At 45.7% G+C, this 130,007-nt stretch overlaps 6 protein-coding genes and 1 long non-coding RNA gene across 23 annotated transcripts; 4 read left to right on the top strand and 3 right to left on the bottom strand.

The window, feature by feature from the left end:
- Nucleotides 1–1,483: 1,483 nt before the first annotated feature.
- Nucleotides 1,484–1,931, bottom strand: IL25 (interleukin 25). Its single transcript, XM_060164102.1, has 2 exons — nt 1,923–1,931; nt 1,484–1,807 (listed from the first exon to the last, which is right to left on the bottom strand). The coding sequence occupies exons 1-2, from the start codon at nt 1,929–1,931 to the stop codon at nt 1,484–1,486; spliced, it is 333 nt and encodes a 110-aa protein (XP_060020085.1).
- A 6,550-nt stretch (nt 1,932–8,481) lies between these two features.
- Nucleotides 8,482–28,433, top strand: SLC22A17 (solute carrier family 22 member 17). Of its 9 annotated transcripts, XM_060145351.1 has the most exons (16): nt 8,596–9,331; nt 9,577–9,657; nt 14,075–14,353; nt 14,612–14,752; nt 14,871–15,593; nt 15,974–16,063; nt 17,469–17,645; nt 22,562–23,071; nt 23,164–23,267; nt 25,374–25,528; nt 26,111–26,276; nt 26,473–26,618; nt 26,782–26,887; nt 27,048–27,265; nt 27,553–27,664; nt 27,799–28,433. In XM_060145351.1, exons 1-16 carry the CDS (start codon nt 9,314–9,316, stop codon nt 28,085–28,087), a joined length of 3,315 nt encoding a protein of 1,104 aa, XP_060001334.1. In that variant the 5' UTR covers nt 8,596–9,313; the 3' UTR covers nt 28,088–28,433. The 9 variants fall into 9 exon arrangements, with proteins under 9 accessions (XP_060001371.1, XP_060001382.1, XP_060001392.1 ...); XM_060145359.1 differs by lacking the exon at nt 9,577–9,657 and having other exon boundaries at nt 8,616–9,331; XM_060145370.1 differs by lacking the exons at nt 9,577–9,657; nt 14,075–14,353 and having other exon boundaries at nt 8,643–9,331.
- Nucleotides 20,402–54,669, bottom strand: PABPN1 (poly(A) binding protein nuclear 1). Of its 6 annotated transcripts, none has more exons than XM_060145453.1 (9): nt 42,643–43,008; nt 42,175–42,289; nt 41,399–41,466; nt 40,984–41,090; nt 40,430–40,517; nt 40,194–40,345; nt 38,194–39,263; nt 27,519–27,711; nt 20,402–20,762 (listed from the first exon to the last, which is right to left on the bottom strand). In XM_060145453.1, the coding sequence occupies exons 1-7, from the start codon at nt 42,991–42,993 to the stop codon at nt 39,224–39,226; spliced, it is 921 nt and encodes a 306-aa protein (XP_060001436.1). In that variant the 5' UTR covers nt 42,994–43,008; the 3' UTR covers nt 20,402–20,762; nt 27,519–27,711; nt 38,194–39,223. The 6 variants fall into 6 exon arrangements, with proteins under 6 accessions (XP_060001436.1, XP_060001426.1, XP_060001444.1 ...); XM_060145443.1 differs by having other exon boundaries at nt 38,130–39,263; XM_060145461.1 differs by lacking the exons at nt 20,402–20,762; nt 27,519–27,711; nt 38,194–39,263; ... (4 more) ...; nt 42,175–42,289; nt 42,643–43,008 and adding exons at nt 52,370–52,668; nt 53,291–53,730; nt 54,208–54,295; nt 54,594–54,669.
- A 118-nt stretch (nt 54,670–54,787) lies between these two features.
- On the top strand, nt 54,788–57,264 carry LOC132517766 (uncharacterized). The gene is made up of 4 exons (XR_009539817.1): nt 54,788–54,939; nt 55,106–55,192; nt 55,479–55,612; nt 56,761–57,264. It is a non-coding gene; the product is annotated as an uncharacterized LOC132517766 (long non-coding RNA).
- Nucleotides 57,265–58,094: 830 nt separating this feature from the next.
- Nucleotides 58,095–64,112, top strand: PPP1R3E (protein phosphatase 1 regulatory subunit 3E). Of its 2 annotated transcripts, none has more exons than XM_060145578.1 (3): nt 58,095–59,083; nt 59,397–61,672; nt 62,489–64,112. In XM_060145578.1, exons 1-2 carry the CDS (start codon nt 58,667–58,669, stop codon nt 59,820–59,822), a joined length of 843 nt encoding a protein of 280 aa, XP_060001561.1. In that variant the 5' UTR covers nt 58,095–58,666; the 3' UTR covers nt 59,823–61,672; nt 62,489–64,112. The 2 variants fall into 2 exon arrangements, with proteins under 2 accessions (XP_060001561.1, XP_060001572.1); XM_060145589.1 differs by having other exon boundaries at nt 59,400–61,672.
- HOMEZ (homeobox and leucine zipper encoding) lies at nt 61,684–77,639 on the top strand. 3 transcript variants are annotated; one of them, XM_060145502.1, is made up of 3 exons: nt 61,684–62,712; nt 64,682–64,842; nt 74,378–77,639. In XM_060145502.1, exons 2-3 carry the CDS (start codon nt 64,797–64,799, stop codon nt 75,973–75,975), a joined length of 1,644 nt encoding a protein of 547 aa, XP_060001485.1. In that variant the 5' UTR covers nt 61,684–62,712; nt 64,682–64,796; the 3' UTR covers nt 75,976–77,639. The 3 variants fall into 3 exon arrangements, with proteins under 3 accessions (XP_060001485.1, XP_060001503.1, XP_060001494.1); XM_060145520.1 differs by lacking the exon at nt 64,682–64,842 and having other exon boundaries at nt 62,457–62,712; XM_060145511.1 differs by lacking the exons at nt 61,684–62,712; nt 64,682–64,842 and adding an exon at nt 68,501–68,653.
- Nucleotides 77,640–78,175: 536 nt separating this feature from the next.
- RNF212B (ring finger protein 212B) lies at nt 78,176–98,248 on the bottom strand. Its single transcript, XM_060145602.1, has 14 exons — nt 98,149–98,248; nt 96,242–96,294; nt 95,663–95,737; nt 90,950–91,065; nt 89,838–89,898; nt 89,090–89,118; nt 87,924–87,970; nt 87,660–87,702; nt 87,441–87,501; nt 86,764–86,812; nt 81,121–81,160; nt 80,724–80,824; nt 79,963–80,024; nt 78,176–78,241 (listed from the first exon to the last, which is right to left on the bottom strand). The coding sequence occupies exons 1-14, from the start codon at nt 98,246–98,248 to the stop codon at nt 78,176–78,178; spliced, it is 903 nt and encodes a 300-aa protein (XP_060001585.1).
- Nucleotides 98,249–130,007: the final 31,759 nt, after the last annotated feature.

Below are 130,007 nucleotides of genomic sequence, written 5' to 3' on the forward strand. Positions count from 1 at the left end.
CCCGTCCTCCAGACACAGGCTGTGCACGTATTATAAGCACACATAAGAGTGTGTGGTAAGGCTTAGTGACTTATTCTAAAAGGATTTCATGTCCCTAAAAGGCATGAAAAGTAGGTGCTCCAAAGGTCTGGGACCCCAGAAGCCCAGAGGGAAACAGCCCCTAGGTTGTAAAACCATCCTCCAAACAGACAGGACTTCGCAAACTGGGGCTCAGCTAGTGTGGCATTTCCCGGAGTGGCATTCCCCAATAAACACGCTGCAGCAGGAGGGGTCTGTCGCCAAATGAGTCTGGGAAGCGCTGAGTTTAATGATTTCTTCTCTGTGGATTTCTTGCCATGAAGGTGCTGGGCACACTGGGAACCTCCAAGGAGTGGGGCCTGCAGCAGTTTTTCCCCCACTTACTTGACGTCATCATTTTTTTTTTTTTCCTGAGGAACAGCTTGTGGAACAAGAGTTGCAAAGAACACGCTTTTGGGGAAGGACAGCAGAGTGGTTATCGGGGGTTCACGGCCTCCCAACCAGGGGTCTAGATCCCAGCCGAGTCAGCCATCTGGTACCCAGCCTCCCCAAAGGGGCTCCCACCTCTTTAGAGTTAGCCCAGAACCCAGCCAGCCTTCTGAGACCACTTCAAAGCAAAGTGACCTACAGTCTCCACCCTGGATCTAGTCTCAATCAAAGCTGACCCTTCCCTACCCACTGACCTACTCCATCCATCCTCAAAGTGAAGGCTAAGCCAGAACTAGACTTACAGAGCGTGGGAACACAGACACCCCGTGAGGACTCAAGACTGCAAGAGAAATATGTTTGGGATCCCTAAGGCACTAATTTTTAATATTTTTATTAATTGTCCCAATTTCAGGGCTTCCTAATATTTTATTTTACATCGTGACACAAATACAGGATTATGTGTGTGGCACACAGCAAAAGAATAAGACTGCTCGTGATCAAAGATAACCAGGCTGGGGCTCCAACCACCCAGCTGCGCCCCCCAGAGCAGAGGGAGGGTATAATTATAACCCATTCATGGCTCAGGGCAGTAGCATTTGGTATTGGGCTTCTTCGTACCTGTATTGTACATTATTCTCTGATATTTTAGTTAGAAAAACACAGCCATTGTAGGGGAAGAAGAAGGAGAAGAAGCAAGAGGAGGCGGGGAAGAAGTAGAGGAAGAAGAAGAAAGGAAGAAACCAACATTTTCTGTACTAAGTACAGATTTTTCATATCTTATTTCCTATGATCTGCACCATTAGCCTATGGACTATTATTTCATTTTACAGATGAAAAAAACTAAGCTTTGAACACTTGAGTGATTGGCCCAAGGTCACCCAAGAAGAGTCAGAGCTAGGCCTTGTCTAACACCCAAACTTGATAACCTCCCTGAGGTAAAAGGGGGCAGGTAGGCTGGAATTGTCTGGAACCCCCCTGGTCCCTCGCACACACGCTGACCAGCACATGAGCAGGTGTTCGACAGGGGCCAGCAAACTCATTCGTATCTCCAGGGGGCGATGGACCGGCTGTTGAGGGGTCCGTCTTCACTGGCCTTGCAGAATTCTGGGTGGTGGGCAAGGCTGGTGGTCTCTGGGGGAGGCATGAGCACAGTGTTGCACTTCAGCCACTCCTCAGTGGGGTTCTGTCCTTTGCTGGGGCAGCAGCTGGGCCAGTGGGTACAGCCCTTCTGGGGCCGCAAATGGAGGGTGTGGGTTCCCAAGACCATTGCCAAAAATGCAACCACCTGTAGGAAAAGGCCAGTGAGAAAACTGCTTCCACTTAGTCCGGGTGCCCCCTCCCCCAGCTGTTCCCTGAGCTCCTGGATTCACGCCGCATCTGGTCCCCAGCCCCAAACCTGAGAGCTTCCTCCACCCTAGCCACATCTCTGCTCCTGCCCTGCTCAGCACATCCCAGCCAGGCCCCTGCGCACTCACTTGGTACATGCCGGATGCTGCTCCCCCAGCCTGCGCACCGCGCTGGCTGACAGCAGGGCCTTGTGGAAGCAGGTTGACTGGAGCAGTTTAGGAGTCCTGGTTTTATCTGCAGCAAACCTGTTTTGTTTATTCAAATTTTTTTCCACTACCTTTTGGAGTGTGTGACCTGAGATTAAAAAACAAAACAAGGGCTTCCCTGGTGGCGCAGTGGTTGAGAGTCCGCCTGCTGATGCAGGGGACACGGGTTCGTGCCCTGGTCCAGGAAGATCCCACATGCCGCGGAGCGGCTGGGCCCATGAACCACGGCCGCTGATCCTGTGCTCCGCAACGGGAGAGGCCACAACAGTGAGAGGCCCGCGTACCGCAAAAAAAAAAAAAAAAAAAACTGAAAACCCCAAAAAACTTGCAAGTGTTTTCAAAAGCTGATTTAAATGCTAGACTCACTGAAGTTGTGATTAACATCATTGTAAGCCCGATAACCTATTGGGTAAACTTTGTTCTTTATACTTTTCCAGGCATGGGTCAAAGCAATAGTATCCTGCTATTCTATGCCTTTGAGAACAGGCATTATAGGAATTTCCCTGGTTCGCTTGTTACCCAAAATTAGGGAACACCATCCTGGTCTCTCTCCAAGAGGCCTCGTTTCTATGACCCCTGCTGCTCCCACCCATGGTCTTGTCTCTTCTCTTCCCTTTCTTCTCAGATGTCCTCCTGATCACCGACCTTAGTGCAGAGTCCAGCCTTAGGTCTGGCACGTGGACCCCAGGGTGGCTTTTGGTGTTCCCGAGCAACCCCCAACCGCAGAAAAGGCTTTGAGGGGGCCTTCCAGAAGAGCTGGATCCCTTGGGTCTCTCCCAGACCAATCAGAACCTCAGAGGCTGACACGGCCCGGACCTCTTGATCTTGGCCCCTATCCAGGACAGCGTGCTTGAAAGAGCTGGAAGTGATCCAAGCTACTTGTTTCACTTGTTGATGCCGCAAAGGACCCACGTGGGTTACGTGGGACATTCCCTCCAGGAGAGGACTTTGGGGTGTCCCCTGCCTCTGTACCAGGACCTCCTCTAACGAAACCCCTGAAGGGCAGTCTCCCCTGCCTGACCAGGCCTGACGCAGAACTTGCGCTCTGAGCCACATGTCCCCACTCACCTCTTCCCATTTGCTCAGTCTCCACCCTTATCTCAGGAGCAGCTGTGGGTCTCCTCAGGATGACTCCCTGCCATAAGAAGCATTTTCCAGAGGGTTCTCCTGTTGGGATGACTAAGAATCCCTGAGTCATTTCAGCTTCCAGGGAATCACTAGGGGTGTGGAGAGATGGGGGTGGCAATGGGGAGAATGTAGAGGCAGAAGCAAAGTTCACCCAGTACCCAGTATCACGGGTGCTTCCCCGTGTGTCCTCACCTGCCTGGGCCTGACCTGGCAGCCACGGGGGACCAGCTGAGAGTCCCACCCCCGAGCCTCTGGGAAGAGATCAGCCCCTAGCAGGAAAGAGCAGGGAGGATGTGACAGGAAACACCCCACCTCGGCCAAGAAAGCTTGCAAAAGGCTACGATGGCTGTCCTGCCCTTCCTCAGAAAGTCACCGGAGTTCTCACCCTTCCCCTGCCTCTGATCAGCTCTTCGCCTAGGGGCCTCTCTTCTCTTGTAGAAATATGCATGTTTGCTGCAGCTTGGGCGGTGGGCTGGGGGTAACCTGGGTGGCCACAAAAGTGCCAACCAGCCTAGCAGCCCCTGCAACAGTGCTGAAACCAGCGCTCCGCAGGGCCTACTGAAGCTCATCTGCACTCACCTGAGGTGGGGCAGGGGCACTGGTGGTTAAAATGCTGAAATATTACTTCTGTCCCGGCTGGTAAATAGATACTGTCCTCAGGACTGGAGCACGTCCACACTACAACCTCCCTGTGATCCTGCAACTAAAGGGAGACCGCCTGGCCCAGACGGAGTCCTCCAGAACAGGCTCCCGTGTCCTGATGGGGATGCCATGATGGTACCGGTTGCTAATTATTTGTAGTATCATCTTTACTTACATGGTGCCTGGAGCCTGCCTTCAAAGAGAACCCAGTCTGGCCTGGGAGACACGCAGAGAATCAGAGTGAACAGGACAAAAAGCCTAGCAACTCCCTCCCCCAGCCCAGGCCTGGTGCCTCCCCCATGGTGGGCCTTTGGCTTACTCAACTCTGTCCTACAGTCATGGCTGCCCTGTTCATTCGCCCATTTGCCAAATATTTATTGAGCACTTATTATATGCCAGGCACCATTCTAAATGCTAGGAATGCAGAGGAGGACAAGCCAGATAAGGTCCCTGCCTCAAGAAGCTTACGTTTTAGAAGGAGACAGATGGTAAATAAAGAAACAAGATAATCTCTGATAATAATAAGTGCTATGAAGAAAATGAAACAGTGTTAAGAAATAGAGAATTACTGGGAGGTGGGGGGTGGGTGGAGGGAGGGGCAACTTAACTTTAAAAAGCCAGGGAAGGCAACTTCCCTGGTGGTCCAGCAGTTAAGACTTCGCCTTCTAATGCAGGAGGTGCAGGTGATCCCTGGTCAGAGCTAAGATCCCACATGCCTCGCAGCCAAAAAACCAAAACATAAAACAGAAACAATATTGTAACAAATTCAATAAAGACTTTAAAAGTGGTTCACATCAAAAAAAATCTTAAAAAAAAAAAAAAAAAAGCCAGGGAAGGCCTTTCTGAAGATGTGGAATTTGACAAGATGATGGAAAGGGTCTGGGAAAGAGTGGTCCAGGCAGAGGGAACAGGACATGCAGAGTCCTAGAGGTGAAAGAGCTTGACATGTTTCAGAAACAGAACGGACAGTGTGGGTAGAAAACAAAGGTTAAGGGAAAGGGTGGGATGAAATGAGGTGAAGAGGTGGGCAGGGACCAGCTCACATAGGATCTTAAAGCCTGTGGCAGAACATTTGTTTTTTAATTTATATATATTTTTTATTTTTGGCTGCGTTGGGTCTTTGTTGCTGCGTGCGGGCTTTCTCTGGTTGCAGCGAGCAGGGGCTACTTTTTGTTGAGGTGCATGGGCTTCTCATTACGGTGGCTTCTCTTGTTGCGGAGCACAGGCTCCAGGCGCACAGGCTTCAGTAATTGTGGCGCATGGGCTCAGTAGTTGTGGCTCGCGGGCTCTAGAGCGCAGGTTCAGTAGTTGTGGCACACGGGCTTAGTTGCTCTGTGGCATGTGAGATCTTCCCGGACCAGGGCTCGAACCCACTGGCAGGCAGATTCTTAACCACTGCGCCACCAGGGAAGTCCGGAGCATTTGGATTTTATGCCAAATTCAGTGGGAAGGTATCAACAGTATTCAAGCATAATCTACATGATGTGGGTTTCTTGAAGGCAAGTTCCGTGTCCTTGACATTCTGCTGCCCCACAGAACTGACATCAGATAACAATAGTAACAGTTGCTTTGAGCCAACATTTACACATCATGGACCAGGCACTGTTCTCAAGACTTCTTCTTTTTTTTTGTTTTAATGAATGAATCTTTTTTTTTAAAATTTATTTATTTATTTTGGCTGCATTGGGTCTTCGCTGCTGCACGTGGGCTTCTACTCTTTGTTGCTGTGTGCAGGCTTCCCATTGCGGTGGCTTCTGTTGCGGAGCACGGGCTCTAAGCGCACGGGCTTCAGTAGTTGTGGCGCACGGGCTTAGTTGCTCCGCAGCATGTGGGATCTTCCCCAACCAGGGCTCGAATCCGTGTCCCCTGCACTGGCAGGCTGATTCCTAACCACTGTGCCACCAGGGAATTCCAGTTCTCAGGATTCTCTTAATCCTCAGTTCCATTATTAACCCATTTGACAGACAAGGAACCAGAGGCTCCCAGAGGTCACATAGCTTGCCAAGGTTGGAGTTGGCTAGTGTTGGAGCCAGGATTAGAATGCAGCCAATCTGGATGCGGTGGGGTCCAAAGAGAGGAGAACTGGAAGAATCCATGAGCACCCGAGAAGTTCTGAGTAGAACAGGTCACGGGGTGGGATGAGGAGGACATCAGCCGATTGGCCCTGCTGGGAAAGGACAAGAGTGGGAGAGAAGACTGGGACCCAGAAAGCCTGATGGAGGGGTTCCTGCCTTTCTACCCCCTGAGTAGTGGCAAACGCAAGCCCCGAAGCTGAGGGCCCCCCTGCCTGAGGCTGCCGCCCACCCAGGGTCTTAGCCTACCACCCAGCCTGGGTTTTCTCCAACCTAACCTGGAGCCCAGAACTCTCCCTGACCAAGTTAGAATCACCTGAAACCTCAGTTTGCGAAGGAGAGGGCAGAGATGAGGCATAAGGACAGGAAGAAGGCTCCTCCTGCTCTCAACAAAGAAGCACTTTGAACTTTCATGAAGGTACAAGCTGGGGGTGCAGGGGGAGTTGTGGGGAGCCAAGGTGAAGAGGAAAGGCCATTGTGCTACACACTTTACATATATTTACTCCTCACCAAAGCAACTGTTCCAGATGAGGAGCTGAACTTCAGAGATGTTCCAGAACTTGACCAAGGTCACAGAGCTGACAAACCAGGATTCACTCCCGAGCCTGACCGGCTCCATTTCCTGCCTGGGCACTCCAGAAGCACAGACTTGTGTTCCTGCAGGTGTGCACTCTAACCCCCTCACCTAGCTCCAGGCACTAGCTAGGCGCTCAGCTACAATGAGGGCAGTGAGCCTCACTGCCCTCCTCCCAAACCACCATTTTGCCGGGTCCCAGCACTTCCTTCCTGCTTAGTCTTTTCCGGCCTCCATCTGTTTCCCCTGTGCCAATCAGGGCACTCATCTTTGGAACAGGGTTTCCTGCCCACCTCCATCTTGAGCCCCAATTTGCCTTGGCAGTCCCCTGGGCAGAGATCATATACCAAGTCGCTCCCCAGAAGCTGAGTATCTGTGTTCCAGGCAGCCAGGCCCCCCCAGGGCTGGGGTCTGGGAGAAGTTGGACCAGGCTGGAACTGGAATGGGGGAGCTCTCCCTTGAGATGCATCTGGAAATGTTAAAGTTCCTCTCCCATCCTAAAGGAGTCTGAGTTTGTTCACAGGTGCCCAAGCAACAGGGAGAGGAAGGAGCTGGGTCAGGTGCTTCCCCCTCCCCTGCTGGCAAATGCCTGGAAGAGTGGGCCTGTGGAATGTGAAGGTGGAGGGGGATGGGAGGGGAGGGGGGAGCCTCTCTGTATCCCCGGCCTCAGGTTCACAAAGGGCCTTAAATTAGACTTCCGATGTTATCTCCAAATGACGCTATACATACATAGAGCCATTGTCTATGTGTTTGAAGTGTTAATGTGTTAAATGTAAATATTGAAAACATGCTACAGTTTTTCAATCCAGTTTGGCATCTAACTTTTTAAATTCCAGGAACCTCAAAAACGGAAGAAGGAAGGCTTCTCTGGAGCCTCTGAGAGGCCTCGATGTGTTCTTTCCCAAAGGAAGAACGCGGGGTGGGCGGGGAGGGGGCGGGCAACTGGAGGGAGGCAGCGCACGCGAAGGAGCAGTAACCGGGCAGGAGAGGTGTGGGGGACACGAGCCGCGTCCTTCCAGCCGAAGCTTGGGGGCAATCCCAGCTCCTCTGAAAGAGTCCTGCCCTTTTGTGCCCGAAGTCCCCACTTTTGCTCCTCAGGAGCGAGCCAGAGTGAGGGCAGGGGACAGGTCTAGACTGGCAGAGAAGCGTTAAGAGGCGGCACAACCGGCCCGCCCGCGGCTCCGGGACCAGATGCTCAGGCATCACGTTTTCTCGCCAGGGCTAGAATCCGTGTCCAGCCCCAGACCCCTGCGGAGGCCCTGCCAAGGGAGTAGACAGGCTCCGCGGAGGACCCCAGAAAGGCGGAAGGAGCGTGCTCCCTCCCAAGGGAAAGACAGATGTGGGGCTAATGAAAGGGATGTAGAGAGGCGCGGGGCCGGCGGGGGAGATCGGGGGCGTGACGGGGAGAGGAAAGCTCCCGGGAGGGAGCGAACCAGACCACCTGGAGGTTCGCCGCGACGCCGGGCTGCAGCCGACGGGGAAGAGGAGCCGGGAGGGGGCGTGCAATTTGGCCCGAGGGTCCTGAGCTGAAACTCAACACCCGCCTTTGGAGGGATCGTCCTTCTTTCTCCTCCGCCCCTTCCCTTCCCCTCCCTTTTCCCCTCCCTCCTTTCTCTTAATCCCCGGGACTGAGCCCCGCGCCGGAGCGGAGAGGGCCCGAGGGGAGGAGAAAGGAGCTGCACAGAAAGGGCGCCGGGAGCCCGGGAAGGGGAGGGGAGGGGAGCCGCGAGCGGGGGGTGAGCCTGAAGGCCGCGCGCGACCCCCGGAGCCTTCCCAGCGCTCTCAGTGTCCCCCCCCAGCCCCACCTCCAGGCGAGTCCGCAGGACCCTGGCCTCTGCTCCTCCTTCGCCTTCTCTTTGCTCCTTCTTTTGCTTTGTGGCCTTTCTCTCGGTTGCCAGAGACACCCGGGCTGCCCCGAGCCCTGGGGCGCGCGGAGAGGGCCCGCCAAGGGTGCGTGTAAGCGGGGCGGCGGGGCCAGCGCCGAGGGCCGGGGGCCGAGGGTGGGAGCGGGAGCGCCGGCGTCGAGGGCTGGAGGGGGGCGTGTGGGGAACGCCGTCCCGCCCCTTCGAGCCGGGCCCGCGTGCGGGTAGCGAGGCGTCGTCGCGGCGCCCCCAGACCCCCAGGCGCGCTGCGAGCTAGTGTGCGTGTTTGGGAACCCGCTTCCTCGCCGGGGCTGCGAGAGTCTGGGCAGAAGGCAACCACTCGGGCCGCCCAGCCCAGCCGCCGCGCTCTCCGAGACATTCGGCGCCAGCCTGGCCTCGGTTCGCCAAGTCGGGCGAGTTTGAAGAGGGACGAACGTCTCAGTTTTCACTGCCCCCCCCACCCCTCCCTCGCAGCGGGGCTGCCGCAGAGCCCCCGACGCCCCTCAGCCTCGGGAGCACCGCTCTCCGGCGCGGCAGCCGGGTGGGGAGGCTTGGCCCCTAAACTCGCTCGTCCAGCCCGACCGCCCCGGCGGCTTCTCCCTGCCCTCGGGGCCGCCCTGAGCGGCCCGGAGAGGCGTCGAGCGCAGCCCCAGCTCCCGCCTCCTCGCCCGTCCTGGCACTGGAAGGTAGCTTTGGGCCTGTGCGGATCCGGGGTGCCCCCTCGGCCTAGGACAGGCAGCTCCGGGGGCCTGGTCCACCCGGCAGCCCCCGGGAGGCCGCGGGGACGGGGCAGAGCGCGCGCCCTTGGATGAGGTCCCGCAGCGACGCCCCGGCCCGCCCCGCTCCTCCTCCTGCCCGGCCAAGCTGCCTCCCATTTGGGGAGTTTCGTGGGTTTTCTTTCTCCTCCTCCAACCTCTGCGGAGGCCACCACTCAGGCGCCGCAGCAGGGGGCCGCCTCCATGGTGCGGGGCAGCCGCTGCTGAAGTCAGCGAAACCGAGCCTGGCCTGGAGCTGGCCGCGCGGAAGGCCAAGGCCATGGCCATAGCCACGTCGGTGAGTCCACCAGAGAGAGGAGGCTGCCGGGCAGAGACGTCCACAGCCTGTCCTGCACTGCTGTCACTTTTATTTCTGCCTTCTCTTTGTCTCGCTCCTTGGTCCCTTGCTTCTTTGGGAGACTGTGTCCCCCTTCTGGCACTTTTGTTTCCCTTTCCCCCTCTCACTCCTCATCCCTAGCTCCTACTGGATCTGGCCTCCCCCTTCTCTCCTCCCGCTCCCCATTCTCCCCTTTTTCTTTCCAGAGGCTGCTCCTGGAAGGAGGGGAGGGGGCAAGCCTGAGTCCTATCTGCTCCTTTATGGGCGGGAACAGATGGCCACTGGAGGTTGGCAGGGGCTTGTGATTGGGAGGCTAGTAAAAGGTTGGGAGGGGGCTGAAAGAACGGAGGTGGCTTCAGGGAAATAGGAGAGGGCAAAGGGCCCAAGGAGGCCCTTCTCTAGAGGAGGGATGGCAGAAAGGTGGGAAATAACGTCAAAGAGGGAGATCGGGCAGGGAGCAAGAGAAAATAGAGGGAGGAGGGGAGGTGATGTCAGCCAGCCTCTGGCCACTTTCCTAGGACTGGGGACAAAGGGAGGAGACAGCTGGCATGATGGGCCAGTGGGAGGAGGCCTCCCAGTGAGCGTGTAGCCCACGGCCACCCCCCTTTAAGACAGCCACTCCCTCACAAGTCAGCTGGGCCCCTGAGGAGGGGGTAGAGCTGGGGTGGCCACACCCATCATCAATCAGTCTATCGGAGACTCTGGCCTGGGTTCCCGCAATTGCAAGGCCCAGAGGTTTGGTCCCATTGGACAGAATTCAAACCTGACACGGGGAGGAACTCTTCACAGCCCCGCCCCTGCTTTCTGTCCTCTACTGCTTGTAGTCTGAATCCAAGCAACTCTGTCCCCTGTCCACCCTTCCCTAGGCCTTAGGATTTCCAGGGAAAGCGAGGCTGCCACCTGCTTTCTGGCCCCCTCTGAATGGGCATCCTGCGAAGGAGGATTGTGAGGCTGGGAAGAGAAGCATGGCTTCTGACATCCTCCCACACCCCCCGAGGATGAGTTAGATTTTCATTCCTTCTCAGACCAAACTCCTCTTAGCTCCTCAATCTGTATGATGGTGAGCAGACCCTAGTTTGGAGCCAGAAGAGGGGGAGGTCCTGAACATAGTGGGGTACTGTGACATAAAGATGCCTTCTCAGGAGCCAGCTGGTCAGCTGGTCAACTTTGTAGTCCCAGGAGGTAGATCTTTCTTTTGCCTGGGGGAGCGAGGGGTGTTGGTATTTATGCTTATGACACTCACAGGATCCTAACAACAGCTAATATTTACTGAGTGTTTACTGGCCCTAAGCTGGCCCTGAGCTTTGTCTGGGTTTGTCCTGGTTCTCTGATGCATTATCTCACCCAGTCCTCACAACAACCCTGTGAGGCTGGTACTGTTATTATCTGAAAGTGGATATTCAGCTGTGGATATGGAATTCTATAAAGGAGGAAACTGAAGCTTGGAGAGGTTGAACAAACTGCCCAAAGTCACCCAGCTCGAAAGGGGCAGAGCCAGGACTCAAACTCAGGTCGGTCTGCCTCAGAAACCGTGCTTTTTAACCCCCTGGCTAGATCCAAAACGCCAATTTCTAATTTACAGTTAGAAAGAAAAAGGCCAGGCTAACCAGGAATTTGTGTCATCTGGCTAGCGTATTGGCTTTTTGTGGGACAACATCCTTTAGAAGCCAAAATATAATCAGAAGAGGGTTTGATCATTTGGAATCAGGCGAGAGAAGTCAGCTTATTGTTAAAATCACCCAGCCATAAAGGGCTGGACAACCTCTCCACCTGAGGGAAATACCGGCCACGAGAAACATGCACTCATGCTGGCTGAGCCAGACACCCTTCCCCCAGGGCCTGGTGGCCAAATGCAGCCTGCCAGAGATCTTGAGCTTGAGATGTTTCACTGAGTTAGTCAGCCCACGTGGATTACCTGTTCAGTAATGCCTAACTACCTGCTTTCTACCACTGCCTGGGATCCTGCCAGCAGGCTCGGGTCACTTAGGAAACATAGCTGAAGCGGAATATATTTTGACATTGTGAGTGGCTTAAGCTTGATTCTACCAAATAACTTGGTGGAACCAGAGCCCAGTGAAGAGAGACTAGCAAAGGGAACTTGGGCATCATGAAGACTTCCTATGAACTTGAGTCATGTTTGAGCCATGGGTCCTCTTTTTGTTTTGTTTTTTAAGTCTTTTTGTTGTTGTTGTTATCTTTTTATTTTATTTTTAAACTTTTATTATTTAATTCTGTTTTGTTTTGTTTTTTTGCGGTATGCGGTCCTCTCACTGTTGTGGCCTCTCCTGTTGCGGAACACAGGCTCCGGACGCGCAGGCTCAGCGGCCATGGCTCACGGGCACAGCCGCTCCGCGGCATGTGGGATCTTCCCGGACCGGGGCACGAACCCGTGTCCCCTGCATCGGCAGGCGGACTCTCAACCACTGTGCCATCAGGGAAGCCCCATTTAATTCTGTTTTATTTTTGGCCGTCTTGGGTCTTCGTTGCTGCGCACAGGCTTTCTCTAGTTGTGGTGAGCGGGGACTACTTTTGGTTGTGGTAAGCGGGCTTCTTATTACAGTGGCTTCTCTCGTTGCGGAGCGTGGGCTCTAGGCGTGTGGGCTTCAGTAGTTGCAGCACGCAGTAGTTGTGGCCCCCGGGCTTAGTTGCTCCGCGTCATGTGGGATCTTCGTGGACCAGGGCTCACACCCGTGTCCCCTGCATTGGCAGGTGGATTCTTAACTACTGCGCCACCAGGGAAGTCCCTTTTTTTTTTTTTTAATTGAAGCATAGTTGATTTACGATGTTGTGTTACTGCTGTACGGCAAAGTGATTCAGTTATACATATATATGTACATCCTTTTTTAGATTCTTTTCCACTATGGTTTATCATAGGATATTGAATATAATTCTCTGTGCTACACCGTAGGACCCTGTTGTTTATCCCTTCTATATATAATAGCTCACATCTGCTAACCCCAACCTCCCACTCCATCCCTCCCCCAGTCCCCTCCCACTTGGCAACCACCAGTATGTTCTCTATGTCCATGAATCTGTTTCTGTTTCATAGATAGGTTCATTTGTACCATACTTTAGATTCCACATGTAAGTGATATCATATGGTGTTTGTCTTTCTCTTTCTGACTTACTTCACTTAGTATGATAATCTCTAGTTGCATCCATGTTGGTGTAAATGGCATTATTTCATTCTTTTTTATGGGTGAGTAGTATTCCATTGTATATATGTACCACATCTTCTTTATCCATTCATCTGTCAACGGACATTTATGTTGTTTCCATGTCTTGGCTGTCGTGAATAGTGCTGCTGTGAACTTAGGGGTGTGTGTTTCTTTCTGAATTATAGTTTTGTCCGGATATATGTCATGGGCCCTCTTGACTTAACTACTGTTACTTATATAAGAAGAAAAAAGTGGATCCTTTTTTTTGGGGGGGGGTGCGCTGCACGGCTTGTGGGATCTCAGTTCTGTGACCAGGGATTGAACCTGGGCCACGGCAGTGAAAGCCTGGAATCCTAACCACTAGGCCACCAGGGAACTCCCAAAAAGTAGATCCTTATGCTTATGGTTGTGAAGTGGCAGCAGAGGAGTGAGTGAGAGGCTCTGGAATCCCACAGCCTGGAGTTCAAATCATGCTGCACCAGCTGTATGTCATTGGGCAAAGTACCAACCTCTCTGTTCCAATTTCCTTTCCAAATGGGGATAATGATGGCTCCTCCCTCATCAGGTTGTTGTGAGGATTAAATGAGATGAGATGATTGGTGCAAACACTCGCTCAGTGTCTGGCTATATAATTTGCACTTGATGTCTGTGGCTTACCTGAGCCTGTAGCTCTCAAAGGAAAAAGCTTAGATGTCCCCACCAGACAGGACTGGAAACAGGCTGATAAATGTTTGCTCTTGGTTGGTCCACCAGCCCCCTTGCATACACACACACACACACACACACAAACACACGAGTGTATACACTTTTCTCCATGATAACCTCAGCCTCTGCTGGTAGAGCCTTACTTGCTCAGACTGAGAACAAAACAATTGCTTTGGTTTCTGTTTTCTTCCTTATTATGTCGAGGCTGTGTCTGGGCTGGGCTTCTCCCACTCCTTCTCAGAATACGGGGTCTCTGCAGCTGCTTAATCTAACCTACTTATAGGGGATGCTGACTGGGAAACAGGGAAGGTAAAGGAGATCCTATGGGAGACCTTTTCAGGACTTCCTCATGTAATTCATTCAACAGATGTTCATGGAGGACTGATTCCAGGTAGGCCTATTGCAGAGGCTAGGAATATAGAAATCCCTTTTCTCACAGGGCTGACAGTACAAGGGAAGAAATTGATTTTTTAAAGTAAATAGACAAATAGTATAAAGTACTGTGAAGGAAACAATGGGTGGAGACAGACACAGAATGGGGTGGGGTGAAGAGTGAGAAGAAGACATTTAAGAAGAACTGAAGGATGAAAAAGGGCCAGTCAAATGAATAGTCAGGGGACAGGTAAAGGGACTGCAAAGGCCCTGAGGTGGGAAAGAGCTTGTCTAGATCAAGGAATAGAGAGGGAGAATGCAAGGGATGAAGCTGGAGACAGGCAGGGCTGAGTCAGGAGGTAAGATTTTTAGCTTGAGGGAAATGGGGAGCTCTGTGTTTTGAGCAGGGGGTGACATGACCTGATATGTGTGTGAAGACCCCTCTCCCTACTCCCACCTCACCCATCAGGCCCAGCTGGCCCGGGCACTGTACGACAACACCGCCGAGTCCCCCCAGGAACTGTCCTTCCGCCGAGGGGACGTTCTACGGGTGCTGCAGAGGGAAGGCGCTGGTGGGCTGGACGGCTGGTGCCTCTGCTCCCTGCACGGCCAGCAGGGCATTGTGCCTGCCAACAGAGTGAAGCTCCTTCCCAATGGTCCGGCACCCAAGCCTGGCCTCTCCCAGGTGCCGCCAGCCCAGCCTGGCTCACCACATCCAGCCCCAGAGCACGGCAATGAGGACCAGGAGGTGAGAGCTGGAGCCCCCCAAAACCCCAAGCCAGGACATTCCCGTCCGCCGGTGCCTGCACGTGGAGGAGGGAGAGCCCTGAGACGGCAGCTCTGCACCGACTCTGCTGTACTAATCCTGGTGGCCAACCCTTTCTGGGCTCTTTCCCCACTGGTACAGGGAGGGGGTTGGAAGATGTCTAAGCTCCTCCCGGGCACACATTATCTGATCCTCTGGTCCCCACACCACCTGACCCACCCGCCTGTGCTGATCCCCCAGGTGTATGTGGTACCACCTCCAGCTCGGCCCTGTCCTACCTCGGGACCTCTGGCTGCACCCTGTCCGCCCTCCCCTGATCCCATCTACAAGGTCCCCAGAGGCAGTGGGACCCAACAGGCTGCCCCTGGAGATGCCCTGGAGGTGAGGGCTAGAGGTTTGTGTGTATGTTGGGCAGGGAACAGACGGCTCTCGGGGGTAGGGGTTAGCAGAATGGGGGCCCACTGCTGAGACTGAGAGTAACCAACTGCTTCCTCTCCAGGTCTATGACGTACCCCCCACTGCCCTCCGAGTTCCCTCCAACGGCCCCTATGACTCCCCGGCCTCTTTCTCCCGCCCTCTGGCCTGGGTTGTCCCCCAGTTCCCTGGAGAAGATGAAGCTCCCTATGACGTGCCTCTGGCCCCGAAGCCACAGTCAGACCTGGAGCCAGATCTGGACTGGGAGGGGGGCCGAGAGCCAGGGCCCCCCCTCTACGCTGCCCCCTCCAACCTGAAACGAGCATCCGCCCTGCTCAATCTGTACGAAGCACCGGAGGAACTGCTGGCAGACGGGGAAAGCGGGGGCACTGACGAGGGCATCTACGACGTCCCCCTGCTGGGGCCAGAGACACCCCCTTCTCCAGAGCCCCTGGCAGCCTCGGCTTCCAATGACCTGGACGCCCTGGCCCTGCTTCTGGCCAGAAGCCCCCCACCCGCACACAGGCCCCGCTTGCCCTCAGCTGAGAGCCTGTCCCGCCGCCCTCTGCCGGCCCTGCCTGTCCCGGAGGCCCCCAGCCCTTCCCCGGCTCCCTCTCCTGCTCCAGGCCGGAAGGGCAGCATCCAGGACCGGCCTCTGCCCCCACCCCCACCCCACCTGCCGGGCTACGGGGGCCCCAAGGTCGAGGGGGATCCAGAGATCGGGGAGGTGGAGGACCATCAAGAAGGACACCACAATGAGTACGAGGGCATCCCGATGGCCGAGGAGTATGACTACGTCCACCTGAAGGTGAGCTCGCCTCCAGCCAGCCCCACCAGAAATGGCTCCAGGAGAGCCAGCAAGGAGGCCTGAGGCCCCAGATGCAGACCCCAGCTTCCTCCCTTCCCTTCTTCCGCATCCATGGCCCTGTACCCTATGGCCTGGGCCCCAGTACTTGGCCACATCACTTGTATCGGTGCCACATTCCTCCCCCTAAACCCAGCCTAGGGTCCCTGAGACCTCTGACCTGCCACCAGAGCTCTCCCGGACCTAGAGTCAAGGGGTTGCAGATCTGATGGCAGGAGAGACCTTCGGGAGGACGTGGGAGTGGGGAGGCGCAGGAAGACCATGGAGGCTAGACCCCAGCCTGCTCCCCCACCACTGCACTGAGACCCTCTCCCCCCCTGCAGGGCATGGATAAAGCTCAGGGAGCCAGGCCCCGGGATGAGGCCTCCCCAGGGGATCCTGAACTGCTGGAGAGGGGGCCACCAGAGCAGCAGGTAACCCCATGGGGGTGGTGCTAGAGAAGGGGCGGGGAGGAGCAGGAACTTGGAAGAAGGGCTGTTCTCAACTCGAGCATCAAGGGAAATCGATTTAGGATGGGGGTAAGAGTTCAGTGAAACGGGACAGTTGGAGTAGAGAGGAGTTAGAATTCAGGAAGGAGCTGGAACTTAGAAAAGGATATCAGGGGGCTTCCCTGGTGGCGCAGTGGTTGAGAGTCCGCCTGCCGATGCAGGGGACATGGGTTCGTGTCCCGGTCCGGGAAGATCCCACATGCCGCAGAGCGGCTGGGCCCGTGAGCCATGGCCGCTGAGCCTGCGTGTCCGGAGCCTGTGCTCTGCCACAGGAGAGGCCACAACAGTGAGAGGCCCGCGTACCACCAAAAAAAAAAAAAGAAAGAAAGAAAAGGATATCAGGGATTCGGAAAGAGAGGAAAGAATGTGTTGGAGAAGAGTCAGAAAAGCGAGCAGTCAGGGAGCAGAAGAGTTGCTGGGCCGGGTGACTTCTGAGGCCCCTTCCAACTGTGAATTCCTGGGTTCCTAAGAGACCCGGCTCCTAATCCCAGCTCCACCACTAAGAAGCCGCCAGTTAATCTCTCTGGGCCTCGGGAAAGTGAGATGGTCTCCTCGACCTGATCTAGAATGGTCCTAATCACGATAGCTACCATTTGTCAGTTTGTACCAAGTGCCACACCCTGTGCTCAGCACATCGCATGCGTCACAGCCATAGTTAGCACTCACATAGTGCTTACAGTGTGCAATTCTCTGTTCTCAGCCCTTTCTGTACATCGTATCAGCTAATCGCCACTGCAGCCTTAGGAGGCAGAGACGAGAGCTGCACTCTCCAGTCTGGTAGCCACCAGCCACATGTGGCTACCGATCCCCCCAAATGTGACCGGTCCAAACTGAAATGTACCGTAAATGAAAAGTGCACACCAGATTTTGCAGACTTAGTATGAAAAACAATCTCAATAATTTTCGTATTGATTACAGTGTTGAAATTACCACATTTTTAATATATGGAGTTAGAAAATATGTACCAATTTCTTTGGACTTTTCTTAATGTGGCTACTAGAAAATTTGAAATTATATGGGTGGTTCGCCTTACGTTTACACTGGACAGTGCAGTCCTAGGCTCCCCATTTTAGAGACAAGGAAACAATGAAGTTCAGAGACTTGTTTTTGAGGTTGTTTGTATCCAGATTTATCTGACATCAATTCTGGGTACCTTCCTGCCACTCGCTATGAGAATCTAAATTGTCTGATGGGCAGAGGTACGATCTAAAGGAATTGAGCTCAGGGAGAAAGGAAGGAATGAGGAACAAAGGGAGGGAAGGAGAAAGGAAGTGAGAACAAAAGCGGCAGTAGTGAGAGCAATCCCACTGACCACTCTTCTCGCCCGCAGGAGGCCCCGTCCCCAGGGGAGCCACTGGTTCTTCCCGCCGGAGATCTACAGCTCCTGCACTTCTACGCTGGGCAGTGCCAGGGCCACTACTCAACACTGCAGGCAGCCGTGGCGGCCCTGATGTCCAGCACCCGGGCCAACCAGCCCCCGCGCCTCTTCGTGCCCCACGGCAAGCAGGTGCTGGTGGCTGCTCACCGCCTGGTGTTTGTTGGGGACACCCTGGGCCGCCTGGCAGCCTCCACCCCTCTGCGAGCACAGGTCGGAGCTGCAGGCACAGCGCTGGGCCAGGCATTGCGGGCCACGGTGCTGGCCGTCAAGGGGGCCGCCCTGGGCTACCCATCCGGCCCTGCGGCCCAAGAGATGGTGCAGTGTGTGGCGGAGCTGGCAGGGCGGGCCCTGCAATTTACCACCCTGCTCACCAGCCTGGCCCGCTGAGCCCCTTGGCCCTGCTCTGCCCTCGCCTGCCTGCCAGAGCCCCCGCAAGGCCTTGGGCAGCTGGAGGGCTCTGTTTTAGGGACTAGGAGAGGTGGAGGCATCTCTCCCCCTTCCCCCCTCTTCCAGTCATCTCAGCCTCTCACGGAGGCGCCTCCTTCCCTACCCCGCAGCTTTTTGTACGAGCCATTTTGTATAAATTATTTATATTTAATATTATTCCCTGCTTTGTCAGGGGCAGGCGCCAGGCCCTCCAGGGCAAGGAGGAACTGGACCTTCCTCCTCCCTCAGCCTGACGCAGAGGTTCTTGGGCACCGCATGGCTGCCTGCCTCTGGGATTTCGGCCCCACAGAGGTTCAGGTAGCTGAAACCTGAATCATTTTCAGATTCTGGGGGAAGGGGCCACCCGGAGCCCCTTTCCTGTCCTGTGTCTTGGCTCTAGAACATCAGTGCCTCACTGTTAGCTGAGAGTGAGGGCAGGACGTTGGCCACCCAGAATGGGAAGGCCTGGGAGAGGCCAGAGGGCTCCTCCCCACAGGAGACAGGAGAGCTGGGCCTTGAGCGCTGGTGCATCTCAATAAACCAGGCTGTCTGGTTCCCTGACTCTGCTTCTTGGGAGCCTGGGGAGTGGGCCTGGCACCCTTGGCCAAAATGATGAGACGCACGGCTGTGGGCAGGCTGCCTTTAGGGTTTTGGGGAAAATTTTGCTGTTTCTTCAACAACTATTCATCTGGCAGGTTCTCTGCTCCCATGTGATGTGCCAGGCGCTGTTCTGAAGGTACATCATGGGGGTGGGCTGGATATAAACGAGTCAGCTAAAAGAAGTAAGTAAAGAAAGAAACCTGCCACAAAGTTGACAGTTGCTGGTAATGGAAATAAACAGGGTGATATGCCAGACCAACTAGGTGAGGAGAGAGGCCATTGGAGACTTTAGACAGAATTGTTGGGGAGGTGAGGTGGTATCTGTGCTGAGACTCGGAGGATGAGAGAACCAAGAAGAGTCTGTGACGCGGCATAGCAGGAAGGCAGGCCCTGATTTGTGACCAAGGCCTCTCCTCCAAGACCTCCAAGACCAATGTCAAGTGATGTCATTAGAGAGGTGCACATGTGGAGAGGGTGGCCACAAGAGAGCCTTCATGGTGCCATGCTGGAGAGGTCACCCCAGCTGTCCTCAACTCTGGCCAACTGGAGAGCGCTGCTGGCCTGGGCGCCCTCTCCCTTCAGTTAACCCAAGAAGGTCTAGCCCCTTAAACTCCCCTCTCCAGGCTTCCTGACTGTCCTTCTGGACACACCATCTTTTAGAGGAGCTGAGGGGCCAGTGAATTTAATGCGTTGGAAGTCCATAGTCCACGGGGCTTTGGTGAAATTAATGGGCCATGGCTTAGATAGGGGATCACTCCAGCCATTTACCACAAGGGAAGTAGTCCAAGCCACAGATCCATTGCTTCAGTTCTGCTTTCCCAAGATGCTACTCTGCCACAGTGACTGGGTTGGAGGCACCCCAAAATTCAATCACACTCTTAGTCCCTTGGCCCCTTTCCCCATGCATTTGCCTCCTCCATTTTGGGTTCTTTGTTCTCATTTCACTCTCAAAAGGAAACTCATTTTCAGATTCTGAGGCCACCAAAATTTACCCCAGGTGTTGAAGACTTGTAACAGGGGCCATCCTCCATCACCTTCCAGAAAGAATTTCAAGAGATCGGCCTGGAATTAGAGTCAGAGGTCTCTGTGCAAGTTTCCATGTACCTATATGTCTGCAGGTAAATCCCGTCAGTCCCTCCAAGTCCTGGTTTCATCTTTAATATGAGGATGAACATAATGGTCTCGCAGGCTTATTGTGAGGCCCTAACAAGACAATGCATGTAAACAGCCCAGCACCACAGAAAGTCAAAGGGATGATAATTCCAGGACAGACACAAGGACACAAACAAACCCCAAGGAATGTTGGCTGTGACAGCACCAAAAGTAAATCCCGAAGAGATGCTCAAATGAGTTGGGGGAGGGAAAGTGGTGTGAGGCTGCTTATTGCATTAGAATAGTTTCCCATATTTAGAAAATTTCTGAACAGAGGAGGCAAATTATGAGTGTGGTTCAGTGGAGACAAGAGGGAATGGATTTCCCAGCTGAGACTGATAGGACATGCCTTTTCAGCCCTTACCTGGAATTAGAGAATAAAGTACCTATTAGATATCAAGTCTCTTAGAGAAGTGTATCTCAAACTTTAATGTACATACACCTAGGGATCTGGTTAAAATGCAGATTATGACTCAAAGGGCTGCGATTCTGCATTTCTAACAAGCTCCCAGGTTACACAGCTGCTGGTAGTCTGTAAATCACACTGAGTAGGGGGAGGAGAAGCCTTCTAGGTGTAAAGACCAGCTTAATGCAAGGGACCCGTGGCACTGGAAAACCTGAAAGAACGTCAGTGTGACTGGAGCGCAGAGAGTTTGGGGAGAGATGTGAGGTGGAGCTGCAGAGAGCACAGGGTCACGTTTGAGATATCTAGAAAATTAGTATTTACCTTGACAGTGAGAAGACATTGAAGGCTGTTAAGTAGGAAAGGGACATGAACAGATACACTTTTTTTTTTGGCTACGTGGGGTCTTTGTTGCTGCGCGCAGGCTTTCTCTAGTTGCAGCGAGCGGGGGGTACTCTTCTTTGTGGTGCGCAGGCTTCTCCTTGCAGTGGCTTCTCTTGTTGCGGAGCACGGGCTCTAGGCGCACAGGCTTCAGTAGTTGTGGCACGGGGGCTCAGTAGTTGTGGCTCACGGGCTCTAGAGCACAGGCTCAGTAGTTGTGGCACACGGGCTTAGTTGCTCCGGCATGTGGGATCTTCCTGGACCAGGGATTGAACCCATGTCCCCTGCATTGGGAGGCAAGGCAAATTCTTAACCACTGTGCCACCAGGGAAGTCCCAGATCTGCATTTTGAAAAGATCACTCTGTCTGCACTATGAACAACAGATGGGGAAAAGGGATGGAAACAAAGCAGATGCAGAACACTGGTTAAGAATTGAGGCTAAAGCAGTCTGTACAACAGGTAGCTTGACTAGTGGTGGTCGAGTTGGAGAGAAGCAGAATATCTGAGAACTATATAGAAAGTAAAACAGACAGGATTTTGTAAAGGATCTGACATGGGGGTAAGGAAGAGGGCACTCCAAGGGCTGTCAGCTGAGCATCTGGCCACAATTGGATGATGAGGAAAGATTCAGTGAGGAAAGAAGCACTAGAAGACAACCAGGGTGGTGGGGGGTTGGGGGGAAACATGAGTTTGGTCTTGGATGTATTGAGTTTGAGATCCCTGTGAGTCATCCAAGGTAAGAGGTCAAATAAGAGGTGGCTTCATGGGTCTGGGGCTCAGAAGAGAGGTGGGAACTGGAAATGTAGATCTGGGGATCAGGTTTGTATTGGCTCGTATTGTTTATACTGGGGGTGATCAAAGCCGTGGGCACAGGTGAGATCCCGAGGTGGAAAGAACAGTGTGAGATGAGGGGAGGACCTAGAACCAAGCCTCTGAAGATCGCAGACACCGAATGATGGCAAGGAGGAGGAGGAGAAGCCTGCAGTAGAGAAAAGAGGAGCAAGAGAAAGAAAACCAGGAGAGTGTGGGACTTAGCAGCCAAGGAAAAAAGTGGTTAGAGGAAGGGGTGGCCAACAGTGCCAAATGCTGTTGAGAAATGATGGAGACTCAGCCAGGGAGGGGGTGGTGAAACCAGACAATGGTCTTGTAGAGGACTAAGGCCAAGGCTGAGTACAGTGCCCAGCCCAGTCCACCATATGCATGCCCCGTGTCATCACTTCCAGTATACCCGTCTGTCTCAGTAAGCTTCTCCAAGGTCGGTCTTGTCCATCCTGTTATCCCCAAAGCCCAGCACAAGGCCAGAACATAGCAGACACTTAATAAATTTTACTGATGAATGAGTGGATGGATGGATGGATGGGTGGGTAGGTGGATGGATGGGTAGATGAGAAAGAAGAACTGGAAGCAAAGGAGGAATTGCTGGCATCTGCCTGGGATCTACTATCCTTCAGGGTCTTTTTTTTTTTTTTCCTCTTTATACCGCAATGGTCCGCAGACCCAGGGAACGGAGACAGAGCCCCATCCTCTCCCTCCGCTGGGCCCTGGCCCCCCTTCCTCTCTCTGACGAAGAGTCTGGACCGAAGGTTCTGCTGACGTGGGAAGGGGAGGAGAGTCTGGAGGAAGGGGAGGGGAAAGCAGCGCAGAGATCGCAGAGACGAAGGAGGCGCCCGCGGCTGCAGAGCAGGGTCTCTCCGGCTTCTGTGTCCGGGCACCGGGCGCGCCACTGGGCCAGAGGGCAGTGCATCCTTTCGGTGCGGGCCGCCAGGGCCCCTGCGGTCGGCAAGCTGGCTCCCCGGGTGGCCACCGGGACCCCCGAGCCCAATGGCGGGGGCGGCAGCAAAATCGACAGCACTGTAGAGATCACCCCCAGCCCCAATGGAGTAAGTGCCCGCGCCCTGGGGGCTACGCCATCATCTCCCAGCACCCCCGCCAAGAGCCCGGCCTTTTCCTCCTGCGCCCCCTCCTCCGCCGCCCGCCTTCCTCCCGCTGGTCCCGGCCTCTTCCCTTACTCTGCGGTTTTCTCCGCTTCACCCTTCTCCTGCCACCACCTCACACACCCCTTACCTCACCCCCCTCACACAGCAGGTCGGGACCCTCGGAGATGCGGTGCCCACGGAGCAGCTGCAGGGTGAGCGGGAGCGCGAACGCGAGCGGGATGGGGAGGGCGACGCGGGTGGCGACGGGATGGGCAGCAGCCTGTCGCTGGCCGTGCCCCCCGGCCCCCTCAGCTTCGAGGCGCTGCTCGCCCAGGTGGGGGCGCTGGGCGGCGGCCAGCAGCTGCAGCTCGGCCTCTGCTGCCTGCCCGTGCTCTTTGTGGCGCTGGGCATGGCCTCGGACCCCATCTTCACGCTGGCGCCCCCGCTGCATTGCCACTACGGGGCCTTCGCCCCCAACGCCTCTGGCTGGGAGCAGCCCCCCAACGCCAGCGGCGTCAGCGTCGCCAGCGCCGCCCTAGCAGCCAGCGCCGCCAGCCGCATCGCCACCAGTACGGACCCCTCGTGCAGCGGCTTCGCCCCGCCGGACTTCAACCACTGCCTCAAGGACTGGGACTATAACGGCCTCCCCGTGCTCACCACCAACGCCATCGGCCAGGTGAGGCAGCCTGGTGGGCCGCGGGTTTGGGGGCGGGCCGAGAGCGACCAGCGAGGGGCCTCACACCCACTCCATCCCTCTCACGTCTCTAGTGGGATCTGGTGTGTGACCTGGGCTGGCAGGTGATCCTGGAGCAGATCCTCTTCATCTTGGGCTTTGCCTCTGGCTACCTGTTCCTGGGCTACCCGGCAGACAGGTGAGGGCTGGGCAAGTAGAGAGGAGGGGGTGCTAGGGAGGCTGGCCCAGGCAGCTTGCCTTGGCAAGAGGCTGAAGGGGACTCGGTGGACTTTGCAGTGTTCTCTGGATTTCTTCTGTTCAATGATATGCAGCCCCACCCCTGTCTCAGCTTCACTCCCCATCAAGAGATACTCCTTCCATACCTCTTCCACACAGGGAATAACTCTTCCTTCCTTGCCAATCCCTAGATCTATGGATCAATGGCCTCATCTCAAAAGACAATAGCCCCATCCCTACTGACCAAAACCCCTATATCCACAGATCGAAAGTCCTAACTTCTCCTCTATCATCCCTATCACCACCAAGCACCTGCCTCACCATCATCATGGATTGATAGACTCATCTTTGCTAACAGCCCTATCCACCTGGACTGTTAACTCCATCTCAAGGGCCTCATTCCTAAAGCTCATTATGTTAATTTCTAAATATCAACAGCTCCATTCACACTGACCAATAGCTCAACTCTATAAACAAATGACTACCCTCATGGGGGTCAATAGTTCAACCCCCATGGATCAGTGACCACAATAGCACCCCTCCCCCAAGACTAACAGCCCCATCCTCATGGATCTTCAGTGCTCTCAGGTCCTCTCAGATCAAAAGCCCCATTTCCAGGAATCAGTGGCCTCATCTCAAAGATCAACAACCCATCCCCACCAACCAATAGCTCTTCCCAGGGGTCAAAACTCCCATCTCCTCTGATCCTCGACACCATCTCCACTGACCATCCCTGTGGATTATTAAACTCATCTCCACTGGTCTACAGTCTCATCCAAATGGATTTATAGTTCAACTCCCATGGATCAAAGGCAACCCAACATTGAATAATCCAGTTCCCTAAAATCAATGCCTATCCTCACTGCCCAATAGTCACACACCCCTGTGGGCAAATGATCCTAAACCCATAGGTCAATAGCCCCTCCTTATGCATCAGTGGCCTCATACCCACAGAGCAGTAGCATCATTCCTGTGGAATAATAACCTCATCCTCAAAGACCAATAATTCAGGCTCCTAAATTCAGTAACCTTAGCCAATAAGCTTAGCCCCATGGAAAAATGGCTCCCCCCATTGGGTCAGTAGCTTCACCCTTCAGGCTATCGGTGCCCCCTTCCCAATGACCATTGACCCCAGTCTACATCCCCATAGATCAGTGGTCTTATCCCCCAAAGTCAATAGCCCAACTCAGTAGCCCTGTCCTCACTGACTTATAGTCAGTGACCATCATCATTGACCAATTGTCTCATCTCCTCTGGTCTGTGACCCCATCCTTACTGATTATTCCTATGGATTAATAGATTCATCCCTACTGGCCAACTGTCGCATCCACATGGACTGAGATCCCTATCCCATGAATCAATAGCTCCATCCTCAAAGATCAACGGTCAAATCTTCAAAGATTAGTGATCATCCCTGCTGATCAATGGTACTATCCCATAGATTAAGAGCTCCATTCCCATGGATCAATGGCTCCATCTTCTGGTCAGTGGCCCCCATCCCCACTGACCACCCCTATGGATTAGTAGACCCATGCCCCAACCCCACGGAAAAATGGCCTCATCCCCCAAAATCAATTACTCAGTCCCCTAAGATCAAGAGCTCCACTTTCATTGACCAATATTATCCCCATGGACAAGTGGCCAATGGCCTACCTCCATAGATCAATAGCTCCAACCCCATATATCAATGACCCCATCTCCTCTGACCAGTCTGAGCAAGACAAGCTCCATCCCCACTGACCAATAGCTCTCTGCCCAAGGACCAATGGTTCCAAGTCCCCTAAGCAATATCCCATCCATTCTGATCGTTGGTCTCACTTCCATGAAGAAATGCCCTCATCTCTGACCAATAGCCCCATCCCAAGAGTCAATGGTCCTACCCCCACAGAACCATAGCCTCGCCCCAGTGCCCAGTAGCCAACCATGGTCCCCATCCTCTCCCATCTTCTCTAGCCTCACTCCAGGGCCTCATCCTCATACCTCCAGCTTTGAAGTGGGCAGCTGGGCCCCACCCAGCAACTCCTCCCCCAGGGAGTCTGGGTGATCAGAGGCTCTCCCTACTTTCCAGGTTTGGCCGTCGTGGGATTGTGTTGCTGACCTTGGGACTGGTGGGCCCCTGTGGAGTGGGAGGGGCTGCTGCAGGCTCCTCCACAGGTGTCATGGCACTCCGATTCCTCCTGGGCTTTCTGCTTGCCGGCGTTGACCTTGGTGTCTACCTGATGCGTGAGTGGCATCCCCCCAGAGCTTCCCTAGGGACTCATGGCTGCCTGTCTATATCCCCAGGCCATTCCTACTGCTCCCTAAGATCCTCTCAGTCCCTTCTTCAGCCCCAGATTTCAGCTGTCCGGAATCTCTCTGCCCAGGCCTTTGAAGGATCCAGGGGTCTTCCTTCTCTCCACACCCCTCTCTTCCCATGATCTTTAAGGCTTTCCTTGCTCTGGACTTACTGCTGTCAGGGAATGAGCCTTATTTTAAAAATGAAATCCTGAGTAGCTGTATGACCTTGAACAAGGGTTAATGTGAAAGTCAAATAAGAGGTCTGGTGTGAAAGGGCCCATAATTTGGGAATGCTGAAAACCCACCAGGGACTCTGACCCTCGAGCCCTCCCAGGTTTGAGTGGGAGAGGAGAGAGAACTGAACAACTCTCCACTCTTTGCCTTAGCGGTTGGCCTGTGGGAGGCGATGGCTGCAGCCTCCACTCAGGGGCTGACCTTGCTCTCTGTCCTCCTCCCTCCCTCTCCCCTCTTCTCTCCCTCGCCTCCTTCCTCCCTGGCCTCTCTTCCCTGTCCCTGCTGTATCTCCAGGCCTGGAGCTGTGCGACCCAACCCAGAGGCTTCGGGTGGCCCTGGCAGGGGAGTTGGTGGGGGTAGGGGGGCACTTCCTGTTCCTGGGCCTGGCCCTTGTCTCTAAGGACTGGCGATTTCTGCAGCGAATGATCACCGCTCCCTGCATCCTCTTCCTGTTTTATGGGTCAGTATCACCCTCCACCTGTTGTCTGGCCGTTCCCATCTCTACCTCCAGCCTAGCTCTAGCCTGGAGACCCCTCCTCTTCTCCATTGCCCCTTGTCCAGGCCTGCTCCAGCCCCAGCCCCTCAGAGGTGGGAGTTTTCCATCCCTGGGTCAGGATTCAGGAGGCCTCACAGTGTACCCCCCACCCCACCCCCAGCTGGCCTGGTCTGTTTCTGGAGTCTGCACGGTGGCTGATAGTGAAGCGACAGATTGAGGAGGCCCAGTCTGTGCTGAGGATACTGGCTGAGCGGAACCGGCCCCACGGGCAGATGCTGGGAGAGGAGGCCCAGGAGGCCCTGCAGGGTAAGAGACAGGGGTCCCTACAGGTGATACCTCAGTGTGCACACATGATGGTGCCCTCTGTTGTAGCTGTACCACCTTCTCCCAGGGTCCCTGCCACCCATGTGGGAGGACCCTGGGTTCTCAGCTGTTCCTTCTAACAGACAGCTCCTCTCTGTCTCCCAAGACCTGGAGAACACCTGCCCTCTCCCTGCAACATCCTCCTTTTCCTTCGCTTCCCTCCTCAACTACCGCAACATCTGGAAAAATCTACTTATCCTGGGATTCACCAAGTGAGCCTGGGTGTCTGAGCCAAGGGCCAGGCCAGTACCTGGGATGGGGGCTGGCCGGGTGGGGAAAGCCTGAGGACCCCTACAGAGGCCAGCCAGGGCTGTGAAAGGCTGCAGATGGAGATTCAGACACCTTTCTTCGCCTCCCCACCCTGTCTCACAGCTTTATTGCCCACGCCATTCGTCACTGCTACCAGCCTGTGGGAGGAGGAGGGAGCCCATCGGACTTCTACCTGTGCTCCTTGCTGGCCAACGGCACAGCTGCCCTGGCCTGCGTCTTCCTGGGGGTCACCGTGGACCGATTTGGCCGCCGGGGCATCCTGCTTCTCTCGATGACCCTCACTGGCATTGCGTCCCTGGTCCTGCTGGGCCTGTGGGATTGTGAGCATCCTCCCTTCCCCACGGTGTGGGCTCAGCAAAGGAACCCCAGCAGAGGTGCCTCAGACGGGCTCAGCCACTGCTTCTGGCACAGGCCTCCCAAAACCAGACCAGACCCTGCCCAGATCTTCCACAATTCTCCCCCTGGCCGCACAGTCCTGTCTGTTCTCTCAACCGATGAGTGAATGCCCAGACCCGCCCGGCTAGGGATCAGAGGGGATGATGGCAGGGACTAGGCCAAGCATGACCTCCCTACCTCTGTTCACACGCTCCATCTCTTGCTCCTCCAGATCTGAACGAGGCTGCCATCACCACCTTCTCCGTCCTTGGCCTCTTCTCCTCCCAAGCTGCTGGCATCCTCAGCACGCTCCTTGCTGCTGAAGTCATCCCTACCACTGTCCGGTGAGAGCAGGGGTGCTGCCAGGGGAGTCTCCAGCTGAGGACAGGGCCTGAGGGATGAAAAAGGGGAGGCTGCTGGAGAAGAGCTGGGGTGAGGCCCACAGCTACAGGCTCAGTGCCTTGTCTGTCTCTCCCAGGGGCCGAGGCCTGGGCCTGATCATGGCACTGGGGGCACTTGGCGGGCTGAGTGGCCCAGCCCAGCGCCTCCACATGGGCCACGGAGCTTTCCTGCAGCACGTGGTGCTGGCGGCCTGTGCTCTCCTCTGCATCCTCAGCATCATGCTTCTGCCGGAGACCAAACGCAAGCTCCTGCCCGAGGTGCTCCGGGATGGGGAGCTGTGCCGCCGGCCCTCCCTGCTGCGGCAGCCACCCCCTAACCGCTGTGACCACGTTCCACTGCTTGCCACCCCCAACCCTGCCCTCTGAGCAACCTTCGAGCACCCTGGCAGGAGGCTGGCCCATACAGAAAGGTGGCACAAGGCCCTGGCAAGGAGAGCGGGAGGACTGAATGAGGAAGGCAGGGCTGCCCTGAAGCCTCAGAGGCATCTCACGCCAGTCATCATGGAGAGCTCAGAGGGCTGCCCTCAACCCCATCTCCTCCTTGCTGCTTTGTGTTCACTTCCTTGGCAAGAGTCAGGGGACAGGGAGGGAGCTCCACACTGTATCCACCAGGTCTGGGCTCCATCCTATGCCCAAAGACATCCTCCCAGACCTCATTCTTTCTTGCTCTATCATTCTGTTTCAATAAAGACATTTTGAATAAATGAGCATACCATAGCCTGGACTTCCCTCCCTTCTGTTGTCCTTCTCACTGTCTCTTGGGGGAAGGTTTCTCTCAGTGGAACCCAAACCAGTAAAAATCTCCCTCCCCCTCCCTGCACCTGCCCCCTCTTCTCACTCCCCCACCATGTTAACTTACAGACAACTACCACCACCCCTTACTCACTGCTTGCTATGCTGCTAGGACTGGGCTAGGCACTTTACAAACTTCATTTAATCATTTAAGCCTTACAACATTGCAAGGTAGGTGTTTGGATCAATTAAAGCTTCTTGTTTTTGCAAGCAATAATAACTGACTGACTCTAATGAACTTAAACACAAAGGCAATTTATTAAAGGGATCTGGTGGGGCAGGTTGTGGTGCGGAGCTCACAGAGCAGAAGGAAAAGCAGAACTAGTCATAAAAGGCCAGGAGCCAGAAAAGGCAAGAGAGCAAGTGACTGGCTAGCTTGTGTATCACCCCACCCCACCCCTATTACTGACAACTGGGGAGGGGAAAGCAGTACCTGAGTGCTGCTGGCAGAAGTAGGACTGGAGTTGTGCAGGTGAACACAATGGATGCCCACGACAGTATTCTTCTTCTTTTACTGATGACGAAACTGACACTCAGAGACTCAGTAACTTGCCCAAGGTTACAAAGTTAACGAGTGTCAGCTGGGATATAACTGGATCCTGGAGCTGGAGCTCTCTAGGGATGCACACCGTGGCCAGCTTCCCAACTCCTTCCAATCTTTGTGTGCGACCCTTGGAAGTGAGGACTGAGTCTCTAGGCCCCCCTGGGAGGGGGCTGTAGGAGACTAGGCCTTCCACCTCAGTGCCAGGGCCTGCCTTTGACTAGCCCTGGCCTGGCTTTGGGCAAGTCTCTTAACCTCCAGCTTCCTTCAAGGGTTGCTATGAGGATTAAACAAGATAGTACATTGTAAGTGCCTCTTAAATTATCCCACTAGATGGTAAGCCCCTTGAGGACAGGAACTTTGTCTTACGCAACTTTGAAACACCAACATGTGACCCACGATAGGTGTTCAAAAAGTTGTATTTGTTAATTCTTTAAACAAATGTTTCCTGTGCCGGATTTACAGACCAGTTCCATCCTGGATGTTTAGGGCGTGGGCCATCCTTCAAGGAGCTTAAAATCCATCTAACACTGGTAATATTAATGAGGAGGAAGAGAGACCAGTGGTTTGGAGCATCAAAAGGCTGCCTCCTGAAGGAGGTGAGACTCAGAGAGGCAGAAAGACCTTAGGCAAGGGCCCAGGAGACAGGTACATAGCTCTCAATTCAAAGGACATAGGGAGAGCAAAGGCCTGGAGGTAGGAAAGGTGAGGAGGTCCTGGAGAGAGGAATTCTTAAGAAAAGCATGTCTTGAGGCCAGCCTCTTCCAGAGAAGGGGGGCCCTGTTACCCACAGATCTCTGCAACACCGGTGTTCCTATCTCCTTCCCCTCTGCCAGTCCATGCCCCAGGCCCAAAGCTCTAGGAACTAAGCCATGCTTCTGGGCTCTTGATAATAATCACTGGAGAACTCATAAGAACCCTTCTCATTTAATCTTCATAGCCCCCTGTAATAGGTATTAGTAGTTTTATCCTATCTAACTACTGAGGAAATGGAAATGAGAGAAATGGAAGGAACTGCCATGAAGAGGCAGAGCGAGGACTTAAACCCAGGCCTTCTGCATCACACATTCTGTAGAACAGTGTCTGTGTGGTCCAAACTGACTCCAATGTTGACTTTTTAGCTTTGGGTTGCCAATGATAACACTCATTGAGAGATCATACTCATTGCTGTCTCCAGAGTTTCTGTAAGAACCAACAGGATGATAGATAAGTACTTTTTGGAAGAGCCCAGGTAAAGCCAAGGAGTTACTTATATGCTAATGACACTGTCCAAAGCACACTGTGAGGAATGGTGTCAAAGAGGCATTTCAAAGAATCTATTCTCTGCATACCGCTGGAAAAAGGTCCATGGAAAGAAAATAAAAACACTCAGGAAGCTAGAGCAACTCCTGTAGGAGGGTAGGTGAAACACAGCAAGTCTCTCTGACTTCAATCAAAGAGGTAAAGGCAAAGAGAATGATAGCATACAAGAAGCATCAAGGAAGCACGAAGATACAGTCCCTCATCCCCAAGCAATTCCTGGTCTAGGTGGACAGGACCAATGTGTGTAGCTACAACTGGCATCTTGTCAGTTGCTCTAAAATTCACCAACCACATGATCTCACTGGATCGTCATCAATAACCCCATGAAACATGGTTATTATTTCTTAGGCTTTTACAGATGGGGAGACTGAGGTTTGGAGAGGTAACTTTTGAGGTGACTGGTAATTAGAGTAGCCAGATCTTGATAACTGAGAGCCTGCAATCTTCTTACCGCATACCAGATAGAAAATAATTCTAAACACCATGAAAGAAAGTATTACTTATCCTGTAATATTAAGTTTAGAAGGTACCCCAGGAACTTGGAGATCATTTACGGGCAAACAAGGAAATGACTACTTTCCTTGGAGAGGTTGTACTGACGAAGCATGAACAGTTCTTAGAAATGTTTTAGTTGGATTCACAAGTAAAAGCCATTATGGATTATTGAGGAGAAAATTAAAAGGATATACGGGGTACATTTCTAACCTAAAAAAAGTTACATGAAGTGATATGAAAGCCACTCCCATTCCTCATTCAGTCAACCTAGCCCGGCTACCGTGCAACCGATTTTTACTGATTATCCACTACTGTCTTGTGCTGCCTCAGGTCTGGGGGACATGGTCCTTGCCTGCAAGAGCTCAGAACACTGGGAGATAAATAATTACAATCCTATATAGAAAATGCAGAAAAATATAAAAAGTGCTGTAGCAGCTCTAAGGAGGACAGGATATACTCTATTGGAGGCAGTCAAGGAAAGATTCTCAGATATTTGGATTGGACCCTACAGGGTAAGTCTTGAGTTTGCCAGGGACAGAAAGGAAGAAGAAACAGTGCAAAGCCTAGAGACACGACAGAACATGGTATACATGGAGAAGAGCAGTGTTTACCTTAAACTTCCATGGAATAAAAGGCAGCTATGAAAACCCACAGCTAACATCATATTTATCAGTGAAAGTCTGAAAGCTTTACCCCCAAGATCAGGAACAAGACAAAGATGTCTGCACTCATCACTTCTATTCTACATTGTACTGGAGGTTCTAGCCAGGAAAATGAGGCAAGCAAATGAAATACAGGCATACCTCAGAGATACTGAGGGCTCAGTTCCAGACCACTGCAACAAAGCAAGTTACACAAATGTTTTGGTTTCCCAGTGCATATAAAAGTTATGTTTACACTGTACTGTAGTCTATTAAGTGTGCAATAGCATTATATCTATAAAAGACAATGTACATATTTTAATTTAAAAATACTTTATTGCTACAAAATGCTAACCATCATCTTAGCCTTCAGTGAGTCGTAATCTTTTTGTTGGTTTAGGGTTTGAAATATTGTGAGAATTGCCGAAATGTGACACAGAGACATGAAGTGAGCAAATGCTGTTGGAAACTGGCACCAAGAGTCTTATTCAATGCAGGGTTGCCACCAACCTTCAATTTGTAAAAAATGTAATCTCTACCAAGTGCAATAAAGCAAAACCCAATACAATGAGATATGCCTGTAAAAAGCACCAAGAATGGAAAAGACAATGTAAAACTATATTTGCAGGTGACATGACCTTGTATACAGAGAATCCTAAAGAGTCCACCAAAAAGCTATAAGAACTAAATAAACAAGTTCAGCAAGGTTACTTAACTAGTGACTGAATGTGGAGGATACAAGATCAATATACAAAATCAATTGTTTTTTGGCTGCACCACGCAGCTTGCAGGATCTTAGTTCCCTGAGCAGGGATTGAACCAAGGCCCCCGGCAGTGAAACACCAAATCCTAACCACTGGACCACCAGGGAATTCCCAAAATCAGCTGTATTTTTATACAACTGCAATGAACAATTTGAAAATGAAATTAAGAATTCCATTTAAAATAGCAAAACCTCAAATACTTAGGAATAAATTTAATAAAAGTGCAAGACCTGTACACTGAAAACTACAAAACGTTGTTTAAAGAAATTAAAGATCTAAATAAATGGAAAGACATACTGTGTTCATAGATTGGAAGATTTAATATTGTTAAGATGCAATCTTCTATAAACTGATCTACAGATTCAGTGTAATCCCTGTTAAAATCTTTGCCATCTTTTTTGCAGAAATTGACAAGCTGATTCTAAAATTCATATGGAAATGTCAAAGACCCAGAATAGCTAAGCAATCTTGGGAAAAAAGCAAAATTGGAAGACTCACACTTTCCACTTTCAAAACTTATTACAAAACTACAGTAATGAAAACTGTACTACTGGCATAAGGATGGACACATAGATTGATAGAACAGAATCGAGAGTCCAGAAATAAACCTGTGGACTTACAGTCAACTGATTTCAACAAGGGTGTTAAGGCCATTCAATGGGGAAAGAATAGGCTTTTTAACAAACGGGGTTGGGACAAATGCATTATTTGCATGCAAAAGAATGAAGCTGGACCTCTACCTCACACCATACACAAAATTAATTCAAAATGCATCAAAAACTTAAATATAAGAGCTAAAACTATAAAACTCTTAGGAAAAAACATAGGCATAAACCTTCGTAACTTTTGTGCTTCAAAGGACACTATCAAGAAAGTGAAAACCGGGACTTCCCTGGTGGTGCAGTGGTTAAGAATCCTCCTGCCAATGCAGGGACACAGGTTCGAGCCCTGGTCTGGGAATATCCCACAGGTCACAGAGCAACTAAGCCTGTGCACCACAACTACTGAGCCTGCCCTCTAGAGCCCGCAAGCCACAGCTACTGAGCCCGCATGCCACAACTACTGAAGTCTGTGTGCCTAGAGCCCATGCTCCGCAACAAGAAGCCACCGCAATAAGAAGCCCGCTCGCTGCAACTAGAGAAAGCCTGTGTGCAGCAACGAAGACCCAACTCAGCCAAAATTAAATAAATGAAAGTGAAAACCTACAAAATGGGAGAAAATATATTTGGAAATCATATATATCTGATAAAGGTCTAGTATTCAGAATACATCAAGAACTCTTGCAACTCAACAATAAAGACAAGTAACCCAGTTAAAAAGTGGGCAAAGGATCTGCTAGACATTTCTTCAGAGAATATGTACAAAGGGCCAGTAAGCACATGAAAAGATATACCCCAGAGAAATGAAAAGGTATGGTCACACAGAAACTTGTACACAGATGTTTGTAGCACACTATTCCTAATAGTCAAAAAATGGTACTATCCCAAATATCCACCAACTGATGACTGGATAAACAAAATGTGGTATATCTATACAGCTGATCCTTGAACTTGGGGGTTAGGAGCGTTGACCCTCTATGCAGTTCGAAATCCTCAAAAACTTTACAGTCTACCCTCCATGTCGTAGTTCTGCATCCATGGGTTCAACCAACCATGGACCAGGTAGCACTATAGTACGTATTTACTGAAAACACCCCACGTTTAAGTGGGCCCATGCAGTTCAAACCCATGTTGTTCAAGGGTCAACTGTACAATGAAATATTATTCAGCCATAAAAAGGAATGAAGTACTGATAAACGCTACAACGTGGATCAATCTTGAAAACATGCTAAATGAAAGAAGCCAGACAGAAAAGGCCACATATTGTACGATCTCATTTATATGAAATATTCAGAAAAGGCATACCCATAGATATAGAAAGTATAATTAGTAGTTGCTAGGGACTGCGAGGGGGGGAAAATTGGGAATGCTTGTTAATGGGTACAGGGTTTCTGTTTGCCATGATGAAAACGCTCTAAAATTAGGTAGTGGTGATGGTTACTATATAGGTATGTACATATATATGTATAAATAATATGGTTATTATAAATATATCTACTAAATATCACTGAATTTTAAGTACACTTAAAAGGCAAATTTATGGTATGTGAATTATATCTAAAAAAATCCATAGAGCTTTTTGGTGGGATGCAAGTCAGAAATATTGCAAGCTTTCTTCAGCAAATAAAATTAAAGTTCCTTTACTTAGTGACCCCTTTTTCTGTAACAAATTCTATCACTTAGAACAGTGCCCAGCACTTGGTAAGGACTCAGTAAATGTCTGTTTGTTGAATGAATGATTGCCATAGGCATAAAGGAGAAAGAGGCATTAGCTGGGTTGACATTTTTAAATTAGATGATTTGAGAAATCAAATCTGCTCATCTAACCATATGAAAGTGAGGAAAGCTATTACATTATTGAAAAAAACCAGCCACCGCTTTTTTCTGTTGCTGGTGTCAGGTTGGGCAAATTCTGAGAAAGCACTGGGCTGTCCTCATTCATTTTGTATCACCCACAGTCCCTCAAAGGATCTCTGACTCAGACTCACTCCAGAGAAATCTTATAGACAGGCTTCCCCAATCTCTCCTCCTCAAGGACACTTCCTTCCCACAGAATCCGAATGAGACCAGACTCATTGCTGTCCCTTGATTAAGAGAGAGCTTATTAGGAATGACTGACAGAAAAGTAACCAATCTTTCTCAAAGAAAGCAACTTGCTTTCTAAGCTACTTCCTCTAAAATCACTGAGGATGATACAGGAAAAATGAAGAGACCAGGTAAAGCAGGAAATCTAATTCCTGTTAAGAATAGGAATCAACAGGGACTTCCCTGGTGGCGTAGTGGTTAAGAATCTGCCTGCCAATGCAGGGGTCACAGGTTTGAGCCCTGGTCTGGGAATATCCCACATGTCTCACAGCAACAAAGCCTGTGCACCACAACTACTGAGCCTGCGTGCCACAAACACTGAAGCCCACGCGCCCTAGAGCCCACACGCTGCAACTACTGAAGCCCACATGCCTAGACCCCGTGCTCTGCAACAAGAGAAGCCACCGCAATGAGAAGCCCGCGCACCACAACGAAGAGTAGCCCCTGATCGCCACAACTAGAGAAAGCCCGCGCACAGCAACAAAGACCCAACGCACCCAAAAATAAATAAATAAATAAATAAATTTACTTAAAAAAAGAATAGGAATCAGCAGGCCCGGGATAAAGGGACCCTCCAAGGTGAATTAACACCTTCTGAACACCTAACTGGCAGGTGCTGTGAGCCATACAAAGGCACAATCCATGCCCTTAAGGGAAAACACGGATGTAATTATTTTAATTATGAAAGCATGAAGTGCCAAATAGAGATAGGAGCAATTTGCCGAGTGCAGGAGTGATTCATCCTGACTAGGAAATCAAAATAAGTTTCCTGGCTGCGTTACTTGGCTTATACACCTTGGCTTCTATCTTATGATTCTGACAGAGTAGATGTGATGGGCATAGCAGGCTGGAGGAACAGCATGAGCAATACATGAAAATAAAGTAAAACTCAACTGGAATGCACAGTACATCAGATGTAGGGAAGAATGTGGCAGGAAAAATCAATCTGGATCAAATTGGGAAAAACCTTAGTTCCACACTTGGCAGCATAGGGGCCTTTTTGGAAATACGAAGAGTTTGGAGACAGATTATTGCCAGGAGTCCACTACAATCAAGGTGGGGAGTTGCTCAAGCAGTTAAAGTAGGATAGAGGACAGACAGGATATTGAGAACGGACTGAACACAGAAAATTAAAACAAAGAAGAGTCAAAAAAGCAATTCATCCTCCAAGATCCAACAGGCTACAGGGATTTTTTTAGATAGCCACTTACTGCCACCTGGCGGACAGACAAGACCTTCCCAGCATGAGCAGCATCAAGCCACTTAAGATGTTGCACATTTTTCTAATAAAAAGTTAATACTGAACACTTTATCCAGCCTCTTGCTAATCAGCCTCTAAAGTTTCCGTACTCAGCTTATGAGACACTGTTCTAGTTGAATCTAGTTAGAGAAGACTCCCAAATGCCTAACAAATGACACAATGGGAGGTAGATGATCAAATATTAAATTATGGGATGGTCGATACCTGAAATTTCAGAATACAAAACCATTTGGAAATAAAAAACAAAAAACATTTGGGAGGTTGGCTGAGGCTCCATGGATATGGAGAGCCATTTCTTTAACCTAAGATTATCGAAGAGAGCATCTCGGTCAGAGGCAATCATGAACAAAAATCCTAGGAACAGAAGTGAACATACAGAGGTTTAAATATTTACAAACTGTAAGTAATGGAGGGTCTACAAAAAGGGGTGTGTGTGTGATATAGTACCAAAGGCTTTTAAGACCAATCTAACATTAGAATATAAAATGGAAAATTAGGTCATTAACACAACCAAGTAACTCAACTACTAAACTTAAGGATACTCAAACAACGAAAGCCACTTGTCCTAATTAATGGAACAATCCAAAATAAGTTAGCTAGGACTTCCCTGCCGCAGTGGTTAAGAATCTGCCTGCCAACACAGCGGAAAGAGGTTCGAGCCCTGGGTCTGGGAATCCCACATGCTGTGGAGCAACTAAGCCCATGCACCACAACTACTGAAGCCTGCGTGCCTAGAGCCCATGCTCCGCAATTAAGACTAGGCCCCGCTCGCCGCAACTAGAGAAAGCTCACATGCAGCAACAAAGACCCAACGCAGCCATAATTAAAAATAAATTTATAAAAAAACGAAAACAAGTTAGCTGAACGTATTAAGTGGCCACTGAACTACTAAATGTAAGCTTCGCAATTATCTTTAAATGTTAACTTTTATTAATAATTTTTTTTATTTCTGGCTGTGTTGGGTCTTCGTTGCTGCACACAGGCTTTCTCTAGTTGCAGCGAGCGGGGTCTACTGTTCGTTGCGGTGCACAGGCTCCATTGCAGTGGCTTCTCGTTGCAAAGCACGGGCTCTAGGTATGCGGGCTTCAGTAGCTGTGGCACATGGGCTCAGTAGTTGTAGCTCGCGGGTTCCAGAGCGCAGGCTCAGTAGTTGTGGCGCACGGGCTTAGTTGCTCTGGGGCATGTGGGATGTTCCTGGACCAGGGCTTGAAACCGTGTCCATTGCATTGGCAGGCGGATTTTTTTTTTTTTGCGGTATGAGGGCCTCTCACTGTTGTGGCCTCTCCCGTTGTGGAGCACAGGCTCCGGACGCACAGGCTCAGCGGCCATGGCTCACGGGCCTAGCCACCCCGTGGCATGTGGGATCTCCCCAGACCGGGGCACGAACCCGAGTCCCCTGCCTCGGCAGGCGGACTCTCAACCACTGCGCCACCAGGGAAGCCCCAGCAGGCACATTCTTAACCACTAAGTCACCAGGGAAGCCCTAATTTTTTTTTTTTAATTTATTTTGGCTACATTGGGTCTTCATTGCTGTGCACAGGCTTCTCATTGTGGTGGCCTCTCCCATTGCAGAGCACAGGCTCTAGGAATGCGGGCCTCAGTAACTGCAGCACAGGGGCCCAGGTGCTCCGCGGCACGTGGGATCCTCCAAGACCAGGGCCCGAACCCATGTCCCCCGCATTGGCAGGCAGACTCTCAACCCCTGCGTCACCAGGGAAGTCCCCCTAATTATTTTTTTCCCTCGTTTTTTGAGCCTACCTTGGGGTAGAGAAGACAAAAAAGGCTACCCAGACGCCAACATAAGAATCTAGTGCTGTTGATGTGGATAATTCATTTGCACATAAATTTTATCAAGAGGACACACTAAAGTGCTATTAGAGCACTCTAATCTGGCCATTCCTTTATATTCCCAGGCTCATTTAATGTACCTCTCAAATGCCAATCAGGGCTACATGCTTTCCAGAAAACCCCATCAAGCTCAGCTAAACGCACAATGTTCCTGCTAGTTGTAGTTCTGACTCCTACTCCTTAGGTGGGAACTTCCCCTCCACAACACCAGCATTTCCAGAAAGGAGAATTAACAGCCATCTGGGATTTAAGAGACAACAGGAAGATAAATAATCCATACACCCAAAAGGCCAAACATTTTTTATTTTCAAAAACAACTTTATTCATGACACATATTAAAAAAAAAACTCCCACCCCCTGGAAATGAGCTAAAAAAATAAACAAAATCCACCTCCCACCTCCCTGTCCCCACTTCCTCCCATTCCCTCCAAACAAAAGGGAAAAAAAGGCAAAGGAAAACAAAACAAAACAAAAAACTGAAAAACAAAAAACACCCCAAAACCCCCCAAAACAAGGTAGTGCATTTCCCCAGGGGAAAGGGGAATTTACACTGGAGCCGCTGGGAGCGGATCGGAGATCTTCCGGCTACAGAAACCTGCAAAGAAAGACACTCAAAACAGAAAAAGAAACACAAAAGGAAACAAAATAGATCACCAGGCAATCTGGAGGGGCAGGGAGCCAGAAAAGAGGGGTGGGGTGGGTGGTAGACCTGGCAGGACAGGAACAGGCAGGAGGGGACTGTGAAAGCTAGGGAGAAGATGGAGGGAAGGTAACAAGCAGAACAGTTTGGTGTCCTTCCAGAGCCCTGGGTAAAAAAAAACCCTCCTACCACCCATGCCCACCTACCCTTGAGCAGCCCGCAAGGGGGCAAAGGGGCACAGGGAAACAGGGGGAGCAGCTTGCGCGGTTGAGACGTGTCCATGGTGAATCCCCAGAGTGAATGAGCAGCCCCCTGCCCCACTCCCTGGGCCTTCCCTTACTCCCCAAAGCAGGTCCCTCCTCAGCAGTTAGTTATGGGATTCTCCCCCCTTCCACAGTATATCTTTTTTTTTTTAAAAATATTTTTTTCCATCAAGGTCATCTTCTGTTTTTCTTTTTTTTTTTTTTTTAAATTCTTTTTTTTTTTCCTTCTTTCCTCTTTTTTTCCTCTCTCTCCTCCTAATACACACTTTTTTTAGTAAGGGGAATACCATGATGTCGCTCTAGCCCGGCCCCTGGAAGAAAGAAGGAGAGTTAGGTGTTAACATGATCACTAAATAGTTCAGTACAAGCCCCTCCCCGTGGGCCCTCGCCCCAGTTATTGAGAAGGGAAGAGGGGAAAGAAGTTTCCCAAGTCCTAAAACTGACCCCCACAATCCCAGAAATAGTGACACACCTGGCAAATGGGAGTGGGGAATTAACTGTTATTACCTCGCCAAACAGTGGCAATAAAGAAATGCATCTGAGACATAGGGGCAAGAAAAAGGACTCATTGTTTATCCAGATTCCAGTTCTCCACAGCTCTTAAAAGCGAGGCTCTCACCAACAGATCCTCCCTAACTCCTGGGAGCTGACAGGTAAATCTTATGAAAAGCCAAGGTCTATATGCCTAAACTGTCTATTTAAATGTAAAGAAACGGAAGTAAAGTGAAGCAACAACATGGATGCCACACTAGGCCCAGCGAGAAAGTTGCAAAAGACTGGCTAAAGAGTAAATATCTCGATATCCTCCCACATGGCTGTTGAGGAGGATCAACTAGCCTCTGGTTTTCTTCCAAGGGAGGTTCAAACTTCAGCCCCTCCCTAACTCTGAGAAAAGTAGCAAAGGTCCAAACAGTGCTTTCACTGCTCTGAGGCCCTGTTCTTCCTGGGAGTTCTGTGTAAACACCTTCACTGCCATCAACTCTCAAGGAAAAAAAGGCTGGGTGGAGAAGCATCTCTCAGAACAGGGTGGAGAGATCCAGCCCTTATCACCAATTCCTGCTCCAGAAAAAGATGAGACTGGCCTCCTGGCCTGCAACTACCTTCCTCACCCTGCACAGGCAGGAGACCAAGTCCCCAGAACCAAGGGGAGGGTAAAGGAGGGAGGTTCCTCAGATGAGGAGAGAAGGAAGCATACAGGGCTCATGGGAGGCGGGGGAGAGGAGCAGCCCATCTATCCTGACCTGTAGACGCGACCCCGGGGCCTGCTGTTAAAACCACTGTAGAATCGAGAACGGGAACTGTTGTAGTTGGTGGTCCGGGCACGGTATCGGGCTCTCGGGAAACCCCGGTCTGTTGTGCTGATGCCTGGTCTGTTGGTTCGTTTTGGGATCACCTGAGAATGACACGTACAACACAATGCCTTAGAGCCAAGCTGGAGAACTTACAGAACCAGAACAGCAAAGGGCACAGGGCTTACCTTGATTTGTCTTCCTCTAAATAGGGACTCATCTAAGGCCAAGGAAGTCCTCACTGACTCTTTGTCTGAGAACTCTATATATGCAAACCTGAAAAGGGTAATTGCCACTTTATCTGAGGATACAAATAGCAGCTCACAGGTCAAATCCAACTTACAGGCATGCTTTGTTTGAGTACAGTGTGTTCATATTTTTAATTATTTGTCCAAAAAATTCTTAATGGAAGATTTTAATCAAAATTTGCAGCTACTCTTGGAAAATTATAAGATAGGATACAGAGGGCCTGGTTTTCCGCAAGGCAGAAAACGGTGGGGGCCGTGCAGAAGGTGCCCCCCCTTATAGTTCATGATCCCCCCCCACACCCAGCCCCCATCTCTGTTATCTGTTGGGCCCCTGAAGGCAATTTTATGTGCAATCCTTGATATGTATCAACATTAACACCTATCTTAAAAGACAGACTACTTACTTTAACATCTAGGTAGCTTACTGCTCAATATAAAATATAATTTATTTATTTTTTAACTGTGACTAAAATGACATCAACTTCCCCACTTACCCTTTGGGATGGCCACTAAATTTGTCACATAGTATAGTAACACGGTTGACTGAACCACAGCCATGAAAGTGTGCTTCCAGCTCTTCTGCTGTTGCACCATAGTCCACCTGTGGGGGGGTACATTTCACAGGTAACAGGGCAAACTCCCATCTCCACAGGTACTCTGCCTAGCCTCTGCGCTGGGCCATCCATACACACCAAAGCACACCAATATCTAGCTCTCTAAGGAACTAACCTCTTTTCCTTCCAACCCCAGAGCCTCTGCTAATCACCATTACCTTTCACCTCATTCCAACCCTCCCTCCACCCCTTAAATCCACCACCTACCCTGGAAATGGTTCCTTTCAAGACTCCTAATAAATAATCCCCCAAACTAAGAGATTTCCCCAACCCTAGTCAAGGCTCTGGTACATACATTGCCAACATAGATGGAACGGGCATCAGCCTCCATCTTCTCCTCAATGGACATGATCACTGGGCCAGCTTTGAAGAAAAAAGGATCAGGAAAAAAACGCTTGTTTTCTACTTGGCCAATCTATGCACCACTACCACCACCACAAGCAGCAGCAAAGGTAAAGATTTTGGTCTGTTCTGTTCCCTGCTGTACCCATTACCTAGAAAAGTCTAGCATGCAATAGGTGCTCACCAAATACTTGAAAAATTAAGGAATAGATTAATACAGTCTTAAAAATCAAAGAAAACAATACAGGGATTCCCTCCTGCCCCCAAATCAAGTACCTATTGAGTAGCTTCGGTTAAAATGATTTGAAAAGTGAACAAAATTAAGTCGGCTGAGGCTGGACATTTCTAGATTAGAGGAGAAGCCCCCTGAAGCTGAGCAGTTTATCTTAGAACTCCTAACTAAAGGTCTCCAACTGAAAGAAAAACTATTGGACTTGAAGGTCAAATACCAGCTGGCAACCTCCAAAAAGGGTAGTGGAAGACTAAGAACAAAGAGCAACACATTTGTAACAGGGACAAAGGGAGGCACAAGACTACCATCACCAAAACATAGGCCCCGTCTCACAAAGGTCAGAAAAACACACAATGGACTATGACTGCAGCAACTGCCCAGTAATTGCTCAGACAAGCAGCTCCAAGGTTCCGACCATCTAATTCCATATAAACCGTGCTCCGATAACCCTTCCAATCTCAGGACCCGGGTTCCGCGTGCAACCGCCAGTTACTCACCATTGCCTGGAGGTGGACTCATATTCATCTGCTTCTCTACCTCGTTCTGTAGCTCTTTTAGCTTCTCAGCTTCTTCCTCCATCTCCCTGACTCGAGCTTTGATCGCTTCCAGCTCCTACAATGAGTGGGGAGGGTATGGAGAACAGCTTAAAAGGAACCAACGCAGGGGCTCTACCCTGCTCTCCTTCCGCGCGCGGCCCCAGCCATGCTCGGCCATTTCTCTCGCCCGACGCGAGGGTCGTAATGAAAAGAAATCCAAGCTACCTTCTCTAGAACAACACTAGGCACCCATGACGCCCGAATCAACCCGGCTGGGCCCCTTCTGGCGGTCGAGGCTGCCTCCCCAGCCCGGCCCCAGCCACGTTATTCCCCGCCCACCCCCATCCCCCGCCCGCCTCCCGCTCGCCTGAGCTCTGGGCCTCCCGTGACACGGCCGGCCGGCCTGCTCGCTCGCCCTCCTTCCCTCACCGGGTCCTCAATGGCGCCGTCCCCCGGGTCACCCTCGACCAGTCCCGGCTCCTCCTCCTCCTCCTGGCTGCCGGGGGCTCCCGAGCCAGGCCCAGGGCCCGGAGCTCCCGGGGGGGCACGGGGCCGGGGCGGCTCCTCTTCGGGCTCGGGCTCCGGCTCGGGCTCCAGCAGCAACTCCTCAGGCTCCAGTTCCTCAGACTCCAAGCCGTTCCCGTAGTCCCCTGCGCCCCCCGGGGCCCCCTCCCCGGCCTCCCCACCGGCCCCGGGCACAAGATGGCGCCGCCGCCCCGGCCCGGAGCCCCGACCGCCCGCAGCCCCCGCTGCTGCTGCCGCCGCCGCCGCCGCCGCCATCGCCGCTCAGACTGGGGCCAGCCGCCCAGCGATTGGAGAGCTGCGCCGGCCACGCCGAGGATTCATTAGTCAAGCAGCCTGCCCGTCACCACGAGCTAGGACTCCATTGGGGAATATTACTAGGCAATCAAATAAGACCCCATCCCTAAGGCGGGGGATTGCGCCATATCCTTAAATCCCGGTAGGAGAAATCGGTCTGTCAATCAACACTCGTCCCACCTCCTCTCAAGTCCTTAGGTAACAATACCGCCTAGCTGTGACGACATTCCTGCTTCTCCCCCGCCTAAGGGCGGGTCCGCGAAGTATGACGGTCGGTGATTGGCCGCTGGCAAGGCGAGTGGAAAGGACCAATCTTCCGATCGCTTCGCCGAAGTGGCCCAGCCTCAGATGCCGATTGGCTCGCGAGATTCGAAGGGCTGACACCCGTTTCGTGACAGGTGAACCTTGCCCCCGAACGGACTGCCGGGATCCCAGTGAAAGCCGAGGTCACATGACTGGTCTTTAGGAGGCGGCCATCTTGATGCTGCTGGTTGCCAACTAGTGAGTTCTTGGAAGGCAGAGTCCGGAAATACTGCGGCGGTTTCTGGAAACTGGTCTTCTACCAGGAATGCACCAGTAGATGGGATGTTGCTGGAAATGGAGGGTTCTGAATGGCACTCTCTGGGAAGGAGCTTATCTTTCCCACCCAGGTTACTGGCACCACCATCCACCAGGTCTCCCCAAACCAGAAAGCAGGGAGGTATCCTCACTCCAGTACTAGTCATGAGCCGTGTATGTGCTGTCTTCCTGCACAGGCATACTTTCCAAGCATTCCGCTTATGCCCCAGTTTCATTTTTTCTTTTGCTTGGACTGTTTGCTGCAGCCGCTTAATGGGTCAGCTTCCAGTGGGTCACCACTCCAATCCACACTGGCCAGGTTAACTCTCAGAACTCCTTACTGAGGTCTTGGAGACCTCCAGACCAGGCTACTAAGTGAATGTTGTTTCCACACTCTTCATTCCAGTGGGTGTATCTGCACCCAGGTCTGTGCCTCTGTACATGCAGTCCTTCTTCAGCCAGACCACTGCAAACCCTATCATCACCTCCTCTGTGAAGCCTTCCACTAACTGGCCTCCCCTCTTCTCCCATGACAAGCGGGCCTACCTCCACTGTGCACTTAATCATTTTGTGCTTCCTTTCCTAACTAGAGCTTGTGAGAGCTTGGAGATGAGAGGCTGGATTCTATCTACATTTGCATCTCCACCGTGGAGCAATATGCCTAGCACATAGTAAGTATCCAAATAAATGTTTGTTGACCAAAGGATACATAGACTGGGGATCTGGGTGCCACCCTTCATCTACAGCGCTTTCCCAGACCCTCCTTCAGACCCCAGAGGAATTCCACCTCATCGTTGCACTCTGAGGTACCAATGAGACCTAGCCCTGGAAAGCAGGGTTGCCATAGTTTAGTGGTGATCCTACACATTTATTAAAAAGGAAGGAACGGCAGTGCTAAGTTTGCAAGAGGGATAGCTGCAGCCAGACCAAGCTATGGTTTGAGAGCCAGATTCACATGAGCCCAACCAAATAGTTACTCAAACAACCTGGAGAGGATGTACATGACTTGGTAGAGGGATTTGAACAAGAGGAGATTCCTACTAGCAAACCAAAAGTCAAAAGCTTCACAGTATACCCCACTCTTCCCCTCACCCTCATTTTTTCACACAAATCCTTACCTCAGGAACAGGAGAACTTGGAGCAGAGTCACAGTTGCTTAAAATTTCACTGAAAATTACTTCATCAGCCATCTCAGCTTCAGCGGTCTGGGAGAACTAAGTTGAGCACCGCAGACAAGCTCTAAAAGATTGTGAGTTTGCTGGAAGAAAAATCTTTTCTACTGATTTTAACCAAATCAAGACTTGGATGTTTATTGATACCTAATTTAAACTAAGAAAGCCAGTTAAGGGAAATGTGATTTTTAAAATAATGCCTTTGAACCACAGTTTTGTTGAGCACTGGATTTTGTAACAGGGAGCATCCTAGACTCCTTCTTATGTTATCTCATTGAACTCTCATAACATTATGAAGCAAATAGTCCCCAAACCATAACCTTTTTTAGGGATGAGGAAAGAATGAAGTAACTCCCCCAAGTCATAACTAATTAGAAGTGAGCAGGGAATCCAAAACCAGATTTCAAAGCTCAGATCAAAATTTCTGTAAGGTCTGTTTTAATACACAAAGATAACATTACATACAATGCTGAAGCTGGAAAAAGACTAAATTCCAATAAGAGATAAATGTTTAGGCAAACTATAATTACATCACAAGATTATTATGCACCTATTTTTATTTTTTTATGCGCCTATTTCTTTTACAAAAAGGTTTACATGTAGTGTGTGATAACTTATAAAAATAATTTTTGTTAGGCCAAAGAAGTAGGATGTAAAATTGTATATAAAGTATGATTAAAATTATGTATATCTGATTTTTTAAAAAAACAACTTGGGCATTGGAGGAAAAAAAGGAATAAGAACCAATCTGTTCTTTGGCAATATGCAACAAAAGTTTTTAAAATGTTGGAGATTCTTAACACAGTAATTGTATTTCTTATAATCTGTTCTAAAGAAATAATCTAAAACCTAGGTAAACATCTGAGAATAAAGGTGTTCATCAAAGTGAAAAAAAATGTAAACAACTTGATTGTCCAAGTGGGCACTTTTCAGGAAAATTGTTATACACACATATATGTAATTTTATATAGTCATTATGTCTTCAAAACATTTTTAATGACAAGGAAAATGCTTGCAATATAATGGTAAGCAGAATTGCAATGTACAAAATTGTATATACAAAAAAATTGTATATACAGTATGATCATAAAATATAAGCACAGACAACTGATGGAAAAGAAATATACCAAAATGTTAATAGTGATTCTCTCTGGGTAGTAGGCTTATTATGATTGATCTTCTTTATAATTTTCTGTGTTCTATGATTTTTCCCACAATATTGTATATTATTTTTATTTAAAATTAAAAAAAACACTTGGGCGTTGGAGAGTGCCCAGCTTCCAAACTTACTCTAATAAGCATGATTACTTTTACAAACACATTTTAAAAAGATATTTGAATGGTGATCTGTAATATAGTTCCCTATTAGACTGAAAGTGTAAAAGGCAGGGACACCTTCTTAATTATATTTGTATTGCCATTGGCTATCACTGTGTGCTCAATAAATGTTAACTGAATGAATGATCTTCCGTAATAAATTTATATCCTGCCTGTTGCTGATGCATAGACAACATCAAAGAGATAAGTTTTCCTCTGAGAATGAATTTTTTTTTAATTGGTATGTAATGATGTAAGATTCACCCATTATAAGTATACTTTTCCTTCAGTAATAACCTATCAATAGAGGGCCATGGAGTTTCGGAAAAACTGAAACTCAGTGATGTTTTGCCCTAGAAGAAGGAAAAGTGTGTTAACAAAAGTGAATGATCTGTTGAGTTGAGAAAAGGAGAATTAAATCAGTAAAAATGGATGAGGGCATGTCCAGTTCTGTCCAGAAGGGAAAAGTTTTCTCACTAAACATATAAATACCTTGCTTCCTAGTAGTTTCATCCCCATTTTTAACTCCTGCTTTGAAAATTTTACCTTTACTGGCTGCAATAATTCCCTCTAATCTAGAAGTACATTGTTTACTATGGTAGCCGCTCGTCACACGTGGCTACTGAGCCCTTGAAATGTGAATGGTGCTGAATTGAGATGCGCTGGAAGTGTCAGATATACACTGAATTTCAAAGACTCAGGATGAAAAAGATACTTATGTAAAATAACTTAATAATTGTTCAGTATTAATTACAGATTGAAATTATAGTAGTCTTTATATACTAGGTTTAAAAAAATACTATTAAAATTAGTTTTACCTGTTTCTTTTTGGTTTTTTTAATGAGGCTACTAAAAAACGTAAAACTACATATGTGGCTTGCATTATTTTTCTTTTTTTTTTTTTTGACTTTTTAAAAATTTTGATTGGAGTATAGTTGCTTTACATGACTTGCACTATATTTCTATTGGACAATGTTGACACAGAACCTTGGAGCCTTGATCATTTACTTACCTCTGTTTTGGAGCCAACTCCAATTACTTTCTAATGCAAAGTCTGGCCCGACCTACCTTAACTCCCTAGGTCCAACCTTGCATGGAAGTGGGGTGGCCATTTAAGTGAGAAGGAGCCTCTCTTGGGCTGCTTAATTTCCATTCTGCTTGGTTAACTTTTAGAAGACTCTGTACCTGAAAAACTTCTTTTTTATATGTTCCTTATAAAAAAATCCTAAAATACTGATAGCAAAAAGAAAAACTAAAATCACCCATAAAATCCACCACCCAGAGATAATCACTAATGATATTTTGGCATATACCCTTCCTGAAACTTTCAATACACAAATACATATAGAGGTATATATATGTGTGCGTATATACATATTTTTTTTAGCAAAATGGGCTCATACCATATATTGTTTTCTAATCTATTTTTTTTACCTAATAAGATAACAGAAATATTTTTCCATGTCAATAAAAATATTTTTCCAATTTCATTTTTCATGACTTTAGTCAGAAGTTACCTTAGAAATGAGGCCTTCCCCACTCACTCTATTTAACATTGAAACCTATACATACACCTTCCCATCCTACCCTAATGAATTATTTTTCTCCATAACATTTGGCACCTAACATGAAATGTTATGTTAATGAACGTCTTGAAATTTATTTATGTAGGTAGGTAGTTATTTAGCTTTTGTTTGTTTCCATTACTAGAATGAAAGTAACATGAAAGCAGAAATTTGTGCCTGTTTGTTCACTTCTCTACCTCAGTGCCTAGAATTGTCCTCAGCACACCTAAGATGCTTGAATATTTGCTGAATGAATGAATGACTGAATGAATAAAAAACTAGATAGCATTCCATTATATTATGTTTTCTGGTTGATTTTTAAAATATTGTTAATTTATTTGTATCTCACCGGTATCCACATTTAAGGCAGCTTTTAAAGTTTTCAAAGGATCTGCTCTCAACTAAAAACACAGAATATTTATAATCCATCTATTTGCTAGAAAGTGTAACTAAATGTTGCCCAATTTTTATCAAAAGTATCATTTGGAGAAATAACATTCACAGAGAACTGTCTGAAGAATAAACAATCCATCTGTCCATTTAGATAGTCTGAAATTTAGCCCTATTTTAAACTATGGCATCATAGAGCATATTTGAGCTAAACTGTGACGATCCTGATAGAACAAGCTTAGGACCTGCTGAATCCCCATTTGGTGTTTCTGCAAGAAACGGTAGTGTAAAACTCAACATCATATTTGCTGTCAGGTGTTATAGAGGGTGGTGTCCACTATATCATTCAGTGTCTTCTCAGAAGAGCCACAAAACTTTTTGCCTACCTTGAGGAACTGAAAGGTTTTACAAATCCTAGGAGGGATGTGAATCTCATCGTGTTTTCCAATTTTCTTTAGCTGCCAAGAAGCTCAGAGTTGAATTCATAGCCTACCTTTAGTATTTGGGAATACTGCTTATAGAATCCTTTTCTGTGTTCGTTTTCCTTTTTGCTGTCATTTTATTATAATATTTCAATTTTCCCTTTACCCTTACTTTAAAAATCTATATTTTCCTATTGTTTTGTCTTTCATGTATTATAGTAAGATGCTGCAAATGCTTTTTGGAATTAGGCAAACTATAAACCAGTCAAACTACAGTAGGGATAAATACACTAGCTGTCATAGCTTAATGATATTAACTATTAAGAGCATCTAATTCCCTTTTCCCTAGAGCCATGTTCACCAAGCCACTCTCTGATTTTAACATGGCTTGTCCCGTAGATTTTTCTATATAGAGAGAATAGAAATACAACACTGGATTCCTCTAAGCAGTGTATTTCTCACTACAATTTAACACATAAACCCAAATACCATTATATTGCATTGGATTATAGAAAGACTAGAAACTCCCACTTGTGAATTAAAATTAAGATCACTACTCCTGTCAGACATGATTTTGATGTGGTCCTAGACTAGAAGTACAGAGGGATGGGCTGAACAATTCCTGTAGATCCCATCCAGTTTAGCAGTTTGCATTACAATGGCTGAAACCAAATGTCTCGGGAGCAGGAAAGTAAGCAAGGGCTCCATTTTTGCCAGACTTGTTTTAAGCCTGAAGTAGGCAGCAGGATATTGAGGAGAAATGCTCATTATCACATACTTCTGATTTAGCAGCTGAACCACAACAGGGGACTTGATTACATCATAAAGATTTTTGGTAGGTTTTGTTTGTTTTGTTTTGGGTTTTGTTGTGGCCATCCCAAAGTACCATATACACACACCCTCTCAATGCTTGGGTTGGCACAGATGGAGTTCTTGGCTTTGGGCATTTGGCTAGGATGGGGGGATGGGAGAACAACTCTGATTTTCTTTTTTCTTTTTTTTTTTGTCTGCATGGCGCAGCTTGTGGGATCTTAGTTCCCTGACCAGGGGTCGAAACCGGGCCCTCGGCAGTGAAAGCGCAGAGTCCTAACCACTAGACCGCTGGGGAATTCCCTCCATTTTTTTTTTTTTTAATTTTTTTATCTCAATACTTTCCCAAATCCCTATTAATCTAATTCTTGGCCTTAACAAGGTCATGATGAGATGCTTAGATCAAGAAATGTCCTGACCCCAGGCTATACAGTATAGAAGTCACAAACCCTGCTCAGTCCTTCTCATTAAACTTCTGGGTTTTATTTATTTTTTTTAATACGACCATTACATATTACACAAAAATAAAAGTCAAATGAACTTGGTATTTATAAATTATTAAATAAAAATACAGGAATATATATTTATATTTATAGAGCTTTTTCTTTTCTTCTAAACTAACCAAATCTGTTCTCCCGCCGCTTTATGATTTTAAAAAAGTAAAATAGTGTATGCCCTAGAATAAGTGGGGAGTGGGATTAATAAGTGCAGGACCTAGTTGCCCTACCTCTGCTCCTTCCTTGGCCTAAGCAAAGTCCCTATTTGTCCCTTTGGGCTCTGGAGAGCAAGAAACACCCTCTCCACCTATTTAATCTCTGAAAAATGGCAATAAGATTTATTTCCCTTATTTTAAAAAAAATGAAATGGATTTAAAAATTGGGAGCCATACTCAGCCTTCTTGGCCAAGAGCTAATCCCAAGGAACTATATGGCTCTAGAAGAGAGTCGCTAGTTTTCCCTGACAGAAGAGTCTCTGGGGTTTCCGTTCCCCCTCAAGCTCAGAAGGGCAGGACAGGTCAAAACTGCCCTCTGTGGTCCCATCCAAGCTATGCTTCCGGGAATCCAGACCAAGCCCTTTTACCCTTTCAGAAAACAGCCTCTCCTTCCACCCAGGTGTGAAGGCCTCAGAGCCGGGCTTTTTGGTAACCTGACCACAGCCCCTGCTACCTCTGTTTGCTAAAGGTCCCCAGGAAAGCTACCAGGGCTAGGCGTCCTGTGGTAGAGGGTAGGGGGAAGAGTCTGACCCAAACCTGGGGGAGCACAGGCTCCAATTTGGAGCTGACGGTCTTGTCAGTGGTTTTCCAACTTTGTTTTTCAGCAGCAAACCCCTTAATGCAAATAAAATCTTACCCTGAACCCCGATATGTAAGACAGCTACAGGGGAGCTGTTCTGTTTGAGGGCAAGTCACCTGGCCTGCTCAGTGCCCCCGCCTCATCTCCCCCAAGGACTCCTGAGGCAACCCTAGGAAACTTTGGGGCTCTGCCAAGCAGTTGGAAAACCACTGGCCTAGTTTGTCCTGAGCAAGTCAGAGACCCCCCCACCCCAACTGCCTGCCACAGACTGGCTCTGAGTGCCTGGTACCAGCATACTCACAACAGACCAAGTGGCCCATGCAGTCCACCACCTCCCCTATAAATACCGTTAACCGTTAAAAAGTGCAGCCCTCTCTCAAAAGCAAAAGTCTGAGCTAAACACCTGAGGCCAATTTTGGTCCCACATTCTTGTGAGTACAACTATGTTGCCACATTCTGGGACCAAGTGAAAATCTCCAAGAGTCAACCATGGTCTAGCTAAGCTGGTCAGTGCTCAGGATCAAGGGCAGGGTTCTAGAGCACTGTGTCAGAAGAAGTCAGCATTGGAGAGCAGCAATTTTAGCACCTAGGAAAGTGCAGCAGTGAGGTCTGGCTCAGGGCATACATCTGGAGTGAAATCATGTCTTTCTCAAAAGAAAAAGCTGTCATCTGAATCTGTTATAGAGGACAGGGAGCTCTAAAGTTAACATCCTCAGACTCTGAGGTACAGACAAGTAAAACCCATGCAAACAGCGTGGCTTCCAAGAAAATATCAATGTTTCTAGGTCCTGGGAGGTACTGTGGAACCCAGACACCTGGCCCTTAATAAAGCAGCACCAAAGCCCACCACATGGAATAGGCCAGTCACGGAGTACACGTCACCCTCACATTCATGGGGTTCAGAGCTGGAATGTTCCTCTCAAGACATCAACAGTCTCTCCGAGACACAGTGCAGGACCCAGACTGTATTCCAGATCTGCATTTACGTCCACACACTCAAAAGGAAAATTAGTAAGAGCCCCAATTTAGAGTTTAAGTTTGGGTACAAAAGGTCCCAGAGATAGGGAACACTTTAGGCACCAGTGTGCCCCAGTGGGAGAGGAGGGCAGCAGGCAGCTCCAGCTCCCGAAGCCTCCACCCCCGCAGGCTCCGCAGCCCTGCCTTTCTGTCAGAGCCCAGGAGGCAGCAGCAAGTGCGTGATGCACAAGGAAGGGGGACAATGAAGGAACAAGGCCAGCTACAGAAGTGCTCTTCTCTCCAAACCCCTGCTGACGACTTTCTGCAGAAAAGTTGCCAGAGCCCTCAGTCTGGATACAGTGTTTCTCTCCCTCAGCCTTGAGGCAGCAGGACAAGGGGAGAGGGGAGGGGACGTTGGGAGGAGGGACAGAGAGCTGCCCCTCGTTCTCACCACTGCAAGAGGGAATGTTTTCTCCTCGAGGAATCCCACTGCCACCAGATTAGACAAGCAGCCCAGCATGCACACGAGCACCCGTGCACATGCACACGCATGTCCCAGCAGCCCATGGTCACAGCCACCTCTCCCTATCCCCTGAGAACCCCAAGCTCCCATTCCAAAGGGATGTTCCTTCTGTGTTTGCCCCAAATCTCACTCACTCAAAGGAGACGCCAACCCCTTATGCAAGTCCACCTTCCTCGGGGCTGCAAATCAAGCTCTAGGTAGAGTTTCACGTGCCTACACCTATAGGCATGATCCCTCCCACCTCCCCCCAACCCTGGAATGAATCCATCTCCTGACTTTCCCAATACATTCCGCAATAGCTCCAGTTCACTCTTTCAACCGCCTGCCTGGCACACTCAGCTCTCTTGCACGCTACCTTGCCCCTTCCCATCCCCGTTCCATGCCCATCCTTTCCCCCACTTCTTCCAAGGGCATTCCTCTGCTCTGTTCCTGCTCTCCTGTCCCCCAGCCACACCTCGCCCCACCTGGCCCTGGACTTTCTCACTTGCTAGCAAAAAAGGCCCCTACAGTTACCAGGGCCCCCAGTGCCACGGCCCCCGTCAGCACTGTCCTCACTGAGGCCCAGTTCCCCTCCCGCAGACGCCGCGCCTCCTCCAGGGCCCCGTCCCCGTATAGAGCTGTGAACTCCGCCTGTGGGAGAGAAGGGAAGTAGGAGAGAAAGAAGGAGAAAGGGATATCAGGAGAGGAAAGAGTGGAGAAAAGAGGAGAGGGAGAGTTCCAGTTCCATCCACTGCAAGCACTACCCCACCCCCAGCTCCTCTCTGGCCCAAGCTCCTGGCCGCCAGCCCCTCTGATGCCCCCTGAGCGCCTGGCTCATTTGCCCTTCTCTACGTCAACTGAATCCCATCCTTTCCCTGGTCAAAAATTCTGCTCAGAACTGGCATCCTTTGCCAAGGCTTGCCTTGACCACCACCCATCCCTGATCCCTGACACCCCCATGCCATGTACGCTGGTGTAAAAAATTCCCGATGGCTGGATGCCATTTCTCTGCAGGCACTACACTGTCTACTGTGTATTCTGTCCTCTGCTTTGGACCATGAGCCCACCCAGTGATGACTGCATGGCAGCCCTGGAGTGCAGAGTCCAGTGATACCCATAGTGAGGGCGTCTGATTCCACCCAAACAGGGAGACTCAGCCCCCGCACCTCCTTCCCAGCACAGCCGCCCCCAGCTCCAGCCAGAGCCCCCATCTTCCCCCTGGAGACCAGCTTTTCAGAGGGATGTTCAGGGCAGCAATGGAGAAGTTTCTTACCCAGCCCCCGCTGCTGTGGATCCAGTCGGCCAGCCGCGTCTCCAGGTAGGCCACCATCCACTCCTGCACTTGTCCCACAAGTGGCTCCATCTCCTTGTTGACACTCTCAGCACACAGCGCGGCTCCAAAGACAAAGAAAGCCACAAGGCGGCCCCAGTTGGGCCCCCCTTGGAAGAGTTCATCAGAGACCTGGGTGAAGCGTTGCTGGGCCGAGCCCGGGGTCACATGCAGCTGAGCTGCCAGATCCGAGAAGGTGCGCCGGAAGCGGGTCTCGAACTCATCTCCAGCTGCCCGCATGGCTTGGTGCAGCGGGTCAGCTGCCGGGCCCTCCCCGGGGCCAGCTCCACAAACATAACCCTTCTGCCTCAGCTTATAGCCTACAAAGTCTGCCACTAGAGCCCGTGTGTCTGGGGCCGAGGCTGGGGTCGCCATCCGGGCAGCTGCAGGAGTCAAACACAAAAGACTGGCATGAATATATGGTCAGAGACCCAGAAGGAGGCATTTCAGGTTTGGCCAGCCCATGAGACAGGGAGGGAGGTGAGGGGAAATCTCAGAAACCACTGGGCCGGGACGAGTAAGAACAAGGAGATTAGGCCATGGTGAGGGGCCAGGGCATGAGGGGCCGGCCCTCAAATTCATAATATGCCAAATTAAATGTAAAACAAGTAAATTTCACCTAAAATACTTTAGATTCTTTTCATAACAAGACAACAGCAGCTCTATGACACCTCTATACCTCCCCCACCAACCCCGCCACAGTACACACCTTTTTGGCTAGAGGAAGGGGCTTAGGACCTCCCCAGAGGCAAGATGTGAAGATGCTGGCAGAGGCACAAGATGGGCGAGGAGACAGGGGCTGAAGGGAAAGGGGGAGAAGCAAAGGGTTGCCCGGGACAGAGAAGGAAGGGGACACTCACCCAGCCTGGATGGCAGCTCTTAGGACCCAGCGCTGGTGGCAAGGAGCCCCCAGCTGGGGCCTTTCATCCTCCTGCCCAGCGTGGAGCCCTGGGAAGGGGAGGGGGAGATCAGAGCTAGGTGGGGAAGACCAGGGATCAGGGTCTGGGCTGAGAAGGGCTGGGGTTGCAGCTCCCGGGACCAGGCCCCTGCCCCCAACGCTCTACCAGCTGTGTGGCCGAATCCATGTTTAATGACTGTCCTCCCGGGAAACCCAGGGCCAAGGGCTTCCTGCCGACACCATCTCTACTCCCGCTCCCCCCAGTGCAGCCCAAAGGCCCAGCTCCTCCCTCACCCCCACCCTCAGCCGGTCTCCAACCCCGCCTGCCTGCCAGGTTAGGGATCTCACGGGTCAGGCCGCTGCCAGGATCTGGCTGTTTCCTGGTGCAGGAGCTGGGAGGGAGGGAGAGAGGGAGGAAGGGAGGGAAGGAAGGAGGGAGGAGAAAGGGGGGGCGGGAGGGAGGGCCCGGCGCCGGGTGATGATGGGGCCCAGAGATGCGTCCAGAGAGAGGGGCGGGGCTGGGACGCAGGCTTGGGAAGGGCCACAACTCAGGAAGAGAGAGGGCCGCTGGAGGCCAGGAAGAGCAGGGCCAGGAGGACATGGAGAGCCGGACGGGGCTCCTGACCCTGGAGGCTACCCAGAGAAGCCGGCTGAGGCTCAGGAAACCTCAGAGCAAATTCAGCATTTCCAGAAGGTCTCTGATGTTCCATGCACTTGTTGAACTTTTCCAGCCCTGGAATGGGTGCCCAGAAAAGAGGAGCAGTTCCCATTCCGGTGGGAACTGCCTGCCAGGTGCCTCATCCTGTGGGACTAGCAGACGTGACACAGACACCAAACACTTCACTTCCTCTTTTCTCCAGGACCTTTAACCCAGTGGTCTCTACGTGAGCTGGGGCTTTAGCCAAGCATCAGGGAGTCAGGACTTGGATCGCAAGCAGTTTCTGCAGGTAACTTTATCTTCTTTTCTTTTTTTTTTGTAATTAGATTGGTTTCTTTTTTAGTTCTTTCTAGCCAACACGTGAACTTATTCTCCTTATGAAAAAGTCAAATAATATGGAAGTGTAGAGAAAGAAAATACAAGTCATCAATCCCCCTCCCTCTGCTCTTCCCCCAATTCCACCTCCCTTCCTGGAGGTTGCCAATGTCAAGGTTGATGTTTATCCTTTCAGATTACATATATATATGCAAATACATGAATGTCTACCATTTATACAAGGCAGTATGTTTACACAGGGTGTGAAGCCATCTGACTACAGCTGATCCACACGAGGGCACCCTCAGGCGCTCTGATTGGGGCCCACCAGCTCCTGCAGCTGGAACTTCCTTCAGCTCCATTTGGAGGGCTCTCCAACCAAAGGCCGAAAGAGGTAACCCAATTTTCCTTCCCTGCTGGTTCCCTTTGCTTCTACCTCCAGTCCAAGCCTTGGTATTCCCATCTGCCTCTATGGTAACTAGAGAAGAAAGGTCTTTTCTGTAAAGATGGTGATGACTAACACATTTTGAAGACTTATTAGGTACTAAGTGCTTTCTTTACACACTTGATATTTGATCTTCACACTAATCCTTATGTTGTGTTATCCTCATTCTATGGATGAGGAAAGTGAGGCTTGGAGAGGTTATGTAATTTGCCCAAAGCCACATACTGAGAAGATGGCCCTCAACCTAATTCTGATTTGAAAGTTTGTCTTAACTTTAACACTGTATTGTTTCAAGGTCCCTCTTTGCTTCAGGTAATCAATGCTGTTATCATGTCATTTACAGGGCCACTGAATCCACATCATTTGCAAACCCAAACTCAGTTCTCCCCAATATTCTGAACATACCGCCGATTCCACTCCTTTATGACTGTATCCTTTCAATCATCCCCATTTCTTCTTTGTCCTTGGGCTGATCATTCCAGCTGCCACCAGCAAGATTGCCTTCTTCTTCTTTTTCTTCTTTAATGTAATTTTATTTATTTATTTTTTTGGCTGCATCGTGTCTTAGTTGAGGAACACAGGATCTTTCCTTGTGGCGTGGGCTCTTCATTGCGGTGCACGGGCTTCTCTCTAGTTGTGGCGTGCGGGTTTTCTCTCTCTAGTTGTGGCGTGCGGGTTTTTTCTCTCTCTAGTTGTGCCGCGCGGCCTCCGGGGCACGTGGGCACGTGGGCTCTGTAGTTTGCGGCACGCGGGCTCTTTCACTGAGGTGTGTGAGCTCAGTAGTTGTGGTGCGCAGGCTCAATTGCCCCGCGGCAGGTGGGATCTTAGTTCCTCAACCAGGGATCGAACCCACGTCCCCTGCATTGGATGGCGGATTCTTTAGCACTGGACCACCAGGGAAGTCCCAAGTTTGCCTTCTTTCTTATAAAATAATCTAGCCTAGTCCTTCATTTGCAGTCCTGATTTCTTCTAAGAATTTACTTGAAATAAAAACACTTTTGTCACAGGATCCGAATAGATTTCTGTTTGCCCACCCATTTATTTATAAGCGTGGTGAGAGCAGGCACTGAATTTTATTCACTTTTATGTCCTCATAGCCTAATAGACCCTCAGTAAATGTTGACTGAAGAAATCACTCGATGCCTCTGGCCAGTTATTGAGTAGGCGCAGTCAGATGTTTGAAGATCACTGCAGTGGCTGTTTAAGAAACAAAGACTGCTGGAACAACACAAATTACACCAGGTCCAGAGCTGTGTACCTCAAGGATCTTCTCAGGCCAACACTACAGAGCCAAGGAATGGCAGCTCAAACTGTAGACAAGGCAACAGAGCTTTTCCCAGAAAACCTCGAGCCATTTAGGCTGACGTGGAACCTTACCTATTCTGTCAATAACATATTTTAGCAGAGCAAGGAAGACAGTTTTTAACTGCTTGACTGTAACACAAATTACTGTAGCATTATTTTATACCCTAAAATATGAAAAGAATGTGTCCATGGATTATATACGTATGTGTAAAATAAGAAAATAAAACTCAATATCACTTTAAAAATGAGTCCTGGCTAAACAGCATTGCTATGGTTAGTACTGGAATTAAAATGCAAGCAGGAATAAATTGTATAATAATAAGATAGCATATGTCTCACTATTTATTTCCAACTTAGTCACTTGTGATTTTACGGTTAAACACTCCTGTTGCTTTAAATTTAGAGATTCCATTTCCACTCTAAGATTCCCCGTTTCAATGCTCTGAGAATGTTAACTATTACCATGAAATGTTTTAATCCACTTATAACTAAGTGGATAAAAGAGTAGACTCTAGAGTGGGACTGCTGACTTCTAATTCCAGCTATCCAAATATTAATTTATGTGACCCTGGGCAAGAGTCCTATCCTGTCTCTCTCCCTCAATCTTCTCATCCATAAAATAGGCATAATAATCCCTAGTCCTATGATGACTGTATTATATGAGTTAGTATTTGTAAAACAACTGTACTTAGTACACTTTAAGTGCTACACAAGATCAGGAGGATGTTAGAAAAAAACTAAACTTCACATTTTTTTCCCCACTAATATAGAAAAAAATGAAGGAGTAAAAAGCAGCTCTGTGCCCTTCTTGGAGCTCCCACTGGAACTAGAACCCCGCAGCCCCAGCTCCAAGAGATATATGTGATGATTCATTCAATAATTTGAGGGCCTACTATGTGCTGAAACTGACCATGAATCAGACACAGCCTCTGCCGTCAAAGAGCGTACAGTCAGGTTAGTGATCAGAACTCTAATCCACTTTTTTACAGATGAGAAAACTGAGGTCCAGAGAAGTTGTCCCTTCCTCAAGGTCACGCAGCTAAATAGCACCAGAGGTGAGACCCGAAACTATGTCTTTCCACAACTCTCAGCTCAGAACTCTTTCAAATGGGCCACCCACCCTTTTGAGTACCACATCTCAGCTTCTGTTTGAGGCTCTAACTAGCTTTCGTGACCTTCCCATGTTTTCGCCCATCATCCTCCCAAACCTGGAGGCTAGGGTTTGGGAAAGAAGACGTTGAGCCCTGAAGAGAAAGTTACAGGCTGGGCCTTTTGAAACTTCCCCGAAAAGGAAAGGAAAGGTTACTCTCTACTCCCTGCGTTAACTCTTCCCGAGCCGAAAGGCTGAGGCCTTTAAAAAAAAAAAAAGCAAAAAGGCAGAGTGGTCTCACTCAGGACCTGTAGGCTGGAGTGCCCACTTCCTGCTGGATGGGGAGCCACCTGTCAGAGGGCTGTGGGCGACGGCCGCGGGACCGGAGGGTGAGCGCCGCTGAGCGCACGCTCAGAGCAGAGAGACGCAGGAGGTGATGGTCAAATACCCTGGGAGCTGAGGTGGAGGATTCTGGAGGTGACAGCAAGGAGAGTACGCAACTGCGAAGGGTGCCTGAAGCTTCTGCGCCAACACCAGGCGGGTGGGAGACAGGAAAGGAAGGCAGCGCGGTGGCGCTGCGGGAGGGCTCCGCCGGGGCGGGGGGTGCCATGTCTCGCGAGCGGTCCCCCCGCACCGACATTCCCCGCAACCTGAGCTTCATCGCCGCGCTGACAGAGCGCGCCTACTACCGCAGCCAGCGGCCCAGCCTCGAGGAGGAGCCGGAGGAGGTGCCAGGCGAAGGCGGGACGCGCCTCGGGGCCCGATCCCGAGCTCCTGCTCCGAGTCGGGAGCGCAGGGCTCGCTCTGCGCCCGCCGGAGGCAGCGGTACCCGGGTGCCCTACAACCGCAGCCCCGACACCCGTAAGAGAGTGCGTTTCGCCGACGCGCTTGGGCTGGAGCTGACCGCGGTGCGCCGCTTCCGCCCGGGAGAGCTGCCCCGGGTACCCCGCCACGTGCAGGTCCAGCTGCAGAGGGACGCCCTTCGCCACTTCGCGCCGTGCCAGTCCCGCGCCCGAGGTCTCCAGGTAGGCGGCAGAGGTACGCCCCTTCCCCGGGACCTCCCCAACTTGGCCTCGGCGGGTTTATGGGAGTGGATTTATCTAGGAGCACCCATCTCCACCCCGAACCCTGGGCTTGCTCTCGCTCATCCCTTTTGGTGTCCCCATTGGCAGGTGGCTCTAGGCCACTCTCCCAGCAGGGCTCCCCTCTGACTGCCCGGACGCCGGGGTCGGCCTCCGATTGGTCCCGTGCCTCGCCCTGACCCCGCCCCCTCTCTCTCCCCTCCCCTCCCTTTTCCTGGGCTCCCTCCTCCCCTTTCCTCCTTTCCCCCTTTCCCAGCAGGAGGCGCGCGCTGCCCTGGAGCCGGCCAGCGAGCCTGGCTTCGCGGCCCGCTTGCGGGCGCAGCGAATCTGCCTGGAACGCGCCGAGGCGGGCCCGCTGGGCGTAGCCGGGAGCGCGCGCGTGCTGGACCTGGCCTACGAGAAGCGCGTGAGCGTGCGCTGGAGCGCCGACGGCTGGCGGACCCAACGCGAGGAGCCCGCCGCCTATGCCGGTCCGGCCCCGCCCCCGCCGCGCGCCGACCGCTTCGCCTTCCGCCTGCCGGCGCCACCCATTGGTGGCGCCCTGCTTTTCGCCTTGCGCTACCGCGTTAGCGGCCACGAGTTCTGGGACAACAACGGCGGCCGTGACTATGCTCTACGTGGGCCCGAGCACCCGGGCAGTGGTGGAGCCCCGGAGCTACAGGGCTGGATCCACTTCATCTGAGACGCCTGCGGCCGACGGCGGAAAAAAATCAAAGGCACCGGGGGGCTGGGGGATCCCGAAGATTTGGTGGGGAGGAATGGGAGAAACCGAGATTGGCGGGGAGCTGCCCAGAGAGTCAAGCCCGGGAGGGCGAGGAGGATGGGGGAAACCAAAGGGGTGTGGGGTGTGGGTAGAATCAACGAAAGTTGGGGAGGTTGGGGTGGATGTGAGTGGAGGAACCCAAGTCATAGAAGGAGGGAGACGGAAAGCGTGCTGGAAGGTTAGAAAAGAAGCAAAAGGACGATAGTGACGTTCTCTTCCGTGAGTGGGCATTGGGAGAAAGTGAGTAGGTCCGTCCGGCCTAGGCAGTCAAAGGTTGAGGGTAACTCTCTGGGACCGAGGACATATTTTGTGTGAACTAGGAGCCCACCACAGTTGAAATCATTTAGATTGCTGGCTTATTCCCTCTTCTTACTGGCCTTAGCCACCGCAGGTTCCCCAGCCCTGCCCATCGTAGCTTTAACTCACCCATAATTGCCTTGCTTAAGTCCCAGGAACTTGGCCATTGCTCCCCAGCCCCTGACATTATGACAGGATTCGCTTGTCACCCCAGCCCCTAGCTTCAGTCTTCACTGACTGGCTGGGGAGTGATGGCAGGTAGCATCAGAGCTCCTTCCTCCAGCCTCCAGGCAGCCCTGGGGATGAAAATGAAAGTAAAACCAACTCCAGGCTTGTCCTTGTAGCCAAATAATGCGGTGCCTAAGGTGTTGGTGCACTCAGGGGCTTCCAGAAAAATGCCAGCCTTACCTTTCTGGGTGCCTTCTAATGACCTCTAAGCACTTTATGGACTGTATTTGTCAAGAGACAGGTGAATCACAGGATTCCTTCTGCCACAAAAGAAAAGGAAGTCACTGACGAGCTGGATAACTTTGGGCAAGTTACTTCACCTCTCTGGGCCAGAGTTTCCTCCTTGAGAAACTGCATTTGGATTAGGTGATCTCTTAGGCCCCTTCTTGCTCTGACATTTTATGATCTGTGAGGGGCAGAGTGTGGATTAGAAGCCACATTCTCCAGCCTACGGTTGGAGTGCTTACAGTTCAGAACACACAGCACCCCAAGCGTGTGATTGGGCCTGAGAATGGCTCTCCAGTTTTTGACACATGTTCCAGAGCCCAGAAAGCATCCAGTCTGCAGCAACCAGCCTGCAGCCTCAGGGTATTCCAGGGCCTCTTTCAAACCACAGCTCATCCTCTGCCCCTTGCTTTTGCTCTTGACCCAACAGACTTCCAGCCTGGGTGCTGTGAGACAGCTTTGGGGAGGTGCCTCTCTAGGGGAAAATGATGCTTGGGAGCCCCCAAAATGAAACAACGTTGGGGACTTTCTTGAGTATAAAGGATTATAGGTATAAGAAACTGAAAACATTTTAAACCAAGAATCAGAGCACCTTGAAAATTAAATGGTACCAGAAGATGGCAGTCTGCTCCATACCTTGAGCAAGTGAAATGGGAAAGCTGGACTCTTCTCCCCATTCACATTTATGCCTTATGTCTCTCCTGGTTAACCTCAGCTGGTTGTGTGTTTTTCCTCTCTTCTCACCCAATGTCTAAGCTCTTTGCTTTTCTCTTTCCTTGTCCCCTTCTCATCACTTTCATTTTTCTTTTAGCATATACGGTATTTACCTTCACTTTCTCTATTTCCATCTGCCTCCCTCTTCATCCTTGTCGAAGATGAAGGAGTGGAGAACCTACTTCCTTTTCTCCAAGACCATGGTTGATCCACCTTCCTCCCTCAGGCTCCTTCTTGACAGTCTTCTAGAAGGGAGAAGAGGGAAAAGCAGTTCCTGATGCTGCAGATGAACAAGGAGCTCCCAGGTAACCAGCTCCCCACACCCGTTTCTATCTGTTACTGATTTCTCAAAATTTTCTGGATTCCCCTTTTATCTCTTAGTGAGCGAGGGTACACGCACACGTGCCCATACATGCGTTCAGAATAGAGTATGGGGCTTATTACCATGCCCCTCCTCTCCAAATCTTTAATCCTTTGAAGAAAAATGGCTGAAAGAGAGAAACCCTGGGTCATTCCTCAGACAAATGCCCATTTAAGCATCATCTTCACCTGGTGGAAAAAACAAAGAATTTCATGCATCTTGTGGATCACCCTCAGGTCAAAGTTCCAGCAGAGTGACGAGAGAAAGTATACTGAAAGCCACCAGCAATACACTTTTTAGTCACCAATGAAGAGCCCAAGGGAGGATAATGGAGCGGGAGAGTGGGTCAAGGCTCAGTGTGTGATCATCTCTTGCGTAATGTGTATGCATTACTGTTATGTGTATCAGCAGTCGCAAGAGCTCACATTTACTAACGTAGCCACTAAAATCTGGTGTCTTGCATGCTTTATAATCCGCAAAACAACCCTATGAGTTGAGTAATGTTATTCCTGTTTTAGAGAGAAAACAATTCAGAAAAGCTCGGTATTTTGTGCAAGATCACACAGCTAGTAAATGGCCGAGCTAGGATTGTGAACCCAGGAAATCTCCAGAGCCTCAGTGCATAACCATGATGTCATAATATTATCCTTTAAAAACAAAATTAAAACCTTGCCATTAAAAAAAAAACCTTGGCACATACCATCTCTTATTAGGAAAAGACCACAGTTTCTAATTGTGCTCTGCCTTCCCATCCTCCCAGCCTCCCCAGCTGGCTTGGAGAAGGCAAAGCACCAAGGGTCCCAAGCTTCATCTGCTATTTCCAGGAGCTTGCTGCTGCCTCCTGTGCCCGTGTCCCGGCTCTGCAGGATCAGCAAGGAACCACTGCGCCTGCGCCTGCTGGAGAACTTGGGAACCCATTTGAACTCCAGCCTTGCCATACATTGGGATTCTCTCCTGGCCCTAGCCAGTCCTCCACACTTGTTGGTATGCTGTGCCCCTTCCTACTACCCCAGCTAGCCTTGAGCAGGCCAATTCCCTAAAGTTTCCACTAGAAGGGTCCCTGACTAGGACAATTGCTGGATGATGGTCTGTGCTTGGGCCCTCTCTGGGAACCTGAGTATTACTAAGCAGATAAATGCAAATGGTTGGGGGCAGGGAACCAAGAAGAGTTCATTGTTCCTGAGCTTTTTCTCTAAGAAGTACCCTGGCTCACCCATGCCCCTATTCTCAGCTTTACAGAGCCAAGACATGAGTCTTCTGGTTCTTCCCATACAGAGCTGCCCCAGGGCCTGGGGGTAAGCTGCTAGTCTAATCTGACATGGGAAACACTAGCAATTTGGCAGAAACTTCAGAGATTTGTCATGTGTTACGCGTTGTGGTGGGGACTTTCCTCTAAAGCCTGATGACTATACGAATGGGGGCAATTTAGGGTATAACCTGTTAGCCATGGACCGGGAAGGGCCATAAGAGAAACCATTACCATGGTCAGGGGCTCGGGTCCTTGAAGCAACACAGCCGGAACACTCTTGCCCTTTCCTCTCATCCAGACCTCAGATGTCTTCCTAAGTATTCTTCCTGTTCCTTTGTTTTCTTTTATGAATACATTATTTCTTTTATGAATATATCATTTCTCTTCACAATAAGCCCTAACTCAACTTGCCAATCTAATCCCACATTCCCTTGCTTCTAACTCCTGTGTTTCTCTGGAGCCCCTCTGGATCCTTGCAATGCGCAGGTCATAGAATCCAGAGACCTGAAAAGGCTTGTCTTTAGAGATCACTGTGTCCAGACTCCTCTAGAGATGAGGACACAGGTCCAGAGATGAGAAGGGTCCCCAGCAGGGTCAGAGCATTTGTTAGTGCAACTCCAGATGGGACGTAAACCCAGGCCTCCTGACCACCTCCCATTCCCAGGCTATGAAACAGGCCTCTCTCCACAGGGTCAGACCCACGATTTTTCATGGCAAGGGACACGTCAGAAATTTTCATTTTCTGCTTCTAGTTTCCATTCCCTTCCCTGTCCAGGCAGAAAGAGAAACAAAAGGGACTGGTATGTCCCCAGCCTTGGCACTTCTTTCAGTGATATCGCTGAAGAACAGTGAAGTTGCTAAAACAAACAACAACAAAACAACAACTGAATAATCTACCCATTGAATAGCTAACCTGGGGAGGAAATGAAAGTTTGCTATTTGAATCCCCCTCAAACCACCGTTCTCATCAGACCCTTCCCGAGCCTCCCCACCCTCTTCACAGTGCAGCTCTGTACACTGGGCCCCAGACCCACTCGTATTGTGCCTCACTTCAGCCTCCTCATGCAACTGCTCTCCCTTCTGGATAAAAGACCTCGTATTTGAAATAAAGTTGAAATATGAAAAGAAAGTATAAGCTACTGAGAAGTATTGTTTGTTTGGGGCTGAGGGTGGCAAGAGACCCAGAGGCACCCTGCATTTCTTGGCCATCTCATCTCTTGCAAGTCCTGTTCCCTGTCTGCTGGAGTCCTCTGGCTATGCAAAAGTTGGATGGGAAGGAGATGTAGAGGAGTTGGGCGGCCCTGGTATGAGACACCCCTATAGTATCACGGCACCCTTTTGGGTAGTGGTAGGGAAAGTTACCAGGCCCAGCTCATAGCTCCCTTGCACCCAGCACCAGCTGCTGTTGCAGTTAAAGCGAACAGCTCAGGTGAAGGCCCCGTGTTTCCCCTTGGTGGGGTGCTTTTCTTAAGGAGACCATTTAAATTACATTCTGCTCCTTAGGCACTGGAAGGAAAAGCAAAGCCCCTTTTGTCTATCAAGGGCAATCCTAAAACAAAGGACAAGAAATATGATGGAGAGGAAAAGCAAGGACCTCTCTGTCTATTTGAAAAAGATCAAGTTCTAACATAGTATTGACTCCCACATCACCTGAATGATGAAAGAGTCCAATTATCCACCAAGTAATGAGACTGTTCCTTATAGGGAAGCCCTAGCCTGAGAATAATCAGATGCCTCATCATTACATCATAATGGCCAAGTTGTGATGTCACTGCAGAGCACCCACTCTTTAGTACACACATTGTAATTGAAACCGGATATGCTGAAGGGTAGAGTCAGCATGAGGAGCAGAACCCCAAGAAGAGGTAAGTGGGGGCTTTCCATGGGTTCCCTCCATGGCTTATCGCCTAGGGTCTCTCTGTGGCCCTAATGTCTTTCCAGACTTCTCATATCTTAGTTTGGTGGTAGGTTTGTCTGAAATCTCTCTTCTGCAAACTCCATTGCAGCTTTTGCTATTCCAAATCCTCAATACTTGCAGTTGTGACGACTGGTCAGCCCTCACGTCTGTTTTTTAGGACAGAGCACAGAACACTGGAGCAGGGTTTCCCTAACTGGGGCAGAAACTCACCATATCTGTTTCGTTAGTCCCAGGGATAGATCCAAGTTTTCGGTTGTCTGGAGCATACAACTTTGGGGGCCTTTTTCAAGTAAAATAAATATTTCAGAATGAGAAAAGATATTTTAAAAATTACAACTTTAAAAAAGCTGACAAATATCACAATATCACAAAATCAAGAAAAATAACATTTTTAAAATTACCTATGTGGCAAACCTAAATATTTTTCCCCACAATTTTGTTTTTGGCTGCATGCTCTTTGATAGTCTTTTTATATGATGATTATAGATAATTTTTCCGTAAAGAGATAATTCCATCTCCATGATCACTTTAAAAAAATTCTTGATAATTAAAAAAAATTTCACCTTCACACCTTGTAAGTAATAATGTCCCATAATTTGGGGGGACTTTTGTCAAACTTGGAAAAACACTACCAAATGTCTTTAGTATATGTGGTGTAAGATTTTGGAGCATTTTCAAATTTGCAATAATGAATAACATAAACTCTGAATTTTTGACATTGGGAGTATTCCTGGAAGCTGTATGTATTAAGTTTGTTAGAGCTGCCATAACAAAATACTTAGACTGGGTGGCTTAAACAGTGGAAATTCTCTCACGGTTTTGAGGCTAGAAACCTGAGATCCAGGTGTTGGCAGGGTTGATTTCACTCTGAGGTTCCTCTCTCTTGGCTTGTGGATAGCCATCTTCTCCCTATATCTTCACATGGTCCTACCTGCATGTCTGCATCCAAATTTCCTCTTATTATAAGGACAGCAGTTATACTGAATTAGGACTCACCCTAAAGACCTCATTATAATTTAATTACCTCTGCATAGACCTTATCTCCAAATATGGTTACATTCTGAGGTACTGGGAGTTAGGACTTTAACATACGAATTTTAGCAGGACACAGTTCAGCCCATAACACTGTAATTACTATTTATTCACAGAAGTAACTGCAAATCACAGATGTGTAACTCCTACACCCAAACTAAATGTATTCCCAGCTCAACTTCGTTAGTCAATCCCCAAATGCCCGTGGCCTCTTCATTGCCACTGGACAAAAGGAGAAGTGTGATGGAGGAGGAGTGAGAAAGGAAAGAGACATCAGTCTTGACCAACTGCAGTTTAAATTTTTTTTTCAAATTCTACAAAAACCTATGATCATATTAACACATTGCTGGGACTCCTCCCATGCTTTGGAAGAGTTCTGTGCAAGAGAGGGCCCTTCCTCCAACTTCCTTAGCTATTAGGTCATTGTGTGTCTGGTCAGTCCTGCTATATTTCTGAGCCATGCAAAGGGAGAGGGAGTTTTCACCAAAGATTAAGGATGATGTGGTAAATCCACATGCTTCAGCACTAGTCCCTGGAAGAGCTGGGATGATTACTGTCTTGCTGAATGTGGGACCCTCCCTTCTCTGATAATGTCAAGTCTGGACCTCTTCCTCTCTTCCACTCCCCCACCCCAGTCCACTCTATCTTCTAAAGTGTTAGGGTGATAGCTGATTCATTTTGCTGTACAGCAGAAACTAACACAACATTGTAAAGCAACTATACTCCAATAAAAATTAATAAAACACAAAAAATAAAGTGTTAGGGTGAAACCCACATAAAGGAGGGAGGCTTCAGCCTGTTCTCCAGAACTGGGGCAGAGGAGTTTCTTCTTTCCTTGGATTCTTCCTTCCTTAAATCTGTCTTTGATTCTTCTCCCTACACCTGAATTGGGAGTGAGTATCCTTCTGAGACAAGAAATGTGACTGAGTTGTCTACCTTTCATAATTCCCAGCCCATGATCTGTGATGCCCAGAGTGACTGACTGAACCCTCCAGGGGCAGCCACTAAATTTTCACAGTTCCTGCCTGGCTTTCCAGCCAAATAAGCGTGAGTTCTTCCGGGTCAATCCAGTTTCATTGTTTGGATTATAAAACAATAAGCTCTCCATCGACAACTGAGGGCTGCCTGCTGCCTACAGTGTTTCACTTTTCCCTTCCTTCGTTACATACAAACCATTGGCGTACTGTAATAAGTCATGATTTAGGAGAAGTTCTGTATGTACCACCAGCCCTGGCTTAAACCCTCAGGGATCAAAAGTTTCTAATTCTAAAGCTGAGAATATTCTTTCTGTTACTTACTCCTATCATGTTTTTGCAGGATACTAGTTTGAAGGGCATGGCTCTTAGGAGTTGAGATTGTTACTAAATGTATTGAGGGAGAGAGGGGAGGAAGGGGCAAATGCAGGGCCAGCAACGGAAAATGGGGCTCCAAGCTGAATTAGAGATATATTTCTCATGCTTGGCAACCTTGAAAGAGCTCTTGACCTTAGACTGGAGCAACGAAGAATCAGAAGTAGCGATTATGGTGGTTGACTTTTAGGGGGTACAGGGGGAGTGGTGAGATCTGTGGAATACAGGGCAAAGTCTGAAATTGTTTTATAAGTTATTGTCGGTATATAAGCTATTGTGACCTAAATAATACAAGAGGAGACTAGCATGAGAACAGAAGACTCACTTCAGAAAGTATTGTTTCCAAGTTTTAGTCAGAAGACTGAGAATCCTAACTATACAAACTTTTGGCCCAGAATTTCGGTGTGGAATACTGTTTCGGTGGAAAGACCATTTTATCGCACTCCCTTTCTTTACAACAAAAACCAAGATCCCCAAATATGAGGCACATTTCCAGGTCCTCTTTACTAGGGCGGAGCGGGTGGGTAAGTCCGAACGAGGTGACCTCCTCTAGCACTTCGTCTTTGAGAACACCTGTCTGGTGACAGCTGGACCCGGGAAGTGGCCGAAGGTGCCGGGCTGCTAGGATCCTCGTCTTTAAGGGTGTCCAAGACATTTGATCCATCTCGAGAACAAGTTCCCGGTTGCTCTACGCGCTTCGTTTACAGTGACGCTGCTGACAGCGGTTGGGCCCTCGTCTGGGAACGCGCGTCTCCTGTGTGAGACTGGCAAAGGGATACTGAAAAAGTCTTCCTTCCGAAGGAAACAAATGGGGAGTAGTTGTAGGCGGTCTGGACAGTTCAGCAAACTGCTGTTAATTTCTTGGGGAATTCCAGGAGGAACATTGCCCAGTGGACCCCGAAGATCCGGCGCCCACAAGGCGAGGGTGGGAGGGGGTACCATTCACTGCATCCTAGCCCGGGGGGACATCTTCTCTGCCCCACGCAGCCAATAGCCACCCCGGCTGAGGCCCACGGAGCCAATAGCCGACTTCAACCGAGGCCCACGCAGCCAATGGCCGGCCCAGTCTGTTCCGCCGGGGCCCGCCCACCTGCGTTCACCAATCAGGACTCTGGCCACCTTGGCACCGCCCCTGGAGCCCGCCCCACCCATCCGCCCCGCCTCCAACTCGCTGAAGCAGGGCTGGGCTAGACGGGCGCGCTTTCGGGGGCGGGGGGCGGGGGGCAGTCCCGGTCCCAGCCCTCCGCGCGGGTGGGCTCGGAGCAGGCCGCACCGGGCAGCAACCCCACTCTCACCCCGGAGGCCCCCTGCCCTTTCTCCCCCTTTCCCCCCGGCCCATGGTGCGAGGCTGGGAGCCGCCGCCCGGGCCGGACTGCGGTGAGTGATCCCCAGCCCCTTCGACTTCCCCTCCCAGCCCCTGTACGATCTCCGACCCCCGGAGCCCCATCCCCGCGCTGGGGGGAGGAGAATTCTAGGTTCGAAGTCGCCTGGTTCTCTCTCCTTTCTCCTCTGGACTTTTCGGTTCCCTGTTGTAACTGGGGGAGGGTGAGTGGGTGTGTAGGGAGGAGGGGAAGGCTGGGTAGGGACGCCCTTGGCGAGGGGAGGGTTTGAGATTCTCCTGCTTCCTGGGGCTCATCGCCCCAAGTGCAGGAACTTTTTGTTCTCTGACCCAGTTTGGAGCCTTCTAGACTGTCTGTGAAATGGAGGATACGAGAAACGTTTCCTTCCCAGGCCTCCCCTCCTCCCCTCCATGACTACCTCCTAGCGACCTCAACACATGTACAGAAACCTGGCCTTATTCCTGGGGAGCAGTTGCCTTTGGGAATGAAAGGTTTAAGAGAAATTGCCCCCTCTGACCCCTACCCAGACATACTCAGAAAACCAACTAAGAAAGTGAGAACCTGAGTCCTCAGAGGTTCCTGGTGTTGCGTCCTAATCTGAGACTTCTAAACTGAAAGAAGACTCAAGCTGAGACCTATTTGGTAATGAGGGCCCAGATGTGATATTTTGTCATATGAACCCCCTTCTCACCATACATTTGAAGCGCTTTTTATGATTAGGATAAGTAGGTGGCAGTAATTGAAAAAAAAAAAACGAAAAAACAAAAAAGCCAGTTAAAGTTGGGAATTTTTAAAATGATGCATACATATCTTAAGAACTGTCATTAAAAGTACGTTCATTTCACCAATCTCTTCGGTTAGTGTCCAGGCGTTTTCTTTATGTAAGTATGCTGATTGGCAGTCCCAATTGTCTTTCTAGGATAAACGACATAAGTGAATCTCAAATCTGGCTGCACACCCTGAGAACTTTTTAAAAACTACTTATGCCTGAGCCCCAGTCCAGGCTAATTAAGTCAGAATGAGGAGGTTGATGCCCTGGTTTAAGTTTCCCAGGTAATTCTAATGTGCAGCCTGAGCCTGGAGCCACTGCCTCTCATCATCTGTGATTTCCACGTTTGGTTTCTTTAAAGTGGAGTGAGAATTTAAACACTTTTGAAGCAATCTGAGTGCAGAATACTTCTGAGTTTTTTAAATCCCCAGCCCCTCCAGTCTTTTACAGTTTTCTTGCCTACTCCCAACTCAAAAAATATTTTTAATATACACTCCTTTGTATTATGTCTTTCCAAAGCATTTGACTTTGTTTTCATAGAAACAGTTTTTTTCTTTTGGCCGCTCTGTGCGGCTTGTGAGATCTTACTTCCCCAACCAGGGATTGAACCCGGGCCCTCAGCAGTGAAAGCACGGTGTCCTAACTACTGGACTGCCAGGGAATTCCCAGAAACAATTCTTAATGCACTCATTTTTCATAGATTTATGTGATGTTTAATTATTATATACAGAAAAACAATGAGCCTAAGCAGGTTTGGAATTACACACAACTGGCCTAAGCACATAGGGCAGCTGAAGGAAGCAGCTGACTTTGCCATACTAGAGTAGCCTACCAGTGTCTAGTTTCCAGTGCACTATGGGTATTGATAATGTAATCCAGTAGGGGTCAGTTAAGCCAGGCTTTTGGCCCAGTTGAACACCCCTCACTTCCACTCTCTCCAACTAATATCACCAATGCCTAGTTGCTTCTAGACTAATTCAGATTCTCTTGAGTCTTCCAACCATTCTTTCCATTCATTCATAAACTGTTTCTCTTTAAGCATTACCACCATTGCTTTTATTAAGTTGGGAGGACATAAGGCAGAGTTTATTAACCAGGACTTCTGGGCAATCAGCAAACCCCCGGAGATTATACTTTATGTAATGTGTAAGTGTGAATGTTTATGGGGCGGGGGGGGCAGTAAGTCATAACTTTCTGAGAGTTTATAACTTCTGATTTTCAAAGAGGTTCATGATCCAAAAAGTTGAGAAGCACATGAATTGAATATCACTAAAAGTCCTTTAAGGCCCTTGAAAACTATCACCAAAACACATTTCATTCAGAAACATACCTCAGTTCTCTGAATAAAGATTTAGGGAATTTAGCAGGCTCATATCTGGTCTCTCACTTGAACTGTTTCCTGCTTTTAACCATAAGCCTAGGCTCGAGGGTTTTTTGGCACCGTGCAGCATGCGGGATTAGTTCCCCCACCAGGGATCAAACCCGTGCCCCTTGCAGTCCTGCAGTGGAAGTGCGGAATCCTAACCACTGGATCACCAGGGAATTCCCAGCCTAGGTTCAAGTTCTGAAGACCTCTTTTTCCTAGGATTGTGTGAACACCTACACTGGAAGTTTAAGGCAGCCCATTCTTTTCTGCCTTTTGTCCAGGGGTATGGAAAGCCCAAAGGGAAATAAGGGTGTTACCCTGACTATATTTTTTATTAGTGATTTTAAGTAGCAGTGGGGCGTGTCTGGCATGGATACAAGTTTAGTAATAATTCAGAATTGATAATACCACTGCCACCACCTCTGCTCAGAGGAGTCCTTATTTCTCCAGCTTTCCTTCCCTTTTTCTCCCATCTCCAAATGAAGTACAAGGACATAAGACACTATAGTGTCTTCACTGTGGTTTTGATTACTGTAGGGTCTACCCTCTTTGTTATAGTTCTCATGAGCCACTCCCTGGATAGTTTTCTCCTATATCAAAGCCAGATTCTTCCAGGGAGGTACCAGCTCTACATCTGTGCCCTGATTTAAGCCACCATTCTGTATCAGGAAGTCTTCCACAACTTGTGTTTTGTGTCACTGGGAAACTGTAGATACATAAAGTACACCAGATATGACCTTTCCATTACTGTATGTTATACTGAAATATCAAGCTGATATGGGAATCTGACAATAGCAAACCACATGAATGAAAGTAAAATGCTTCCTGGTGGGCTTATAGCTGTGCCTGCCTTATTTCCTGTCTGGCAGTCTTCATCCTCACACTGGACTGCTTTATTCCTTACGCTACCTTTTCCTCGTATCTGAACTGTTACTGTGACCTTAAAAAACAGGACACAGATAAGGTTAAGTGGATGTCAAGTGCTGGAACATCAAGTATTCTCCAGCTTAGATTTGGTGGCGTTCCTGGTGGGCCACAATTTCCAAATGGTAGTTTAGTGCCTGGCTGTGCAAGCACTTCCTCACAGCCCCTCAGCTGTGTCTGGGATGGACCTGGAGGGTAAAGGTAGAGCTACCACACTGGCAATTCACCTAGTAATCAAAAAGAACTTATATCCAAATTATGGATTCAATTCTAAAGCAGTGATTTTGCTACTTTTTAAAAGTTGCAAAATCCTTTCTGGAATTATATCCAACTCCCCAAATATAAAAAGTACAAAATCAAGACACCCTGGTTTCCTCCACTGCTCATTAGGATTAAGACTGCAATAACAGACTGAAACAGTCATTTTAAAGGATTCAGTCTTTGCCTCACTTCCCCTGTTGTCTAAGAGGAGCATTACCTTATATCAGAATCAGCCCGTGAGGCTGAAGCAATGATAAAAGCTCTAATTTATTGAGCCTTTACTTTGGTCTAGGCATGACGTCAGTTGCATTTTTTTTTTTTTTTTTTTTTTTTTTCTGTACGCGGGCCTCTCACTGTTGTGGCCTCTCCCGTTGCGGAGCACAGGCTCTGGACGCGCAGGCCCAGCGGCCATGGCTCACGGGCCCAGCCGCTCCACGGCACGTGGGATCCTCCCGGACCAGGGCACAAACCCGCGTCCCCTGCATCGGCAGGCGGACTCTCAACCACTGCGCCACCAGGGAAGCCCATCAGTTGCATTTTTTGATTTAGTCATAAACTTGCAAGGTAGACGCTGTTATGACCTCCTTTTATTCTGATGGGAAAATAAAGCTTAGCGAGCACTCTAGGGAGTGGAGAAGCTGCGATTCACCTCAAATCTGCCTCACCCCAGACCTCCACCTCTAACAGCTCTAGGCCCTGCCTACACATGATATCTAGCACACAGTAGGTGCTCTGTAAAAATATATGTAACTTTACATACATTCAACATTGTCTCCATTTTCTACACATGAGGAAACTGAGGCTCCTATAAGTTCAGTAGCTTTTGCCCAAGATCACATGGCTGGTGGCAGAATTGGGATTCAAACTGCAGGCTGGCCTTAATCATATTTTAACCCACTATGCCATGCTGCCTTCATTTACCCTCTTAAGGTTCTCTTCAAGCTGTACTGCTTCTAGGGTCTGCATGGCCTTCAGTTTGTTAAGATTTGCTTGTTAAAAGGGAACGGTGACACCCATTAGAATGCTTCCGAAGTTTTCTGCTCATCATATAAAATCCCCGATATTACACTGCACTATGTGTAACTTTCTGGACTTGAGATTTTTCTCAATTCATCATGTAGCATTTATATCGGAATCCTGTCCTATCCATAACATATCAGAAGTAATATTTACAAACTCAGATGGGATTCCTCTAAGAGTAAAGGATGACAGATGTTTTAAAGTCTCTAATGCCCACACAGGGAGCCGAGTTAAAATTTGGTCAACGGGGAACTCCCTGGCGGTCCAGTGGTTAGGACTCTGTGCTTCCACTGCAGGAGGCACGGGTTCCTCCCTGGTTGGGGAACTAAGATCCCAAAAGCCTCAGGCATGGCCAAAAAAAAAAAAAAAAAAAGATTGGTCAACAGAATTATTCTGGGAAATAGCTTGAGCAGGTTTCCAAGAATGAAGCGTAGTCAGGCTTTCCCTGCAGTCCCCACAGCCACGATGACCCTGGGAGCCCTGGTGCTGCTGGGTAGCTTGCAGGACCCGGTTACAGTTTATAATGAGCGAGCCCACCTGGTTCTGAGAAGAAAGCTGGACTGAAAAGATAATAGCTGAGGGCCTCCCGTCTTGTGCGGAGGGGCTGCTAAGGTCTGAGGGAGCTCTCTAGGCTCCCTGGAGAGAGACTCAGCAGTTGGAAGAGACAAAGGCTGGGGGGAGGGGAATAACCTTTGTTCTGAGGATGACAGGGGTAGGAAACGTTCCCCTCCCTCTACCCTAACCAGACAAAAACCGAGGGGGAGTGAGCCCCATTTATCCCAGATAGCTGACCTATCTTATCCTACTGAGAGTTAGAAAAAAACCCCATCAATCCCCTCCCCCTAACACTCACCCACCAAGAAGGGAAAGAAAAGGGGGCTGGGCAGAGGGACTGTGCTATTCTACCTTCTAGATTTTCACACGTTGTATTCTTAACCTTTCCATATTCTAGAGATAATCTAGAGATAACTCTAGAGATAATCTGTTAGGAGCTAAAGTGTTCTGGGATTACACCTCTTCTTGTTTTCTTGGTGAGTCTTAGTTTTGTCATTCTTGTTCCATTAACTTAGAGGGTGAAGTGAATTTGAATGGGAAAGATAAAGGCTATAAGGATGTTTTCCTTTTTAACCTCGGAAGTCAGATTTCGTTTTTGGTGACAACACTCACTAGTCTTGTGACTTGGGATAATTTAACCTCTATGGACTTTGGTTTTTTCATACTTACAAGGGAATTATAGCAGGCTCTGATGATTCACAAGGTTATGAAAATTAAATGAGAAATTGTTATGCACTTTAAAAGCAATCCAGCACAGTACACGTAGAAGTTGATTGTATTGGAGTCCAACGTTTTGTTTGGTAGAAATTGAAAAATGGGTTGAAAGAGGAGCCCCAGTGATCGAGCTGTTTCTCTTCTTATTACAGCTATCTCTGAAGGGCACAAATCAGAAAGCACCATGCCTCCTAATAAAGAGGCCAGCGGTCTTAATAGCTCCCCTGCGGGGCTCATCTGTCTCCCTCCCATCTCTGAGGAGCTACAACTTGTGTGGACCCAAGCAGCCCAGACTAGTGAGCTGGATGGCAATGAACACTTGCTACAAACCTTCAGCTACTTTCCGTATCCCAGTTTAGCAGACATTGCCCTTCTCTGCCTACGCTATGGGCTGCAGATGGAGAAAGTCAAGACTTGGTTCATGGCCCAGCGCCTCCGCTGTGGCATTAGCTGGTCATCCGAAGAAATTGAAGAGACTCGAGCCCGAGTAGTCTACCATCGGGACCAACTCCATTTCAAATCCCTTCTCTCTTTTACTCATCATGCAGGGCGGCCCCCAGAGGAGGTGCCTCCTTCTCCAGTGCCACCTCCAGAACAAGTTGGTCTTGGAATAGTTCCCCTGACTCTTGGCGAGCCCACCCAGATGAAAGGATTGAAGGTAGAGCCCTCAGAGCCCTCAGAGCCACTGAGTCACCAGAAAGCAAAGGAGCCCCTGATGGCACCTGGCAGTGGGGCATTCCCCCACCAATCACAATTTTGGCAGGATCTTCAAAGCAGTGGCCTCTCTAAGGAGCAGGCAGGCAAGGCTCCCAACCAGTCACACGGCCTAGGTACTGCTTCCTGGAACCACTCCACAGCTGTCCACCAGCCCCGTGCTCGGGATAAGCCTCCACCCGTCTCATTACTTGCCAGTAGTTGTAAGAAGGAGTCAGCATCTAATGTGACTCCTCCTTCCTCTACCTCTTCTTCCTCTTTCCAGGTACTGGCTAATGGAGCTACTGCCACCTCTAAACCCCTCCAGCCACTGGGCTGTATCCCACAGCCGCTGTCACCCAATGAACAGGCACTACGCCCACAGTTGGAGCCAGCCTGGCCCCAGGGGCTAAGGCATAACTCAGCACCTGGTAGGGTTGGCCCTGCAGAGTACCTTTCCCCAGATATGCAACGTCAGCGAAAGACCAAGCGCAAAACCAAAGAGCAGCTGGCTATCCTCAAATCGTTTTTTTTACAGTGCCAGTGGGCACGGCGTGAGGATTACCATAAATTAGAGCAGATCACTGGCTTACCTCGGCCTGAGATTATTCAGTGGTTTGGTGACACACGCTATGCCTTGAAGCATGGGCAACTAAAATGGTTTCGGGACAACGCAGTACCTGGTGCCCCTAGTTTCCAGGATCCAGCAATTCCTACACCACCACCTTCAACCCGCTCCTTGAATGAATGGGCTGAGACACCACCTCTGCCGATCCCCCCACCCCCACCAGATATACGACCCTTGGAAAGGTACTGGGCAACCCACCAACAGCTACGGGAAAGTGATATCCCTCAACTGAGTCAGGCATCAAGGCTTAGCACCCAGCAGGTACTGGATTGGTTTGACTCTCGATTACCTGAGCCAGCTGAAGTGGTGGTTTGTCTAGATGAAGAGCAGGAAGAGGAGGAGGAAGAACTGCCAGAAGATTATGAGGATGAAGAGGAGGAGGAGGAAGACGACGACGACGACGATGATGATGTGATCATCCAGGACTGAGGGTGCACTGGGGGAGGGGAGGTCTGTTACTAAAAGACGAACCAACTTAGTAACTGTTTAAACAAAGAAACCACATTTTTTTACTTACCTTGTGGCAAAGAACTGAAAAGCTTTGTGTTTTTGAGGGTGGGGGACAGCGGGATGTAGTAAGGGTGGACCAGGGAGGATGATCATGGAGGACAAAGCAAGGTGGGGATTGGATGGGCAGAAATCCAGGCCTGCAGCCTCAATGAGAAGAGTGCTATGGGTCTGGTCCAAACTATGGGGCCGGGAAAAGGCTCTTGCTCTCCTCGTATTGGCTGTTCTTTCCCCTTAGTGTACTACGGCCTACATCTATGGAGGACTAGAAAGGAGGTGTAAAGATTCCAGTACATCCCCCAGTCCCACCCCACCATTTTCCTTGGAATATAAGGCTGCCTTGCACCCCTTCTTTTCTCTCTGAGCACAAGTCCACACACAATGCAGCCAAGAATCTCAGTATGTCCCAGTCAATCACAAATACTTCCTCTTCCTTATACCAGCTTGACTTTATATGTTTTCCTGCTGCTTTATTGAGTCACACAGGGAGCAGAATGTTTTCGTTTCTAATACTGGACCACTATGCCTTGTACCTTTTTATCTTTCCCAAACCCCCATTCTGTTCACTATTTGTCTCAGGGTAAATCTTGCCCCCGGAGCTTGTGAAAAAGTTTAATAATTGGGTGGAGAATAATTTAGACTGGATATTTATTGGAGGTGGGAATTAGGGGAGATGTCCTTTAAAAAAAAGTAGAATTAGAATTACAGAGAGGTAGAGAGGAGAGGGAATGGTTTCTACTGTTCGGAAGGACAGTGCAGGTAGGTTCCAGGTTTGGTTTTACAAACCTGACAGTCCCTCCTGCCTAGCTTGACATAGACTGATTTTTTTATCTTTTTGGTGTTGGTTTAATGTGTCCAGAAAAGAGACTTTTCCCTCACTTTATACGATCTGTCTTGGAGACAGAGGGACCATGGTCCTTAACTGAATTAATTGATGTTTTAGAATGGTTTTCATCAGTTGGGGTCGGATATAAAGGTATCAGTGGGTTAACCATCTAGAAATAAAAAAGTGGAAAGCCCCAAATTGCTAGAATAATAATAAAAAGGCCAAAAATAAAATTGTTTCTCTCACTTCCACTTTGCCACTTCTATGGTTTAGAGATTAATGGAGCCAAATCCATTAACTTTCTGATTTAGTATACTTTTTATTTATTTTTGAAGTGGCAGGATATAGTGAGGTAAAGTAAAAGAACAAAAACTTGAAAAGTTAGTAGATCAGTATCTATCACTAGGCAGACTTTTTTCTGCACCTGCTACAGCACAGGCTCTTGCTCAGAAGAGAGGGAGTTTAGAAATGCCTTTAAAATAAATTCAGTTTCAGAAAGGGTAGTGGGATCCTATTCAGCTACAAGGTCATTCCCAAGACCAAATTTATTTCTGGCAGATGCTATCTTTACATTTTTCCAATATTTTTGCTTAAGGTATGCCTGCCAGTGGCCTACCCATTTAATCCCTCATTTCTACCCCTTAGTACCCAAAGAAGAATAAATGTTTGATCTCAGTGGTAGTGTTCTTTGCCCATTCCACCATTTGAGAGCTTGTAATACCAATAGAGTTGCAGTAGCAATAAAAGGACATCCTCTTTATTTCATTATCTGTGTACTTTAGTAAGCCTGTGTCTCCAACCGTTACCAAACAGAAAGGAAAATCAACATATTTAATAGTAACTAGGCACAGAGGAAACAATAGGCAAATAGAAAAAGTATAATAAATTAGGGCAAGGAACAGTGTTGTGGCTTGTTAACATCGGCAGTGGGAGAATATATCCAAAGCTAAAAAGTGAAATCCAGAAATAAAACATGGTTAATAAGTATATCACCCCACCCCCCCACCCCCAATGATGCCAAGAATTGTTTTTATAACCTTGTTTCAAGTTGCAGGAAATAAGGGAGCTATCTGTATCTTGTGGGAGAGATATAAACATCTTCCTGAAGCTCTGACCTGATCATTTTCATAGGAAGTAATACAGGGTGTATAGGGTTAAGATTGAGAGAGAGAAGGTACAGAGTGAAACCAGGAAACAAGGTAGGGGTACATTTTCCAAGGCCATCACACCTAAATGAGTATGAGATGCTACCGTCCGTCCTTCAGCAGTATGTATAGATCAGATCTTGAAAATGGTCTATCTGGGAGTGTTCCATGCTTCTCTCCCCCTGGCTAATCCCATCTGCCTCTGTTGGTAGAGATTCTGCAGCACAGGACAGGAAGGCAGTTAAGGGTGTTTGTAACAAAAAGGGCAAGTGTTTGTAACAAAAAGGGCAAGTAAGGCCCTCTCAAGTCATTATATGAAGTTTATCGTGACAGTAAACCGCTGCTGTTGCTTCCCCATAGTTTTCTCCCTTTCATGAAAACTAACTTTTCCAAACTAAGATTTGATACATCTAATGTGACAAAGGCTTTGTTGCTACTTATGAAACTGGAGCATTTCCGTGGTTTATGGTGATAAAGCCGAATATTTGAAAATCAAACAGTTTTGGGAAGCCTGGAACATGACTACCATACCCAGAGATGATTACCAGGGAGGCAGAGTTCTTAGGCCTCTGGGGAAGTGGTACTTTCTTCAATAACTCTTTTTCTAACTTTATGATGGAAATTTTCAAAAAATACAAAAACAGTAGTATAATGCACTCATATGTACTCATCACCCAACTTCAACAATTAACTCATGGCCAATTTTCTTTCATTTCTACTTTCTCACACTGCCCCTTTCCACTAGATTAAGCTAAAGCAAAATTCAGACAATCATTTAATTTTCTATCCATAAGTATTTTAGTATGCATCTCTAAAAGATAAAGACTATTTTTAAAAACATAACCACAATAGCATCATGCCTACAAAAAAAACACTATTAACAATTCCTTAATATAAAATGTCCACTAAGTATTCAGTTTTTCTCAACTGTCTCATAAATGGTTTTTACAGTTTGTTCCAATCAAGATCCAACTGGAGGCCATTTATTTGCAGATGGTTTATGTGTCGATTTACGAGGGTCTTAGAGGGATGTTATTTCCCCAGCGTTGTCTGTTAAGGCTTAGACCCTAATTCCTTGCTGATGAAAATAAAGGGAATTTTGGAACATGAGAGCAAAATATTTACCTACCTTAGTAGGTCACCAGGAGCTTGGCCTAAATATCCTCAAAACCCAAGGTGTAAAAGTGAACTTAAAAGGCAAGACTGGACTTTTCATTTAATAGAGCTCCTTACAAACCTCTCTTCTCGTTCCCATGCCCTTTTCCTCTTGTTTTCTGGATCAGAATCATAGTCTCATAAATTTACAAAACATTATTCTGCTGTTGCTCTTTGGAGAAATGAAAATGGTTTTTCCTAGTTCAAGCAGTACCTCTATCCAAAATATATATTCCATTGAAAACCCCTTTCTGTGAAACTCTTGGGAATGTCATTTGTGTCCACATCCTTAGTTCACCCTTGGCCAAGACCTCTCAGTTTAAAACCTTTCATTACTATGTGACCGAATTTTTTTTTTTTTGCTGTACGCGGGCTTCTCACCGTTGTGGCCTCTCCCGCTGCGAAGCACAGGCTCCGGACGCGCAGGCTCAGCGGCCATGGCTCACGGGTGCAGCTGCTCCGCGGCATGTGGGATCCTCCCGGACCGGGGCACAAACCCGTGTCCCCTGCATCGGCAGGCGGACTCTCAACCACTGCGCCACCAGGGAAGCCCTGTGACCTAATTTTTAAACCCCAAACCAGGAAGGTAATCTGACAGTCATATTATCAGAGTGACACCACTCTGGAAAACTGTGTACCTGTGGTTACCACACTTGAAACCACGTCATTCTCCACTGGTTACATTCTATCACCTTAACAAGAGACCAGAATGAGGCATTAAGTGTGCAGGCCGAACTGTGTGAGTTTTTCATGAGCAGACCAGTTAGACTGGCCAGGGCTCACCTGTAGGGCTGGTAGCTGGAAACCAGGAAGACCCTCTAGTGTGGTTCTGCTCTCCCTCTGACCTGGAGGATGGAATTAAATAGTGAAAGATAACTACCTGGGGCAGTTTCTCAGTATTGTTATTTATGCATCAGGATAAATAAGTGGTTCTTAATCTGCAGTACACTACTCAGAAAGGAAAAGACTGTTAGCTCAGCAATTCAAGAGGTGGGTTATAATATAAAGTCCATTCTTTTACTGTGAGGATGAGGTGGTGACACAGAGGTCTGAGATTTGAGTTTAACTATGAGTAGAAAGATGTAGAGACAATATAAAGATTTTGGTGAGCTATGAAAGATGACAGCCCCTTATCACAAGGACTGGTAGCAGAGGTACCTTTTGGGAAAACATGAGGAGAAAAAAGGATGCTGGTTTTATCATTCTCATTCAGCACTAAGCTTCCAGCAGTGCTGCAACACAGGGATCTCAAAAGAAACAAACAAAAAGCCAGTTTAATTCTACAGGCCAACCTTCCGGCTAAAGAGCAGAACTCTACTCCTGGTGACAGGATGAGTGATATTTAGGCACAATCCAAAGCCTGCCTTAACTGTGAAGGAAATGGGGTAACTCTTAAAGAATATTAAGGAGTCAAACTTGAGACAGTGCTTTTTTCAGGGGCTGGGGTGTAAAAATCCCAACTTCTTTGCACCTTGAAAATCTTCATTTTAGTGTATATGTCAATGGTTGAAGCTCCATTCCTTTGGGAATGTTATTTAACTTACCTGAATTATTGGGGGTGAGGACTCCTATTTGACCTGAATCCCCACCACTTAGGGATGGTCTGAAAGAAAAAATCCCCTGTCCGGAGGAGGCAGATGAAGGTCTAAGGAAGGGAAATAAAAGCATCAGCAGAGAAAAGGAAAGGTTAAAGTAAAAACCATGTGTAAAGGAAGAGCCTATACATTTAAGCCAGAGAGGAAATGAATCCCCTGCTTGCAACTCAGAATACAATTAAGTAATTCAGATGTATATTAGACACAGTACTGTTCAACCTTCTCTTTTGTTTACAAGGTAGATTATAAGCTTCAGTGGTATAGGCCAGTGGAGAATTAACCACAGGGCTGCTGGCAGAATGTCAGTGGGAACAGACCTCAAGTGAAAGGAAGCAGTATTACTTACCTATAAGATAGGCTGTGAGTGGAAGCTGGTGAAGGGGTTTCTGAAAAGCACAAAAATGAGCCTATGAGATAATTCATGAACCAAGAAGAGATCCAGGTATTCTGGGGGCCAGGGCAAAGGAACACGGGATCAAAGATTTTGGTATATATGTTAGACTTGGGGGCTAATGGCAAGTGAAAAAGCCCACAAGTCACCTAGCAGTGGATCATAAAGGTGCTTTCCTCGCCCTTTCATGAGTTTATGGGCAAGGATCCATCACTGCCTTGATGCGTTCTAATGTATCTGTGCCTTGGTTTCCCCTCTAAGGTGAAGATTATCAGAAAGGATGGCTAAAGACAAAGGGTCATTAAATTGGCTGGGAGTAACAGCAGTAAAAATGTAGAGTAAGGACCTCCACAGATTCTCTCCATAAAAGGAATGAGAAAACTGGCAAAAATTGTCAGAATCAACTTCTTCAGAATTCTGGAAATTAACAAAGGGCTTTTAGCAATCTGGGGAATGTTTATTCCAGAAAAATAGCTGAATGTGAGTAAGAACAGTGAGATTTGTGACATTTTAACTTGCCCTATTCCCATTTCTCCCTCTCCAGCTCCATGGTAGCCTTGGAAATCAACAGTTTGGCAGTCATCATAAGGGATGGAATGGGGTTGGAGCTCTTTCAAAACCTCATTCCCAGAGAATTGTCATACTTGACCTGCCTAGTTGTTCACTGGAAGACTTCACTTGCAAGGCTGCCTTTATTTGACCTGACTCGGAGCCAAACTTACCAGGACTTGGAGCTTAAGAGTTCACCAAGTGTGAAAAGCTTTTTCCCCAGGAGTGTTTGTTGCAAATAATTAGAGGCACTTGTTTAGCCTGCCTGAGGAGGTGAATATCAGTTGGGGCAAACAATAGGCTAACCAAAAAGCATAAAAGGAAAAGCTGTGGAATGACCTGTCCACCGGGATTTTGAAAAGGAACAACAAGTTCTTGGGAATCTAGGCCATGTGCATGCACAGGGCTGTGTGCATGCTCAGTAAAGATTGAAAAGGCTCTAAGCTCTCACCTTGGGACTACCTTGAGGTCATACAAGCAGAAAGTGAAGGCTAAGGCACAGTCGTCAGCTGCATGTTGAAGGTACACCCCAACACACAGTCCCTCAGCAAACACTGAGGGATTTATTGGTACTAGGTGTTTAAGGAAAGCTCTGTCCAATCATTAGCTGAACACTAAGCTAACCAAATAGAGACTTCGGTGGCCACACGAGAAAGAATACAGATTTTACAGAATCAGTTTTAGAAAGTCACTAAACAAACAATGACAAACAGCAACAACAACAAACCTTGGGAAGGGAGGAAGTATCTGATTCTTAGAGTTGCCATGCTATATTATTTAGCTGTCCAGTTTTCAACAAAAAATTATGAGGCATGAAAGAAACAAGAAAGTATGATCTATGTAAAGGAAAAAAGCACAAGCAATAGAAACTGTCCTTGAGGAAGCTCAGATACATTGGATTTTAAAGACAAAGACTTTAAACCAGCGGTTCTTTTTTTTTTTTTTGGCCACGTTGACAGGCATGCGGGATCCTAGTTCCCCGAACAGGGATCGAACCCATATCCCCTGCAGTGGAAGCACAGTCTTAACCACTGGACTGCCAAGGAAGTCCCTAAATCAGCTATTTTAAACATGTTCAGTTAGCTAAAGGAAACCATGTCTAAAGCACTAAACAACAGTATGAGAATGGTCTCATCAAATAGAGAACACTAATAAAGAAATATTACATTAAAAAGAAGCAAATATAAGTTCTGGAATTGAAAAGTACAATAACTAAAATGTAAACTTCACTAGAGATATGAGCTGTCAGAAAAAAGAATCAGCAAACTTGAAGATAAATCAATTGAGATTATCCAGTATGAAGAAGAGAAAGAAAAAGGAATGAAGAAAAATGAACAAAGCCTCAAAGACCTTGGTGGAATACCATCAAGCACACCAGCATGTGCAAAATGGGAGTTCCAGAAAGAGAACAGAGAGGACCAAGGGCAGAAAGAATTATCTGAAGAAATAATGGCTGATAACTTCCCAAATTAGATGAAAACATTAATCCAAACATCCAAGAAGCTCAACAAATCCCAAAGAGGATAAATCAAAGAGATCTGCACCTAGACTCATCATAAACTGTTGAAAGCTAAAGGCAAATAAAGAAACTTGAAAGCAGCAAGAGAGAAGCCATTCATCACATGAAAGGGATTCTCAATAAAATTGGCACTGATTTCTCCTCAGAAACCATGGAGGCCAGAATATAGGAGGATAACGTATTCAAAATGCTGAAAGACTGTCAATCAAAAATTTTAAATCCAGCAAAACTACCCTTCAAAAATGAAGGAGAAATTAAGACACTCCCAGATGAGTGTCAAAATTAAGAGAATTCATCACTACCAAACCTGCTTTACAAGAAATACTAAAGAGAGTCCTTCAAGCTTAAGTGATAGGACACCGGACAGTAACTCATATCTACATGAAGAAATAATAAAGATCACTGGTAAAGATAACTACATTGATAAACATAAAAGTATAAGTATATTTTTGTAACTTCCTCCTATCTGATTTAAAAGACAACTGCATAAAACATAATTATAAATTTATGTTGATGAGAACACAATTTTTAAAGATATAATCTATATAATAACAGCACAATAGAATGGAGAGGGGAATGGAACTATATAGGAGAAAAGCTTTTGTACACTGTTGAAATTAAGTTTGGTATAATCTGAACTAAATTGTTATAAATTATGATGTTAATTATGATGTTAATCCCTAAGAAAATAACAAAAATTACAGTGAAAGAAACAAGGGAGAAAGTAAAATGGTACACTAGAAAATAGCTGTTTAACACAAAAGACAGCAAAAATGGAGGAAGTGAGGAACAAAACATACATAAGACATATAGAAAACAGGGACTTCCCTGGTGGTCCAGTGGTTAAGAATCCACGCTTCCACTGTAGGGGGCACAGGTTCAATCCCTGGTCAGGGAACTAAAATCCCACATGCTGTGTGGTGTGGCAAAAAAAAAAAAAAAAAAAAGACACATAGAAAACAAATAGCAAAATGGCAGAAGCAGTCTTTCCTTATTAATAATTACCTTAAATGTAAATGTATTAAACTCTCCAATTAAAAGGCAGAAACTGGCCAAATGGTGAAAAAAGATCCAACTATACATCGTCTATGAAAGACTCACTGTAAATTCAAAGACACATATAGGTTTAAAGTAAAAGGATGGAAAAAGATATTCCACGCAAACAGTAAACAAAAGAGAACTGGAATGGGTAATATCAGACAAATGCACTTTAAGACAACATTGTTACTAGAGACAAAGGTCAAAATGATAAAAGGGTCAACCCATCAAGAAGATATAACACTTATATATGCACTTAACAACAAAGTCCTAAAATACATGAAGCAAAAACTGACAGAATTGAAGAGAAAAATAGATAATGCAACAATAATAGAGCTTTCAATACCCCACTTTCAATAATGGATAAAACAGCAAGACAGAAGATCAGCAAGAAAACAGAAGATTTAAATGGCACTATATACCAACTAAATCTAACAGATATCTATAGAACACTCCACCCAACAACAGCAGAATACACATTCTTTTCAAGTGTACAGGGAACTTTCCCCATGATAGACAATGTTTTAGGCTATAAATTTAAAAGGATCTAAACCATACAAAGTATGTTGTTCAACAACAATGAAATGAAATTAAAATCAATTAACAGGAGGAAATTTGGGAAATTAACAATTATGTGGATAATCAACACTGCTAAGTAACTAATGGGTCAAAGAAAAGAAAATCACAGAAGTTAGAAAATACTTTGAGATGAATGAAAACAAAAACACAACATACTAAAACTTAAAAGGATGCAGTGAAAGCAGTGCTCAGAGTGAAATTTATAACTGTAAAGGTCTATATTAAAAAAGCAGATCTCAAGTCAATAATGCTACTGTCCACTTTAAGAAACGAGGAGAACTAAACCCAAAAGCAGACGGAAAGAAAATGATTAGGGCAGAAATAAATGAAATAGAGAATAGAAAAATAATAGAGAAAAATCAAGAAAACTAAAAGTTGGTTCTTTGAAATGATAAACAAAATTGACTAATCCTGTGGGGTGAGGGGCAGGATAAATCTGGAGGCTGGGATTAACACATACATACTACTATGTATAAAATAGATAACCCTGGTGGTGCAGTGGTTAAGAATCCGCCTGCCAGTGCAGTGGACATGGGTTCGAGCCCTGGTCTGGGAAGATCCCACATGCCGCAGAGCAACTAAGCCCGCACACCACAGCTACTGAGCCTGCGCTCTACAGCCCGCAAGCCACAGCTACTGAGCCCACGTGCCACAACTACTGAAGCCTGCGCACCTGGAGCCCGTGCTCCACAACAAGAAAAGCTACCGCAATGAGAGCACCACAACGAAGAGTAGCCCCTGCTCACTACAACCAGAGAAAGCTCGCGCGCAGCAACGAAGACCTAGCGCAGCCAAAAATAAATTAATTAATTAATTTAAAAAAAAACCAGATAACCAACAAGGACCTACTGTATAGCACAGGAAACTATACTCAATATTATATAATAACTTATAAGGGAAAAGAATCTGAAAAAATATATGTATATATAGATTCAGTTATATAAATATACATATATATGTATGTATATGTCTGTATTGGGTTGGCCAAAAAGTTCATTCGCTTTTTTTCTGGAAGATGGTACATATATATATATATATATATATATATATATATATATATATCTCAATTGCTGTGCCGTACACCTGAAACTTAGATGATATTGTAAATCAACTATACTTTAATTTTAAAATTTTTTTAAAATAAACTTCCTTTTTACAACTGTTAAAAAAATGGACTAATCTTTAGCCAGGCTGTCCAAGAAAAAAGAAGAAAGCCCCAAATAACTAAAATCAGAAATAAAAGAGAGTATTACTACTAACCTGACAGAAATAAATTGGCTAGAGCACCTAGGTTTTTCAAAGGGGTGAAGATGAAAGAACTGGAGGGAGGCTCTTTGGTGAATTTCAAAAATGGTTATCCAGGAAGAGATCTGTGAATTTCAAAACTGCCTCTTGGGAAAGAAAGGGAAATCCTCTCCAAGTATACTCTATGGACTGACTAATGCCTTGAAAAACAGTAATAACAGTAATAGTTCTAAGGGGAAAGAGACAAGAAATTAAGTAGGTGGAACCAAAATATTTCTTCACTGGAATATTTTTCTGTTTGATACACAGTGAAGAAGCCAGATACCCTTCAGGCTAACATAATTGGCATCTAGTTAATCTTTCTTTTAGATCTAACTTCTACTGCCATCTTGTGGCAATTAAAATCCAGGTCAATTATTTTAAAAGTTACTCTCCAGTCTCCTGACCAGAGGGTTTCAATGACTTTCTAATACTCAAGTTTCAATTTTCCCCTTATCAGTTTGAGAACAGAAATATCATTACTTGAAAAGTTGTATCTGGATACCTGGAACCACCTTCTGGAGAAAAAGTAAAATGGCATTATATTATGCACAGAAAACCAGAAATCTGCTGGTATCTGCTCAGAATGTGTTGGCTTCTGACTCCTTCCCCTACACTGCCCCTCTCACCAGTAAAAGAGTCTCTTGGAGTGCTCCTTCCCTGCAGCGCTCTGGCTCCCTGAGGGACAAATAATAAACATTAATAAATATATCCCGGGGCTTCCCTGGTGGCGCAGTGGTTGAGAGTCCGCCTGCCGATGCAGGGGACACGGGTTCCTGCCCCGGTCCGGGAGGATCCCACATGCCGCGGAGCGACTAGGCCCGTGAACCATGACCGCTGAGCCTGTGTGTCTGGAGCCTGTGCTCCGCAACAGGAGAGGCCACAACAGTGAGAGGCCCGCGTACCGCCAAAAAAATAATAATAATAAAATAAATAAATAAATATATATATATATATATATATCCCGATTCTCTGGCTTCCATATTTCATGCTATGGCTATACACTGAAGCGTATGTTTTTCTCCCAGAGTGGGTACGTGACTCCAGGAAGGATCCACACTTTATTCCTTCCAAAATGAACATGATGGACACTGTTAATGCAGTCCACTATTTTCACCCCTATTCATTCCGAGTCATGAATTAGGTCAGCTTCTAACATCAGGTCTGAATTGCTGAAAGAGAGTCCAGGCATGGCATCAGATAATTCATGCCAAAATCAATATAAGTTTAATATTCTTGCTTTAATCTTGGCTTTCATTTAGCATTAGAAGTCTCAATCTGAAAAGATAATGTGAATATTTCTTACCTGTCCCAAGTTACTAAAGCCAGCCCCTCTATAAAGGATAGATTCCACTGAGGAGGACCGACTGTATAAGGCAAAACAAAAAGGAAAAAACAAACCTGGTATTAAACTTTTACACAGACATAAAGTCTCCTCAGTCCCTGTCTCAGCCGTATCTAGGCATTTCTTTCATCTTGATCTTTTGCCAACAGTTCTAATGCTGCTGTGTAGCTTTCTACTCACCTGACCACTTGGCTGCTATGCTGAGAACTGGGTCGTGGAGTAACTGAAAGGGAATAAAATGCAGAATGAAAAGTTGCCATCAATGGTGCGCCCTGCCTTGCCTAGCCTACATGTTGCAAGTGAGTGTCCAGGAGTATGGCCTTTTCATATCATACATAAGATTCGGAAAATCACATTATACTTTCTGAGAGGAAACCATCTTCCATATGGGATAAGGATATTTACTCATCTCACACAGATATTTGGGCAAAACATGGTCTCTACCTGACTGTGATGGAGAAGTAATGCCCACTGGTCGAGGTGTGGTTGACCTGCAAGGAAAAAAAAAAAAAAAGAAAAGAAAGGCAGCTCTATTTTCTCTAAGCAGAACTTAGTGCCACCTTAGAGGATCAATCAGGTCATTATTTACAGAAATAACAGCCTTCTCTCTGAGCACAAATTGCTTACTAATCATGTATTACAGGTATCAGCCCAAAATACAGAGGCAAGCTTTCCATATGGGACTCCTTGGCTCTCCAATTCCCTAAACGAAATCTTCTCCACTTCTCTATTGCCCATAATAGAAGTTCTGAAGTCCTTCTTTCTTCCTTCCCATAGTGCCTTACCAGGTACTCTCAACTTTACATATATCTATCCATCTGTCCATCCATTCATACATCTGCCATTCCCTTACTCCCTCCATCCCCTCTTCCATCTACCCACAGACATTTATTTAGTGCTCATAAGTCTTAGATCCTGAACTTACAAAAATAACTAGAATATGGTTCCTATTTTTGAGAGGCTCACAGGCTAGTGGGAGAGACAAAAAGAAAAAGAGCAACATAAGTGTTATAATGGGTATGTCAGAAGTATGGAAGTATGACAGAACACTATACTTTAGCTTCTGTGAGTCAGGGGCCATGTCTTTTTAATCCACCAATGCAGAGCTGATATTAAAAATATATAATAACTGGTAGGGTACAGACATTTACAATTAGAATAATCAGTGATGTACACCCAACACCTAACACAGTGCTTCACAAACAGTAAGTACTTAATGAATATTTATTGAATAAATGAATAATAGAACATCTAACTCTGCCTAATAAAGTGCTGACAGAGGAAATGACACATGAGTTCAATTTTGAGGGATGAGTAGGATTTCATAAGGTGACGGTCAAGGGTGAGCATTCATCCAAGATTTTAGTTCAGCACTTTTCAGTGAGGAGCTCTTTTTTGGAGAAGTGAAAAATGAATTCATAAACCATTCCCTCCACCGCAGAGCCCACACAGGAGCTACAGCCAAGTGCCAAGAAAGGATAGAATTCACTTTGCTGTACAGCAGAAACTAACACAACATTGTAAAGCAACTGTACTCCAATTAAAAAAAAAAAAAAAGGAAAGGATAGAAATTTTCAAAGAGGGATGGTATGGGGCCTGATAAAACTGACCTGCTTCCTTGGTACCAACTTGGAGATTCCTGTAGGTGAAAAAAATGGGAGTGAAGGAAGCTGTAGCTCAATGGTCCCAATCAATGGATCTTACTTGTCAGAAAGCTAAGCTGCAATGTCCTCTAGTTGTGGTTACTAAGATGCCCAATAGAAGAAAAAACAGCAACAGTGAGTGTTTCCTCAGAAAATTATTAGCTTTGGGGGGAGAAAATTTTAGTTCCTCTTCACAAAAACACATTGGGAATCCTGTAGACTGATACATGTGGGGAAATATAGAGAGTCTATGGGGAGAGCAAGGAAAATGACAGGATTACAATGTGCTAGAAGAGTTACAAGAGTAAGATCAAAAGGAACATTATATAAACACAAAGGACAATCTTGGGAAGAGACAAATGTCCAGGAAATAGAGTTTGAGGGACAGGAAAGGTCCTGAGGTGCCTTGGGATTCTTGAAGACAAATTTTAAGTTACCACAGATATCTCTTCTATAAGAGAGCTTCCCATGTGTTATGGCATGGACTCCCTGATATTCGAGAATAGGTTACCACTGTGCTAGATTTTGTCCTTTCATCCCTCCAAGGTCTTCTGTGGCCTCGTCCATTTACTACAGTGTGCTTGCTGTACAAATGTTATCAATATTACCAGCCATGATGTGAAAAAGGTTAGGAAACACTAATTCTATTCAGTCAGCTAGATAGATGGGCCAAGTAAGAGAGGAAATAATAGTATGGAAAATCTATTTCATTCACCTTTAGGATGGCTAGCAATTTCTTCAGTTCTCCATTCTCTTTCCTTAAGACTGACAGCTCTCTGGGCAAAAGATGGAAAAAGAAACAATCAGCTCCAGCAGGTCAGTGGGATAAAAAACCTGATTTTTATTATCAACATCTAGTTAATGCTTCCGGAGAGATACTTGCCACTATACAAGGTATTTCTGTCAGAGATCTGGTGATTCAGGGGGGCAATGGCAGGGTTTTGGTGGTGAGAAGAATCAGGTGGACAAAATAAACAGTCACTTGGTACGATTTCAGAAGTTTACACAGAACTGCATTTCCTCTCCACACATTTTCCCCTGGCCTGCTGCTGTCTGAAAATTTCCATCAGGGATTCCATCTTTTAGCTTAAGATTTCCAAAAGAACATGGACTTCCCTGGTGGTGCAGTGGTTAAGAATCTGCCTGCCAATGCAGGGGACATGGGTTCAATCCCTGGTCTGGGAAGATCCCACATGCTGTGGAGCAACTAAGCCCGTGCGCCACAACTACTGAACCTGCACTCTAGAGCCCATGAGCCACAACTACTGAGCCTGTGTGCCACAACTACTGAGCCCATGTGCCACAGCTACTGAAGCCCGTGTGCTCTAGGGCCCACGTGCTGCAACTACTGAAGCCTGCGCGCCTAGAGCCCATGCTCTGCAACAAAAGAAGCCACCGCAATGAGAAGCCCCAACACCACAATGAAGAGTAGCCCCCGCTTGCTGCAACTAGAGAAAGCCCGCGTGCAGCAACAAAGACCCAACGCAGCCAAAAAAAAAAAAAAAAAGAACCAAAACACACCCTCCTAGAGGTAACATTTTAAATCTTCCATCATTATTACTGTGAAAAAGTCATATCCGATTTCTCTGAAGTAGTTTTCGACAGATGGAAGTAAAAGGGGAAAGCTATAAAGTAGGGAAGGTCCCTTGAGGGAAGAAAGAGAAAAATAAAATGGAGATTGAGAGACCAAAAATTCTGTACCTGACTTAACCAAGACAAACATAAACACACATGGAGCAATTTTTAGGCTTTGGAACCATAAGGAAATAAGGGCTACAGCTTCTATGAGAAGAAAAAGGCTCTCTGGTGATTTCATTCGTCACTTACTTGTCCTGGTTAGTCAGTGTTTGCTGTGCCTCCTGCGTGGCTGCTTCTAACTTGGTAATTCTATGCTTATAAAAGGCGATGAGGAGATCTGTTTGCTTCTTCTGGAAACTCCACACCTACTAGGGAAAAACAGACCTTTGACATACAACCCCCATAACTCCTTTCCCCTTACTTGTAGCAACAAATGGAAACCCATCAATTCATACTCTATTACTGATCATTTTCTTCTGGAGCATCTGACCTAATTCATGATTCCCCAAAACTAGGGAAAGCCAAAGCTTTTCATTTCCAGAAAAGTGCCTTCCTAATATGTTAATGAGAACATTCTGACATAGAATGACCCTTTAAAAATATAACCATTCATCTTGAGCAAGAAGTGACAACCAAAAAAATGTTTCCAAGCTTAGAACTGGTTCTGACCTTACTTGTTTACTATTAGCTTGGACTCAGCTTCCACATTCCTAGCTCTACAGAGCACTGGTAACCAATTTACTTTCCCTAAGATACTCACACATAGACACTTGTAGGCTGTTTATGTTGTTACAGTAAAGGGCAAAGAGGCACAGAAGGAGATTTACCTATTCCTGAATTTTATTTCTGGCCATGGGTAAATAATTTTATCTTTTGCTTTAATTTACCATTTGATATACTGATGTGCCTATCATGGGATTACTGAATCAGATCAAAAGTTAATATGTGGAAAGTATTTTAGCTTTGTCAGGTTCTACTTTTGAATACACAGCAGTATTCAGGTCTCGTTTGTTTCCTCCCTACTCACACCGTAAACCTTTTTTCTTAGGTCCTTCCTAGATCTGGTACTTTTGTCATAAACTTTTTGTTCTCATTTAATTTGCAAGTTGCTTTTGCCACCTTATTAAAGAATTCTACTTCCGAATTTATATAGTCTCTACACTCTTTCCTTTCTACTCAAAAGCAAACTAAACTAATTCTACACAGACAAGAATTCACTGTAATCTATTTTTTTAAATTTATTCTTGTTTTCAATAAAAGTAAAACATATTCATTTTAGAAAATTTGAACAATGCAGAAGCAGAAAAAAGGCACTCAATCCTGGGAGTTATCTAAAATGGCAAAGGGTTGGCAAGCAATAGATACTACGGATAGATACAATATATAGCCAAGAGACCTACTAACCTACGTGCCAAAACTACTTTGGTGCTCAAAGAGATTTGAGCAAAAAAGAATCCTAAAAATGCTTCCTTATCAAAAGCAAGGGGACTTCCCTGGTGGTCCAGTGGTTAAGACTCCACGCTTCCACTGCAGGGGGCACAGGTTCGATCCCTCGTCGGGGAACTAAGATCCTACAAGCCACGTGGCACAGCCAGGGAGTTAAGTTTTGGGTTGCACAGTTTGTGATCAAAGCCTCTCACACTGGGGCTTAAGGTTCCTCGACCTGCTCAGTAGTGATAAAGAACTCAGCTACACTGTTTCAGAAGTCTTAAAAACTGACAGATAAACTTTTTCTTTTCAGGTAAAATAATCTTCAACTAAATAAAACCTTTCTTCAAAGGCACCATTGATTATCTCAGCTGTTCAGTCTTTAAATTCAAGTGAGGGATGGGAAACTGATCTGATCTATTTATGAGATCAGGTCTTGACCTGATTTTACTCAAACGATTTATATGGTAGTTATTTAAGTATGTTAGCAAAACATATGATTTCCCAGTCAGCCAACTAATGATCAGGGCCAGCTGCCTGTATTTGTAAATAAAGTTTTACTGGAATACAGTCATACCCATTTGTTTACAGATTGCCTGTGGCTGTTGTTCTGTGCTACAGCAGCAGAGTTGAGTAGCTGCAACAGAGGTTGCATAGCCTGCAAAACCTAAAATATTTACTAACCTTTCAAGAAAAAGTTTGTCAGTCCCAACACTAAATTTATGAAAGTCTTTCTTGGGCTTCCCTGGTGACGCAGTGGTTAAAAATCAGCCTGCCAATGCAGGGGACACAGGATCGAGCCTTGGTTGGGGAAGATCCCCCTTGCCGCGGAGCAACTAAGTCTGTGCGCCACAGCTACTGAGCCTGAGCTCTACAGCCCGAGAGCCACAACTACTGAAGCCCGCATGCCTAGAGCTCGTGTTCCACAACAAGAGAAGCCACTGCAATGAGAAGCCCGCACACCACAACCAAGAGTAGCTCCTGTTCACCACAACTAGAGAAAGCCCGCGTGCAGCAACGAAGACCCAATGCAGCCCAAAATAAATAAATAAATTCATTTTTAAAAAAAGTCTTTCTCTGTATTTTTGTTTATCTTTTTTTTTTTTTTGGCTGCGCCGTATGGCATGTGGGATCTTTGTTCCCCAAGCAGGGATCAAACCCATGCCCCCTGTATTGGGAGCGCAGAGTCTTAACCACTGGCCCACCAGGGAAGTCCCTCTGTATTTTCATTTGTGCCTTTTGCTCTGAATTTGTCTTTCTTTGTGAACCTATATCTTTCCCTCTCTTTCTCTCAACCTCTTCTCTCTCTTTATTTCCTACTCTATTTGATGCTTGATGTTGTCTGTTCTTCCTATTTGTATTTACTTAATGGACATTTATGTTACTTCTTCTTAATTTTAAAGTGGATGGGCCCAACAAAATGGGAGAAAATGTTTGCAAATCACATATGTGGTGAAGGACTTGTACCTAGAATATATAAAGAACTCTTACAACTAATAATAAAAAGACAATCCGACTTAGAAATGGGCAAAGGATTTGAATAGATATTACTTTAAAGATGACAAACAAATAGCCAATAAGCACATGAGAAGATGCTCAACAACATTAATCATCAGAGAAATGCAAATCAAAACCACACCGAGATAGCACTTCACACCACTAGGATGATTATTATTAAAAAAAGACAGATAAAACAAGTGTTGGTGAGGATATGGAGAAGTCAAAACCCTCATACACTGCTGGTAAAAATGTAAAATGTGCAAGCACTTGGGAAAACAGTCTGGCAGTTCCAAAAGTTAAACATAGAGTTACCATTTGATCCAGTGATCTAATTCCTATGTATATATCCAAAGGAAATGAATATATGTCCACACAAAAACTTGTATACAAATACTCATAGCAGCATTATTCATAATAGCCAAAAAGTGGAAATAAATGTCCCTCAATGGATGAAGGAATACGTGAAACGTATATCCAGCTATATAATGGATTATTATTTGGTCATAAAAAGGAATAAAGTACTAATGAAGTTCTAATACATTCTACAACATGGATAAACCTTGAACACATTATGCTAAGGGAAAGCAGTGCAGGATTCAGACAATAAATAAATTATATAATGTTAGAGATAAGACCTATGATGAAAAGTAAAGCAGGGTAAGAAGTAGACTTGGGGCTGCTATTTGAGATATGAGAGTCAGTAAAGGTCTGACTGAGGAAGAAAAATATGAGCAGAAGCCTGAACGAGACAATCTAGACATTACTTGGATCAGTTATTCAACTTCACAGATTGGGAAAACACATTTTCAGACATTGCTGACTTCACCAAACGGGCACTTCACTACAGTGATGATTAACTGACCCTTTTCATGTATTTTATCTTGATTACTTGACCATGTGTATTTGGTCCCATGATTAGGCAGGGTAGAATTCAGACTACATATAATTTCTCTCCTGATCATTAACTAACCCTTGGTTTAGTTATTAACCAAAGCTCTGCTCTTTCTCTTGTTCATGTGACCTTGTTTACATTTCTCCTTGAGTCTCAGCTGGATTTTATCTCCCCATAATGTTAAATAGTATCTCAAATATGATGGTTCACCCAAGCAGCTAAAAGCAGGATGCAGTGAAAGCTTTAATTTCCCTTCCTCTATCTCCAGAGTCAGGATTGAGGGGGAGACACAAAGAAAAATTAAACCTACTGTCTTCAGCCAAACATGACAAAGGACCATCTTCATGTTTAATAAAAAAATATTCTCATAAGAACGAGGAGAGTAGAGAAGAAAAATAGTGATAAAATCTCAAGAAATGTGCCCAGATAGCAATCCCATGAGGCTATGAAATGATCTTGGTGGAGAACTGGAGAGTGGAAAGGAAAAACCAAAGTTTTTAGAATTTGGGAACTTTCTCAAATGGTTGTCCTGTCTCCTCTCCACTTCCTTCCACAATTCTATTGCTCCTGACCAAGTCAATGGCATGACAACATATCACGCATCAGGAAAAGAAAAATATCTTCCAAAATTCAGGCAACCTATTATAAATACTAACTGAAGAATTAAATATATATGTGTTGCTAAGAGAGGTTATTGAAAAATAAGAGTGGAGAACAAGAAATCCGTTTTTGAACTTAGGTCTATAAGCAAAAGCTTGAAAGTTTGGCTACTAAATCCATTGTTGCAGGGTCAGGCCTGTATATTCAAAGCAATTTTTAGAAGATTCATTAAATGTGCGAAGAAAGAAGACAAAGCTCTCTAGAACCTTTTTTATCCTCAAAAATTACTAAATAGAACTAGGAACCACAAGGCAAGATGTCAGCTACATAGTAGTTTTTACAGCCTATCACAGATTCTGGGTGAGTAAAAAGTTAACTGTTGAGATTTGTATCATCAGGGAAGAAAGCAAACAGGGCAGCCAATTTCTCCCCATTGTATACAAATATATGAATGCAGTTTAAAGAGAACCTCTGGAAAAGAAATAAGATGCATTTATAACTTGCCTGGAAAATCAGATTTTCTTCACTTTTATTTCTCATACCTGAGAGATGTGACTAAAATACTGCAAAGCTGTCTCCACAGGGCTTTTGAAGTACATCTTCTCCTGAGGTTTCAGCTATGAAGAGAGTAAGACACATCCACAATGGAATGAAATAAAATACAGGCAAATATGGTTAAAGACATAGCACCCTTTCTAAAGCAACCAGGTATTATTTCACTGTGCTAAAAGGGCGATCACTATTGCGCTAGGAGATGTAGACTACATATCCTAATCCTTCTTACCTCATGCTTCTGTGACAGTAGTCACAAATCCACAAATAATTCTTTTATCTCTAGTTTACCTCCTTTTTTTTTCAATTGCTATCTACACGTTTTGTTTGTTCCTTTTTTTAAAAAAAAATTTCAGTTTTTTTTTTTGGCCATGCCACATGGCTTGCAGGATCTTAGTTCCCTGACCAGGGATTGAACCTAGGCCCCCACGGTGAAAGCCCCAAGTCCTAACCACTGGACCACCAGGGAATTCCCCCAAAATTTCAGTTCTTAGCCACTGTATTCTTTGTATAGTTCCTACACACCAGGAATGGGATAAGATTGTTTGTGACGGGGAGGAAAAACTTACATTATCAGAAAGAGCCAGATACTTGCAGGCAGTTCCACAAACAGCACATTTATCTAGCGGGGAAAAGGGAAAAAAATGTTTGGTTCTCATGGGCATGAGGTAAGATTTTCCTAAAGTACATGATAACAGTCAAGTAGGCTAGCTAATGAAAAGAGGGTTCTTACTGAATTCAAAATGTCATTGTGCTATAAAAGGACATCGACTTGAGCTCCATTCTCGAAATCAGTGTTTCCAAACTTGTATGTTGATGAGAAGTAAGGCTTTCACACAGTACCTCTACCCATCTCCCTTTTTATAAATTCCCAGTTTTCTTCTGCAGGTGAGGGACAGTAGCCTCCCAGCAGGAGTACAGGAGTGTACATTTACTAGAGTCTGGGAAGAGTACCAAAGATCTCAACTTTAAGTTATTATTTTTTATTCTATCTACCTGACAGTAGGCACACATTAGGCACCATAAGAAACTCTCCAATTATTCCTGCCTTGTTCTCACCTTGCTAATATTCCTGGATATTGTTTTGAAGCTCTCCTACTCTCATTCTCTAATTAACCCAATCTGAAAGATGTGGAAATTAAAATTCCTAATCTTCCTGTGAAGTTAAAATTTTAGTAGTGGTGCTGGTTATTGATTAAGATAAATGCCATGTCCGGAGAAAACGTCACATGACATATGCTTCACCGAGACAAACTGCTCCAAAGTGAGCTGCTGTTACCATAGTAATGGCTTTGTTACATTAGCAGATAACTTTAAAGGGTCATGAGATTCACATAGAGAAAAAGCTTCTCCAGAGGCTACCTATCCTGACTCTTCTTTCCTTGGGGATGAAGTTTTTCCCCATCTTCCTTCCATATTATTATCAGAGTGAGCTAGCAAGTGCAAATCATTCTTCTATTTAAGAAAAAGACAAGACAAAGAAACTTCCACAGCTCTCCATCACCTGCAGGATAAAGTTCAGGTTCTTTAGCCTGGTATATAGAGCCTTCCATCATATGGCCACTACCTACCACTCTAGCCTCCTCTCTCACCATTTCTTACTTTATCCTTTTATGCTCTACCAATCCCAACCACATGTACTTCCCTGTACTAAGTTTAATGATGTTGTATTCCTTTACACATGCTGTTCTCTTAAACCAGAATGACCTTCCCTGCCTAATTCACTTGGCAGACTCCAGTTTATTACTCAAAACTCTCTTGAAACACCTCTTCTATGAAATTTTCCCTGATCAAAACATCTTAAGTCCCTCTTCTGGACGTACTACCCAGAATACATACCTACAGAATATAATACATACCTTGTAAGTATTTTAGCATTAAGAAAAAAAAGACACACCTTAAATTTGTCTCTTCTAAGACTTAACAGCTGCAAGAACTTGGTCAAATCACCTATTTGAACCAGCTCCTCATTTGTAAAATGGGTCTACTAATAATTACCTCCTGGGATTGTGGTGAGGATACATAAAACTGGTACACATGAAAATACTTTTTAAACCACAAAGGTATCACCCACCACTATCACCATCGTCAACATTTCTAATTAAATTGATTTCACAGATTATACTACTTCCCATTAGAAATAGCTCTTGTTATCAACCACTTTCCCAATTTCTATTCATTATTTTTATTTTTTCTCTTTCCTCTAATCAGTCTGATAACCTTGTGGCTTTCCCTGCCACAGGCTTCAGAACACTGACAAGCACCTTTTGATGTTCAAGTAATAGATAGTCCATTTGCTAAATCATTCCTTTTAATGGATTCCTCCGATTTTCATAATCAACAGTTTCCTATTATACCCACACCACCTTCGGCCTACTAAGTGATTTTTATTCCAAGTTACACAGAGAAATGGTTAATCATTATTTCTAGGTTAAAGACATTTTTGCCTGAATCTGAAAACAGTTAAATCACTCACCCAGAGTCAAACACTTTTTACAGAAAATATGGCCACAGCTGGTGACAAAGAAATGGGCCCCATCTTTTCGGAAACACAGGTTGCAGTGAAACCAATCCATTCTGCAGCAGAGAAAGAGAATAACCTGGGGCATAACATAATTATAGCTGTTCCAAAATCTACTTAACAATGTTTGCTTAGTTTCTGCTAACTTATTGGGATGTGGGCATATTATTCTGGGTATTTCAATTGGATGTGAGGAAGTACATATACCTCTGAAGTAAAAAAAGCAGACTGCAGACTATGCTATGCCATTTTCTAAAGAGAAAAATTATACATATTTAGAAGAGTAATAGGACAATGATGATTTTTTTTTTGAATGGTGAGATCATGTGTATGTGTGTGTGTGTGTGTTGCCTTTACACTTTTTTTGTTTTCTAAATTTTCTGGATTAATTCAGGCACTAATTTGTAATTAGAAAAAACAATCCTCAAAAAAAATCTATTTCTTTCCTAATAGTTTCCTGTGATATAGCAAGATGGAGCAAGGAGAAGGTAGTGGACCAAATATACAAGATCACATATTAGCCATTTGGGACACATTTTATCTAATGGAAACATTATTTATGCATGATGTCTCAGCTTTTCACATTTCCTTCTACTCCATAGAAACTCAGAATCATAGATCTGGAAGCGATCTTGAAAATCATTTAACATTTTTTCCAATCCCATCATTTTTCAAAAGATGTATCTGATATTCACTGAAATGTAAGGTTTTATTTAATTTTTTTTTATTTTTTTTGCGGTACGCGGGGCTCTCACTGTTGCGGCCTCTCCCGTTGCAGAGCACAGGCGCCGGACGCGCAGGCTCAGCGGCCATGGCTCACGGGCCCAGCCGCTCTGCGGCATGTGGGATCTTCCCGGACCGGGGCACGAACCCGTGTCCCCTGCATCGGCAGGCGGACTGTCAACCACCAGGGAAGCCCTGAAATGTAAGGTTTTAAATGAAGAAACTGACATAAAAAATACAGAGCTGAGGGCTTCCCTGGTGGCGCAGTGGTTGAGAGTCCGCCTGCCGATGCAGGGGACACGGGTTCGTGCCCCGGTCCGGGAAGATCCCACATGCCGCAGAGCGGCTGGGCCCGTGAGCCATGGCCGCTGAGCCTGCGCGTCCGGCGCCTGTGCTCTGCAACGGGAGAGGCCGCAACAGTGAGAGCCCCGCGTACCGCAAAAACAAAAAAAAAAAATACAGAGCTGATACATAGAGCTGTAATTAGTTCACACATTTAATAGATTTACGCTTAATTTCATGAATATACTACAAGAATGTAATATATATTAGTTTAATTTCATTTAAAATTAAATTGGGGAAAAAATCAAAACAGAAGGTAAAATTTTTCCCCACTGAAGTCTTCTTTTTTTAAGTCTTTTCTTTAAAAAAGTTTTAAAGTAGTTTATGGAGACATTTGCTCAAAGAATATTGGCTGGTTTGTGCCACACTGTAATATTTTTGTCACATAAGGGCAAGATTCACGATAAAAACTTACTGAATAAATGGTTCAATGCAAAGACATTATATAGAGGCATGAGCTTCAGATACCTATTTGTTGCTCACAGATACACTAACTTCTACCAGAAAGTGAGTCTAAAGAACTACTGAAAAGGTCACAGTAATATATGCCCTGGTTTGTTTAGGGGAAGCAAGAACGATTTTATTCAAATGCGTTGACCAAATGAACCCTTTAGAAGAAGGGCCGTTAACAGGATTTGTGAGGGCAAGCCTCGTCTGATTTCTAGGGGTGATGGAGATTAAGCAGAGTCTCAGATTTACCAGTAACTCTTTTTTTTTTTTTTTTTTTGCGGTACGCGGGCCTCTCACTGCTGTGGCCTCTCCCGTTGCGGAGCACAGGCTCCGGACGTGCAGGCTCAGCGGCCATGGCTCACGGGCCCAGCCGCTCCGCGGCATGTGGGATCTTCCCGGACCGGGGATGTCCCCTGCATCGGCAGGCGGACTGTCAACCACTGCGCCACCAGGGAAGCCCGCAGTAGCTCTTTTTTAACTACATGCCCTACCTGTTTGGCCGCAGTGATCCCAAAAGGCCTCGGATCTCACCGAAATCAATCAGTTCTCAAGAAAAGCTGGAAATGGCGGGAAAATATACAGCAAGCCTGGCACCGTCGAGAGGCAAGAGGCTGGGCGTGGCCCGCGACGCTGTGTGAGAGGCGTGGGCGGGGCCCAGGAGTGGGCGGGGTCCAGAGCATGCGCGAGGCGTGGGCGGGGCCGAGAGGCAAGAGTGCGTTTTCTTAATAGTCCGGGAAAATCTACCTCATTTAAGATTGGGAACAAATAAGAAATATGATCTAATCCCATACATGCTATGGAAACAAGGTGAAAATAAACCTAATAATGTTCAAGCAGACAGTAACACACTAGAAAAATGTGGTCACAAAGCAGATGAAAACTTTAACTTAGTATTTTTTCTTCTCTCTTTTTTTAACCTAATATTTTTAAGGGAAATAAAATAATAGATGATTTGAAAGAAAAGCATAAATCAGAAATAGAAAAGCTAAAAAGTGATACGGGTAGAGAACAGTCGCATATTAAATGAGAACTAACCAGTCTCAGGAAAAAATTTTTTTAACTTTTTTCAGAAGTAAAAAAAGCACATTTAAGGGCTGAAAGGAGAATGGTTTTTCTAAAAAGAAAGATAAAAGTTTTCAAGAGAAAGTGATAGATATAGAGAACAAGCACACACATTTATCCCCACAAGGAAAACCAGAGCAATGTATCAGAACAAATATTTAAAACAAAATTTTGAGAAAATTTTCCTGAAATAAGACTTAAGTCTACATATCGCAAAGGCCTACAGTGTATAGGATAAAACTGACCCAGAACAGTTTAAACCAAAACATTTTCTAGTAAAACTATTAGTCTTTAAAGATAAGGAAAAACCCCTTTGAGCATCCAGACAAAAAGTCCTAGTCATTTATAAGGAAAAGGAAATTCGACTGGCGTCAGACTTCTTTACAGCATCATTTTATGCTAGAAACAATGAAACTGCATTTTCAAGATTCTCAAAAAGAAAATATGATCCAAGAATTTTATATCCCCTTATGCTGTGTTCAGATGTAAAGGCTGCTTACAAAAAAATCTGAACATGAGCTTTTCCTGAGGAAGCTGCTAAGTAATGGTTCTCAAGCGTCTTGGTCTCAGAACTCCTTTACCTTTTAAAAAGTATTGAAGTATTGAATTCCCTGGCAGTCCAGCGGTTAGGACTGTGTGCTTCCATGGCCGGCACACAGGTTCCATCCCTGGTCAGGGAAATAAGATCCCCTATCCCTGGATGCTGTGTGACACAGCCAAAAAAAAAAGTATTGAAGACACCCTTCCCTACAGAGCTTTGGTTTCTGTGGATTGTATTATATCTATCAATGTTCACCATATTAGCAATTAAGATTGAAAAAATTTTTAATATTTTTTATTCATTTGAAAACAACAATAAAAATAAACCCATTAAATGTTAACATAACCTATGGGAAATAACTATATTTTCCCAAATAAATACAATTTAGTGAGAAGAGGGGTATTGTTTTTGTTTTACAGCTTTATCATTTCTTACTATCTGACCTAATAGAAAGCAGCCGGATTCACACATCTGTAATCACTCTGTTACAGTGTACTCTTTTGGTTGAAGTGTGTGAAGATCTGGACTCACTCAAATATGTAGCTGGAAAAGGGAGTAGTATTTTAATAGCTTATTTAGATACTTGTGAACATTTTTCTTTGATACTAAACCAAAATTCAAGAAGTGGGAGTTTGTTAAAAGCTAGCTGCAACGTGGGATCTGACACCATATCAATGAATGTGTAACATTTTGCATTAGACCAAATTGGTCATTTGGAAAATATTGGTTCACTGAGTTAAACACATTGACACATTTCATGATACAATATTAAATACTGACACACTCCATTATACAATATTTAAAAATCACTTTTATTTGTATCAACACCTATCTCACCAGAAAAGTCTTTGAGTATTGGGAACTTGTCAGGTTCACAGTTGCAGATACAAGTTTCCCAAAATTCTAATTTTCATCTGAAAATTTGAGTTTTATCATTGTCAATAAATACTAAGTCACTTGTTTTCCTTGAAGTGACAAGCTCATTTTGTGTATTTTTGAGAAAATGTCTACCAAATACCCAAATCTTAATAAGTATAGTTTGTTTGTTACTTGTTCTTTCAGGTTAAAAAGATGTTCCATTAAAAAGTGATTAGTTCAGCCCACAACTCAAACCATTGCATAGTTTTCCTAAATATAATCTTAATTCTACTTAAGCATTCTGGGTCATAGAAAAAGAAGAAAACTTACAAAAACATTTTATGAGATGAGCTTAGCAAAAAAAAAAATGATAAAGATTGCACACATACACACAAGAAAACTACAGAACAATCTCACTTGTGAATATTGGTGCAAAAATCTTAAATAAGATAGAAAATAGAATAGAATCCAACAACATATTTTAAAAAGTATACATTATGACCAAGTGATGTTCACTACAAAAACGAAAGGATTGGGCTTCCCTGGTGGCGCAGTGGTTGAGAGTCTGCCTGCGGATGCAGGGGACACAGGTTCGTGCCCGGGTCCGGGAAGATCCCACATGCCACGGAGCGGCTAGGCCCGTGAGCCATGGCTGCTGAGCCTGCGCGTCCAGAGCCTGTGCTCCACAACGGGAGAGGCCACAACAGTGAGAGGCCCGCGTACCGCAAAAAAAAAAAACAAAAAACAAAACACAACGAAAGGATTGTTCAATATTAGGAAATCTATTAATGTAACTTATTATATTAAATAATATTTCTAAGAAGAAATATCATACGCTAATCTCCACAGTTGCCAATAAAGCATTTGTCATAATTTATATCCATTTTTGATTTAAATTTTCAATGAAGTAGGAATCAATGGATATTCCCTTAATATGATTAAAAGATGTCTGTGTATGTGTATGCAAAATCCAGCATGTTTTTTATTTTTATTTTATTTATTATTTATTTATTTTGGCTTTGCCAGGTCTTAGTTGTGGCACGCAGGATCTTTGTTGCATCATGTGGGATCTTTTAGTTGCGGCATGCGGACTCCTTAGTTGCAGCATGTGGACTCTTAGTAGTGGCATGCATGCAGAATCTAGTCCCCTGACTAGGGATCGAACCTGGGCCCCCTGCATTGGGAGCACAAATTCTTACCCACTGGACCACCAGGGAAGTCCCCCGCATGTTTTTTACATGAGGGAACATTAGAGTCATTCTTGCTAGTCAAGAATGAGACAAGACTACCACTACCACTTAACATGGTATGGGAACACTAATTTAAAAGGATAAGATAAAAACACTTCTTTTAGCAGATTGTATCATTGTATGTTGAAAAATCGGAGAGAATCAATCGAGAAACTACTGTAAATAATAAGAAAATCTAGTAAAGTAACAAGTTATAAACTTAACAGAAAGAAATACAGTAACCTTTCCATATTCAAATAATAATCAGGTAGAAGATGTAAGAGGACAGAAGACTATTTAAAATAAAGATAAAATACTTAGGCAATAACTTAACGAAATATATATGAAGAAAATTTTAAACCATTATTGAAAGAGACAAAAGTCAACATAAATAAAATAACAAGTCAACATCATAATGTTGGAAAGGAAGAGTCAACATCCCAATGATGTCAGTTCTTCCTAATTTATAAATTTAACTTGATCCAAAACAAACAAAAAACACAGGTTGCCTTTCTAGAATTAAACAAATTGATTATAACTTTCATATGGAAAATATCCAAACAAACAAGAGTATCCAGGAAAACCCTGAAAATCTTTTAGTGTCATGTGGGGTGGGAAGCTAGCCACACCTAATATTAAAACATATTATAAAGTCTCTATAATTTAAAAAGTGTGCTATTGGTGCGTGGGTAAACATACAGACCAGTAAAATAGAATAGAAAGTCCAGAAATAGAAACATGTACAGTTGAAATTATTAATTTGTGATAGAGGTGAGGAATTCAGTGGGGGCGGGGTGGGATTGAGGTTTTTTTGTTTTCGTTTTGGCCTCACTGCAAAGCCAGTGGGATGCGGGCTGACCAGGGATGGAACCTGAGCCCCTGGCGGTAGAAGCGCAGAGTCCTAAACACTGGACTGCCAGGGAATTCCCAGGATTGAGTTTTTTAATAAAGAGTTGAGAAAATTGGATAGCCATTTGGAAAAATATAACATTGGGTCTGTGTCTCACACTGTTCACCAAGATAAATTTCAAGTGGATCGGAAATCTAAATGTAAAATGAAACATACAAGTACTGGAAGAAAACATGGGTGAACACCTTTACAACTGAGGATTAGGGGAACTCTTCCTATGATCCAAAAGTCTAGAAGCAATAAAAGAAAAGACTGATAAACTTGACTACATAGAAATAAAAGAAGACCTTTTAGATGTCCAAACTCTCTCTCTCTCTCTCTCTCTCTCTCTCTCTCTCTCTCTCACACACACACACACACAGAGAGAAAAGCCCACTACAAATGAAATTAAAAAACAGTGACAAATCGGGGAATAACATCTTCAACTTAAATCACAAAGGGCTAATAGCTTTACTATACAAAGAACTTCTAAAAAGAGAAAGCTGATGACAATAGAAATTTGAGCAAAAGACATAAACAGTTCACAGAAAAAAAAAATTTTAATGGCTCTTGAACATATTAAAAGATATTCAACCTCACTTTTAGTGGGATAAGCAAACAGAAACTCCATCAAAGTACTACTTTCCATCTCTCAGACTGGCTGATCCAAGTATTTCATAACATATTGTGTTGGCAAGTTTAGGGAGCCACAGACACTCATATATTGCTCGTGAGAATGCCAAATAGTGTAACCACTCTGTAGTGAACATGGCCCTGTCTAGGAAAGTTACATATGTATTTATCTTTAACCCAGCAATCCCACTTCGAGGAATCTGTCTCAAAGATGCACTGGCAAAAATATGAGATCACTTATGAACAAGGTTATTCTTCGCAGTAGTATTTATAACAGCAAAAGATTGATAACTGTTTATCAGTGACAAATCACAGTTGAGTATTATGCACATATAAAAAGAAATGAGAAAGATCTTCATACACTAATATAAGGCAAATTTATTGTTAAATGAAAATAAAAGGTGTAGAAGGTTACATAATGTGCAATTCTTTGTTTGAGAAAGGGGAAACATAGGGACTTCCTTGGCGGTCCAGTGGTTAAGAACCTGCGTTTCTACTGCAGGGGGCACAGGGTTGATCCCTGGTTGGGGAACTAAGATGGCGCATGCTGTGGCCAAAAAAAAGGGGAGGAGGGATATATTAATAAATACATATCAAAAAGAAACACTAGAAGATAAAACAGAAATTACAAAAAAAATTTACCTATGAAGATAGGAAGGGAACATTATAGAAGTAAAAATATGAAAGGAAGACTTCCCTGAATTTAACTTGTTATATAATTTTGTCTATAGAAATATAATTATTTTACATACTCAAAAATAGAATTGAAAAGCAACTCCTAAAAATTGAGGACTGAAACAAATGAAATTAACTGTACATCAGATTAGTAGCTTTTTAAACAATTTTATTGAGATAGAATTGGCATACAATCCACTGTATATATTTAAAATGCAAATTTGGTAAGTTTTGACATATGTATAAAGCCTTGAAGCCATCACTACAATAAAGATAGTGAAGGGCTTCCCTGGTGGCGCAGTGGTTGAGAGTCCGCCTGCCGATGCAGGGGACACGGGTTCGTGCCCCAGTCCGGGAAGATCCCACATGCCGCGGAGCAGCTGGGCCCGTGAGCCATGGCCGCTGAGCCTGCGTGTCCGGAGCCTGTGCTCCGCAATGGGAGAGGCCACAACAGTGAGAGGCCCGCATACCAAAAAAAAAAAAAAAGATAGTGAAGATATCCATCATCCCCCAAAGTTTCTGCATGCTCCTTTGTAAACCATCCCTCCCAACCCTCCCCACACTTCTCTCCCCCGGTAACACAGGTACTTTCTATCACTAGAGATTAGTTTGCATTTTCTGGAGTTTTATATACAAGAATCACATAGACTTTTTTTGTCGGGCTTATTTCATTCAACATAATGATTTTGAGATCCATCCATGTTCTTGCATGTATCAATAATTCTTTCATTTTTGTTGCTGAGTGGTATTTTATCATATGTATATACCACAATTTGTCCATTCATCTGTTGATGGACATTTGAGTTGTTTCCAGTTTGGAGCTATAACAAATAAAGCTGCTATAAATGTTCCTGTACAAGTCTTTGTTTGGACATATGCCTTCTTTTCCCTTGGGGAAATACCTAGAAGCTGAATGGCTAGATCAAATAGTAGCTATGTGGGGTATATGTTTAACTTTTGAAGAAGCTGCCAAACTTTTCCAAAGTAATTGTACCGTTTTCCATTCCCACAAGCAATGTATGAGATTTCCAGGTTCTCCACATTATTGTCAGCACAGAATGTTCAGTCTTTTTATTTTGATTAATTCTAATAGGTGTGTAGTGGTTCTCGTTGTGGTTTGTTGTTGTTTTAATTTATTTATTTTTGGCTGTGTTGGGTCTTTGTTTCTGCAAGCAGGCTTTCTCTAGTTGTGCTGAGTGGGGGCTACTCTTCATTACGGTGCGTGGGCTTCTCATTGCGGTGGCTTCTCTTGTTGAGGAGCACGGACTCTAGGCGTGTGGGTTTCAGTAGTTGTGGAGCATGGGCTCTAGTAGTTGTGGCTCTCGGGTTCTAGAGCGCAGGCTCAGTAGTTGTGGCACATGGGCTTTGTTGCTCCACAGCATATGGGATCTTCCGGGACCAGGGCTCGAACCTGTGTCCCCTGCATTGGCAGGTGGATCCTTAACCACTGTGCCACCAGGGAAGCCCCTCTCATGGTGGTTTAATTTGTATTTCCCTAATGACTAATGATGATGAACACATATTCGTGTGCTTATATATAAGCAAATGAATGTGCGTGAAGTGTCAAAATCGTTGGCCCATTTTTAACTAGGTTGGGTTTGTTTTTTTTTTCATATTTTGAATTTTGAGAGTTCTTCATATATTCTGAAGAAACTTCTCTATCAAATATATTCCCAGTCCTTGGCTTGTCTTTTCAGTCTTTTAATAGTGGTTATTGAAGAGCAGAGGTGTTTTTTTGTTCTGTTTTGTTTCTTTTCTTTTTTTTTTTTGGGCCGCACCATGTATCCCTGGCAGTGAAAGCACCAAATCCTAACCACTGGACCACCAGGGAATTCCCCTTGAAGAGCAGGTTTTTACTTTTGTTGAAGTCCCATTTATCAATTTGTCCTTTCTTTTTTTTTTTTTTTGCATCTTTATTGGAGTATAATTGCTTTACAATGGTGTGTTAGTTTCTGCTTTATAACAAAGTGAATCAGCTATACATATACATATAACCCCATATCTCCTCCCTCTTGCATCTCCCTCCCTCCCACCCTCCCTATCCCACCCATCTAGGTGGTCACAAAGCATCGAGCTGATCTCCCTGTGCTATGCGGCTGCTTCTCACTAGCTATCTACCTTACGTTTGGTAGTGTATATATGTCCATGCCTCTCTCTCGCTTTGTCACACCTTACCCTTCCCCCTCCCCATATCCTCAAGTCCCTTCTCTAGTAGGTCTGTGTCTTTATTCCCGTCTTACCCCTAGGTTCTTCATGACATTTTTTTTTCTTAAATTCCATATATATATGTGTTAGCATACGGTATTTGTCTTTCTCTTTCTGACTTACGTCAGTCTGTATGACAGACTCTAGGTCTATCCACCTCATTACAAATAGCTCAATTTCGTTTCTTTTTATGGCTGAGTAATATTCCATTGTATATATGTGCCACATCTTCTTTATCCATTCATCCGATGATGGACACGTAGGTTGTTTCCATCTCCTGGCTATTGTAAATAGAGCTGCAATGAACATTTTGGTACATGACTCTTTTTGAATTATGGTTTTCTCAGGGTATATGCCCAGTAGTGGGATTGCTGGGTCATATGGTAGTTCTATTTGTAGTTTTTTAAGGAACCTCCATACTGTTCTCCACAGTGGCTGTATCAATTTACATTCCCACCAGCAGTGCAAGAGGGTTCCCTTTTCTCCACACCTTCTCCAGCATTTATTGTTTCTAGATTTTTTGCTGATGGCCATTCTGACTGGTGTGAGATGATATCTCATTGTAGTTTTGATTTACATTTCTCTAATGATTAATGATGTTGAGCATTCTTTCATGTGTTTGTTGGCGGTCTGTATATCTTCTTTGGAGAAATGTCTATTTAGGTCTTCTGCCCATTTTTGGATTGGGTTGTTTGGTTTTTTGTTATTGAGCTGCATGAGCTGCTTATATATTTTGGAGATTAATCCTTTGTCAGTTGCTTCATTTGCAAATATTTTCTCCCATTCTGAGGGTTGTCTTTTTGTCTTGTTTATGGTTTCCTTTGCTGTGCAAAAGCTTTGAAGTTTCATTAGGTCCCATTTGTTTATTTTTGTTTTTATTTCCATTTCTCTAGGAGGTGGGTCAAAAAGGATCTTGCTGTGATTTATGTCATAGAGTGTTCTGCCTATGTTTTCCTCTAAGAGTTTGATAGTTTCTGGCCTTAAATTTAGGTCTTTAATCCATTTTGAGCTTATTTTTGTGTATGGTGTTAGGGAGTGATCTAATCTCATACTTTTACATGTACATGTCCGGTTTTCCCAGCACCACTTATTGAAGAGGCTGTCCTTTCTCCACTGTACACTCCTGCCTCCTTTATCAAAGATAAGGTGACCATATTTGCGTGGGTTTATCTCTGGGCTTTCTATCCTGTTCCATGGATCTATATTTCTGTTTTTGTGCCAGTACCATACTGTCTTGATTACTGTAGCTTTGTAGTATAGTCTGAAGTCAGGGAGCCTGATTCCTCCAGCTCCATTTTTCGTTCTCAAGATTGCTTTGGCTATTCGGGGTCTTTTGTGTTTCCATACAAATTGTGAAAGTTTTTGTTCTAGTTCTGTGAAAAATGCCAGTGGTAGTTTGATAGGGATTGCATTGAATCTGTAGATTGCTTTGGGTAGTAGAGTCATTTTCACAATGTTCATTCTTCCAATCCAAGAACATGGTATATCTCTCCATCTATTTGTATCATCTTTAATTTCTTTCATCAGTGTCTTATAATGTCTTTTCTGCATACAGGTCTTTTGTCTCCTTAGGTAGGTTTATTCCTAGATATTTTATTCTTTTTGTTGCAATGGTAAATGGGAGTGTTTTCTTGAGTTCACTTTCAGATTTTTCATCATTAGTGTATAGGAATGCCAGAGATTTCTGTGCATTAATTTTGTATCCTGCTACTTTACCAAATTCATTGATTAGCTCTAGGAGTTTTCTGGTAGCATCTTTAGGATTCTCTGTGTATAGTATCATGTCATCTGCAAACAGTGACAGCTTTACTTCTTCTTTTCCGATTTGGATTTCTTTTATTTCCTTTTCTTCTCTGATTGCTGTGACTAAAACTTCCAAAACTATGTTGAATAAGAGTGGTGAGAGTGGGCAACCTTGTCTTCTTCCTGATCTTAGTGGAAATGCTTTCAGTTTTTCACCATTGAGGACGATGTTGGCTGTGGGTTTGTCATATATGGCCTTTATTATGTTGAGGAAAGTTCCCTCTATGCCTACTTTCTGCAGGGTTTTTATCATAAATTGCTGTTGAATTTTGTTGAAAGCTTTCTCTGCATCTATTGAGATGACCATATGGTTTTTCTCCTTCAATTTGTTAATATGATGTATCACGTTGATTGATTTGCATATAATGAAGAATCCTTGCATTCCTGGAATAAACCCCACTTGATCATGGTGTATGATCCGTTTAATGTGCTGTTGGATTCTGTTTGCTAGTATTTTGTTGAGGATTTTTGCATCTATGTTCATCAGTGATATTGGCCTGCAGTTTTCTTTCTTTGTGACATCCTTGTCTGGTTTTGGTATCAGGGTGATGGTGGCCTCGTAGAATGAGTTTGGGAGTGTTCCTCCCTCCGCTATATTTTGGAAGAGTTTGAGAAGGATAGGTGTTAGCTCTTCTGTAAATGTTTGATAGAATTCGCCTGTGAAGCCATCTGGTCCTGGGCTTTTGTTTGTTGGAAGATTTTTAATCACAGTTTCAATTTCAGTGCTTGTGATTGGTCTGTTCATATTTTCTATTTCTTCCTGATTCATTTTGGCAGGTTGTGCATTTCTAAGAATTTGTCCATTTCTTCCAGGTTGTCCTTTTTGTTGGCATAGAGTTGCTTGTAGTAATCTCTCATGATCTTTTGTATATCTGCAGGGTCAGTTGTTACTTCTTTTTTATTTCTAATTCTACTGATTTGAGTCTTCTCCCTCTTTTTCTTGATGAGTCTGGCTAATGGTTTATCAATTTTGTTTATCTTCTCAAAGAACCAGCTTTTAGTTTTATTGATCTTTGCTATCGTTTCCTTCATTTCTTTTTCATTTGTTTCTGATCTGATTTTTATGATTTCTTTCCTTATGCTAACTTTGGGGGGTTTTTTGTTCTTCTTTCTCTAATTGCTTTAGGTGCAAGGTTAGGTTGTTAATTTGAGATGTTTCCTGTTTCGTAAGGTAGGATTGTGTTGTTATAAACTTCCCTCTTAGAACTGCTTTTGCTGCATCCCATAGATTTTGCGTCGTCGTGTCTCCATTGTCATTTGTTTCTAGGCATTTTTTTATTTCCTCTGTGATTTCTTCAGTGATCGCTTCGTTATTAAGTAGTGTATTGTTTAGCCTCCATGTGTTTGTATTTTTTACAGATCTTTTCCTGTAATTGATATCTAGTCTCATAGCATTGTGGTCGGAAGAGATATTTGATACAATTTCAATTTTTTAAAATTTACCAAGGCTTGATTTGTGACCCAAGATATGATCTATCCTGGAGAATGTTCCATGAACACTTGAGAAAAATGTGTATTCTGTTGTTTTTGGATGGAATGTCCTATAAATATCAATTAAGTCCATCTTCTTTAATGTATCATTTAAAGCTTGTGTTTCCGTATTTATATTCATTTTGGGTGACCTGTCCATTGGTGAAAGTGGGGTGTTAAAGTCCCCTACTATGAATGTGTTACTGTTGATTTCCCCTTTTATGGCTGTTAGTATTTGCCTTATGTATTGAGGTGCTCCTATGTTGGGTGAATATTTACAATTGTTATATCTTCTTGGATCGACCCCTTGATCATTATGTAGTGTCCTTCGTATCTCTTCTAATAGTCTTTATTTTAAAGTCTATTTTGTCTGATATGAGAATTGCTACTCCAGCTTTCTTTTGGTTTCCATTTGCATGAAATATCTTTTTCCATCCCCTCACTTTCAGTCTGTATGTGTCTCTAGGTCTGAAGTGGGTCTCCTGTAGGGAGCAAATATATGGGTCTTGTTTTTGTATCCATTCAGCCAATCTGTGTCTTTTGGTGGGAGCATTTAGTCCATTTACATTTAAGGTAATAATCAATATGTATGTTCCTATTCTCATTTTCTTAATTGTTTTGGGTTCGTTATTGTATGTCTTTTCCTTCTCTTGTGTTTCTTGCCTAGAGTATTTCCTTTAGCAGTTGTTGTAAAGCTGTTTTTGTGGTGCTGAACTCTCTCAGCTTTTGCTTGTCTGTAAAGCTTTTAATTTCTCCATCAAATCTGAATGAGATCCTTGCTGGGTAAAGTAATCTTGGTTGCAGGTTTTTCTCCTTCAACACTTTAAATATATCCTGCCAGTCCCTTCTGGCTTGCAGAGTTTCTGCTGAAAGATCAGCTCTTAACCTTATGGGGATTCCCTTGTGTGTTATTTGTTGTTTTTCCCTTGCTGCTTTTAATATGTTTTCTTTGTATTTTATTTTTGACAATTTGATTAATATGTGTCTTGGCATATTTCTCCTTGGATTTATCCTGTATGGGACTCTCTGTGCTTCCTGGACTTGATTAACTATTTCCTTTCCCATATTAGGGAAGTTTTCAACTATAATCTCTTCAAATATTTTCTCAGTCCCTTTCTTTTTCTCTTCTTCTTCTGGAACCCCTATAATTCGAATGTTGGTGCATTTGATGTTGTCCCACAGGTCTCTGAGACTCTCCTCAGTTCTTTTCATTCCTTTTTCTTTATTCTGCTCTGCAGTAGTTATTTCCACTATTTTATCTTCCAGGTAACTTATCCGTTCTTCTGCCTCAGTTATTCCACTATTGATCCCATCTAGAGTATTTTTAATTTCATTTATTGTGCTGTTCATCGTTGTTTGTTTCATCTTTAGTTCTTCTAGGTCCTTGTTAAATGTTTCTTGCATTTTGTCTATTCTATTTCCAAGATTTTGGATCATCTTTACTATCATTATTCTGAATTCTTTTTCAGGTAGACTGTCTATTTCCTCTTCATTTGCTAGGTCTGGTGGGTTTTTATCTTGCTCCTTCATCTGCTGTGTGTTTCTCTGTCTTCTCATTTTGCTTATCTTTCTGTGTTTGGGGTCTCATTTTTGCAGGCTGCAGGTTTGTAGTTCCCGTTGTTTTTGGTGTCTGTCCCCAGTGGCTAAGGTCGGTTCAGTGGGTTGTGTAGGCTTCCTGGTGGAGGGGACTAGTGCCTATGTTCTGGTGGATGAGGCTGGATCTTGTCTTTCTGGTGGGCAGGTCCATGTCTGGTGGTGTGTTTTGGGGTGTCTGTGGACTTATTACGATTTTAGGCAGCCTCTCTGCTAATGGGTGGGGTTGTGTTCCTGTCTTGCTAGTTGTTTGGCATAGGATGTCCAGCACTGTAGCTTGCTGGTCGTTGAGTGAAGCTGGGTGCTGGTGTTGAGATGGAGATCTCTGGGAGAATGTCGCCATTTGATATTATGTGGAGCTCGGAGGTATCTTGTGGACCAGTGTCCTGAAGTTGGCTCTCCCTCCTCAGAGGCACAGCACTGACTCCTGGCTGCTGCACCAAGAGCCTTTCATCCACACGGCTCAGAATAAAAGGGAGAAAAAGTAGAAAGAAAGAATTAGTAGAAGTAGAAAGAGAGAAAGAAAGGAGGGAGGGAGGGAGGGAGGAAGGAAGGAAGGAGGGAAGGAAGGAAAAGAAGAAAGGAGATAAAGTAAAATAAAATAAAGATAAAATATAATAAAGTTAAAATAAAAAATAATTATTAAGAGAAAAGAAAAAAAATTTTTTTAAACGGACGGATAGAACCCTAGGACGAATGGTGGAAGCAAAGCTATACAGACAAAATCGCACACAGAAGCATACACATACACACTCTCAAAAAGAGGAAAAGGGGGAAAAAATCATAAATCTTGCTCTCAAAGTCCACCTCCTTAATTTGGGATGATTCGTTGTCTATTCATGTATTCCACAGATGCAGGGTACATCAAGCTGATTGTGGAGTTTTAATCCGCTGCTTCTGAGGCTGCTGGGAGAGATTTCCCTTTCTCCTCTTTGTTCTCACAGCTCCCAGGGGCTCAGCTTTGGATTTGACCCCGCCTTTGCGTGTGGGTCGCTGGAGGGCGTCTGTTCTTCGCTCAGACAGGACGGGGTTAAAGGAGCCGCTGAGTCGGGGGCTCTGGCTCACTCAGGCCAGGGGGAGGGAGGGGCGCGGAGTGCGGGGCGAGCCTGCGGCGGCAGAGGCCGGCGTGACGTTGCACCAGCCTGAGGCGCGCCGTCCGTTCTCCCAGAGGAGTTGACCCTGGATCCCGGGACCCCGGCAGTGGCGGGCTGCACAGTCTCCCCGGAAGGGGGGTGTGGAGAGTGACCTGTGCTCGCACACAGGCTTCTTGGTGGCGGCAGCAGCAGCCTCAGTGTCTCATGCCCGTCTCTGGGGTCCGCGCTTTTAGCCGCGGCTCGCGTCCGTCTCTGGAGCTCCTTTAAGCAGCGCTCTTAATCCCCTCTCCTCGCGTACCAGGAAACAAAGAGGTAAGAAAAAGTCTCTTGCCTCTTCGGCAGGTCTAGACCTTTTCCCCGGACTCCCTCCCGGCTAGCCGTGGCGCACTAACCCCCTGCAGGCTGTGTTCACGCCGCCAACTCCAGTCCTCTCCCGGCGCTCCGACCGAAGCCCGAGCCTCAACTCCCAGCCCCGCCCGCGCCGGCGGGTGAGCAGAGAAGCCTCTCGGCCTGCTGAGTGCCGGTCGACCCTGATCCTCTCTGCGGGAATCTCTCCGCTTTCCCTTCCGAACCCCTGTTGCTGCGCTCTCCTCCGCGGCTCCGAGCTTTCCCCCTCCGCCACCCGCAGTCTCCGCCCCTTCGCGGGAAACCTTTCCTCCTTCACAGCTCCTTCCCACTGGTGCAGGTCCCGTCCCTATTCTTTCGTCTCTGTTTATTCTTTTTTCTTTTGCCCTACCCAGGTACGTGGGGGCTTTCTTGCCTTTTGGGAGGTCTGAGGTCTTCTGCCAGCGTTCAGTAGGTGTTCTGTAAGAGTTGTTCCGCGTGTAGATGTATTTCTGGTGTATCTGTGGGAAGGAAGGTGATCTCCGCGTCTTACTCTTACGCCATCTTCCTTATCAATTTGTCCTTTAATGAAGCCTGCTTTTGGTGTCATATCTAAGAAGTCTTTGCCAAACTCAAGGTCACAAGGATTTCCTCCCATATTTTCTTCTAAAATGCTAGAAATCTAGACTTACAGTTTTGTATTCACATTAGGAATATGATTCATTTTGAGTTAGTTTTTCTATATGATTTGAGGTATGGATTAAAGTCCTTGTGTGTGTGTGTGTCTTTTGTTTTTGTTTTCTTCATATAGATATCCAATTGTTCAAGGACCCTTAGTTGAAAAGATCTTTTTTAAACTAAATTGCCTTTGTCAAAAGTCAGTCGTCTATGAGAAAACAATTCCATTTACAAAAGCATCAAAAAAGAATAAAATACTTAGAAATAAATTTAACCAAGGAGATGCAAGACTTGTACATAGAAAACTACTTAATATTGTTGATAATATTACCCAAAGTGATATACGGATTCAATGCAATCCCTATCAAAATCCCAATGGTGTTTTTTGCAGAAATTGAAAAACTCATCCTAAAATTCATATGGAATTTCAAGGGATCCAGAATAGCCAAAACAGTCTTGAAAAAGAAGAATAAAGTTGGAGGAGTCACAATTCCCAAATTTAAAACTTACTATACAAAGTTACCATTATCAAAACAGTGCAGTGCTGGCATAAGGATAGACATATAGACCAATGGAGTAGAATTAAGAATCCAGAAATAAACTCTCACATCTATGGTCAATTGATATTCAACAAGGATGCCAAGACCCTTCAATGGGGGGAAGAATAATCCCTTCAACAAACTGTGCAGGGAAAACTGGATATCCTCGTGAAAAAGAATAAGGTTGGAACCTTACCTTACACTATATACAAAAATTAACTAAAAATGGATCAAATATCTAAATGTAACAGCAAAAAACATAAAATTCTTAGAAGAAAATTTAGGGGCAAGTCTTAATGACCTTGAATTTGGCAATGGTTCCTAACTATGACAAAAGCACAGACAATAAAAGAAAAAGTGGACAAATAGGACTTCATTAATATTAAAAACTTTTGTGTATCAAAAGACACTATCAAGAGAGCAAAATGACAGCACACAGAATGAGAGAAAATATTTGCAAATCATATATCTCCTACAACTTAACAACAAAGACACAAACAACTCAGTTAAAAAATGGGCAAAGGACTTCATTAGACATTTCTTGATTAGACAGATGGCCAATAGACACATGAAAGGATGCTCAATATCATTACTCACGAAGGAAATGCAAATCAAAACCACAGTGAGTTACCATTTCACACCTATAAGGATGGCTATACTTTTTTTTAAAGAAAGCCATAGTGTTGGGGAGGATGCAGAGAAATTGGAACCCTTGTATATTGCTGGTGGGAATGTACAATGGTGCCTTTGCTGTGGAAGACAGTTTGGTGGTTCCTCAAAAAGTTAAACATAGAACTACCCTACCATATGACCTAGCAATTCCATGCCTAGGTATATACCCCAAAGTATTGAGAACATGGATTTAAACAGGCACTTGTACATCAACGTTCACAATATTGATGCAGCATTATTCATGATAGCCAAAAGAAGGAAACAACCCAATTGTCCAACAATAGATAAATGGATAAACAATGTGGTATATACATACAATGGGATATTTTTCAGCAATAAAAAAGAATGAAGTTCTGATACACACCACATCATTAATGAACCTTGGAAACAATGGTAAATGAAATAAGCCAGACACAAAAGGACAAATATTGTATGCTTCCATTTATGTGAAATATCTGGAATAGTCAAATTCATAGAGACAGAAAATAGATTAGAGGTTAACAGAGGCTGAGAGAAGGAGAGACTGGAAGTTGTTGCTTAATAGGTACAGAATTTCTGTTTGAGGTGATGAAAAATTATGGAACTAGAGGTGATGGTTGTACAACGTTGTGATGACATAATTTAAAAATGAATACTACTTGGTTAAGGTAGTGTTTCCCAGGTTTCCCCACTTTAAAGTTAATGTTTTCCCTTTCTGTATTCTTTGGAAGCAAGACTGCAAGTCCAGCGCAGCCTCAAAACTAGAAAGAAGTGTTTAAGTACCACCTCTTATAAGGAAGAGTATCTCCATGCATTACTTGGAATTCTTCTGTAAAGGTTTGCTTCTACTCCACCAGTTAGTTATGTATTCAGTCATTTATGTCTCAGTATGGACTCATGTACATTTATTTTATACTTTGGATTATAATCTAATACTACATTATTTATTTTGTTGCTCAAATTATTCCATTTGGCCATTGGGAAAATCTTTCAGGTGGACTCCTACATCCTTTCAAAATTTTAAACACTTCCTTTCTGGTACTACAAGATGCTCCAGAATTATTTTGTATTTTCCTTGCCCCAGCTCTAAAATTAGACATTTCTCCAAGGATCTTTGGTTGCCTTTATTGGAGAATGGTATTTTGAAACCCAAATTTGGACATAAGGTGTTCTCATCTCTATGGAGATGTCATTGTTTCTAGGCCCTCTCAGTGGACAGAGCTAGGTAATATATGTACATATACTAACTTGTGGATACACACTTTCTCTCATTGTTTCTGTCTCTTTATCTCTACATATATTAAGCTAAACATGAGTTCATGCTGATGTCTCCAAATCTATTTCCAGTACCACAGGGTTCATTCCAGTCTTCCCTTCTTGCTTTCTCCCCGTCTTCTCTTTCTGACAGTGAGAACCCTAGCTCCCAACACCCATTATACATTTACTTATTTGATCAACCCCAGTATACATGTAAAGCAGTTTTTTAAAAAAATTGATATCAAAGAATTATCCTTAATTTTTAGGTGTGATAATGACCTTGTAGTTATATAAGAAAATGTCTGTATTTTTAAGAGATGCTTGTTGAGATATGTTGGATAGAATGTCTGGAATTTTCTTTAAAATATGCTGCAAGGGAATTGCCTGGCGGTCCAGTGGCTAGGATGCGCTTTCACTGCCTGAGTTCCACCCCTAGTCAGGGAACTAAGATCCTTCAAACCACGAGCGCAGCCAAAAATAAAAGTGATAGGGCTTCCCTGGTGGCACAGTGGTTGAGAGTCCGCCTGCCGATGCAAGTGACACGGGTTCGTGCCCCGGTCCGGGAAGATCCCACATGCGGCGGAGCGGCTGGGCCCGTGAGCCATGGCCGCTGAGCCTGCGCGTCCGGAGCCTGTGCTCCGCAACGGGAGAGGCCACAACAGTGAGAGGCCCGCGTACCGCAAAAAATAAATAAATAAATAAATAAGAATCCACCTGCCAACGCCGGGGACATGGGTCCCATCCCTGGTCAGGGAAGATCCCACATGCCGCGGAGCAAGTGCGCCACAACTACTAAAGCCAGCACACCTAGAGCCGTGCTCCACAACAAGAGAAGCCAGTGCAATGAGAAGCCCGCACACCGCAAAGAAGAGTAGCCCCCACTCGTCGCAACCAGAGAAAGCCTGCGTGCAGCCAAAAATTAAATATATACATATATATAATTTCAGACTTACAAAAAAGTGAAAATATAGAAGAATCCCTGTTTACTTTAATCCAGATTCCCCAAATGTTAACATTTTACCACATCTATTATTTTTTCTGTTCCGTTTGAGAATCCGTTGCAGACATAAGGCCCCATTACTCCTAAATATTTCACTGTGAATTTCCCATAAACAAGGACATTCTCTCCCATAAAGTCAGTACCATTATCAAAATCAAAGAATTAACATTGATATGGTAATATTATCTAATCTAGAAACCTTATTCAAATTTCACCAATTCTTCCACAAATGTCCTTTATAGAAAGAGAAGAAATGTTTTTTTCTATCCAGGCTCACACGTTGCATTTAACTTTGAAAAAAATGAAAACACAAGTTTATAAATTGGAAAATGAAAACCCATCCTATTCCCTATTCCCCAAAAGACAAACATGGTTGACAGTCTTTATGTAAATCCTTCCAGAATTTCTTTCAATGCATATACCACCACACAATACACATATGTTATACACATTTAAACAAAAATGTGATATTATACACATAAGATCAATTTACAATTTGTTTTCAGTTAATATTTTTATTTTTATACATCATTCTTTTTATTGTTTTTATTGGAGTATAAGTGCTTTACAATGTTGTGTTAGTTTCTTCTGTACAATGAAGTGAATCAGCTATATGTATACCTATATCCCCTCCCTCTTGGACTCTCCTCCCACCCCCCATCCCATTCATCTAGGTCATCACAGAACATGGAGCTGAGCTTCCTGTGCTTTATAGCATGTTCCCGATAGCTATCTATTTTACGCATGGTAGTATATATATGTCAATCCTAATCTCCCATTTCATCCCACCCTCCTCCTCCTCCCATGTCCACACATCCATTCTCTACATCTGTGTCTCTAGTCCTACCCTGCAAATAGGTTCATCTGTACCATTTTTCTAGATTCCACATATATGCATTAATATACAATATTTGTTTTTTCTCTTTCTGGCTTACTTCACTTTGTATGACAGACTCTAGGTCCAGCCACATCTCTACAAATGACCCAGTTTCTACATGATTCTTTTTAAAGTTTGCATGCTTTGATTAGTAATAATTTAATTAATCTCATATTGATGGACATACAGTGTTTCCAATTTTTAATTATTGCTAAAACATTATGTAATAAACATCTTTACATTCATTTATCTTTAAGCACCATGCAATTATTTCTGTAATTTTCTAGACATACAAGTGTTCATTGAGTATATATTTTATAAATATACCTTGAATCCATCATCTTTCTATTTTCATCACTCTTGCTTTGTTTCTCTTTATTCCTTATTTTGATTACTCTAATCACCCCTTAACTGTTCTCTGCCTATAGATGTGCCCAATCCATTCCATCCTACCAAGCTGCCAGATCCAATCACTGTTCTGCTTAAAACTGCCCAACACTTTCAAGACAATTTACTGAGTATGACACTAAAGCTCTTCATGATCTGCATTTTTTTTTTTTTGCATCTCTCAATGTTTGATCAAGAGGACGGTGCACTTCAGTCACAATGAATTTATTTATTTATTTTAATTAATTAATTTTTATTTTTGGCTGCGTTGGGTCTTCGTTGCTGCACGCGGGCTTTCTCTAGTTGCGGCGAGCAGGGGCTACTCTTCGTTGAGGTGCGCAGCCTTCTCATTGAGGTGGCTTCTCTTGTTGAGGAACACGCGCTCTAGGCGCACGGGCTTCAGTAGTTGTGGCATGGTGGGCTCAGTAGTTGTGGCTCGCGGGCTGTAGAGCACAGGCTCAGTAGTTGTGGCGCACGGGCTTAGTTGCTCCGTGGCATGTGGGATCTTCCCATACCAGGGCTTGAACCCGTGTCCCCTGCATTGGTAGGTGGATTCTTAACCACTGCACCACCAGGGAAGTCCTAGTCACACTGCATTTAAATCACACTCTCCTACTGGTGTGCCTTTTGGGCAAGCTGTTTCCTTTGTTTGGCATATTCTCCAGGTTAACTTCTACTCGTCCTTCCAGACTCAGCTCAGAGACCACTTTCTCCAGATGCCTATTCTGGCCTGCCCACTGAGGGGTGCTCCCAGAGCAGCCTTTGCATGTCACTATCATGACCCTTGTCCCATTGTGTTCACTTCCGTCTTTAACCAGACTGGGTCTATATTTTTACTTTGGGCTTACCAGTCCTTCCACAGTGTCTGATATGTGGTAGGTGCTCAGTAAATATTTGATAAACAATGGAATAGGAAAGGAAATTATCAGGGAGAATTTTACCTTGCTTCAAGACACACTTTAGCACACTCAAACAGGAATACATCTCAATGGGAGAAGAGAAATTTAGGAATAAAATGAAGATTAGTGGTTAATACCACCAGGAACTATGGGAGAAGGATCTATCTGGTAATTATAATCATTCAGCCAACAAATATTTACTAAGCAAATGCCAGGGACCAAGCACTATTCTAGCCCCTGGGGATATGGCAAGGGAGAAGACAAAGTCATGGCTCTCTTGGAATCTGCATTCTCCTGGGATATTCATGGGGCAATTTTATCTAAGTTTCCACTCTATCCCAGGCACAGATCTAGGTGGGGATAGGGGTGTGGTACAAAGACATAAGAAATTTTATCTGTCTCTTCAAAAAGCCTATGGCTGAATAAGGAATCCAAATATATACAGATATAATTACACACACTACAAAACAGAATATATGATCATTTCAAAACCATTAATTAACCCAGTCAACAAATGTTATTGAGCATCTATATTATGTACCCTCTGTACATGGTAATAGATATGGCTCTTGCCTCCAAGTCACTTCCAGTATAGTAGGAGAGGAAGACATTTTCTTTAATCTCAATAATAGGTATATAACTATTAAGTACTTTAAGTACTGTCATATAAGACAAAGCACCAGTTACTATGGGAGCATACAGTCCGGGAAGGCTTCCCTGAGGAAGTAGGGAATGCTATGAGAACACAGAAAAAAAGAGAGATAAGGTCAATTTGGGCAGGTTTCCTAGAGGAACAGGCATTTGAATGAGCCTTAAAAAATGGGAAAGTTTTATCCTGCAGGTGGAGAGGAGGGGCATTCCAATCAGGGGGAAAGCATCAGTAAACACATTTGTATGGGAAAGTACAGTCTGGTCCAGTGGGGCTAAAGGGAAGAGTGAATGGGACACCAAAAGGATGATGAGGATAAGAAGATATTATGGGGAAGAAGCTAGAGAGATGGATTGATGCCTCCATCCAAGAGTTTAGACTTTATTTATTAAGCTAGTGGTTCCCCCAACCATTAGGCAGATCCATCTTAATTAGAATCTCAGAGGGAATTTTGTGGGTAAAATGAAAGTCAGCCATTGCATGGAGTTGCCACCAGAGGGTACCATAGGAGAAGGTCTACCTGAGCACTTCCCTGTGGCCAGTATATTTTTTAATTTTAAAAGCTCCTTGGGTGATTTTGATGCTCACTCAGCCAGCCTTAGGGACCACTGCTTTATACAATAGAGAACCATCAGAGGCTTTTAAGCAGGATAGAAACATGATCAACCCCGTGTTTTATGAAACATAACTCTGGGGACAGAATGAAGGGATGGAAGGTCACAGATGGGGGATTAAGTGGTAGGCTATTGCAATGGGACTGGATGAATAGTTCTGGAGTAGGGCAGCAGCTATGGGATAGTAAGACAGCTGTGAGACAATTTCAGGGGCAGAACCAACAGGACTTGGTGACCAATTGGATATGGGGTTAAAAAGGGAGAGGGAGGGAAAAAGATGAAGGCCTCAGGCCTGGGTGATTGAGATCATGATGCTATGATAACGTGATACTATGGCCATGACAAAATGAGGAACACAGGATTTTGGTTTTGTCTGGGGAACTGAGAGGAGTTTGGTTTTGAACCCAGTAACTGGCATGACCTAATGGGGCTATTACCTGGCCTCAGAACTGGGTCCTATCTTCTCACTCTAATTCCCCTTTCTGAGTATAGTAATTGTAATTTTTTGGAAGTTTTCTTCTGCTTCTTTATTTATTTAATTATTTAATTATTTATTTATTTATTCATGGCTGTGTTGGGTCTTCGCCTCTGTGTGTGGGCTTTCTCCAGCTGCAGCAAGTGGGGGCCATTCTTCATCGCAGTGCACGGGCCTCTCACTATCATGGCCTCTCCCGCTGCGGAGCACAGGCTCCAGACGCGCAGGCTCAGTAGTTGTGGCTCACGGGCCTAGTTACTCCGTGGCATGTGGGATCCTCCCAGACCAGGGCCCGAACCCGTGTCTCCTGCATTGGCAGGCAGACTCTCAACCACCGCGCCACCAGGGAAGCCCTTCTTCTGCTTCTTGCATCACCTATGTTTGTTATTGTCATGCTGGAGCTTTCCTCAAATGTCCAGTGATCCTTTGTGGGGGAGTCAAGATGTTGCAGGAAAATAGGGCATGAGAGGCTGGTCAGGTCCCAGGTCTCAGGTGAGTCCCTGGAATGGGCCACCAAGTGAGGGTCCTGGCTTTGCAGAGCAAAAATTCAAGAGTGAGCCACAGTAAAGTGAAAGCAGGTTTATTTAGAGAGGAATACACTATTCCATAGGCAGAATGCTGTCCGCCTCAGAAGGCGAGAGTGGCCCTGGGCTGCAGGGGTGGTTAGTTTTTATGGGCTGGGTAATTGCCTATGCTAAGTGGGAGGAATATTCTAACTGTTTTGGAGAAGGGGAAGCAGTTTTCAGGAATTGGGCCACCACCCACTTTTTGGCCTAAAATGGTCAGCCTCCGAACTGTCGTCATGGCGCCAGTGGGTGTGTCATTTAGCATGCTAATATATTACAATGAGCATACAATGAGGCTCAAGGTCTATTGGAAGTTGAATTTTCCGCCATCTTGGGCCTAGTAGGTTCTAACCAGTTTTCGTCGTATCCTCAAGGGCTATGTCATTCTTTTAAAGGTTGTGTCCTGCCCTCTTCCCTCCTGTCTCATAGGAAACTAAGCTGCACCTGGACTTTAGGAGGAAAGAGAAAGATCTAAAGTGTTGGCATCTAAGGTCCTTGTCTTAGTCAGGGTTCCCCAAATAAACAGAATCAGTAGGAGATATATGTGTATATATATATGGGGGTAGGGAGAGAGAGAGATTTATTTATAACAAATTGGTTTACTCAATATGAAAGCTGGGAAGTCCCATGATCTTCTGTCTGCAGGCCAGAGGCTCAGGAAAGATGTTGGTGTAAGTCAGTCTGTGTCCAAAGGCCAGAGAATCAGGGGAGTCAATGGTTTAAATCCCAATCTGAGGGGTAGAGAAGGTGAGATGAGATGTCCCAACTCCAGCAGGCAGATAGGAAGCAAAAAGGGGTGAATTCCTCCGTCCTTTGCTTTTTCTCCTATTCAGGCCCTCAACAGATTTGATGATGCTCACTCACGTGAGGAAGGGCAATTTACTTTAATGGACCCGTCAATTCAAATGCTAATCTCATCCAGAAACACTCTTACAGACACACCCAGAAATAATGCGCACTCTGGGAACCCTGTGGCTAGTCAAGTTGACACCTAGAATCAATCATCACAGTCCTTGAGGTTCTTGAAGGCAGATGGTGTTTGTCCGCCATTATATTCCCTATATCTATAGCACAGTAAACAGTTGATCAGTATTGGCTGAATATGCAAGTGAAATTAATTGAGCACATCCCTGTATATGTAATAAAATTTCTATTAGAATTTATTTCTCTATTAATCTGATTAATTGTGTAGTATTGAAGATTTCCTAAAAGACCACATTCTCTTACTATAGATTGTACGTTCTACATCAGTGAGCTCCACACTGTAGCCTTTTATTTTTTCTTTTGGCTGCGTTGGGTCTTCATTGCTGCATGCGGGCTTTTCTCTAGCTGTGGCGAGCGGGGGCTACTCTTTGTTGCGGTGCGCGGGTTTCTCATTGCGGTGGCTTCTCTTGTTGCGGAGCACGGACTCTAGGAGAGCAGGCTTCAGTAGTTGTGCTTCACGGGCTCTAGTTGCTCCGCAGCATGTGGGATCTTCCTGGAACAGGGCTCGCACCCGTGTCCCCTGCATTGGCAGGCAGATTCTTAACCACTGTACCGCCAGGGAAGTCCACTATAGCCTTTTAGATTTTTGTATTTTCTTCCCAACTTTGCTTCACAATTTTAGTAGTATAGGAGATGACGGTTAATTATCATGATTTGGTGAGAAAGAGGTGAGAAATTAAGCCGTGTATATATATATAGTAAAGATCTTTATTGGAGTATAATTGCTTTACAATGGTGTGTTATTTTCTGCTTTATAACAAAGTGAATTAGTTATACATACACATATGACCCCATATCTTCTCCCCTCTTGCATCTCCCTCCCTCCCACTCTCCCTATCCCACCCCTCCAGGCGGTCGCAAAGCACCGAGCTGATCTCCCAGTTAAGCTATATTTTTAAAAATTGCTCTTAAGTTTAGTTTTTGGCATTCCCACAATTAAGACATTCTTGGATGTGAAAGCTGGAAGGGAATACTCTTTATAAAATCTCCTTTGGAACTTAGAATTTAGATTTCAACAATTGGCAGTAAATGATTAACTTTTATCTTGAAAATATACCTTTACTCTCCTAACTGATTCAAAGTGCAATAACTATTAAATAAATATGTATTTATTGAATTCCTTCTATATGTCAAGTACTGCTCTGGACATTAGGGAGATGATGATAAAGAAACGAGCAAAGATCGTGTTTGTTTGTTTTTATAGGAAAATGTAAACCTATACAAAGCTAGAGAAGACAGCATAATGGACTCCTACCTACCCATCACCCAGCTTAAACAATATCAACTCACAGCCTTCTTTCATTGATAAACTACCGCTCTATCACTTCCCCTTATATATATATATATTTTTTTAATTTTTATTTTTTTTGCGGTACGCGGGCCTCTCACTGTTGTGGCCTCTCCCGTTGCGGAGCACAGGCTCCGGATGCGCAGGCTCAGCGGCCATGGCTCACTGGCCCAGCCGCTCCGCGGCACGTGGGATCTTCCCAGACCGGGGCACGAACCCGTGTCCCCTGCATCGGCAGGCGGACTCTCAACCACTGCGCCACCAGGAAAGCCCCCCCTTATATTATTTTGAAGCAAATCCAAGACATCAAATTATTTCATCCATAAATATATTGGTATATATAACTAAAAGATAGAGACTTCCCTGGTGGCGCAGTGGTTAGGAATCCTCCTGCTAACGCAGGGGACACGGGTTCCATCCCTGGTCTGGGAGGATCCCACATGTCACGGAGCAACTAAGCCCGTGCTCCACAACTATCGAGCCTGCGCTCTACAGCCTGTGAGCCACAACTACTGAGCCCTCATGCCACAACTACTGGAGCCCACATGCCTAGAGCCCGTGCTCCACAACAAGACAAGCCACCTCAATGAGAAGACTGCAACGAAGAGTAGCCCCCGCTCGCCACAACTAGAGAAAGCCCATGTGCAGCAACGAAGACCCAATGCATCCAAAAATAAATAAATAAATAAATAAAAGAAGACACCCTAAAAAAAAAAAAGATAAAGATTCTTTACTTATAACTATAATATCATTTCCCTACTTACATTTTAACAGAGGAAACAAGGAACAAACAAGCAAATGAATAATGTTAGGTAATAATGACAAAAAATAGGTCCAGGTGATGGAATAAAGACTGATTTTCTATTGGGTGATCAGAGAAATCCTCTGCAAGGTGACATTTGATGAGAGATAAGCCTAACACGAGGGAACAGAGTATGTGACTGTCTAGAGGAAGAGTGTTCCTCACAGAAGCTCCAGCTAGTGTAAAGGCCTGAAGCAGAGCTCGGTGTTCACAAGAATAGGAAGGAGGCCTAGGAGTCTGGAAGGACTAAGTGGAAGGAAGATTATACGGATATGATTTTGGAGTGGTCACCAGAGGCCATGAGAAAGACGACTTCAGATTTGATTCTAATTAGGTGTGATGAGTAGCCGCTGGAGGATTTTGAGCAATGGAGAGATATAACCTGATTTACGATTTAAAAAAAATATTTATTTGGTTTCACTGGGTCTTAGCTGTGGCTCGCCGGCTCCTTAGTTGTGGCAGGCGGGCTCCTTAGTTATGGCAGGTATGTGGGATCTAGTTCCCTGACCAGGGATCGAACCCAGGCCCTCTGCAATGGGAGCTCGGAGTCTCATTCACTGCGCCACCAGGGAAGTCCTTGACTTATGATTTTAAAGGATTATTCTGGTTGCTCTGTTGAGAATGATGTATAGGAGGACGTTTTAGGACAACAGGTGTCGAAACAGGGAGCCCAGTGAAATAGTCCAGGTGAGAGCTGGTGAGGAGGTGGTAATAAACCAGGGTAGTAGCAGTGAAGATGGTAAGAAGTGAGTCATTTCTAAATGAGTTTAAATTAACAGCTAACAGGATTGGCTGATAAACCAAATGCTGAATAAAAGATAAGAGAAAAAGGTAAGTCAAGGTTAACTCCAAGATATTTGGCCTGACCAAGGAGTGCCATTTACTAAAGTGGGGAATACTGGAGGAAGAGCAGGTTTGAAGGGGCACGCAGGCACTCGGCTTTTTAAGTTTCAGATACCTATTAAACATCCAACAGAGACATCATGTAAACAGATAGCTAATTCTAGAATTTCTGGGAGAGATGAGGGCTGGATTTATAAATTTGGGAAATATCAGTGTGTAGATGCCACTGAAAGTCATAGGGCTGGATGAGATCACCCAGGTAGTGAGGGAGGATAGAGGAGAGGTTGGAAAGAGAAAAGGATCCAGCTGAGGAGCCTAAGAGGCCAGTGAGGTAGGGGAAAGCCAGAAGAGTGGATCCCAGGAGCCAAGGCTGCTGTGAGATCAGTAAGCCAAAGACTGAGAAACGCTTGCTAGATTGGGCCCTGCGGTGGCTACTGGTGACCTTGACAGGAATGGCTTCATCATGGGGATAGGGACAAAAGCTTAAGACTAGTGGATTCAAGCATGAATGGAGGTGAAGAAGTGAAAACAGGGGAGCAGAGAAGTTGGGTGGCAGCTGAATAGGGGAGTAAAGTCAAGGGAGGTTCTGTTAGTTTTGTTTTTTTAAACAGAAGCTGTTACAGCATATTTGCATGCTGATAGGAATAATCCAGGAGAGAGTAAAAAACTGATAATGCAGGAAAGAAAGGAGTAATTGCAGGAGCAAAGTTCATGAGTAGGTAAGAAAGAACAGGGAATCTAGTGCACAAGTCAGGGAGATAGATACACAGGAGCATGGACACCACATCTGTTTCTATGGGAGGGGAGGTCGAGTATGTGGGGAAAGATGTACAGATTTAGTGGTAGGAGGATATGGATGTTTTCTTCCGCTTATTTCTATTTTCTCACCATGAAACAATAGGCAAGGATGTCAACTGAAAGTGAGGATTTGGGGGATGGTGTTGCTTTGCAGAGAGGAGGAGATAAGTGGAAGAGGCAATGACTACAGGACTGTGGTAGGATCGCTGTGCAGGGTTGAGGGCCTGCTTGAGATCTGTGCTCTATAAGAAATGATCTTTAAGTCAAACCCTGGATGGTGTTTTTCCCCTCTTTCCACAATCCAGTCCCTCTCCAGGCACTGAGGACTACATCTTGCTACAATTAGTCGGCACATCAGTCCATCAGTTATTATGTGATTTATGCATTTATTATTCATTAATGCACATCACCATTCATTCATTCAATTATATATATTTTTTAATTTATTTATTTTATTATTTATTTTATTTTTGGTTGCATTGGGTCATTGTTGCTGTGCGCAGGCTCTTCTCTGGTTGCGAGGAGCGGGGGCTACTCTTCATCGTGGAGCATGGGATCTAGGCACGCGGCCTTCAGTAGTTGTGGCACGCAGGCTCAGTAGTTGTGGCTCACGGGCTTGAGAGCACAGGCTCAGTAGTTGGGGGACACGGGCTTAACTGCTCCATGGCATGTGGAATCTTCCCGGACCAGGGCTTGAACCTGTGTCTCCTGCACTGGCAGGTGGATTCTTAACCACTGTGCCACCAGGGAAGCCCCATTCGATTATATTGATTGAGTGCCAGGCACCATTTTAGGTACTGGGGTTACAGCAATGAACAAAACAAATCTCTGACCTCAGGGAACTTCTCTTCCACATCTTAAAAGACAGGAACTCTCAGGACTTCCCTGGTGGCGCGGTGGTTAAGAATCCGCCTGCCGATGCATGGGACACAGGTTCCAGCCCTGGTCCGGGAAGATCCCACATGCCGTGGAGCAACTAAGCCCATGTGCCACAACTACTGAGCCTGTGCTCTAGAGCCCGCAAGCCACAACTACTGAGCCTGTGTGCCACAACTACTGAAGCCCACCCACCTAGAGCCTGTGCCCTGCAACAAGAGAAGCCACCACAATAAGAAGCCCACGCAATGCAACGAAGAGTAGCCCCTGCTCCCCGCAACTAGAGAAAGCCTGCACGCAGCAATGAAGATCCAACGCAGCTATAAATAGATAAATAAATAAATTTATTTTTTAAAAAAAAGACAGGGGCTCTCATCTTTGGTAAACACAAATCTTCAGTGAAAACCAATGAGGAGGTGGAAGTTTCCATATTTAAGTACTCAGAACTGAAGTCACCTAAATCCTTAAAAAGAATACCAAGTCGCCATGACAGATGGGCCCAGTGAAGGAGTGAAGGACATGCAGCCTGCCTCAGGGAATGCATCTTTACTTCCTTCCCACTGATGCTGGGCTGGCTCCATGGAATCTGGCCAAGTGCAGCAGACAGAAGAGTAATCTGCTGGAATTTTTGTCTCTAGTGTCAGAGCAAGAATTCATCGTTATCTCCAGAAGAGCATGAACTAATGGACCATCATAACGCAGCAGGGTCTGCTCCATCCAAATTCTCAGGACTACATAGACCCTACAAGATACAACTTCCTTTGAATTTAGGAATATGTCCGAAAGGCAAACAGAGCATACCCTAAAAAGGGCTTATTAACTGAGGGCATCTCCTCATTTCATCTTCCTTTTTTTCTTACCTGTTTTGGCCTTTTCTTTCTTACTTCCTTCTTCTTTGCTCACTAATTTTCATCTGCTTTCCTTTTTTTTTTTTTTTTTTTTTTGCAGTACGCGGGCCTCTCACTGTTGTGGCCTCTCCCGTTGCGGAGCACAGGCTCCGGACGCGCAGGCTCAGCGGCCATGGCTCACGGGCCCAGCTGCTCCACGGCATGTGGGATCTTCCCGGACCGGGGCACGAACCCGTGTCCCCTGCATTGGCAGGTGGACTTTCAACCACTGCGCCACCAGGGAAGCCCTGCTTTCCATTTTTAATTAAATAAAGTCTCTTAGAACCACTAGCTCAGGAAGCCACTGTTTGACTATAGGCAGTGGTCGCTGGAATTCTAAGAAGAAAGCTGGCTTTAATTGAAATCAGGGTTTCCTTCTGACTCTGGGCAGGTAGGTGCGAGAAGAAGAGTAGAGTGGGAGCATGGACTGTGAGTTCCCTCCCGGAAGAGATTTGGGAATTCTCTTAGTGACCTCAGACCTTATAGCTCTGCTACAAAGAACAAGAATAAAGTGCTTGTCTATTGGGTCCAGAAAAAAAAACGTCAAGGGAATTCCCTGGTGGTCCGGTGGTTAGGACTCGGCGCATTCATTGCAGGGGCCTGGGTTCGGACCCTGGAACTAAGATCCTGCAAGCCGTGCGGCACGGCAGGAAAAAAAAAAAGTGAGGAATGGAGTGAATGTGCTTTGTGCATTAACTCTACCCCTTTGCATTAACAGATACTTCTTACCTGTTGTTTCAAAAAGGGAATATTGAAACATGACAGCGTTTTTGTTCAGCTACCATACAAGCAGCATGCCCCCATGCCATATCCCTCTTTGTGCAGTAGATGTCAGCCTCACACAGCCTTTCTC

Source organism: Lagenorhynchus albirostris, chromosome 1, assembly GCF_949774975.1.
Source record: "Lagenorhynchus albirostris chromosome 1, mLagAlb1.1, whole genome shotgun sequence".
Lineage (NCBI taxonomy): Eukaryota > Metazoa > Chordata > Mammalia > Artiodactyla > Delphinidae > Lagenorhynchus > Lagenorhynchus albirostris.

Bases quoted from the DNA above. Each gene is read 5' to 3' on its own strand.
- SLC22A17 (XM_060145351.1), top strand. The intron at 23,072-23,163 runs GTGAGGCAGCCT...TCACGTCTCTAG, and splicing joins CCACCAACGCCATCGGCCAG to TGGGATCTGGTGTGTGACCT. The intron at 26,619-26,781 runs GTAAGAGACAGG...CTGTCTCCCAAG, and splicing joins GGCCCAGGAGGCCCTGCAGG to ACCTGGAGAACACCTGCCCT.
- PABPN1 (XM_060145453.1), bottom strand. From the start codon at position 42,993: ATGGCGGCGGCGGCGGCGGCGGCAGCAGCAGCGGGGGCTGCGGGCGGT. The intron at 42,290-42,642 runs GTGAGGGAAGGA...CACTCATTGTAG, and splicing joins ACGGCGCCATTGAGGACCCG to GAGCTGGAAGCGATCAAAGC. The intron at 39,264-40,193 runs GTCAGGATAGAT...TCTTTCTTCCAG, and splicing joins CCCCGGGGTCGCGTCTACAG to GGGCCGGGCTAGAGCGACAT.
- PPP1R3E (XM_060145578.1), top strand. From the start codon at position 58,667: ATGTCTCGCGAGCGGTCCCCCCGCACCGACATTCCCCGCAACCTGAGC. The intron at 59,084-59,396 runs GTAGGCGGCAGA...CCCCTTTCCCAG, and splicing joins CCCGCGCCCGAGGTCTCCAG to CAGGAGGCGCGCGCTGCCCT.
- HOMEZ (XM_060145502.1), top strand. From the start codon at position 64,797: ATGCTGAAGGGTAGAGTCAGCATGAGGAGCAGAACCCCAAGAAGAG. The intron at 64,843-74,377 runs GTAAGTGGGGGC...TTCTTATTACAG, and splicing joins GAGCAGAACCCCAAGAAGAG to CTATCTCTGAAGGGCACAAA.
- RNF212B (XM_060145602.1), bottom strand. From the start codon at position 98,248: ATGGATTGGTTTCACTGCAACCTGTGTTTCCGAAAAGATGGGGCCCAT. The intron at 89,899-90,949 runs GTAAGTGACGAA...TCTTTTGCCCAG, and splicing joins ACACTGACTAACCAGGACAA to AGAGCTGTCAGTCTTAAGGA. The intron at 80,825-81,120 runs GTAAGTAATACT...TCCCTTCCTTAG, and splicing joins ACTCACAGCCTATCTTATAG to ACCTTCATCTGCCTCCTCCG.